The sequence below is a fragment of the Helianthus annuus genome, chromosome 2, assembly GCF_002127325.2.
Source record: "Helianthus annuus cultivar XRQ/B chromosome 2, HanXRQr2.0-SUNRISE, whole genome shotgun sequence".
Taxonomy (NCBI): domain Eukaryota; kingdom Viridiplantae; phylum Streptophyta; class Magnoliopsida; order Asterales; family Asteraceae; genus Helianthus; species Helianthus annuus.
In genome coordinates, this window is record NC_035434.2 from 158,767,099 (window position 1) to 158,911,277 (window position 144,179).

The following is a 144,179-nucleotide window of genomic DNA, read 5'->3' on the forward strand; positions in this document are numbered from 1 at the left end:
CCGATTCACCAAGCCCTCCAGGAGTCCAGGTCAGGCCCATCAGAATAACTAACATCTTATTTTCTTTTGGTTCAAATGAATATGATATGTGATTCTGTGGAGCAAACACTTAGGTAGCGTTCGTTTCATGGAATGGAATGGAATGGAATTAGGAAGTTTTTCTTTGTAAAATTGATCTTGGTTGGGGGAGGGAGGAATTTGAAATCCCATGAATTTCTTTAATCAATGAAATTTGTGACTATTTCAACATTCCTTAGAAATCCTTCACTCTAATGAAGGAATGGAATGGAATGTTGAAATAGTCACAAATTTCATTGATTAAAGAAATTCATGGGATTTCAAATTCCTCCCTCCCCCAACCAAGATCAATTTTACAAAGAAAAACTTCCTAATTCCATTCCATTCCATTCCATGAAACGAACGCTACCTTAAAGCCCAAAAAGGGTCAAACTCTTAATCCAAATGGCCTACTTTTAAAAGTCCAAACAAATTAAACTATAGCTATTATGTCTTACAATTAAAATCGTAACCTTTTTTTTTACAGACCAATTCGTCTATTCAGATAACCCATGACCTTCCAATGTAGAGGTCATAGATTGGAATCCCACTTAATGAATCTGCTTACAATTTTGTTTCGGGTGGGCCAAAGTTTTATCAAAATGGGTCTTTAGGTGGTGGGTTTCTCTGAAATGCTAGGCGCGCCTGGTCACCAGCGATTTCTAAGTACGTACGTATGGTGTGAGTGGTCTTTCGTCAATGAGTTTGCCCAGGTGATCAAAATTGTATAGTATTCGTTGAGCATTAAAGAAAAAAATTAAGGTCGCCAGTAGTTACTTCATCTAAACACAACTAATGAATCGTCATTCATGGGTTTAAGAAGAAAAACTTGTTTATAAAAAGAATATACTTGCGTACAGGAACATGAATATAAAACTAGCTTTAACAAGAGCGCTTTAAAAATTGCTTAATATACTTATACATTGTGTTTTGAGTGTGATAAATAGCCCATTTTATAATCTCTTACGCCACATTCTTTTTAACTCTTATTGATATCTATTAAGTATTATGGATGAATATATCATACGTCTGTCATAGTTCTCTACATAAAACTGGTCATGCACTCTTATATACAAATGTTATCTCTTAAGCAACTTATTAATCATTTATCAGGGCCGGACCTAGAGTATATGTAACTCAGGCTTGGGTCAAGGGCCTCCAAATAAAAGAAAATTTATATGCTAACTATTAATATTAGTGTAAATTCATTGTTTTAGATTTGTTTGATTTCTTATACAAGCAAACCACTATGTATTATAGTTGTGTTAGATTTTTGCTAGGTTACAAACACGGATATAGAAGTACCGTTTATAATAATCAAAAATGGAAAAAGGGCCCCAAAATTTCATTTCGTTTTAGGCCTTCAAAAAGGTTGGAACGACTTTGTTATTTATGCTTACTGTTTATTCCAAGGTTATTATATTATTTTTAGGCCTTTGGTATATTGTCGTGTTAAAATAAGTATAAAATATAGTAGTGACAAATGATCTAGTTTTTAAACTAGATTTCGTACATTTTAATACAATTTTTGACATGTTTAACCTGTTTAGTTTACATGTCTTTTAGTTCGACTCTTTAGGCATACATAATTGCAACGGAAGTCGGCCCGCTTATACGACACACTTATTATTTGTTAATAGTTTTTTTTATAATAATGTTGTTGAGTTTGTTTGAAGTGCATGAACAACTAGCATTTATACATATCGACTTGATTCCATGGTCAACATGTACAACTCTAGACTTTCTTTTCTTATCGCAAACAATATAAGCAAGTATAATGTGTCTACGTTGACATTGACCAATTTGAGATATACATAGTATGATGCAATTTTATGGACTTTGTTGTACAATTTTATTTTCTGGGTCCGGGCCTACTTTAAATAAAAAAATACGACCTTTCAAACATGATAGTTGAGTTATTTGAAAAAAGTGTTCATGTGACGGAGTTATGATGGTGGCGGGCTTAAGGCTAAGTGAGAGGAAAAACAAACCCTAAACCCTAAAGTCTAAGAATGAAATATTGTTATCTTTTCTTGATTGTTTTATGGTTTTTTTTATCATAAAAAGATATATAAATAAAGTCCAGAAAACTTGTTAAGTTACATCAAAACAGAAGGTAGACGGGCAACAAGCTGCGCCGCCAATCCTTTCTGAATTGCAAACCCCAACCTCCCGAACACAAACCCCTGCCCCCCTGGGGTCGCACAATTGCTGTGGATAACCCGTTGAACCCTAGTCAAGAAGTTTTATGGTTTCTTATAATTTTATTAGTATGTTTTAAAAATTCAGTTTAAATATGAAGTGCTTCAAATGTTTTGATTTTTTTATGCAATTTAATTGAGTTTGTTGAATATGATGGAATCCCTCCTTGAGGGTAAAACTTTAGTATACGATTAATCTATGGAATAAAGTATAATGTTTAAGAAAAACAGAAAAAGAAAATAAAATAAAATAAAAGACCATCATCAATATATTTATGAGGTTGACGTACTACTAACTGTCTAACACATCTCTACTCCTTTTTTCAATGCTTCATGAACCATCACATTCTCTTTAATGACTCGTATTAAAAAACATATATACATATATTTGAAAAAAACGACTTGAAATAACTAAAAATCATATCCAACAAAGTGAACCTTTAAAAAAAAACAGTAGGTTTCGATTTAGGATCTTTTGAAAAACCAAAAGTTTTGGTTTGAATTTGAAACCGAAATGAAAATAAATCAGACAATTTTAAGTTAAAAAGTTATCATTTCCCTTTTTAATATATTTAATATTTTAAACTTCACAAGTTCACTAGTCTTTGTTTTTTGAATGTTAATATAAACTATAAATTTTATACTAATTTTAAAAATTGTAAATATGTAATCGAAATAATAATATGTTGTTACGTTTGATGTAGTGGGGCGCCAATGAACCTCCACGTTACCAGCTTTTGCTTGTTAAACTATTATTTTCAAGTTAAGAGGGACGTATTTCCCATTCGTTTACCGGTAAGTGAGCGCGTGAGGGTTTGGGTGTGGGCTCAAATCACAACCCACGAATCACACATTTCCCTTTTTTTTGTAATAAATCATGAATTAATGATTGACGCTTAGTTAAATCAACTACACTACACACGTGAAAGTATAATTTAGTTAAAGACTTCATGTCTACGTGACGCTTCAATAAGCAACTTTAACACAAAGTACTACTCATAGTCAGTGGTCCAAGAATCGCTAGGCGCTGGTTAGCCGATGGGGTACAGACTACGATTAATCTGGATTAATCGAGATTAATCGGATTGTGATTTTGTATGTAATTTTCAGTTTTATATGTATATACACATATTTTTATATGTAGTTTTTAAGTAGATATGTTTTAACACTTTCTTTGACCCATGTTTTCAAATAGATAGGATTAATTTCCCAAAATAACGTGTTTTGGTCAAGAATCTGGTCGGAATTAGTAGACTGCAACCGATTTTTTTTGCCAATTATGACCGGATTTGACCACTGTTGACCGCCTCCTGATTAATTGGTCGATTATATAAAAATTATTCGCTGAACCTCTGGCTTACGATTATTCATCAACTAATCGGAGACTAGCTAAGATTTTTACAACCATATACATTGTTTTATGTTGAGATTGATTATTGCTTGAGCCTTGAAAGCCTGTTACTTGTTAGGCTTGCTTGAGCCTTGAAAGCCTGTTATTAGGCTGTAGTGACTTTGGAGACTGGAATTGCTTATTGGGCTGAAGTTATTATTCTTGACTGCATGGTAATTGTTGGGCTAAAATGCCTAAGGCTTGAAAAGCCCAAAACCACATAGAATCATACAATGTTAAATGATACTAGAAATAAATAAAAGCGGTACGGTGTTTCTGTACAAAAAATTCATAACTTGTTTTTAAAACATTTTTCAAATGTTTCGGGAATGTATTTTTTTTTAAATTTAATTTAAATGTATTTATGTACCTTGGCATGTGTGGTATACATTTTATGATACTTTACCCAAAAAAAAAAAAAAATAAAGAAAAACTAATACAACTTTGAAATGTATCGAAATATGTTATTTTTAACTGTGTTTGTTGTGTTATTGAGCTTCTTTTGTACCGTGTGTTTGGTGATAACTCGCCCCATGTGTGTTGAGACACATATTATTAATATGAACAATAGCAACTAGTTGGTTATAAATGTAAAACTTTTTAAGTTCTTCTGTCATGATAAGCATTTAAAAAAAAAATAGGAAAACTGTTGGAAAATCATTAAAATAAAAAATATTGATATAAACAAGGTTTACATAATTGTCTAATTAGTGGTATTTCCATCTATATTAGAGACTCTGTAAATTTTTCGTTTTATTGGATGGAATTTCAATAAATTAGACATATACCCCCTCGCTTTTCAACAAAAATTGTAATCCTTTAGAGGTCGGATTTTTAGCTCGTAGTGTTTTGGTAGTTTGACAGTTAAGTTTCTTTGTTTCTATATTTCTAGAATACGAGTGTGTGTCTTGTTATAAATGAACTCATTGATGAGAGTTGTAACATTTTGATCATCACTAGTGATGCCAACTTGGAATAACTGCTCAATATGTAAGTCTAACCCCTCGCATCCTCTCTCGAGAACTAGGGAAACTCAACTTGATCATCTTGATAAACAATATCAGTGCCTATCTGCCACTAGTGACTTCGCCTTCACTAATGTTTTATACAACACAGAGAGAATTATTGCTTGAGATTGATGTCTTGTTGTTGTTAGCGACTTCGATTCGAGTTTTCTTCACAACTACCATAGAAGTATATAACTATAGAGAATCGAATAATCAACACAATCATAGTGGTAAATTTTCTTGTACTATCTTCTATTGTCATGGTTCTATTAATACATACTATCATGTGCAACCAACGTATCTTTAGTGACACCCATCACACGTGCAATTCATGTGTTATTTAATTACCATGTCAATCAAATCACATATATTATTGTAGGACCAATCAAAATAATAAAATATTTACCGAAGCTTATTTGGGCTAATTTAATATTGGAATAAGAAAATAGATCAAATATTTAAACTACTTTTAATAATAGAAGAAAACACCATGTACCACGATCAACTTCACGATGGCTTGTAAGTTGTAATAGTTGCTATTTATAATATAATAAATTTGAATCTAAATCTAGCCAAACAAAAAAAAAAAAAAAACCCTTACACTTTCTTAATAGATGCTCTATAAAATTTGTTGTTTTTTTTTTTTTTGGATATGATTTTGGTCAAGACAACTTAATTGTAGGGTCCGCAAATTAGGTACGAAAGTGGTAGTTCGTAGGTCTTGTTTTGATACGTGTATTTATATTTGTGTTACTTTCTACTAATATGTGTGATCCTTGTGTACATAATAAGAAATGTTATCAGCATTTTATTGTATCTTGTGTTATATATTAGATCAATGTATATGATGGAGTAGATGTACATCTAGAGGAATTTTTAATACATAATTAATTTTAAAAAAAATAATGAAAACTACGTAAGGTATTATAATTATAGTACAATGAGAATATATGCAGAGAAAACTTATCAAATCATATCTCTTAACTATAATAAAGATAATATTAATAAACCCTACCTTATATATTATGTTTAATATACATTTTTTTAATGGCAACGCTTAAGTACATAAGACGATTAATGCACATCTTTCCCTGTCTCACTCTATGTGCTTAACTTTCTCACACCACGTACAAAATGTTTATTTATTATCATTTTTTATAACGGTGACACACAATCTCTAATTTTGTACTATTTAAAATCAATCTAAATACCTATAATAGGGTTTAACCCTTGCCACTTAGTTGAGGAAAATGTACCATGTCACTAGACCAAATGCCTCTTAGCATTCCTTCCCTCAATTATCTACTTATTTTCATGGTTAGGTTTTAATTTTCTATTATATCCTTTCTAGCTTTCTTGATTTTGCGATAGCTTCTCTTTGTAGTTAGGCTACTCGGTGTGAAGCAGGTAAATCCTTAGAGGATGCCCCTCCTTATTAGCACCACGTCAACATCCAGGAGGATGCCCCACAAGGATAGACCTATATATATTTGCTATATGTATATATGTGTGAGGAGGGGGGGGGGGGCAGCATAAACGTCCTGGGGAAGACGTTTGCGACGACCACCGACCCCTGGAAATGGTGTTGGGGACCAGCGCCGAGGCTGGACGGGCCAGGGCCGTCCCCCACACGGACTAGCCTTAAAAAATTGTATATATTGTGAAAATGTTCCTTAATTTAGAGTTGTGAACTATTTTTCTTTGACATTTTGTTGGTCAAACAGTTGACCATTCATTGATTAAAAAATCAAAATTAGATTGCTTGATAGTTGATACTTTACCAAAGGACAGAGTACTTTCAATCTTTCATTAAAGTGGAGCCAAACCAACTCCATAACATTAACTTAAGCTAAATAATAAAATAACTTAATTATGTAACTTAAGTATTTACCAACTTACCATGCATAATATAATCATCATAAACCGAGTTTATATAATTATATTATTCAACTTTTTGTCTAGTAACTTATTTGTTCAAAAACAAATCACTTTTTGATATAAAGAAAATAAAAATAAAGCATATAATTAGAAGTACCGCCATCAAAAGCAATATTACATAAGAGTGTAAGTAAACATAGCCCCTAAAATTAAAAACCAAAAAAAAAAAAACAAAAAAAAACATAATATCCCTCTAGTTCTAGACTTTTAAAACATGTTAACAATTAACCTAACAATAATAATCAACTTCTCATCTTCTTCATGGGTTTGTCAAGCACAACATCAAGCAAAACAGTGCTCTTGCATTTAGGGCATTTAGGGTAGTCCTCAGCAAGCATAACATACATCAAACATCGCGGGCATCCGGCCAACATCATCGACGTTGTTTCCGGGCTACTTGAGTAGCGGAGGTCCACCGTCTCATCTTGAACTTGTTCTAATGACACGCATGAGTTTGTAGGAGATATGGTGATCGGTGAGGACCGGTTGGGTGATTCGGTCACCGGCCAGTGGCTTCTTGGTGGTGATAGGTTCAGTTTTAGGTCAAGCTTCAGCCCATGATCATCTCCACCGGTTGTTGTTGTTGTTCTTGATCTGCTCATTGTTTTGCTATGAGTGTGTTCTTGATGTAATATCCTTGTCAAGTTCCTGTGATTCAAAGATGAAAGATGTTAGAAAGGTTGAAGATTTGATCATGACACAAGTTGATCATGATAACCCATGATCATATATTCATATAATTCATGTAACATGTGTTTACCTTAAAACTTGTGGCTTTTGTCACAAGAGAGAGAGAGAGAGAGAGAGAGATAGAGAGAGAGAGAGAGAGAGAGAGAGAGAGAGATCAAGGTTGTGATCAAGAGAGGGAGTACAAGAAGTGAGATGGTTTGTTGGTTTGGAGGATGTAAGGCCATTTATAAGAACTTGGAGAGAGAGAGAGAGAGAGAGAGAGAGAGAGAGAGAGAGGTAGTAAATATAGTAATTACAACAAATTGAAGGCCAACTCCTTCCCCATCATTCATTGTTTAGGCATTTGTCATTCATTTAATCAATCTTGGTGTGTAATTATAGCTTTCATGTGTCAAATTTCCTGTTTGTTTAACTTTTTGTGTGACTAGACATTATTTTCTCTCTTTTTCATGTTGTGCTAAGTTAGGTGATATTATTATCTTACCCTTTTAATCTTAGCTTCCTTTATATTTGTTTGTTGTTGTTTTAATACTCTTATCTAATATTAGACAATCGAGCTCATTTTATGGGTCTATTCAGTTTGGTCTATTTTTTTCCAATTTTTTATTTCTATCTCCTTTTAAATGATTATAGATGATATGGGTGTGTTGAGAAGATTTAATCTTTCATGTTTGTCCTAAAAAAATGTAATCTTAAAGTAACATGACTCGTAACAATGTGTGAACTGATACAAAAGAAATAAAAGCAGTTCTCGTGACTTATTATTACCGGTGTTGGGCTGCCGATATAAAAAACCCTTAATTGATCCTCGAGTAGGTTGACTTGTCGATTCATTTAATTAAACAAATTGGACCAACAAACCTTTTTATGATATGTTACCTTATTTTTTAGAAAACTGCCAACCCGTTTAAAACTTAACTACATTTTATTTCACGTTTTTAATCTCAACCAATTTGATTTATTTTGATAAATGTGTTAAACAAGTTAAGTTTGAGTTATACAATTTTATGTATGTCCATGTGAAAGTTAATGCATTTGATATGAATCGATATATAAACTGTATTGAGGTTCAACAATTCAACCCGTAACCCCAACCTAATATGAGTGCTACACCTTGTCTTGAATTGTTTATTGTTTAATTATTAAGTTGTTGAAATTGTTATTAGAAGGTTTAATTCTGAAGGATCGTGATGGTATTGATGGTGAATCTTCAAGAAGAAATGTCTCTAAAAATACTATTCTATATAATATTCAACAATATCTTGTTATTAATTATTAGTACAATGAAGGATTAGGCTACACGGTATGATGATGGTCCTTTCTTGGAGGATGATCCGCCACGTAAGTGACACGTGGGATGGGCATGAGGATGGGGCAAAAGAGGATGGAGGTGTGGAAATGAGAGGATGGACCTAAAATGTGTATGTATATATTGTATGTATAGGGATGTGTGAGAGGGGGAGAAGTCATTTTCGTTATCTAGTGGATCATCCTCAAGGTCCTAAACTCGACGCCAAAGACGACGACGAGGGGAAGGGGGGTGCGGCACGGTGGTTGGTTCGTCACCGGTGTTGGATGGGTGGGGGACGCTCCCCATACCGTCTAGCCTTAACGACAAAAGTCAGAAGACTCATAATTAACAAAACAAAACTATACATGTAAGTTTGATCTAGAGGTGCTTGACAAAAATAGTTATAACAAAAAAAACGACTTAAATGAACACAAATACACAAACTCAATTGCAGGGCCAGACCTGAAGTATATGTAACTAAGGCTTAGGCCTAGGGCCTCCAAAAAATAGGGTCTCCAATTAAAAGAAAATTTAAATGCTAACTATTAATATTAGTGCAAATTCATTGTTTTAGATTTGTTTGATTTCTTATACAAGCAAACCGCTATGTGTTATAACTGTGTTAGATTTTTGCTAGGTTACAAACACGAATATATGAGTACCGTTTATAATAACAAAAATGGAAAAAGGACCCCAAAATTGTATTTCGTCTTAGGCCTCAAAAAAGGTTGAAACGACCCTACCCAGTTTTTTATAAATATTTTACCACCATATTTGAAGCAGAAAATTGTAAACGATAAAATTATAAGAAACCCTAAAAAGTTACAACATAGGATATTCCATATCTGGTTTTGCATACCATAAAATTCATGCAAAACATTAATAATAATAAAAGAAAATACCAAACATTATTAAATACAACGTTCAGATAGTATCATAACCTAACTTTTGTCACAAAAATCCCTTAGCATTAAGCTATGGCTACCAAGAAACATGGATGCAAGTACAAGGTACATATATTTATGCCAAATGTACAAGCCATGAAATCTACTTTGTTTGGTCACCATGCATTAACTTGTAGCTACCAATATACATGCATATATTAACAACCAATGTACAACCTAATAAATCTGTAGCTAAATGCTTTAAATCGAAAACTAATTAAATTTCTAACGATTCCAACTACACCCTTTTTAGTTTCTTTATGATGCACATTCAATTTCATTTATATATGATCGGCATAGAGTTGTTAAATTTAATTCACTTCTTTTATTTTCACCTTTAATGCAACCTATTCTTGTTTTATATTGGTTTACTTAAAAACCAAAATTAAAAAAAAATTAATAACTTGATGTTAAGAAAATAAATTTGTAAGACCAAACCTAGTGCAATACATTTGAGATGCATTTGTGACATGGATAATAAGTTGAATAATCTTGTTACGCTACAGTTAGTCAAGGAATTAACTTAAATATGTTTTCTAATTAGAACTATTTCCTAATTATGATTTTGTTAAAAAAAAGTATTTTATGATCATAACAATTTCCTAATGATAATTTGGACATAAATTGACACTAAATGACTATAACAAGGTAGGTTAAGATGATTCATTTATATACTTTGATTGTATCTACTAAGTAGATGAAATATTAATTATGGTTGGTTTGTGATATTACATTCAAAACATTTGATTTTTTTTTATTAAGTAGCATAGTCATTTTTTCGTATTATATAATTATATATATAAAAAACACCTTATATTTACACTGACTTGTAGATTTTATTTCTATATTGTCAACATAATATGTATAACCGTCATCAATTTGACAACTAATGTCATCAATTCATCTTTATCTCCACCATCCGCCACCATGACATATAAAGAGTCTCAAGACGTAAAAACAAAGAAAATTTTAAGGTGTCATAAATGAAGATGTAGATTAGTATTTGTGTTATTCCTAAGTTTATAATACGATAACTAAGGACGCAGGGTTTAAACAGCATATGCCTTTGGAGTAGACTGAAATCCAATTGATCTACCCTTTAAAAAACTAGGGACGCACTCAAATACTAAATCATCATACTCGGTAAATTCCATCAATAACAAAGCTAAGTTAGGATCTGAGCAGGGTAAGATGTAGACTACCTCAAATAATAGATATCAAGGTTAATTGATCTCGTATTCTTTATGTAAAATATACGTGTAACCAATGTTTTAAATTAATACCGGTAATACCGGCCGTTGGTCTCGAGCCTAGTAAGATAATGGCCGGTTAAACTAGCAAACAGTAATTGTTATGTGATGGCGGTAAATCCGGTAATACCGGTTCAGACCATTGTACCGGTCTTGTTAATCAACAAATTTGATTTTTAAATTTTTATTTTTTTAATAAAATTCCGATAATTCCAAGATTTACTTTCCATATTTCAGTAAAAAAGGTGAAAAAACCTAGCGATCATTAATCGCTTGTCGCGAACAGGTTCAGGTTTCGCATCGAGGCTGTCTGTTTATTCCACTGTTGCGTTCCAAGTTCAAATCGAGTACTTTGGAGTTTTTTTTTGGGCTATTATTTGTTATCGTTATGGAATTATGTACTTTTAAATTATTTATTATGGAATTATATGGTTAACTAGTCAATGAGATATTATTGCCTAGTACAACCGGGTACTGTGGTTGAACCATTTTTGTGCCCTACCCTATACAGTTTAAAAACCGATTTTTAAAACATTGTGTGTAACACCAATCTATCACGTAGTTTCGAAAAATAACTCACAAAAATCATGTGTTCGTAAGCAGTCAAGGACAAAATTATATTTTATATAACAAGTTAAAAATGCACATGTTTGAAGGTTATGTTACCTGTGTACTAGTCAAATTTTGACATGCAAATATATGTTTTATTAGTATCTTTCAATATTATCCATACTATATGCGTATGTATATCTTTCATGACTCATCCGTATCTTTATAGCTTCATGAAATTTAAATACAAGCTATGTGGGGGTTGGAAATTAAGATTATGGTGGAAGTTGAGTGTTTGAAATTTTAATGTCATTCATATCCTTTAGTAGTATATAATTGTGTTTATGATTTGTAATAATTTATCTTAATTAGGTTGATATAATTTTAGTAATATGTTACCATTGACTTAAGCCTATTTCATGAAAGACCACCACCAACTGCATCCTAAGTCATATTTTGTATAAGTGACGGATCTAGCCTATTAATTCAGGGGTGTCCTCGTATTTGTTTATGGGTATCCTTTGTATAAAACTGCAAAAAAAAAAAAAAAACCGAAAAAAATACACTACGAATATGGGGTTGAGCCGTAGCTCGTGCTACCCCTCTTAATAAATTACCTCCGCCACTGTTTTGTATACAGATCGTATCGTTAGACTTGGTTGTTGTTAACTGCAAAAATCGAAGAGTCGGTCAAACATAATTGGTTATTTGATTCTAGTTTTCTAAAACGCTTATTATCTCAACATTTTTCTAAAAGGTTGGTTCTTAATTCAATTTAAGTTAAGTTCAAAACTGAAATCGAATGTCTTTTCTATTAGGCAAATAGCATAAAAAGGTAATCACCTTTAGGTTGATGAATTGCATTTGAGGTAACGAACCCCTACTTTGCGTAAAACCCAAGAAACAATCATGGTAACAATAGCAAGACCAAATGAAATGCAAGAATGAACAAGAATAAGAATATAGCGTGGTCACTCGATTTCTGTACTAAACACCTCTTTTCTCTTTACACACTCCTAATTCACTTCCAAATTCTCTATAATTTATGCGTTCTTGAAGATTATCCAAAGTCAAAACCGAAAGATTCGACTTCCAGATTTTTGTATTCTTTCTTTCATTTCAGTTTGTTTATTGTTTATACTATGTTTATCATGAATCCAAGACCACAAACCTTCTATTTAATCCATAAACATGAATGATTAAGGCTCATTTCTGAATTTTTCTACTATTCATGCATGTTCTTGACTATTATACCCTCTAACTTGACTTCCAACAATTTATCAAACCAAAACACCATGTTTGAGTGTTCTTGTATTACGGTTGGGACTTGTAGAAGTGTACTTACATGAACTAACTAGTTATATTCATGTATTTCACTTATTTCTTCATTTTTATGCATTGTTTGACCCGTTTGAGGCAAAATTGCCAAACCCAAACCAAGATTCCAAACTAGTCAAATGTTTGGATGTCTTGTGTTAAGGTAGGCACATGTAGTGGTTTAGGATGCAAATCCACCATCTACACACTTGCATGTACTTCTTATAGCTTTTTAGTCATCTTTGCTTATTTTCTCAAAAACCGAACCAAAATCCCACTAACCAAATAGATGGTGATTTCGTGTTCTAGTGAAACTCTTATGAAGTTTATGGAAGATTTATCCTTGTTTTCATTTCTGAAATTTCTTGAATTTTTGTTATTTATATTAATCTTTGCCATTTTTAGGCATTATTATCACCTCAAAATCCGTTTAAAACCAACTAGAATATAATAAATATTTTGGGCAAAAAATAAATATTAAAATGATAAAAACTTTCTGTTTTAAACTTTATTATTTATTTTTCCAGAAATTATTTATTTATTTATCATTTATCTATTCAATTCAATTAAGAACCATTAGAATTTCTACTTCCTGCGCGAGTTGGGCCACCATTTTTTGCACAAACATAAATGAAAATGTTATAAACATATCTGTAAAAAAGCAAAAAAACTTATCGAGTCTGTACTTACGCCTGATGTAAAATTTGTATACGGAGATTTAAAAGTTTTATACCTGATGTAAATTTTTGCAAGCAAGATTTTTTTTTTGTCGTAGGAATAAGTGAATTTTTTTAAGATTTTTGAGATTTTTTTTTTGAAAAAACCTTTTGAAAGGCGTAGTTCTCATGGTTCTCACAACTTATAATGGTTCTCATTTTACCTTTTCCCAATCTATTAATATAAAAAACTAGTTATAAATAACTTAAACTAGATATTTGACACTTTATAAAAAATATGATATTTAATATTTTTAATGCTTAGTATCCTTATATTTAGACCATGGTTGTAAAAGTCCCGCCTAGGCTCCGAGTACTCGCTACAAGGTCGGCTGTCGAGGCCCAAATATTGTTTGTCTAGGCCAATTACTCCCCAGTGATCTCCGCCTAGGCCAAGTAATCTCCACCTACTCTCAAATCCGACTAGGGAACGCCTAACGACTTTTGTAACCATGTTTTAGACATTATTTAATATAGTAGTTCTACATATAATCATATAATAAATTTATATGATTACTAAAACAACTATACATAAACACTTTTGATTAATCATTTTATTAGACTTTATTCTTCCATTTTACCCTTACATTTTCATCTACTTTTATTTTACCTTTCATTTACCTTTTACTTATTCCATACACTTATAATTTACGTTTTTACCCCTTTTAGGCTAGACTTCGTTTCACTCGTCAAATCCTTACGCTCGTTTGTGACTTAACTCGGTTTAACTTCGCAAAATTGTGAGTTCATACTTGACCCATTTTACACTTTAAACACTATTTGGGTTGCAAGATGTATCTGTAATTAAATACATAATCACACACATACAATCAACCTTATGCAAACACTCAATCTTTTAACATGCTTACTTGTTATGCTAAAGCGTCATACATGCTAGAACAATCTTATGTCATGTTATCTATCATTAACTTTAGATCCACCACTTGTAGCCTAGTGGTAGGGAGCCTTGAGTTCTCCAATGGAGACCCAACTTAAATCCCTACTTGTGTCACTTTGGTAGATTTGACAATGATGGATAGAACCTAGCCTTCTTGTAGAGGTGTCAGGTTCTGAGCCCACCCGGGTTTTTGTCCCACCGTGTGTTACGCAAGAGAGTGTTTAACTTTTGTGGTGGCACAACGGCTTCAAGTGGCAGTCAGCGGTATGGTTTCCCGGGAAACGCCAAAGCCAAACTCTGAAGCCAGCGTAGGCCCGGTTAAGACAACATAGTCTAACCGGAGTGGGGCAACGAGACTCTCCAATTTGAGGAGTGTGGTAGCCTAATAGAATAAAGTCGTCGTTCTAAAAAAATATAGCATTAACTCTAAAAAGTCCCCTTTAACATGTATAGCGTTATAGGAGTAGTACACCGCCCCGTTTGTTGGGTCATTTTAAGTATTCAATCTTTACGGTCTTATTCACTTCGGTGATAAGTTTACGCTTATGGAAACTTTGGGTTGATTTTTAGCTATTGCATGCTAGTATGATTACATGATTTTAGTATACTTTAAACATGTGGATTTGACTTTATTCATACTTATGCTATGTAGACAAACTAGTATGCTTACTGACATAGTTTGTGTTCACGGATATTTTATACATGTTGAAGGACATGTTTGATGATGCGTTTACAAGAAATATACTTAGGGTGGATTTAGAAACTCACAAAATTTTATTTATGCATTTTTATGTTTAGTTTTGTAACTTGCAAATTTGTTGTATTTTCTTTTGAGACAATGTAATGTATGAATTTGATGAAATGAAATGAAATTTGAATTTTAATTTATCGTCGCAAATTTAGTGTTATATTGTCTTTGAACAATCTGTTATGTCTCGCCTTGATGTTTCCGCCATCGGTTGGGGTGTGACAACGTCACCATCAGATTCTTCATCTGACACAACACTGTTTATATGTTGTTTACCATCCTCTTTCTTAGGACCAAGACACTCGTCTTTAACATGCCCCTTTTCATCACAATTCCAACACTTCACATTCTTTCCAGCTTTTGACAAGTTTTTCCCACGACTCCAACTACTTCAATTATTACCTTTTCCCCTGCTAACACTAAACATACCAGAAGTAGAGCCTCCACTAGAGTTCCTCTGGCGAATGTCTTCATCCAAAACACGATCCTGGATCCGATCAAACTTCAAATTTCCAATTCTGGCAGCTCAGTAATCTTTGTCACAAATCCTGACCAAGTATCAGGTAAGGAAGATAACAAAATCACAGCCTGGGTGTCATCATCGAACTTCATGCTCACAGTTGCTAGCCAAGATAAAAATCGAATTAACCTCATTCATTCTCATTGTGAACAGTTCCTTCATCAAGAACACCCAATGACCAGCAGATGGCTTCGCATACATATTTGACATAGGTGTTATCATACCACTAGCAGTTTTTTCTCTCATGATATTAAAGGCAACACTCCTAATCAAAGCCAACGTAATTTTACCTCTTGTCTTTTTGTTCTTTGAGTCCCAAATTGCTTTGGCGGATTTATCCCTTCAATCAGGTTTTTCTTCTAGTATCATATCCAAATCGCATTCACTAAGCCACACCTTACTTTGCATTCTCCACCATAGAAAATCAGTACCGTTGAACTTCTCAATTCGAAAATTCCCTCTTCAGCCATTGCAAATGAGAAAATTAAAAAAAAAACCAAAGAAACCAAGCACCCGAACCCCGAGCAACCTTCAATAAACCAAACCCTAATCCCCGAGAGTAATACCAGCGTTAAACTAGGCTTCAAGAACCAAAACCCTAATCACGAAACACCAAAGAAACTGCGAACCAACAACACCCGAAGAACCACAAAACCCGCGGCCAGAAACCCTAAACCGTACGAACCGAACCCAGATACTGGTACGAGTCGTACTCAAGTCGGTGATAATGCAACAGCAGCAAACTGGACCCTCTTATTCAACCCTCTCCCTCTCCTGCGAGGACGGTGTGAACCTGTGTGTTTAACCGAACCAGAAGCTTTGATACCATTTGTTAGGTATCGAATCGGAGTAGATTCAAGCGGAAACGGAACACACACACACACTAGCAGAAAATAAAGAACACGAGAATTTACGTGGTTCAGTCAAAGTGACCTACGTCCACAGGTTGCAACTAAGTATAACTTTTATTAGATGCTCTCACAAATATTACAATTACATCATTGGTATTTATAGAACATTAGAGTTAACTCCTTAGTCAACAAGTTAACTAAATGGGCCTAATAACTAGGACCGGCTGCCACAAAGCCTACAAACTCAACATCTCAATATCCGAACTATTTGTACATTTCACAGTTACGAGTTGTATGTTTGTAATTCTCAAATCATAGTTAATAACTTGTTCTCATATGGCAACCAACAAAAGAATCAAACCGAAAACACAATATAGGGCAAACCTATAATTCTAACTTATATATGTCAACATGTGTCTGTCTGCATTTATCAATCAATGTATAAAACTACTGAATTTTCGTGTTTATCCGTTTGCATAAAGAGTTTACATCAATGTACAAAACTACTGAATTTTCGTGTTTATCGTTAGCGTAAAGAGTAAGATTCGATTTGACATTTTTACGCTTATAGTGACCAATGTTGAAACATAATGCGATTGTTGTTAACCGTCATCAAAACCAAACCTTGATTAACTTCAAAAATTTAACATTTTTCGGGTATTTAACAATCTATCCGACACGTCTAAAATACTATTTGGATCATGTGTAGTAATAAATGGTTAAATTCATTAAAAATTCAAGAAAAGCATCAAATTGAATCTAGTTCATCTAGATTGGAATCAAGATTTAATTCAAATGAATGTTGTCAAACCAACCACATAAGGAATCGCCTTTTAAGTGCTAGACCAAACTCCCATCTCAACAATTGAATTCATGTGTATACAAAACTTAAATTACAATGGTGTTTCAGAGCAACCCTATCTATCTCTGTCTATGAATAAATATTGTTCCAGTTTCCCATGACCCTAATTATTGTCTCATCTACAATCCTTCTTAAATTATCCCACCAATAACATTTACCACAACAGATTTTGGAAACTGCTTATTTCTCATCACGTGACTCTTTATTATGTCACGTGCTCACACCTCAACTGCCACATTAGCACATTTCATTTCAATCTAAACAATAGAACCTGTTTTAACCCCTTAAACTAGAGATGAGATTGGAAATGGTACCGACCGGTACTGGCATAGAAAATACCGATACCAAATTTTTGAAAAAAGTGGGTACCGAATATCGTACCAAACCTATTGGTACAGTATCGTTTCTCGTTACCGAATGAGCATCTCTATATGGTACTGGTACCGATAACTATACCTTATCAGTACCGGTACCGAAAATACTGATACTGAATTTATGGAAAAGTGGGTCCTGAATACTGTACCACATATACCAGTACTCCATACCAAATGCTCATCCCTACCTTATAGCCGACACTTTCAAACTGTACGCGAAAAAAAAAAACCGTTATAACCCCTTACACAACACGCCCACCCACTCATTTTGCCACCTCGAGCACATATTATTTAATTAAGAATAGTAATAAAATAAAATAAAACAAAAACCATAAGTTAGGTGGGCATCTGATTTTGACCCAACAAGAACAAGAACTGGTTCATGATAACAAACAACACATTTTTCTCAAGTACACAATAATGAAAAGTTAGAAGCAGCTATTAAATGATGTCTATAACTGATGCACAGTCGTATGAAAGGCGGTGTATTATTAGTCACCATAAATTACGGTAAAATGATACAAGCTTTCATTAATTAGGCCCGGAAAACATCTGAAATTCAGACTTACCATTTACTTATATGCAAACATTGAAAATACAATTCGGGTTTTGACAGGTTGATGGTTGAAGTCAACGTCATCGGGTTACTCTCCGTGCATTACTCAATCTGCAATTTGAGTTCACAAAGTTGTATTAGTGGCTTAGCATAGTTGTTAATGGCGAATAGCGACAAATAACGATAAGGTACCTATATGCTACATAACGAATAGCGATAAATAGCGGGCGGCTATTTTATAAATAGCCATACACTAGAATTTCTTTTTTAATTTGATATGTATATTATATCAAAATACCCTGGTGTATATATGCTATTTTACATGTATATTTAACAAAAACCTAAAATCCAGCTATTTTATAACTATATTTAATTGCCATTTATATTAAAAATACCAAAAAAAATAAAATCAACTGTGACTATTATCGCTATCTATTGCTACAACCCTAATAGCGGGCCTAGACCTACACGCTACGTAGTGTGTTATAGTGATAGCTACGTTCACTATTGACAAATATGTGGCTTAGTGCTCTAGATTCTAAATTATTTGTTCAAAAATTAAAGAAAATAGTATAAAAGTAAGATTACAATTAATAAAGCCCGAGTATGCAACCGAAAAAGGAAACTTAACTAATTTGAGTGCAATGTTTATCTATAAATTAAATTACACCCTGTAACAGTAGAATGCATATACTCACTCTCCTGTTTGCTCAAGGATTCAATAAATAAAGCCTGTGTCTGATATAAAACAGACGATCTAACTGACATCATATAGTAAAGAGGGTTGTTTCTTATTTTTGTCTTAATTAATTGAAGAACAAAGGTGGTTGTGCATATTAAATTGTAATTTATACAGATTTACTACATCAATGAAGCAAAAAAAACCATCAAAGTTTCAGAATTTTGTTTACAGCTTTCAGGTGCCACCTCAGAGTGTTCTCGTTGCTTTTGACTGCTTAGAGGATCAAATTACATTATAATCATATTCTTGAAAGTTGGTTATCTTAAATATATATATATGTGTGTATATATATAGAGGCCGGTTAACGTACAATACCTCCTTATCGTGTGAATGTGTGATGCGTACGCGAGCATCTCAACCGCACATCTGATCTAATCTAGGCTCTCAATTGAACACGGTGGCACAATAGTAATTAACTTTGCATAATTACGCATGGGGTTGGGTTAACCCTAATTACACACGTTATTTGCATAATTACACACGTTATATTGGTGGTCACGTACCGTCCCAGGTTAAGAGCCTTTTGTATTTAAACCTTTCACTATATATATATATATGTGTGTGTGTGTGTGTGTGTGCGTGTGTATAGAGGAAGGTTAACGTACATTACGGCTTAACATACATCACGTACGACAGGTAATTACGCACGTTCATTTTAAAATCACGCACGTTCATTTTAAAATCACGCACGTTCATTTTAAAATCACGCACGTTATAACTCAAAAATCTAAAATCACGCATGTTGAAACACAATAATCACGCATATTGAAAACATTAATCACGCATGTTATAGAACAAATCACGCACGTTGTTGTACGTGAAGTACGTTAAGCCGTAATGTACGATATACTTTTTCTATATATATATATACACTTGGAAGGTTTTTTTGGCCTAAAAGAACTGGTTCTCTTCAGTTACGATGTTAGTTCAAAATTTAGTAATGCGCAGTACCTACACAAGGAAGTGATCTTGATTACTCCATGATTTGTTGTTGTTGTTGTTGTTGTTTCATATCATTTAATACTTCAGTCAAAGAACCCGTGGTGTCATTTACAAACTCATCTTTGCTCTTGCAGTGCTGCAACTGTTCTTGTAGACTCTGCACAAGTGTTTTAAGTTTCTGAATTTGCTTTTCCTGAGATAAGATTATCTGCAATTGAAATAAGATACAAAAGAGTCACTGTCTTACTGAAACCACTTAAATAACAGTGTACTTTACAACAATTTACATTCTATCTTTATGTGTTATATGCCATGGATCTTGATCCTAAGGTCATTTTATCTTATGATTATTAAATATAGGGTAAATTACTTTTTGAGTCCCTGTGTTTTAGTAGTTTTAACTAGTTGAGTTCAAAAGCAAAAAGTTTAACGACCTGAGTCCCTATAAGCATTTTCTTTAACCATTTGAGTCCTTTTGAGTCCAATTTTTTGGACTCAAATCGTTATAAAATGAACAAAATTGGACTCAAAACGTTATAAAATAAATGGCTAGGGACTCAGGGTGTTAAACTTTTTGATTTTGGACTCAAGTGGTTAAAACCACTAAAACACAGGGACTCAAAAAGTAATTTACTCTTAAATATATATTTATATACCCCATTAATCATTTTGTTAAAGAGAGCATATTCATATCTGCTAATAGTCACCGTGGATTTTGAACTTATGAATAGAAACATCACTATATAGAGTGCACTCGTATTCTAGAGAAATGTGCACATATGAAAATCACTATTCAGCTATTGACTAATAACCAAAACCCAAAATAAGTAATTAATATTTAAAAGAGTAAAATGCCATTTTCGTCCTCGAGGTTTGGCCAGCTTTGCGACTTTCGTCCAAAGGTTTGTTTTTCCGCACATGGATCCAAAAAGTTTAAAATCTTGCCATTTTCCTCCAACTCCTTAACTCCATTCATTTTTCTCCGTTAAATGAGGGGCATTTTCGTCTTTTTAGACATTTTTTATTAAAAATAAAAGACACTATAAAAAATAAAGATCCACCTCTGTTGACTTTCTTCCCACTCAAACCCTTTAATCATAACAAAAAAAATGTCTAAAAAGACAAAAATACCCCTGACTTAACGCTAATAATACATAAGTCGCAAAATTTCAAACCTTTTAGATCCAGATGCGGAAAAACAAACCTTTGGACAAAAGTTGCAAAAGTGGCCAAACCTCAGGGACGAAAATGGCATTTTACTCTATTTAAAAAAGATGGACAAACCCTAAAGGACTGTCGGAACTAAATAGGCCCTAATTTTTGGTCTGTGATTGATTATGGACCAGACTGATTAAAAAAGCAACCGAACATTGGACTGATCAGGTCACTCAAAGTGCATCTCTACAGTAAACATATAGCATATTAGCCTCCTATAATTCACTCCCATGAATCAAAAAACAAACTTATTCATTTGCTATATTCCATATATCCATTCAGTCGAGTCTCCGTTCTCTACTTTCACATGTAGAAATCTTGACAAGAGTGAGCAAAGTGGGACCGAACCCTAAACGACTATCGGGACTAGACGGGCCCTAATTTTTGGTCGGTGATGGATCATGGACCAGACTGATTATGAGAGTGACCGAACATTGGACTGGTCCGGACCACTCGAAGTGCATCTCTACAATAAATATAGCATAATAGCCTCGTATAGTTCACTCCCATATTTAATTCATTTGCTATATTCCGTATTTACATTCAGTCGAATCTCTGTTCTCTACTTTCACTTGTAGCAATCAGCAACCCAATCATCTGGAAGAAGCTTTCCGAGTTCAAAAACTCATATCATGAAAACGTTGGATAAGAAGCAAGTCAAGACAACTGGATATGAGGGATGAGCATTATTAAGTAAAACTCCAAGTAGGTACTTAATCTATTCTTTGCTTCTTTAAACTTGTTGAATCATGTCCATCAATCTATGAACCGTAATGACATATACAAGCTGAATGGGATTAACCTAGTACGGCAAAAATGTTCATAAAGGGAACCGTAAAGGGTCTGCACGGTGTAAATAAAAATACAAAAGGTTCTACTTTCTAGTGAATCTAATAACAATGATAGTCGTGTTTCCGTGCTTCCTCCATGATATGATCTTAGAGGACAATTATCTTTATTCTTATATGAGCTTTCTTTCATAGTTCATACCTTACATGTTACAAGACGATAAACAAGTTAGTCAATTAATTCCTTGTCTTATAAGAGCATTCACATTGGAATATTTATAAATATTTATAGAAAAATATAGTGAATGGTAAAAGAAAAACTACCTAAATCCTTCCTCATCCGATTCTCTAAAATTTAGAAAATATATAGAGATGCTACAGTGAATCTCTAAATATAGCTATTTACTATTCATTCTCTATATCAATCTTCATAAACGTTAGTGAGTATAGGAAAGAGAAAAAAATAATAAACAAGTATTATTTATTTGAATAGAGATGGATATGGAGAATCAGATGTAAGAGCATTCACAGTAGGTTCTCTAAAACTAGTTTCTATCTTAGAGTTGTTGATGGAGTACAAATGGAAGAAAAACCTTATACTTTTTCTATAATTTTGAGAAAGGAACTATAGAGAGAACCTCATGTGAATCAGTGAATGCCCTAAAGGGTTTTTAAAAGATAGTGAGTTTTAGTGAAATCATAGAGATAGAGAATTGGATGTGAAGACTCTAAAAAGTAGAGAGAAACCACATGGAAATGTACCAAAGCCACAATATGCAGGAAGGAAGAAAGGAGACACAAATCACATTCTATTTATCTTTTTCATAAAAGTATTCTCAAAAGAATATGTCTATATACGATAACTTAGCTGCTAATATTAATACAAGCACAATGAGTCAAAATTGTCTATAGATGTTTTGCTGAGCGTCCATAACAGTTTCCAATATGATAATATAATATTAGTATCAGCATTTTGTAGAAATTTCCATATCACATAACACCTACTAGCATTCTAGTGTATGCCTTCTAGAAATCAGCAATTGCCATACGTATTCCCATTCCTCAATTACCATAATACAATCCATAATCATATAAGAACAAGTCTAAATCTTGGTTTGAAAAAAATGTGAGGCGCTCCAAGACATTTACGTCTCGAAGCCGAGGCTGTCATTGGCGTATACACTTGATTGTGAGGGTGGGCACGTGCCCCCCGTAAGCCAACCAGAATTCCACTTAAAACATTCAAAATTTAGATTGTAAAGTCCTAGTGCCTCCATTGGTTTAATTCTTAAAGGGCCACACTACTAACCATTTCCGACTTGAATGTTTTGAATTCACAATTTCTAGATTTTTATTAATAGTTTTAGTGCATAAAACTTAATTACGTATTTAGTTGAGAATTCAATTTTTCTTATTTATTTATGTTTCTTAATGTTTAATCGTAATACTTATTTGATTAACTATTTAATTTATCGTTGATTCGAGCTATAGAAAACTTGTAAAAGTACTTCATAAATCACAGACTTGATTTTTTGTAAGCTTGTATAGTTTGTGCCGTGTATAAAGATTGTCTTGACAATGTTACTAATGAACATGTAATTAAGTATATCCGAAAATTTCAAAAAACACATAGAGGACAACCCTGATCATATTTAATGAGTTCGATTGTATAAATTATATTAAATCGTTTCATATTATTTTATCACAATCTTTTGTTTACTTGACCCGGTCAATTTATGATCTGACCGATTTTTTGCCCCCTGTAACAAAAATTCCTGGATCCGCCGCTGGCGAGACATGAGGGGAAAGCTTCACGCATGCGAGGCTTGCTCTATCTAAGACTAAAAGTTGCATCCATCTCATCTATTTTACATAGCAGACTTTTATCAAGTAAACTAATTGTAGTCTTTACATACCAGCCTCCTCAAGACCCTAACTTTGACCAATTTTGACTCAACCGTGCGTGAAGCGCTGCCTCAAGGCCATGCGGCGTTTTCCCCATAACCTCACGCCTCAAATGCGCTTTTTAAAACCAAGGTCTATCTACACACGATAACTTAGCCGCAAACTCTAGTAAAGGCACAATGCATTAGGAATAAATAACAGAATTACAGAAATACTTACCTTCTCTTTGACAGATTCTTTCCTGTCCAGAACATACTGTTGTTTCCTCGAAAGAACCGATGATCTCGCTTCTACATCGTTCACAATTTTCTGATTCCAATCCAGTTGAGAAGTCAACACCATCAACAAAAGCAACGTAACTAGCAGAAGCGGCCTGGACATGGCTAATTGTCTAAACCTGATAAAACAAAAAATTCAAATACCTAAATTATAATCATCCAAAACATCAAACACGTCAATTCATAACCAAACCTCATATGAAATTAGGGCTCCAAAACACCCTAGGAATCACTTAACATCAATTTCACAGCAATATATCAGTTTCTTCTACATGATGAAGCAAAACAAATACAAATTCGTATGAACATTGAACGACAGTTACAGAGCAGAATCATCCATAAAGTGTGCAGATGAGCTTATGTATGTGTAAGTGTAGATATGCATAATCAAACAATTAAGTGAAAAATTTAAATCACCTAAATTTATAAACATCCAAAACGTCAAACACATCCATTCACAATCAAACATCTACTAATTTCCAGTAGTAGAACACCAGTACAATCAATTAATTAGGGCTAAAAAAAACCCTAGGAATCACTTAACATCAAAATCACAGCATTCTATCAATATCTTCTACACGATGAAGCAAAACGAATACAGATTCATATACACAGAAGAATCATCCATAAATTGTGCATATGTGTATGTAACGATGCACAAGGTTTAAAAAGGTAGAAATGGGTATCGAGGCATTTTCCCTTAGCCTCACGAGGCGTAAGCCTCGAGGCAGGTCAAGGCGTAAGCCTCGAAACATTATTGAAAATATTAAAATATATATATATATATATCTCATAAAAATCACAAAGTAACACAAAACAAACATCATAAATAGAAAATAGTTCAACAAACAAGGTTTAACATAAAACAAACATCATAAAATAGTATTAAATAGTTCGAACAACTTAAATTAGTAATGTTATGACATCTAAATATCATAGAACTCGTTTTCCTCCGCATCATCATCCTCAAAGTTTTCATCTGGCGTATTTAGATCGTCATCTTCATCAACCAAATTAATACTCCCTCCGACCCATTAAAAGTGTCATATTTTGAATTTTCAAAGTTTTTATTTATACACTTTGACCTTAAATAATTTTGTTTGTGTTAGATAATACTTGATCAAAGTTATATGATTTTGAGTGTGTTTTACAAGTGTTTTTATCGGGTTAATTTTCATCAAGTTTTATATAACACAAAAAATATATAATTAAAGTCAAAGTTTATAAATAAAGACTTCGAAAATTCAAAATAGGACACTTTTAATAAGACGAAGGGAGTAACTCTTTTCCTTTTCCTCCTAGATGATGAACTCTCACCTTCTTCCTCATTTGACCCACCAACTCCACCAATGCCATCTTCATCCCCACTCGGGTTGGCTATCCACTCATCATCCAATTAGGTTTTTTAACCTGATAGATGTTTTTAAGTGAACTATTGGGTTGGCCCACCAATTAAGCCCAATAAACACTAAATGTATCTAACATAAAGTCCAGAAAACCTAAAATTTTTCAATTTTCACAAGGTCTAGCGAGGCTTAAGCCTCACCGCCTCGGCGCCTCAAAAAGCCTCGGATGACTGAGGCTTAGGTTTCAGTTGACCCCTATGAGGCTAAGCCTTTAAGGCGTTTTTTCATAGCCTCAGCCGAGGCGAAAGCCTCGAGGCGGGCCTCGGAAAGCCTTTTTAAACCATGACGATGCATAATCAAACAATTAATTGAAAATTTCAAATTGCCTAAATTATAAACATCAGAAACATCAAACATATCAATTCATCTACTAACTTTTAACTGTAAAACACCAGTAGATCAATTGAAATTAGGGCTCAAAATCTAAAAAACCCTAGGAATCACTTAACATCAAATTCACAACATCATCTCAATTTCTTCTATACTATAAAGCAAAACAATGACAATTCGTATAAAACTGAAAGGCAATTACACAGAAAAATCAGATATAAAATTGTGCAGATGTGATTATGTATGTAACTATACATAATCAAACAATTAAGTGAAATACTCATATCGCCTGAACTATAAACATCCAAAACGCATGATCAACTTAAATTAGGGCTAAAAAAGGTGAAAAACAAAACAAAAAACCCTAACAGTCACTAAACATCAAATTCACAACATTCTATCGATATCTTCTACACAATTAACAAAACGAAAACAATTTCGTGTAAAAATGAACGAAAATTACATAAAATAATCGTATATAAGTTGAGCAGATGTGAGTATGTGTGTAAGTATGCATAATTGAAGAATTAAGTGAATATATTAAAGAAAAAATTAAGTGAAAACGGAGCACCTTAATAGAAGTCAGACAGTGTCGCCGGAGAATAAGAAATCCGGTGAATCGCCGGCGGTAACACGGTGGAGATAATTTCTAATGGCTGTCAACCGCTGCTAGGAAACTGGTATCTTGAGAAATATTTTATTATTTTGTTTTAGTTTTATTTAAAGAGCAAACTACAAAAATGGTTACGGTTTTCTTCCCTTTCAGAGGTGTTTGGGTCCTTATTTTGAGGGTAAAAGGACTTTTGAAGGGTAGGATGACTTTTGAAAAGTTTCTTTTGAAGGGCAAAAGTCCTTTGGATTTGTCAAAAGTCAGGATTTCCTGACTTATTTTGGGCAAAAGTCCTTTTGCAAAAGTTGAAAATAAGCTAAGCCAAACACGCCCTTAATACTTTAGTTCAAAACTCAAATCTTTTAAATTTGGGTCTCTTTGGTTTCAATTTTGTTGTCATTTTCATCCAAAATCAAAATCTGGTCAGATTTTCAGTTAACATACAATTTTTTTGTCTTTTTATTCCCTTTTAATGAAGACTAAAATGGTCTTTTAACGTTTTAGACCATGTGTAGTGGGCAATATTCACCATTGGACGTTTTGCGCCATGTGGCAGCCCAGTCAGCAATAGGGCATTATTGGGCGTTTTCTAAAGTGGGTGTAGTGGGGATGACATTATTGGGCAATGGGCATTATGTTTTGTAGTAAAACAAAATAAAATAAAAACATTTAAAAATCTTATTGGCCAAGCAAATGGAAGCTCAAATGTGATTGGCCAACAATCCCCCCATTCGGCGTTTTTCAAACCACGCCAAGGGGCTTTTTTTGCAAGATAACGCCCAATCACGCCCAGGGGGCGGTGAAGGGGCGTTTTTGGGCGTGATTAGGCAATTAAAAATAAAAAAACGCCCCACTACGCTTGGTCTTATTATAGCAAACTAAAAAAATCTGACAATTTTGCCCTTCGTTAAAAGGGAAGAAAAATACAAAAAAAAAAAAAAAACTAGATGTTAACTAAAAAATCGACCAGATTTTTTTTAGATGAAAATGGCAACAAAATTGAAACATATGGACCCAGATTTAAAAGATTTGAATTTTGAACTAAAGTGACCAACCTTAATGAAGAAACACGGAATCACCGCCGGGATGACTGGACCGATTTCTCTGAGTGGGTGAGAATCACGTCTTGTTCTTCCTCTTGAACATAGATCTGCAATGGAGAAAAGAAGAAAGTGGAGCTGTAGAGATCACCGGTAGGGGAAAGAATCCCCTGTCTCCAGTAACAAAAAGTGTGGCGGCTCCATATCTTCTACCCTAATAATGAGGTGAATACCTCTTTATATAGGGAATATGGGCCTCCCCTAACCTCAATGGGCCAGGCCCAGTTAAGGGTTATCTCTACAAGCCCCAGCCCAAAGTAGTGTAAACTACATCGCGTTGGGCCTCGCGGTTGGGTTAGTAAGCAACAATAATAAATAATTAATATAAAAGCAACAAGTAACGGGAAGTCCGACCGCTCGGGTCGGGTCTAATACCGTATCCCATCAAGTCCCCTAGTCTAGTGTTGCTCCAGCGTGCAAGCGTGGTAGGAGTACTAGACTTGTTAGGAGTGCTCGAAAGTAAAGATTGAGTCTTAGGCTTACCTGTCGCCCGGGTGCGGGAAAGTTGCTGGCCATGCTTGTTACGTCTGTCTTTCGCTGTGAGTAGAGATAATGGAGCGGTGAATATTACATATGATACTGGTTGGGCAAACCTGTCGCACGCTGATTGGTTGCAGGCAGTTGCTATTTGTACTGGCGCATTGCCATGGGCTTGTCGAGGTTGCGCTACGTGGTTAGGTCTTGTGTGTGAGTCTTGGAATTGGCTGAGTTTTTGACGATTGAGTGTGGTTAGGGCCCAACGTGCGTATGACTGATGCAACATTTGGGACCATACCCCTTCAGGACCCCCTAGTCCAGTGTTGCTCCCACGCGGGGAACCAAGCGGGTGGAATTCTGGACTAGATGAGTGTCTTCCCTTCGGATGATTTTCGAGTGTGGCCCAGCTTTAGCAGTGTGCACACAGTCGTGTGGCTACTCTAAAATATTCACCTTTTGGTGACTTCGCATGGTACGCATGTCTTAGGCCATGAAGCATACGTATATATATAATTTTTGAAACTGTGTAAATTGTTGTCTACAATATTTGCACGTGTTAATCCACTTTGAGCAGGTTATCGCGAATGAGAATTGGCATAAAGTTGCGTCAGGATAATGAAGTGGAAACCCAAGCCTGCGCTAATCCTCCGTTGTGCCACAACAACAATGTGGCGTGAAGCAAGGAGATGTGGCTTGTCTTGAAGCAAGCGAAACTTTATTTTAGCCAATGTGTTTTTGTGTATACCCAAAGTGGTGCGTGCATTTGTAGCACAATTTACATTTTGTAAGCGTTTTCATATATGGCTAAGCATGTGCGCGCGAGCGACACACATGCTCGTATGTAAAGTAGCAGGGCCACATGGAGATTATCGTGCTTGCATGTGTAGCAGCAAGCTCGCTTGGAGACTGGCGTGTTCATATGTAAAAGAGCCTGCGCGTATGGCGACTTTCGTGCTCGTATGTAAAAGAGCAAGCGCGCGTGGCGACTTACGTGCTCGTATGTAAAGGAGCAAGCGCGCGTGACGACTTACATGCTCGTAAGTAAAGGAGCATGCGCGCAAAGGAGCATGCGCGCGTGGCGACGTACGTACTCGTAAGTAAAGGAGCATGCACGCGTGGCGACTTACGTACTCGTAAGAAAAGGAGCATGCGCGCGTGGTGACTTACGTACTCGTAAGTAGAGAAGCATGTGCGCGTGGCGACTTGCGTGCTCGTATGTAAAAGAGCATGCGCACGAGGCGACTTACGTGCTCGTTTGTAAAGGAGCATGCGCGCGAGGCGACTTACGTCCTCGTAAGTAAAGGAGCATGCGCGCGAGGCGACTTACGTGCTCGTAAGTAAAGGAGCATGCGCGCGTGGCGACTTGCGTGCTCGTATGTAAAAGAGCATGCGCGCGAGGCGACGTACGTGCTCGTTTGTAAAGAAGCATGCGCGCGAGGCGACTTACGTGCTTGTTTGTAAAGGAGCATGCGCGCGAGGCGACTTACGTACTGATGTGTGTAAAATGCAACATATAAAACACATCATTTAAGGCATAAAACTAACCCTTTTTAAGTACTAATGTTGGAAAAAGAGTGTTTTTGTCTTCCTTTTGTATTTTCAGGATGAAATGAGCTCAAAATCACAAAAGAAGCAAAAAGACTACTAAATCTACCATAAATACAAGAAAAGGAACAAAAGTGAACTGCCCGGACCCTCAACGGCACCTCCCAAGACAAAGAGAAGAGAACAGAGCCTGAACACGCCCCGTGTCCAGCGAACACGGGGGCGTGCCCAGGAAGCAGCAGAAAAGACAAACCAGTAGAAGCTTCCATTGCTCACCACGGGGCCGTGCCCAGCGGACACGGGGGCGTGTTGAAAGTACAGCAGGCGCATTAATTGTAATTCGCAATTACAATTAATGAAGAGAGAGAATGTCAGACGGGCACGGGGCCGTGTTCAGCGAACACGGGGCCGTGTCCAGCGTTCTGTTCAGCCTATAAATAGAGGAGCTTGGCTTCATTCTCTCTCATCCCTTGGCACACCACCTCTCTCACACTTCATCCACCACTCACCACCACCATAACACCATCATCCACCACCATCATCCATTGTCCATCATAGAGTGTGTGAGTCGTCTCGGGATCCAAGATTGATCGTAAGAGTTCTTGACAATCAAGGCCATGTTTGCCTAAGTCTCTTACATCACTTGGTGAAGACAAGTGTTTAGTATAATACTTTTTATTTTTAATCTTTTGCACTTTTTATTTGGTTTTGTATTAATGACTTTAATAACTAGTTACTTATGTTGAAGGTGATCTTTCCTTATCGTTTGTCCGTGGTGTCTTGGCATTATTTTACTGTCTATATAAAATAAAAGATTTTCACCATTCATATCTCCACGGTCTATATGGAGGTATGTTGGCTACCTGGTCGGGGGTTAAGGGAACGGTTTGGTAAGGGTCTTGCCCTTGTTCAGCGTTTAGAGGTCCTGCTTGGGACCTGGGTCAAATTTAGTAGGATCTCCTTCAATGCCCATAGGTATTGGATGGCGGGGATCCAAACTCTTTGACCCCCTCATAAGCTAACTACTATTAATACTATAACCCGGCTATTTAGGACTGTATCCCTGCTGACTCAGACTACTTAGCCGAGGGTAACGTCGCCGCCAAAAGCGGGGCCTACCATAATTTGCATTAATAACTTAATTCATTATCTTTCAATAATCCAACCCTTTAGGATTGTATCCTTGCTGACTCAAACTACTGGGTTGAGGGTAACGTCACCTCCGAAAAAGGGGCCTACTACAATAACTAAGATAATCTCTTAAACAAGTGCAAAAGTGCGAAAATAATCAAAGGTTATACTAATACATTTGTCGGATCCAAGTGATTCATCTTGTCTATCTGTTTTTATTTTATTTTATTTTTCAGCATTTAGTTAGTTTTTATTTTTCTTAGTTTAAAACATTTTTCTAACTTTTTGATTTGATTAGACGTTGAGGATAAACCGGTATTAAAAGCTCTTGTGTCCTTGGACGACCTCGGTATCTTACCAACACTATACTACGTCCACGATGGGTGCACTTGCCCATATGTGTGTTTAGTGTTAGTGAATATCGTGTTTTATAAATTTAAAACTTGGCTAAAAGTGTAAAAAGGGCTTAAAAATATATCTAAAATTATATTACACTACACGCACATCAAGTTTTTGGCGCCGCTGCCGGGGACACAAGGATTTTAAGAAAGTTAGGAATCAACGGCCTAATCATCTTTTTATTTTTCTTTAATTTTTAGGATTTTTGTTAGATTTTTCAGCTTCTGCAGAGCTCAGCACGGGGCCGTGCCCGCTGAACACGCCCCCGTGCCCAATCATTGGAACTGGCAATCCTGTTTTATATCAGACAGTAGGCTGAACACGGGGCCGTGTCCACTCAACACGCCCCCGTGCCCAAGATTCAGTTGCTGAAAACAGAACCGTTTGATCCCGGCGGTTGGTAACTTCTGATACAAACATGAGTAATAGTGATTCTTTTTACTTTCGGCACTCTTATGGTTTGTGGTGTCAAATATGTGGAGGCGAACACGAGGAATTAAAATGTTTCTTCCTCACTTATAGGCCACACTATATAGACCCACCAATTCCTTGTAGCCTTAAGAGGGGCGAAAGTAAAAATAAACACTATTTCTCCCTCGAATGCGCCCAACCGGATATTCTAGGAGATATGCTCCTTGACGAGCTATTTCAACTAGAAGAGCTACTTCTAAATTGGTCAAAAGAACTTAGGAAGGATTTCTTAGATCCATCCCAAGACGATGACCATGAGGAAATGTTGGAACCGCATTCTGACAACCTCGTTGCTCCCGAAAATACCTTTCTTCCTAGACAAGACGTGGACGATAGTCGTCCCTGTGCCGATTGTGCCGTGAAGGACTCCCCATCGACCTCGTTCGGTGCATACATAGACCTGAGCGATTCGGCATACACCTTCTTTAACGAGAGCCCGGGAAAGGGTTGGACTTGTCCACCTAGAATGAAAATAGGAATTACCCTCACCGACAACCTCTTGCGTTCTCGCCTTAGTATAGGACAATTAAGGTATCTTAGGCACTTTGGGGTTGTTCCAACAAGTCAGGAGCCACCCGATATAAGTAAGCGCCTTAGAAAAGACAAAACTCCACGAGACAGTCCTCCGACACGGGGCCGTGACCGGTCACCACGACCCCGTGTTCGCTCAGAAGATTTTCTGCTGATTCTGTCAGAATACGGACAAAATGTGTCAGGACTTTCTCTGCACACGGGGCCGTGTCCGGCGGACACGGGGCCGTGTTCAGTGTGCTGTCGTTTTCTTTAAATGCAGCCTGAATCCTGCTCATTTTTGACCACTTCACCAAGCAGAGATCCCTGGAATCTTCACATATACCATCCTAGGTAAGTACCAAAAGAAGGTTCCTAAGGACCATCTTATCTTTTCCACTTTTGTTCATTTCCTCTTCTTCCAAAAATTTTTCAAACCCTACCTCCATGGAAGCTTGGAAACCCATGATCCCAACCTTCTATGCAAGGTTTGTAGGAATTTTCGCTATGGATTCTTGTCTAAAGTTAGTTCCATAACTGTGTTTTTAAATTATCTAAGCTCATAACACGACAAAAGTATATAGAAATAATTTAAAAACCTAGAACCATTAGACAAAAATTCCTGCAGACAGTGAACACGGGGCCGTGCTCACTGAGCACGGGGCCGTGTTCGAGGTACTGTTTTGTAAAAATTTAGTTCCTCGGCTTGTTTCACAGAAAATGGCCAGCCGGAACAGCGGAGCATCTTCAAGGAATAACCGAAATGGAAGGAGATCGTCCACCGCAGAGGATTCCCTAGTAAACTACGTTTACGCTTTAAGGGAAGCCGTGGACGAATTGACAAGTGTAGAAGAAGCTTTGGTGGATCGCGTTAATCATCTGACGATAAGTTTGGAGGGCTGCCTGCAAGAAGTAAACCTTCTGCACCAAAGGATAAACCTTCTTGCTTCCCCGCCTTTGGTCCCAGTAATAACACACAGGGCGTGGAATGTGGTACCCGAGGTTATCATCCCAGCAGAATGGCACGCCTTGCACCAAGTACCTCAACCAAGAGTAGTGCAAGGAGTCCCGGTTAGCGCTCCTCCTCAAGAGCCCGAAGAAAATGAGGCTACCTTCTATCTCCCAAGGGAAATAGAAGAATGGCTTTGAGTGAAAACCAAGGAGCCATGGGCTGAAGAATGTTTCTACATCGAGAATCTATTCCCGAAATTTTCCTAAATAAGTAGAACTTTTATGATAACCTTATGTTTCCCTTAGTTTAATTAGCTATGTAATGTCTCTCTAGTAGCAATGTTATGATGGTTTTTATGATTTATGGACTCATGGTGGTAATGGATGAAAAAGGGAACGAGAAAAAATGGAACCATGCAGAAGAACAGAACAAACCGACAAAAATCTCCATAACAGAAGGCTCCACACGGGCCGTGCCCAACCAACACGGCCCCGTGCTGAGCCCCCTGCAGGAAATCACCCAGTTCAGGTAACTGGACACGGGCCGTGTTCAGCGAACACGCCCCCGTGTCCAGGCTTCTGTTTCAATTCTATAATTTTTGTTACTGGCACTTGACCACGGGGCCGTGCCCGGTCAACACGGGGCCGTGTCCAGAGCGCCAGTAACACAAATCTTTGTTTTTAAACACACTTTTACATATTCTAATCAACCAAAAACTCTATTTTTGGACACATTGAGGACAATGTGTAATTTAAGTGTGGGGGGGATGCTAAAACCTTGGAATTTTGCAAAATCCTAAAACAAGCCTTACACAAAACTCTATTGGAACCGCTAAACACCCCAAATTTTTTCAAAAACTTTTTCATTTTTTTTTTATTTACTTGTCTTAGTTTAAGTTGGGAATAACAAGTTATAAAAGGGTTATATTTTTACAAACTTACAACCGATAGCGTCGTGATAAAAAGAACTAACATAAGAAAATTATGAAACGGTATAACAAGTCTAGCTAAAATTCGATTATATATGCTTGGTCACATTAAAAACCCATTCCCACAAAAAGTGAGTTTTGAGCCTTTATTGAGCATAAAAATATACATATTTAGATTAAATGCTCATTTTTCGTTTCTTGTGTGAATAGCCGCTCGGTCTTTACAAATCTAGAACTTGCCACGACGATACATTCCCGGTCCTTACCAACTTAAACCCAAGTAAGTAAATGATGGAGGCATTAGGACTAACTATTTTTCTTTCAAAACCATTATTTTTCATTTTTTTTACCTACCCAAAATCCCCCTAGAAAACCCCTTTGAGCCTAAACCTTTCATTTCATTACCCCCAAAACAATTTTTTTTTACCCACCAAAAACCTTTTTCATTTTTTCACCTTTATTTTAGTAACATACTCGGTTTTTCATAAACATACCTTTTCGTGACGAAAAAAAAAAAAAAAAAAAAAAAAAAAAAAAAAAACAAACATAAGCTACAAAAAGCTTGTTTGGAGAAATACTTAAAAAATAAATGTCACCAAAAATAAAGGTATTTTACGAAAACCGACACTTGTTACGATTTTCGCCCTTTTTACTAACCACTAACCAACCACCCACCTTTAAACCCAAGCCTTCACCCCAAAAAGACCTCTTGATATTTACAAAGGTAAAAGTTAAAAAGGAGGAGGATTGATCGCTTGGCAAGCATATGGAAAATGTAAATCCGTGCCGCTCTCGAGCGATTCACTTAAATATACACCTTCGGCCGAGTGATTGAGTGATCTCCCGTGAGGTATGTGAACTTGTATATAAATGGAATTTTAATAAGGCATGCTATGCCAAATTAAGTAGTTTATCTTATGAAAAGTTCAAAATAAACCATGACGAATAAGATTGTAAATAAAATAAAAATAGAACCTATACAAACCTTGGATTCCCGACACTCTAGGACAAGTTAAAAAACTTCTCTTCTACCTATTCCATTTGGGAGTGTAAGCCACATTAAAAAGAGTTTTGCTTGAGGACAAGCAAAAGTTCAAGTGTGGGGGTATTTGATGTGTGTAAAATGCAACATATAAAACACATCATTTAAGGCATAAAACTAACCCTTTTTAAGTACTAATGTTGGAAAAAGAGTGTTTTTGTCTTCCTTTTGTATTTTCAGGATGAAATGAGCTCAAAATCACAAAAGAAGCAAAAAGACTACTAAATCTACCATAAATACAAGAAAAGGAACAAAAGTGAACTGCCCGGACCCTCAACGGCACCTCCCAAGACAAAGAGAAGAGAACAGAGCCTGAACACGCCCCGTGTCCAGCGAACACGGGGGCGTGCCCAGGAAGCAGCAGAAAAGACAAACCAGTAGAAGCTTCCATTGCTCACCACGGGGCCGTGCCCAGCGGACACGGGGGCGTGTTGAAAGTACAGCAGGCGCATTAATTGTAATTCGCAATTACAATTAATGAAGAGAGAGAATGTCAGACGGGCACGGGGCCGTGCTCAGCGAACACGGGGCCGTGTCCAGCGTTCTGTTCAGCCTATAAATAGAGGAGCTTGGCTTCATTCTCTCTCATCCCTTGGCACACCACCTCTCTCACACTTCATCCACCACTCACCACCACCATAACACCATCATCCACCACCATCATCCATTGTCCATCATAGAGTGTGTGAGTCGTCTCGGGATCCAAGATTGATCGTAAGAGTTCTTGACAATCAAGGCCATGTTTGCCTAAGTCTCTTACATCACTTGGTGAAGACAAGTGTTTAGTATAATACTTTTTATTTTTAATCTTTTGCACTTTTTATTTGGTTTTGTATTAATGACTTTAATAACTAGTTACTTATGTTGAAGGTGATCTTTCCTTATCGTTTGTCCGTGGTGTCTTGGCATTATTTTACTGTCTATATAAAATAAAAGATTTTCACCATTCATATCTCCACGGTCTATATGGAGGTATGTTGGCTACCTGGTCGGGGGTTAAGGGAACGGTTTGGTAAGGGTCTTGCCCTTGTTCAGCGTTTAGAGGTCCTGCTTGGGACCTGGGTCAAATTTAGTAGGATCTCCTTCAATGCCCATAGGTATTGGATGGCGGGGATCCAAACTCTTTGACCCCCTCATAAGCTAACTACTATTAATACTATAACCCGGCTATTTAGGACTGTATCCCTGCTGACTCAGACTACTTAGCCGAGGGTAACGTCGCCGCCAAAAGCGGGGCCTACCATAATTTGCATTAATAACTTAATTCATTATCTTTCAATAATCCAACCCTTTAGGATTGTATCCTTGCTGACTCAAACTACTGGGTTGAGGGTAACGTCACCTCCGAAAAAGGGGCCTACTACAATAACTAAGATAATCTCTTAAACAAGTGCAAAAGTGCGAAAATAATCAAAGGTTATACTAATACATTTGTCGGATCCAAGTGATTCATCTTGTCTATCTGTTTTTATTTTATTTTATTTTTCAGCATTTAGTTAGTTTTTATTTTTCTTAGTTTAAAACATTTTTCTAACTTTTTGATTTGATTAGACGTTGAGGATAAACCGGTATTAAAAGCTCTTGTGTCCTTGGACGACCTCGGTATCTTACCAACACTATACTACGTCCACGATGGGTGCACTTGCCCATATGTGTGTTTAGTGTTAGTGAATATCGTGTTTTATAAATTTAAAACTTGGCTAAAAGTGTAAAAAGGGCTTAAAAATATATCTAAAATTATATTACACTACACGCACATCACGTACTCGTAAGTAAAGGAGCATGCGCGCGTGGCGACTTACGTGCTCGTATTTAAAAGAGCATGCGCGCGAGGCGACTTACGTGCTCGTAAGTAAAGGAGCATGCGCCCAAGGCGACTTACGTGCTCATTTGTAAAGGAGCATGCGCGCGAGACGACTTACGTACTCGTAAGTAAAGGAGCATGCGCGCGTGGCGACTTGCGTGCTCGTATGTAAAAGAGCATGCGCGCGAGGCGACTTACGTGCTCGTTTGTAAAGGAGCATGCGCGCGAGGCGACTTACGTCCTCGTAAGTAAAGGAGCATGCGCGCGTGGCGACTTACGTGCTCGTATTTAAAGGAGCATGCGCGCGAGGCGACTTATGTGCTCGTAAGTAAAGGAGCATGCGCGCGTGGCGACTTGCGTGCTCGTATGTAAAAGAGCATGCACGCGAGGCGACTTACGTGCTTGTTTGTAAAGGAGCATGCGCACGAGGCGACTTACGTGCTCGTTTGTAAAGGAGCATGCGCGCGAGGCGACTTACGTCCTCGTAAGTAAAGGAGCATGCGCGCGTGGCGACTTACGTGCTCGTATATAAAAGAGCATGCGCGCGAGGCGACTTACGTGCTCGTAAGTAAAGAAGCATGCGCGCGTGGCGACTTACGTGCTCGTATGTAAAAGAGCATGCGCGCGTGGCGGCTTACGTACTCGTAAGTAAAGAAGCATGCGCGCGTGGCGGCTTACGTACTCGTAAGTAAAGGAGCATGCGCGCGTGGCGGCTTACGTACTCGTAAATAAAGAAGCATGCGCGCGTGGCGACTTACGTGCTCGTAAGTAAGGAGCATGCGCGCGTGGCGACTTACGTGCTCGTATGTAAAAGAGCATGCGCGTGGCGACTTACGTGCTCGTATGTAAAGGAGCAAGCGCGTGGTGACTTACGTGCTCGTATATAAAAAAGCATGCGCGTGGCGACTTACGTGCTCATATGTCATGCAGCTTTTTAGGCTTTCGTTGGTGTGCGTGAGGGTTGCTCGCCGCGTTTTCCCGATTGAATGCATGGCCTAACCTGCAAATAAGTTGACACGGTAAATTGTAGTTCATATGTCATGCAGCTTTTTAGGCTTTTGTTTCAAGAGCTTTGTTTGTTTATTTTTAACTTCATTTCATCATCATTTTTTTTACGTCACACGAAAACCGAGCTTGTTACTAAAATAAAGGGTAAAGAAAATAAAAAAGGGTTTTTGGTGGGTAAAAAGGTTTTAGGGTAAAGAAATGAAAGGTTTAGGCTCAAAGGGGTTAACTAGGGGGATTTTGGGTAGGTGGTAAAAAAAATGAAAAATAATGGTGTGGAAAGAAAAAAGGGTTAGTCCTAATGCCTCCATCATTTACTTACTTGGGTTTAAGTTGGTAAGGACCGGGAATGAATTGTCGTGGCAAGTTCTAGAGTCGTAAGAACCAAGCGGCTATTCACACAAGAAACGAAAAATGAGCATTTAGTCTAAAGATGTAAATTTGTATGCTCAATAAAGGCTCAAAACTTACTTTTTGTGGGAATGGGTTTTTCTATGTGATCAAGTATATATAATCAAATTTTAACTAAGCTTGTCATGCCGTTTCATAATTTTTGTATGTTGGTTCTTTTTATCACGACGCTCTCGGTTGTAAATTTGTAAAAATATAACCTTATTAATCTTAGGATTCCTAACTTAAACTTTAGACAAGTAAAAAAAATGAGAATTTTTGAAAAAAAATTGGGGTGTTTAGCGGTTCCAATAGAGTTTTGTGTAAGGCTTGTTATTAGGACTTGCAAAATTTCAAGGTTCTAGCATCCCCCCACACTTAAATTACACATTGTCCTCAATTTGTCCCAAAAATAAATTTTTAGGTTGATTAGATGTGTAATATGGTGTTAAAAGCAAAGATTTTATGTTACTGGCAGTCTGGGCACGGCCCCGTGTTCAGGTGCCAGTAACGAAAATTAAAGAAAAGAAACAGAAGCCTGGACACGGGGGCGTGCTTGGTGAACACGGCCCGTGTCCAGTTACCTGAACTGGGCGTTTTTCTGCAGGGGGTTCAGCACGGGGTCGTGTTGGTTGGACACGGTCCGTGTTGAACCTTCTGTATTGGAGAAATTGATGTCGGGTTGCCTTGTTCTTGTGCATGGGTCCATGTTTCTCGTTCCCCTTTTCATCTTTTACCACCATGAGTGTGCTTTACTTATTACGGACCATTCAAACTTTAAAACCATCATTTCATTGAAATCATAGAGAGATCTTACATAGTCCTAAATTTATATTAAGCTAGATAAGAAAACAAAGGAGCATTAAACCCTGGAGTTCTAGCCTACACATTATTTTAGTTAGCAAAATTCCCAAGAAGCTAGTAGTCTTGGTTAGATATGGCCTTATAGAACTCCTTCTTCCGGGTGTGGTTTTCCTCATATGTCGGCGAGCCACTCCTCCACCTCCATTGGAAGGAGAAAAGAGGGCTCATTAGCGTCAGTTTGAGGAGTTTCGATTTCCACCGGGATCTCTTGTTGATGATCCATGGGAGGTTCCGCCTGAAAGTCGTCCCACCCGGTAGGGTTGTTAACTCCGAGTGCCAGGTTCCAATCCTGTTGAGGGAGGACCGGCTCCATCCGGGGTGTCACAAGAATATTTAACCTCTGGTGCAAGAGGTTAATTTCTTGGAAGCTACTCTCAAGTCCCACCGTAAGATCGTTAATACGGTCGATTAAGACCTCCTCTACTGACGTCATTTCGTCGAGGGCCTCCCTTAATGCTATTACATAATGCACAAGTGTAGCTTCAATGGATGGCCTCCTTCCTCTTCGGTTGTCTGATGAATGCACGGAAGATGTTTCACTGTTTTCACTCGACATTCTACGAAAAACAAACTAAAGATAGTTTATTTGTTGAAACAGTAGACCGGACACGGCCCCGTGCTAAGTGAGCACGGCCCTATGTTCATCTTTCTGCAGAGTTTTGGAGCAGGGAAACTTGAAGTTTTAAGTTATTTCCTGAACTTGTGGGGGCTTTTTAAATATTAGTAACTTAAAACAATGTTTTACAACATATTTTTACTAAGATTCTCTGATCAAAACTCATCAATCCCTACCACAAAGCTTGAAAAATTCAAACTTTAATGGAGGTTCTTGGAGAAAGATGAAGAAGAAGGAAATGGTTAAAAGAGGAAAGGACAAGATGGGTTGTTGGAACCTTCTTTTAGACTTACCTAGGATAGTTGAGAGAAGATTCCTTCAAATATTTGTCCCAAGTTGGTCCAAATGTGCAGAATTCTTGGCTTCATTTATAGAAAACGAAAGCCTCCTGAACACGGCCCCGTGTTCATTGGGCACGGCCCCGTGTGCAGGTGAAATTCTGACACAGTTTGTCCGTTTTCTGACGTACTGATCAGAAGGGAATCTTTTGGTGAACACGGGGGCGTGTTGGCTGGACACGGCCCCGTGTCGAGGGACTGTTTTATGAAGTTGTCTAATTTTTTCAAGGAACTCACTAGTATCGGGTGGCTCCTGATTGGTTGGAACAACCCCAAAGTGCCTAAGATACCTTAATTGTCCTAGACTAAGGCGAGAACGCAAGAGGTTGTCGGTGAGGGTAATTCCTATTTTCATTCTAGGTGGACAAGTCCAACCCTTTCCCGGGCTCTCGTTAAAGAAGGTGTATGCCGAATCGCTCAAGTCTATGTATGCACCGAACGAAGTCGATGGAGAGTCCTTCACGGCACAATCGGCACAAGGACGACTATCGTCCTAGTCTTCGCTAGGTATGAAGGTATTTTCGGAAGCAACAAGGTTGTCGGAATGCGATCCCAACATTTCTTCATGGTCATTGTCTTGGGGCGGATCAATAAAATCCTTCCTAAGCTCTTTTGACCAATTTAGAATTAGCTCTTCTAGTTGAAATAACTCGTCAAGGAGCATTTCCCCTAGAATATCTGGCTGGGCGCATTCGAGAGAGAGATAGTGCTTATTTTTACTTTCGCCCCTCTTAAGGTTATAAGGAATCGGTGGGTCTATGTAGTGGGGCCTATAATTTAGAAAGTAACATTCTAATTCTTTATGTTCGCCTCCACATAATTGACACCACGTACCATAAGAGTGCCAAAAGTAAAAAGAATTACTATCACTCATGTTTATGTCAGAAATTACCAACCGCCGGGATCTAACGGTTCTGTTTTCAGTAAGTGAATCTTGGGCACGGGGGCGTGTTGAGTGAGCACGACCCCGTGTTCAGCTTACTGTCTGACTTAAAACAGGATTGCCAGTTCCAATGATTGAGCACGGGGGCGTGTTCAGCGGGCACGGCCCGTGCTGAGCTCTGCAGAAGCTGAAAAACTAAGAAAATCCTAAAAATTAAAAAGAAAAAATAAAAATATGATTAGGCCGTTGATTCCTAACTTTCTTAAAATCCTTGTGTCCCCGGCAACGGCGCCAAAAACTTGGTGCTGTGTAGTGTAATATATTTTAAACGTATATTTTAAGCCCTTTTTACACTTTTAGCCAAGTTTTAAATTTATAAAACACGATATTTACTAACACTAAACACACATATGGGCAAGTGCACCCATCGTGGACGTAGTATAGTGTTGGTAAGATACCGAGGTCGTCCAAGGATACAAGAGCTTTTAGTACCGGTTTATCCTCAACGTCTAATCAAATCAAAAAGTTAGAAAAGGTTTTTAAACTAAGAAAATAAAAACTAACTAAATGCTGAAAAATAAAATAAAATAAAAACAGATAGACAAGATGAATCACTTGGATCCGACTCGTGTATTAGTATAACCTTTGATTATTTTCGCACTTTTGCACTTGTTTAAGAGATTATCTTAGTTATTGTAGTAGGCCCCTCTTTTGAAGGCGACGTTACCCTCAACCCAGTAGTTTGAGTCAGCAAGGATACAATCCTAAAGGGTTGGATTATTGGAAGATAATGAATTAAGTTATAATGCAAATTATGATAGGCCCCGCTTTTGGCGGTGACGTTACCCTCGACTAAGTAGTCTGAGTCAGCAGGGATACAGTCCTAAATAACCAGGTTATAGTATTAATAGTAGTTAACTTATGAGGGGGTCAAAGAGTTTGGATCCCCGCCATCCAATACCTATGGGCATTGAAGGAGATCCTACTAAATTTGACCCAGGTCCCTTGCAGGACCGCTAAACGCTGAACAAGGGCAAGACCCTTACCAAACCGTTCCCTTAACCCCCGACCAGGTAGCTAACATACCTCCATATAGACCATGGAGATATGAATGGTGAAAATCTTTTATTTTATATAGACAGTAAAATAATGCCAAGACACCACGGACAAACGATAAGGAAAGATCACCTTCAACATAAGCAACTAGTTATTAAAGTCATTAATACAAAACCAAATAAAAAGTGCAAAAGATTAAGAATAAAAAGTATTATACTAAACACTTGTCTTCACTAAGTGATGTAAGAGACTTAGGCAAACATGGCCTTGATTGTCAAGAACTCTTACGATCAATCTTGGATCCCGAGACGACTCACACACTCTATGATGGACAATGGATGATGGTGGTGGATGATGGTGTTATGGTGGTGGTGGGTGGTGGATGAAGTGTGAGAGAGGTGGTGTGCCAAGGGATGAGTTACAATGAAACCAAGCACTCCTATTTATAGGCTGAACAGAAGGCTGGGCATGGCCCCGTGTCCGCTGGACACGCCCCCGTGCCTGTCTGACACTCTCTCTCTTCATTAATTGTAATCCGCAATTACAATTAATGCGCCTGCTGTACTTTCGCCACGCCCCCGTGTCCGCTGGACACGGCCCCGTGGTGGGCAATAGAAGCTTCTATAGGTTTGTCTTTTCTGCTGCTTCTTGGGCACGGCCCCGTGCTAGCTGAGCACGGGGCGTGTTCAGTCTTCTGTCTTCTCTATTTTGCTTGGGAGGATGCTGTTGAGGGGTCGGGCAATCCACTTATGTTCCTTTTCTTGTATTTATGTTAGATTTAGCTGTCTTTTTGCTTCTTTTGTGAATTTGAGCTCATTTAATCTTGAAAATACAAAAGGAAGACAAAAGCACTCTTTTTCCAACATTAGTACTCAAAAAGGGTTAGTTTTATGCCTTATTTGATGTAATTTATATGTTGCATTTTACACACATCATGGGCGCCAATGAAGAAATACGGAATCACCGTCGGGATGATTGGAGCGATTTCTCTGAGTGGGTGAGAATCACGTCTTCTTCTTCCTCTTGAACCTAGATCTACAATGGAGAAAAGAAGAGAGCGGAGCTGTAGAGATCACCGGTAGGGGAAAGAATCCCCTGTCTCCAGTAACAAAAAGTGTGGCGGCTCCATATCTTCTACCCTAATAATGAGGTGAACACTTCTTTATATAGGGGATATGGGCCCCCCTAACCTCAATGGGCCAGGCCCAGTTAGGGGTTATCTCTACAAGCCCCAGCCCAAAGTAGTGTAAACTACATCGCGTTAGGCCTCGCGGTTGGGTTAGTAAGCAACAATAATAAATAATTAATATAAAAGCAATAAGTAACGGGAAGTCCGACTGCTCGGGTCGTGTCTAATACCGTACCCCATCAGTCAAGGACCATTTTAGCAGTTTACTCTTTTATTTAAAGACGTGTAAATGTTGCATGTGAATATTGGGACCATGACTATTTCAATATATTTCATGATCATCTTATTACTTCAAACCCTCATTTTATACCTACTGTTGGCTGGTTCCAATCTCAATCAATCCATTTTAGAAGATCATTGTATTTTGTAACCTGTTTTATATTAATCCAATGTATGTCAAATTACCCGTTTTCTAAAAATGATATAGTCATGTAAAAATAAATAAAGGCGTAATATGCCGAACACTATTATGAAATAAGTGCCGAATTTATCATTTGGTTGGCCCACTGAAAGGAGTTGGGACTTTCTTTAACGAAAATGAAATACTGATAATAACAATGATAACTATGATGATAATGATAACTATGATAATGGTTCAGGTTCCTGTATAAATGATGAAGTTTGTGAGAAGCGTGAGAAATATTATGGAGACGATACGTGGCATCATTTAATTTTATGGATTAAGGGTAATTGGGTAATTAACTTCAAAAACCAATTTAATTATAAAATAGATTGTAACCGCTTTAAGAGTTATTTTAGAAGATAATTTTTTTACGTATCAATAACTGATCATGGTGTTTTAATATCTAGATTGTTTTTTGTTATTTTACAGGTATAAACACCATACATATTCCAAAAACACCACGACTTGAATCGTAATATAGTCATGGTGTTTTAATATCTGGAATGATTGTATTGATATTCAAGTCATCGTGTTTTAACACCATATGGAGATGACTATATTGTTATTCCAGATGTTAAAACACCATGACTTGAATCATAATACAATGTCTCTAGATTTCAGATGTTAAAACACCATAACTTGAATCACAATACAATGTTTCCAGATGTTTAAAACATCACGCCTTGAATCACAATACAATTAAAACACCATTCTATGAACATAGACGAAACACCATGGACTAAAACATCTGATTGAAACGTAATTTTTTCTCTATAGAAATGTAGCAATATGGTACTCATATTAAAAATAAAAAAAAAACACTCGTTATTATGGTGTATTTTTTTTAAAAAAAAGTTATATATAAAAAGTTATTGACTTTAAAAAAAAAGACAGGAAACTTGCACGTGTATGGAGGTCGATGACAGTTTCTTTATTAAAAAAAATCTTATTACCCCTAATATAGCCAAATTAGTCAAAAACATAAAATATAATTTACATTGTAAGCCCTTTTTCGATTTTAATCATTAATTACAAGATCTAGGTGTTTAAAACACTTGTTACACTTCTAAAAAAACTCATTTTTACAATAGCACCACCCCTATAATAATAATAATAATAATAATAATAATAATAATAATAATAATAATAATAATAATAATAATAATAATAATAATAAGCCACATATGCATAGGAATTGTAAGGTTTAATGATGAGTTGCAACTAAAAAAATTTATTAGTTTTCATTACCTTATTGGACAAAGCCTTAAAAAATTGACAGCTGGTACTGCCAATAATTAGGGCATGTTTGGCTAAGCTTATTTAAGTGAAAAGAGACTTTTTGTGAAAATGACTTATTGACTTATGACTTTTTGAAAAAGAGTTTTTAAAAAAGTGTTTGGATTAGCTTATGGGGTGGGAAAAGTCAATAAGTCAATAAGTTTTTTTTTTTAAAAAGTGTTTGGCTTAGCTTATTGATGTAAAATGACTAAAAGGGATAAACAAATAATATAAGGAGTGTTAAATCAGGGGTAATATGGTAATCTGGTGTTTGAAAAGTTATAAGCTGATCAAAAAGTCACAACATGTTAACTTCTCAAAAGCTCTTTTTTCTTCTTTTTGAAAAGGACTTTTAGGTTTGCCAAACACTAAGAGGGTGTTTGTTTTTTCTTCAAACATCTTCAAGGGAGCTGATGTCTGCAGGCGCGCAGACGTTACCCTTGAAGTCTATTTGTTTTTTTCTTTTAAACAGATCTGAAAATGGCTTTTTTCAGCTTAAAAAAAGCTATGACACCCTTTATTCAAACATCTTCACAAAAGACCCTCCTCCCTCATATACGTTCTGAACTCAAGTTTGAACCAAAACTGGACCACGCACCACAAAAAACCCTTTTTTCAAATTATGAAGCTTACCTTGTAAGAAATTTTCAAGACTACCATTGGCCACATAATCATAGATAAGAAACTTTGAATCAGGAAACCGACAATATCATCGGAGATTAACAAGATTACTATGTCTAACACTACCAATATTTCCAACTCCCGTTCAAATGCAAGATCTTGACTTTCTCGACTTCGGTCAATTCTTTTGACTGCAAACATCACACAGTCATTCATGACAATTCTGTACACGGTCCCAAACCCACCGTACCCAATCACATGTTCACCGGCAAGGGACTCGAGCTTTTCGATAGTCTCACTTGAAGTGCACTCCAGGTGTTTGATGTTTTGTCTCAATGAGTTTTTTTTAAAGCACTCCAGGTGTGTTTGGTGTTCAACTTTTTATGAATCAGTAGCATTTGGGTTTCATTAAATTTGTGTTATAGGGAAGAAGGAGGGTGTTTTGCGGGGGTGGTTGTGTTTGTCGGAAAAAGGCGCCAGAGTGCCGGCCAGAACCGGCTCCGGTGACCGGATCAAGAGAGAAGACAAAGAGGAGGTAACTGGTTTAGGATGTTCTGAACTTAAAACATTTTGGAGGTAATTGGTTTAGGATGTTTAGATTTGGAAAATAAAACAAAGTTCATGTAGTTTGTACAGACGGTATCAATTCATAAAAACAAACAGTCTTATATTTTCAGCTTGAAGAGCTTTAGACCACATCTTCAGTTGCAGATATGAAAACAGATGAAATCAGCTTGCAGACAATTTATGTCTGCAAAAACAAACAACACCTAAAACTCCTTTTTAGCTTTTTGATTAAGTCAATAAGTTGGTTGGAAACGCTTAGCCAAACATGCCCTTAGCTCACAAAAGATAGAACCATGCCCCGAACATGAAACATCAGTGCAATCAGGGCCGTTCCTAGGTTATTGGAGACCCTAAGCGAACTTCGAAGTGGAGGCTTTTTTTTGCAAAATTACTCTTTCAGCATATTTAGTAACAAAACCCTCCTCCTTTACCCGGGCTTGGGACCGTCAATTATAAACTAAAAAGTTTATAGTTGGCGAAGTTAATTTTTTTTTTGTTGAAGATTGTATGTTTTGTATAAATTAAGTATACGTTTAAATAAAATTGATTTTTCTAGCTTTAACCGAGGCAAATTGTTTGATGAAAGAATCGTAATCAAGTTCTTCTAAATAGAGAAACAACCAAGCCTAGTGCCTAAATAACAGGATCAGTTCAACAAATAAGCACTAATTCCCTATACAACAACTTGATTCAGAAAAAGAAGAATGAGGATATAAGACTAACCTGTGCCACACCCACACTACAACAAATCGAAGAACTGAATAAGCCCTAATTCCCGAATCAATCAACGTCTGTCGTCTGCTACAAATTAATCAACGCCTGCCACTGCCACAAATCGAAGCACTGAATCGAAGAACTGATTTAACCGAAGAACTGAATTGAAAAACTGATTTAAGCGAACAACATATATTTTCGTAATTGAAGAACTGTTTGTAATCAAATGGAAGAACTGATTTAACCGAATCAATCAACGTCTGATTTAATCAAAGTATCAAACGGTTTGGTTTGTTTGTAATCGAGAACAGTTTGTAATCAAATGGAAGATATAGATGTTAAAAAGCAAAAAAGAGTCGTTAGTTACTTACCGACCTTTCATCAGCGGCCAGCTCCTGTTCGATAATCGATACCCTCATTCTGCAGCGACCTTTCGTTCTTCATTCAATTCATCTGTGCGTGTGTGAGGCTTTTGTGTTTGGATAGTTTGGACTTTGGACGGGCCTTTCATGTTATGGGCTATTGCTTTAAAACAAAAAAATGGGCCTACTATAGAAAAAATCCACAACAAAATTGGAGGCCTTTCAAATTGGGTGGCCCTAGGCCTGTGCCTAGGGTCGGAAGCCCATTGGGTCGGCCCTGAGTGCAATCGTGTTCTGTTGGTGTGATGCTTATGTGACAATCTCCTACTCAAGCTCACATTACCATTTTATATGGTCTAATATGTACATTTTGTCCACAATAAAATTAGAGCCCATAATTTCATAAGATATGAAATCTTTTTTAACATTTTAGTACAACTAAACTAAAAACACTTTTTTTTTTCAATGTCACGATCTTGCCATCCTAATTTTCTTTCACCTTAGACCATGCGTAATGGTTTCGTTATTGGACCAATTACGCAGCAACCATGAGGGAACAACGCCCCCTCCTCGAGGTTGGCTATTTCTTCGCCTAGCTCGTGCTCCAGATCATGCGTTTGGTTTATCTATTTAGGTAAGTTACCATTCAATGGTAACTACCTTTAATATAAAAAAATTCATTTATTTCACAAATTATGTGTGTATATATATATATATATATATATATATAGGGGTTGGTTATCGTACAATATGCTTTAACATACGATGTGTACGAGATGAAATTTAGCACGTTATAAAACTAAAAAACCCTAATCATGCATGTTGAAACCCATAATCACGCATGTATAAAATCAGAAATCACGCATGGGGTAAAAACCCTAATCAAACATGTTATAAAACTAATCACACATGTTATATTTCAACAGTGTACGTTAGCCCAGATTGTACAATACACTTTCTCTATCTCTCTCTCTCTCTCTCTCTCTATATATATATATATATATATATATATATATATAGAGAGAGAGAGAGAGAGAAAGTATAATGTACAAAATGCCTTAACCTACATTAACGTACGCGACAAAAAACATAACGTGCATGATTATTTTTTTTTACCATCATAACGTGCGTGATTATACTTTCCATGTGTGATTATCACCCCCCATGCGTGATTATCAACAAAAAATGGATCCCATGCGTTATTTTGTGTCTTATGCGTGATTAGTGCCCTGATCCGACGGTTACTGGTGTCGCGTACGTGAAGTACGATAAGGCTTAATGTATGTTAACCGCACTATATATATATATATATATAGGGGACCGCTAAAATGAGAACCACCCCGAGTTGTAAGAACCATGAGAACTACACCGTACGGGGCAAGGTGGACCAAATTTTTTTTTCATAAACATAGATGCATGTATTATAAACACATTTGTAAAAAAAATCAAAAAAAAAAAATGTCGTGTGTGTAGTTTTGAGCACCACAAGTTTGTGTTTACGGGTACCGTAAATCTTACCGGAAAATTTACGGTACCCGTAAACACAAACTTGTGTTGCTCAAAACTACACACACGTTATTTTTTTTTTGAATTTTTTTTTTACAAATGTGTTTATAATACACGCATCTACGTTTATGAAAAAAATTTGGTCCACCTCGCCCCGGATCAAAAAGTTCTCACGGTTCTTACAACTCGAGGTGGTTCTTATTTTAGCGCAATTCTCTCTCTCTCTCTCTCTATATATATATATATATATATATATATATAGGGTTAGGTTCATTAGTGAACAACCTACATGATAATGAACACTAGTGAACTAATCCTTGCCCTTGATTATCAATACACAAGTGTAAATCAATGGCCAGGATTTGATGATGAAAATACACTAGTGTATTTTACGATTTGAAGATGTAAATCAATGCCCAGGATAGATATATATAAACATTACCAATCTAAAGCTCATTAACTTATTCACAAAACATTCTCCAAATATTATCTTCCTTATTTTCATCCAACTTCATGGCGAACCGATGGACCGAGAAAGAGGATATTGTTTTGGCAACGAGTTGGGTGCATGTTGTGGAGCTAGGGCACACTCCAAATAATGGTACTATTTGGAACGCAATCTTGATACACTTCCATCATTAAGTGGGTATAATAGCTTGGATCACATTACTAGAGGTTTAGGGCGATACGATCAAGTTGTGGGTTTTTTGAGAGTATCTTTATCAATACACTCAACCACAAAGAGGGCATGATTGAAGATCAAACGATTGAGGCGACACGTGTCGAGTGCGAAACACATCATAACACGAGCTTTCGTCATCTTGCGGCTTGGAGAATTTTGTGTGCACATTTAGGCCGTGTATTCTAGTTTTTGCGTATTGTTTTCAATTTAGTCAGTTGTAATGGTTTTATTTCTAGTATAATAGAATATTTTATTTTTAATACTGTACATATTTGTGTTAATAGAAAATTTTAACCGTGGAAACTGTGTAGATCTGAGTTTTAAGTTCAAAAAGAATATGTAGAAAATGAGTAGAAGAAGATATGAGTAGAAAATGATGATTTCGGATCTGAATCTGATGAAGAAGCTTGAATCTTCGTGTCTTCAATCCATGCAAACAATCACTCACTCTGATACCACTTGTGAACTCGAATCCTGGATCGATTCCTTTACCGATGAATGCGTATGAACACGTATAATGTGCGGAATCCAAATACGTGTGTGGATCAGACACTCAGATGTAATTATAAGTTGTTTTATAACAACCCTCCAAAATTATTTCCGACACTCCTAATATAATTAGAATGTCCCTATACACCTTAAAATACACCCCGTATATGAAAACAGGTCCCGAATATCTTTAATTTTATAAAAACAAAATAAAAACAAAAATTCATCATCACCCGCGGGCCGCGAAGACTTAGTCTTCGGGCTACGCGGGGCGCGACAGCTAGGAGATCAGGCGGAGCCTTAGCGTGCCACGTGTCGGCATCGTGGCAAGTCTACCCGGTGATTGGTCAAGGCTAGGGCCTACTACCCCTATGTCGCGGCCGCGAAGGCTTAGCCTTCGGCTTACGCGAGGCGTGACGAAGTCGATGATCAGCCCTATAAATACCTTCGTTCGGCCTTAGTCCCAACTCGCTCAAACTTTTCAATTCTCTCTCTAATTTCTGTAGTGTAGACACTATACCCGGGCATTATACCCCCTAATTAGCAAAGCTCTGCCTCGTTGTAAGTATTTTAACCCTCGGTTACGTATTAGATACGCTGCTCGATTGATCTAGTGCTCCTTAACGGCTGTCGAGGCTCTGCCCGACGTAGTCGTTGGAGTTCTGTCTCGGGGAGGGTATAACTAATGTAAATTTGGGTTATTATACTAACGCGTGTGCATTGTGTAATTAATAGATAATCACCAGGAAATCACAAAGGAAAACCCTAAAGTAGCAATTTTTTTGTAAACCTTTTTGCAAACTGTTTTTACAAAACCTCAAATGTTATACATTATATTAAACAGTGATTGAGTATTTGTATTCTACAATTATCGTCGGTATGTTGGGGTTTTGTATACAAAATTTCTTACTACACTGTGAGTAGTAACATGACCACAAGTCGAGTTGACAGTAACGTGGGTGGTAATTAAAGTAGAAAAATAAACAAATGTAATTACGCGATCGTCCTCAACGCTGTAAACGGTTTTACCTGTCTTGATTAAATTGGGATTCACTCACCAGTATTTCCCACTGACAAAATGTTTTTAAACGCGTTTCAGGTAACAAAATGTGAAAGCCAAATAGAAGCCAGCTGGATAGCACTGAAGGCTTGGAAAAGTGGCTATAAAAGTTAGCTAAATAAAAGAAGATGTTTTTATTTAAATAAAATAGGATTTATTCCTATAAAATGGTTGTAATGAAAACTTGGGAATTCCCCATGTGTTTAATATTATAAAAGTGTGGTATTTTATTCTGATAAAATATTTCCTAACTACGGTCCTGATGAAACTTCCGGTGCCAAATTGATAAATACCGACACCACCATCTCTGAGTAGGCCGCAACCGCCCGCCTCCCTAGGCAGGGGTCGGGGGTTGCGACAGAAGGTGGTATCAGAGCTACAGCCACTGATTTCAGCCACAGAAGTGTTCTGCTGACACCAAAATTTTAATTGTTATGTTAGGAAATTATCTACGGAACTACGTGCATATTTTATTGTTTTGTGTTATTTGACAATTTCTTAGTTTACAGTATGAGCGACCAAGGACCTTTAGACGCTTACCGTCAGTTGTCCAGCTCACCTAGGGACAAGCGCACCTCTTCACAGCCTACCCCTTTGGGGTATTAGGCTGACACCAAAGAAGGGATTTTCGTGTTCAAAGCACAATCTGAAGAGCCATTCCCTCCTAAGAAGAGAGGATGGTTCAGTAGAGGAGCTCATGAACGTAGAAAAAGGATGAGAAAACTTCAGCAGCAGCGAGCTCTAGCAGCTGCGAATAGATAAATGAATGCTCAAACACAGGATATGATCAATAGGAGACTAGCAAATTTCCACATATATAGCCACAGACCTGAATCTAGAACAACTCAAGCACCCCAGCCGTTACCACTATTTCCCACACAACCTATGGAATTGGAACCAAACCCAGTAGACTAAATTCCAGCACCTGCTTTTGACCCAGCTGAATTCCTAGGATACTAGCACCCCATCCCCCAGACTATGACCCATGGTTTGACAACCACAGGGATTATCAACAACGCTACCCACTAGAAGACGAACCCATGCGAAACCTAGCACCCTATCCCAACCTGGACCCTCTGGACCCATATTTTGATAATGACCAATATATCAGGGAAATCCTAGAGAACCCTTACCGACACGAAGAACCCATGCCCCAGTTTCCTGACCCAATACCAGCACCAGCCCCACCCATGAGTAATGAGAATGTGCAAGAACTCCGAACCTTTGGTGAGGAGATATTAGAAGGAAGTGAGAGAATAAGACAGATAGGTGAAAGGCTCGTCTGGAAATATGACGAGCGTAACATGGAATTTTGGATGAACCCGTATCATTAATAGTAATAATATATATATATATATATAATATGTTTGTATGAAAAATAAATAAATAAATAATATTATAATAATATAATCAACTAAAATAGATTATCCTATAACTACTGATGCATACTAGTATTGTGTTTTCTATTCCAGTTGTATTTGTAATAGATATAGATGCATATATAAAATAGAGTAAAGGTCGCAATGACGATGATTTTGGATCAATATGCTTGTGGTGTGATTGTTTGTATTGGATATTGGTTTGTGATATTAATACATGGTAAATGTTTATAATCCAGATGGACAACGAAGTGAATCAAGGAATTATGGTCCTGTAAACCAATAGAATTCTCGGGCAATGGAGGAGCCATTGCAGCTCTACACTGGATAGAAAAGACTGAGGTAGTCTTGAAAATAAGCAAGTGCGCAGAAGAGGATAAGATAATGTTTGCCTCCACTTTGTTTAAGAACTCAACATTAGAATGGTGGAAGACTATCCTCCAGTCTAGGGGAAGTGGCAGGGTTTATAATATGGAATGGAATGAGTTTAAGAGCATGGTGGAAAGGAAATTCTGCCCTCCTAGTGAAAAGGAAAGATAGCAAATAAGTTCTTAAACCTTAGAATGACTGGAGTAGATAGTAAGGGTTACACTACTACATTCTTTGAATATGCTAGAATAGTGCCAACCCTTGCATCACCAGAACCAGTATTAATCTCCCGTTACATCTGGGGATTAATCAGTGAGATTAGGCATGTAGTCAAGGCAGCTAGACCACAAACTATAGAAGAAGCTGTAGAACTAGCAAATACCTTGACTAATGAATTAGTGCGTACTCAAGAATAGAACCAGAGGAGGAACCTAGCTCAAAGGCTTACCCAAGAATTTCACTATGGAAATTCCAACTGTGGGAAAAGTGTAGGTTCTACCTCTGCACCTTACTGTAAAGCCTGCAAGAAGAAGCATTCAGGAAGATGCTCCACTTACTGCAATTTCTGCAAGATACCAGGACACAAGGAAGAAGACTGTAGGAAGAAACCTAGTAATGGAGTGTGCTTCAACTGTGGAGAAAAAGGTCATATCAAGCATAATTGTCCGAAACTAGCTCCAGCCATGAAAAATAAGACTACTAAAAATGCTAGAGCATTTGTTCTGACTGCAGAAGAAGTCAACATGATTCCGGACATGATTGTCGGTACGTTTTTAGTTAATGATGTTTTTGCTAAAGTATTATTTGACTCTGGTACGAACCAAAGTTTTATTAATACTTCATTTTGCAAACTTCTCAATCAATCATTAACTAAACTCCCACAAGAATGTCAAGTGTAGACAGCAAATGGAGGAACCATTAAGATTACCGAAATCTTGCAGGAAGTAAGAATAGAATTTTTAAATCAAAAGTTTATATCAAATCTTTATCCAATGAATCTGGCAGGATTTGACATTGTATTAGGAATGGATTGGTTAATAGCCAATGAAGCCAGTATTCTATGTGATCAAAAGTCAATCCAAGTAAATTCAGCTAAAGGTGAAAAGATCACAATTAAAGGAGATAAGTCGTCTAGATCCACAAAATTCATCTCGGTACTAAAAACAACAAGTTGTGCAAGAAAAGGATCACTAGGGTATATGATTTCCATAATCATTAACAGCAAGAGAAAAGAACTAAAAGATATCCCCGTAGTATCTCAGTTTCCAGATGTGTTTCCAAAAGAATTACCAGGACTACCGCCAGACAGAAAAGTTGAATTTAGAATCTGCTACCAGGGACAGTACCAATTGCCAAAGCGCCTTACCATTTGGCACCCGCAGAAATGCAAGAGTTAAAGAAACAACTGGACAAACTGTTGGAGAAAGGATTCATACAGTCAAGTTCATCGCCATGGGGAGCACCAATATTGTTTGTCAAAAAGAAAGACGGGTCAATGCGTATGTGCATTGATTACCATGAATTGAATAAAGTCACGATTAAAATCGGTACCCATTACCGAGAATCGATGATTTGTTTGATCAATTATATGGAGCTCGATTCTTTTCTAAAATCTATTTACGCTCAGGATATCATCAATTAAAGGTACAGGAAGAGGACATTCCTAAGACCGCTTTCAGAACAAGGTATGGCCATTATGAATATACTGTCATGCCATTTGGTTTAACCAATGCCCCAGCTGCATTTATGGACATGATGAACCGAATATGTAAGCCATATTTGGATAAATTCATAATTGTCTTTCTAGATGATATTCTCATTTACTCTAAGAGTAAAGAGGAACATGCAAAGCATCTGCATGCACTCCTAAGTTTATTAAGAAAAGAAAAGCTTTATGCCAAGTTTTCAAAATGTGAATTTTGGTTAGAAGAAGTGCAATTTCTTGGACATTTAGTCAATCATGAACGAATTCATGTGGATCCCACAAAGATTGAGGCAATTACTAAATGGAAAACCCCTGAATCACCAACCAAAGTGAAAAGTTTCTAGGATTGGCCGGTTACTATAGAAGATTTATTCGAGAATTTTCTAGAATAGCCATTCCCTTAACTAAGTTAACCTGTAAATCTGTTAAGTTTGAATGGGGACCAAAACAAGAAGAAGCTTTTAGAATTCTTAAGCAAAGATTAACCAATGCACCTATACTAGCGTTACCAGAAGGAACTGAAGACTTTGTAGTCTATTGTGACGCTTCTAAGTTAGGTCATGGATGTGTGTTGATGCAACATCAAAAGGTTATAGCCTATGCGTCTAGACAACTTAGTTTATTAAGAAAAGAAAAGCTTTATGCCAAGTTTTCAAAATGTGAATTTTGGTTAGAAGAAGTGCAATTTCTTGGACATTTAGTCAATCATGAACGAATTCATGTGGATCCCACAAAGATTGAGGCAATTACTAAATGGAAAACCCCTGAATCACCAACCGAAGTGAAAAGTTTCCTAGGATTGGCCGGTTACTATAGAAGATTTATTCGAGAATTTTCTAGAATAGCCATTCCCTTAACTAAGTTAACCTGTAAATCTGTTAAGTTTGAATGGGGACCAAAACAAGAAGAAGCTTTTAGAATTCTTAAGCAAAGATTAACCAATGCACCCATACTAGCGTTACCAGAAGGAACTGAAGACTTTGTAGTCTATTGTGACGCTTCTAAGTTAGGTCATGGATGTGTGTTGATGCACCGTCAAAAGGTTATAGCTTATGCGTCTAGACAACTTAAGAACCATGAAGAGAATTATTCAACCCATGATCCGGAATTAGGAGCTATAATTTTCGCCCTGAAAATTTGGAGACATTACCTTTACGGTAGTAAGTTTACCAGTTTCACCGATCATAAGAGTTTAAGATATGTCTTCGGGCAAAAGGAGTTAAACATGAGACAAAGACGCTGGATGGAAATTCTTAGTGATTACGATTGTAATATCCAATATCATGCAGGAAAAGCAAATGTAGTTGCTGATGCTTTAAGTCGAAAGTATCACGAAAAGCCAAAAAGAGTGCGTTCTCTTAAATTAAATATGCAGATAGATTTAAATGAACAGATTAGAGAAGCACATGAATTAGTAATCAAGGATGATACTGAGAAATTAAAAGGAATGATTAAAGAATTAGAACAAGGAACAGATGGAATTTGGAGATTCCATAAGAAAAGAATGTGGATACCTAAACTAGGAAACCTACGCCACCAAATATTAGAAGAAGCCCATAAGTCTAAGTATACGATGCATCCTAGAAGCGATAAAATGTATCAAGACTTAAGAAAGAATTTTTGGTGGATAGGAATGAAAAAGGATATAGCAGCTTATGTTGCCAAGTGTCTAACATGTTCACAAGTTAAAGCTGAACATCAGAAACCCTCAGGTTTATTGCAGCAGTTAGAAGTGCCGGTTTGGAAATGGGAATTGATAACAATGGATTTTGTTACCAAATTACCCAAAACAAGAAAATGTAATGATAAAATCTGGGTGATTGTAGACAGACTAACTAAGTCAGCTCATTTCCTACCAATGAGGGAAACTTTCAGCATGGAACAACTAGCCAAGTTGTATGTAAATGAAATAGTTTCATTACATGGAATTCCTTTATCAATTGTTTCTGATAAGGATAACCGTTTTACCTCTCATTTTTGGACAAGTTTCTAAAAAGCAATGGAAACCAAGTTAAATCTAAGCACTTGCTTATCATCCTCAAACGGACAGAAAAAGCGAAAGGACAATTCAGACAATGGAAGATATGCTTAGAGCTTGTGTAATTGATTTCAGAGGTAATTGGGACGATCACTTACCATTAATAGAATTTTCTTACAATAACAGCTATCATACAAGTATCAATGCTGCACCATTCGAAGCACTTTATGGACGAAAGTGCCGAACTCCAGTCTGTTGGGCAGAAATTGGAGAAAAGCAGCTGTCTGGACCTGAAATAGTACAAGAAACAACGGACAAGATTGTCCAAGTCAAGGAAAGACTGAAAGCAGCACGTGATCGACAAAAGAGTTATGCTGATAACAGACGAAAACCGTTGGAATTTCAAGTAGGAGACAAGGTGTTATTGAAAGTTTCTCCTTGGAAAGGAATGGTAAGATTCATCAAAAGGGGAAAGCTAAGCCCCAGGTATGTTGGACCTTTTGAGATTATTAGAAGGATAGGACTAGTGGCCTATCAGCTACAACTGCCAGAGGAAATAGCTGGAATACATGATGTATTTCATGTATGCAATCTCAAAAAGTGTTTAGCCGATGAATCACTAGTAGTGCCTCTTAAGGATATAGAGGTAAATGAAAAGCTTAAGTTTGTAGAGAAGCCTCTACAGATTGAAGACAGGAAAGTCAAGAATCTCAAACACAAGAGATTGGTTCTAGTCAAAGTGAAATGGGATTCCGAGAGAGGACCAGAATACACATGGGAGCTTGAATCAGAGATGCAAAGGAAATATCCACACTTGTTTCAGTAGACCTCGAGGAAGAGTTCTAAAACAAGGTGGGGAGGATATAACAACCCTCCAAAATTATTTCCGACACTCCTAATATAATTAGAATGTCCCTATACACCTTAAAATACACCCCGTATATGAAAACAGGTCCCAAATACCTTTAATTTTATAAAAATAAAATAAAAACAAAAATTCATCATCGCTCGCGGGCCGCGAAGACTTAGTCTTCGGGCTACGCGGGGCACGACAGCTAGGAGATCAGGCGGAGCCCTAGCGTGCCACGTGTCGGCATCGTGGCAAGTCTACCCGGTGATTGGTTAAGGCTAGGGCCTACTACCCCTATGCTGCGGGCCGCGAAGGCTTAGCCTTCGGCTTACGCGAGGCGCGACGAAGTCGATGATCAGCCCTATAAATACCTTCGATCGGCCTCAGTCCCAACTCGCTCAAACTTTTCAATTCTCTCTCTAATTTCTGTAGTGTAGACACTATACCCGGGCATTATACCCTCCCTAATTAGCAAAGCTCTGCCTCATTGTAAGTATTTTAACCCCCGGTTACGTATTAGATACGCTGCCCGATTGATCTAGTGCTCCGTAATGGCTGTCGAGGCTCTGCCCGACATAGTCGTTGGAGTTCTGTCTTGGGGAGGGTATAACTAATATACATTTGGGTTATTATACTAACACGTGTGCATTGTGTAATTAATAGATAATCACCAGGAAATCACAAAGGAAAACCCTAAAGTAGTAATGTGAGTAATCTCCTTTTTTGTAAACCTTTTTGCAAACTGTTTTTACAAAACCTCAAATGTTATACATTATATTAAACAGTGATTGAGTATTTGTATTCTACAATTATTGTCGGTATGTTGGGGTTTTGTATACAAAATTTGTTACTACAATGTGAGTAGTAACATGACCACAAGTCGGGTTGACAGTACCGTGGGTGGTAATTAAAGTAGAAAAATAAACAAATGTAATTGCGCGATCACCCTCAATGCTATAAACGGTTTTACCTGTCTTGATTAAATTGGGATTCACTCACCAGTATTTCCCACTGACAAAATGTTTTTAAGCGCGTTTCAAGTAACAAAATGTGAAAGCCAAATAGAAGCCAGCTGGACAACACTGAAGGCTTGGAAAAGTGGCTATAAAAGTTAGTTAAATAAAAGAAGATGTTTTTATTTAAATAAAATAGGATTTATTCCTATTAAATGGTTGTAAAAAAAACTTGGGAATTCCCCATGTGTTTAATATTATAAAAGTGTGGTATTTTACTCTGATAAAATATTTCCTAACTACGGTCCTGATGAAATTTCCTCTGCCAAATTGATAAATACCGATACCACCATATCTTAGTAGGCCGCGGCCGCCCGCCTCCCGAGGCAGGGGTCGGGGGTTGCGACATGTTTTCTATTGATACTTTAACAGTACAAAACCGTGCAAACAAACGGGCAGAGCTTCACCTCAAAGTCTGCTTAAAAGTTACAAATGACCAACACCTCCACACATATATATACTACTGCTACCTTCGTATCAAGCCATGAAAGCTCCCTTTGTACGAAGCTAGCCACTTCGTACGAAGCTACTCAGGCTTTCCTTCGTACGAAGCTACCTAATCTCATATACACTTTATGCTATCTTCTGTTCAGCACCAGTCTTGTATCATCTGTTTAAGCTACGAAACGTGATTGACGAAAGTGATAGGCATTATGTACTCACATATAGTAAGCCACAAACCAAATAAGTCTGCAAATTCCTACAGATGCTCCCTATTGTTAAGTATTTACATTCTTTTCAACATGAAATACCAAGTATAATATGCTTTGGATAGGAAATGATAAAGGCAATCAGAAGGAGGGACTAAACTGGGAAATACCACCGACATTTCATAATAAGATAGATATAATGAGTAGTCACTTTTACTTTGACAAAAACCAAGTTCAATTAGAACACTTAACCGTTTTTCATTCCACATTCTAGTTGCTTGTTTTAGACCATACAAAGACTTAGGGGCTGTTTGGCAACATCTGAATGGTTAAGTGCTGAACCAGTAAGAGGTCTGAACCATTAAGTGCTGAACCAGTAAGAGGTCTGAACTATTAAGAGCTTGTATAATGCCTAACCGTTCAGAGGCAAATGTCTGACCAATTCAGATTAAAGGTCTTAACCATTCAGACTCTGTATAAATCTTAACCATTCAGAGGCAAATGTCTGAACCATTCAGACATCTGCTCGTGAAACAAACAGTCTGGACGATTAAGTGCTGAACCAGTAAGAGGTCTGAACCATTAAGAGTCTCATTAAGAGGTAAACAAACAACCCCTTATTTAGTTTGCAAACTTTTGTATCATTATTAGACAAATAACCTTCTAGAAGACTCATATAAACTTCTCATGCAAATTGCCATATAGAAATGCATAATTGATGTCCATTTGATATAAGGGCCAATTTATATACTATTATTTTGTAACATTTGTATGCATTTGTAGTTGAAAATTGAGCTTAAGTTGTTGTACCTTATTTATATACTATTATTTTTCAACATTTGTACGCAATTTATGGTTGTAAATTGAGCTTAAGTTGTTGTACCTTAATCAAATAATGGTTTCACTATCTTACCAAATTCAATATGTTTGTATGCATGTGTGGTTGTACATTGTGCTTAAGTGGTTGTACCATAATCAAATAATGGTTTCATTATCTTACCAAATTCAATCGGTTTGATCCATTTAAAGTTGTGTTGTTTTATTTGTAAATTATTATTATTTATAATAATCTAATTAATTTAGCCAAAATCTTGTATAAATATAATTTGCAACATATTGATGCAATGGTTGTTGTAATGTATGCATTATGGTTTGTATAGTGGTAATGATACATATTATATATAGATTACGATGAACCTGTCAAACGGAAAAAAAATAGACGCAGGTTTATCGTAACGCGCAAGTCCTAGATCAACTTGGTTATTTTATTCTATGTTTAACGTTTCAGTTTAATTTAATTTCTTCGCATTAACACGCTGTAACTTCAGTGTCGGTGGTTGCTGGCAGTAGTGTGGCATTAGTGTTTGCCCCCACCGCAACGCGGGGGTGCGTAATACTAGTTTATATTAAAAATAACCTAAAGTAAAAAAAACAAAAATAATATAAACTAAAAAACAAATTTATTAAAAGTAAAAACATTACACAAAACTAACTAAACTATTACATAAGCCTAATTAAACTATTACATAAAACCTAATTAAAATATTACACAAATCTGATTAAAACTGTGACAACCCTCACCAAATCAGGTATCCGTACGAATTAATTAATATTTAATTACTGCTTAATTACTGTGCGTGCTTACAGTTGTGAATAAACTGCTACATGATTACTGATACGTACACATACATGCATCATACTTTATTAGTTGTCACTCCATTATTTACAACAAAACTTTAGTGACAAACTTGATGTACAAAAGCACAGTAGCACAATGAACGGATAACCCATTGAACATGCTGATATAGCCAGCATCAGACAAAAACTGTCTCTAAGGCCAGTATGAGCCGGGAATAGTTTACTACACTAGTAGGAAGTGTAGGGAGGTGAGGATTGTAGAACTGCATCACTAGGTGATAGTTATAGTGACCGGATGTGCCTAAAACATGTTTTAAACACAAAATTCTGCACTTTAATATAAAATTAAGCATTTAAGCTAACTAGTAAGGTGCAAAAACATGGAAAAATAATACTAGACACTTTCCAAGGTGTCGGGAATTCTTTGTGTCACTAAAAATAATAATAACGACACCTTAAATGCTTATTAAGCACTTTAACGGGTCAGTATCCAACCGAACAACTGGACTTTACCCGGAACACAAAAATATTAATAAAAACATTGTTACACTTTTTCTTGGCTAGTTATGGTCCCTGAGCACTATAACGCCTTACATAATACCCGGTACGCGCTAAACACTAGACATAACATTAAACTCCCACTAATTAACTTATTTACCCCCAAATAATACACTTAACCTCCCTCCCTTGGCTGATTTTCGGTACATATAGTCCCACACCCAAGATAAATTCAAAATCTCTAATATCTCTTACATATTCAACTTGGGATTTTGTGAGACACATGAGTTGACATTATGGACACTTTAGACACTACCTTTTTACACTTAACACCCTAAACTAACCACCTTTCACCAAATAACTTTCACTTAACACCCCCACCATACGATTCTTTAGTCACCACCGCAAGATTGAATGGATCTTCCACTTCCCCATGCAATCTAGTCTTGGGATTACATATGATATTATATGTACTTAGGTGAGCACATGACCCAATGGATAAAGAAATTTGTATTACAAATAGCCACCACCAATTGCATTAATCAACACAAAACATTTCTTTATCCCTCCCCATTAAAAGCTTCGGCCGAACTCCCCTTGTCACCACCATCTTTTTTTTTTGATTTTGATACAAGTGTTCCAAGTAATCTACAAGGTGCACAAATGTGTTTTAGAAAGTGTGGAGCACACGGATTGCCAAGGACCTCTCTCGTTTGTCTTTAACCACTCATTTTTTCGCCTAGTTTCTTCCCTAGCTTCAAAGCTAGTAGTAAGCCTCTTTGATAATCTTTTATTTTATATTTTTAGTGGTTAATAGTTATGTTGTGATGTATCCACATGAACACTAAAAGGATCATAAACAAAGTCTTACACATAAAGCTAAAATAAAGATGAAATAAGATGAACTCTTGTTAAAATAAAGTTGTTTGATGTTGTCGTTATTTATTTGGTGATTACTAGTCATAGGATGTTTAACATTATGGTTAAACTTGTTAAAATAAGATTAAAAACTTATGTTAACAAGTTAGAAGGTGATAAATGTTTTACATAAAAGAATCACCTCCATGTTTCACATAAACTTGGTAACAAAATGAGTTCTTGAAAAATAAATAAACTATGTGAGTAGATGGTCTTATGGACCCGACATTTACAAATGATTTTTCTAGACAAACCAAGTTAAAAGACGGGGTTTTGAAAAGTCATGATTTTTACACTATTTTTAGAAGAAATAATTATATGTAAACTTGTAAGACATGAAAAAGTTGTAAATAGATATTTTTGTAAAATAAGTTCACAAGTTGTGAACCTCTAAAAAAACCCGAGAACGAGAGTTTTACAAAAATAAGCACACTTTGGAGGGTGACTAAACCCACAAAACACACCACTAAATTACTACGCGTTTTTATGAAACGCCAAGTTTATGTTGTCATGAAAAATGCATTGTTTTTGGCACTTGACTAGTGTAACATTGTTTAGTAAATTGTTGGTTGATTTGAATGATTTTTGAAAAGAAAATGATACGCTTGTAAGCGTGGACACCTCCAGTTACAGAGGAAGCTCTGGCGAAATTTTTCCAGAAAATAACACTTAGAATATTTTGGTGACAAGTGTTTATAAAGATATTTTTGACTTGTTTTCCAAACAAACTTCGCCATGATTTTTATTACGAAACTTCCAAGTGTCGGAGGTGGGATTTTCACAAAATAAAACTTGCTAAAATATATATTTAGTATATATTTTTCTTCATAACAACACTTGTGAGATTTTTATGATTATTTTGTGAACTACGTAAATATTATTTTTAGGGTAAAAATAATATTACTGAATATCAACGACTCCAAAATAATACGAACGCCTTCACAATAATTATTTAAGTTACACCGGTATTATTATTACCACACGAACTGTAACTGTAACTTACGTATTTTTAGAAAATACTCATAAGTGTGTATTTTGACAAGGAAATTATTTTGGGAAAATTATATGTAATAAAATATAATATTTTTGGGAAAAATATTTATATTTTGGAGAAAGAATTAGAATATATAATAAGTGAGACTTAATAATATATTTCGAAGTTATACGAACGCACATATATTAAAACCCCCATCTTTGGGAAGGAATATATTTACCAAATAATTACGAAATGTAATTACGAAATAGTTGTCTAACTATTTCCTAAAGACATTAAACCTTAAACTAAGGCACGGTCGTCCGTCTAATAGAAGTTAGTACGTGTAGGTCGTTGCACAGCAGATCGTCTGGGAGATACTTTGTAGAGACGCACTTCGGTGAGTTCATGTCCCCTTTTTTTTTCTTAACTGTTTTCAGTTTTTAAACTGCGGGGGTGGAATACATGTTACTATGATTACGAGTACTTTTACACATGGTATGATTAGCGTAAGGAGGGTTACTACTTAGATCATGTGAGTGGGTAGGCGGGAACTGAAGGCCATTAATCCTCAGTGTAGGACCGAGGGACAGTAGCGGTAGATCTATCTGGGTGTAGCGAGCCCAGCCCCAGGCCCAGCAGAACGGACCTCGGGGTGACTTTGTGCCCAACGCAAAATCCGCCAGGTTTGAGTCTTCCTACTGCACATCACATATATCAATGGCCTTGCAAACCATTGGTGATCTCTTTTTCCTTATTTGCTACATACCAGGGTTTCATACATACAAAGGTCTTTACTTACTCACTACACATGAACTCGCTCAACAATTTTTGTTGATTTTTCCAACTTACATGTATTTCAGGGAACTAAGGATTCTGGCACGGTATGCTACGCTGCGTTAGAGTATGGGATCATCCACGTTTAGGGATTGCGACTTTTACCCGAACGAGTCGCAAGTCTTAAACGGCGTTTATTTTAAGTTTGTGGTTGTGTCTTTCAAACAATGTTTTTATTTGGTAGTGTTGTATTTCCTTTACATTTGTCAACGCATTAAGACAATGTTGTGTTACTTTTCATTTTAAAACTTAAATCAATGGATGATTCTGCATGGTTTTACTTTCATATAGCTTTGTTATGATTAAGCTATGGTATTAAGAAGTCACACCAAATAAACCCACGCTTCCGCAAAGCCAGGGTGTGACAAAATCATTACTTAAACATAATTAAACGGATTCTAATTAAACACACATAATACATCCACTCCCAATCACCTAGGAAGGACGCATGAGATGATATGTCACGTCCGTTCAACCTCTCATGTCAATAACAATGTCTGAAGTCATTGGAAAATAATTATTAATAATTATTTTATCATTTATTTATTTTATTTAATATAGTATTCTCTTTTTAGTGTATTAAAAATAATAAATAAATAAAATATCAAAAGAAATTTATGAAAAATATTTTATTAATATAAAAGAAATACAATTTTTATTCGTATATCCCATCGTCATATATTCGTTTGATTCATATATTTACTTGATTGTTATTTTTGTTGGTATACATGTTACATTGTTGCGTTGTTGATAAACTGCGATCTTTGTGCCAACCATTGAAAAGCATGTTTTTTTTTTTGAAAATAATATAAAAATCATGTATAGGAAATCATGTATGAGGGTTGGAAGATGAATACAAATAGGACGGGCCTTAGAAAAATATTCAAAAAAATCTTATGTTTTATGTTTCGAACATCGTATGGATTATATGGAAATTACTTGTCATGTAACAAATTTTAAATTGGATATGCTTTAAATATTAAAACTTATATTAGTTGTCATGAGCTATGGACATTCATCGTGCCCTGACCAGATCCGTTGTGGGTTGTGGTGTGACAGATATCCACATCAAGAATTTGTCTACTCAGTCGTCAATTATTTTTCAAATTTGTGACAAATCCAGTCATTGGGCAAAGAATTGCTACCATCGCTTCTCGCTGAATCATAGTATCAGAATGATCGATCAATTGGTGAACCACGGATATATAGACGTTGTTGTACTTGCAGTAGAGACGATGGCAAAAGAAGCGGTCAACGATGGAATCCTTGTGTTCATCAGAATCTGAACGCACTTAGCTAGTTATTATTAACTGCCAAACAAATAATACATCTAAGAGTCACCAATTTCACAACAGGTGAGAAGGTTTCATCTAAGTCAATACTTTCTTTTTTTATCGTACCATTTGGCTACTAACCTAACTTGTCTATCTATCTCTCCTGAGGATTTGTATTTTATTTTGTATATCAATTTACACTAAATATGTTTTCTACCTTCGGGTAACTCAACCAATTCCCAAGTGTAATTTTTGTTTAGAGCCTTCATCTCCTCATTCATGGCAGTTACCCAATTAATGTCATTAGCAGCTTAATTAAAAAAGCTTGGGTTCAACTCTTTTGTTTAATTTAGATAGAAAACACATGTTTTTAAAGGAAAGATTAGAGTAGTTTACGACCTTTTCAATACTATATTTAACTTTACCTCCCACTATAAAATCTTGATTTTTTTTGTAAGGATGAGTTCTAGAGGATCGTCTAGAAGCAATGGTAGCTCTCGTTTCTTCGGGAGCGCTTGTCTCATTATTACCACCGTTATCACTCTCTTCTTTAGTAGATCCATCACTTTGATTGTGAGATTGTTAGAGATTTAGTCTTGCCTTCACAATTCATGTTGCTACTAGTTTGTGGAACAATGTTAGTGGTCTCATTAAGCACCATCTCCTCAGTATCGGGGTTTACACCTTCAGAAATTTGGTATCTTGTGAATCATAAATGTCAAAAAGAGTTTAAAGTGTTAACAAAATTTTCATGATTTAAATCATATTGAGAAATATTATTATTATCTTTTAATGGAAAGATCGATTCATCAAATTTTACATCTCTAGAAAAAAAATATTATTTTTCGATCTAAACTCCACAATTATAACCCCTTTTTTTATTAGAATATACCAAGAAAACACATTTTTCAACATGATAACAAAATTTATTTGGTTCGTTTAAAATGGTGGTAAAATACAAGAAACCAAAGTTTCTTAAGTGTTGTAGAAAAGGTTTAAAATTGAACATTAATTCGTAAGGGGATTTTGCATTAAGAACGAATGATGAAATTCTATTGATAAGACAGACAATACTTAGCACACATTTAGACCAGAACCTAAGAAGAAGGCCAGATTTAAATAACAAGGTTCTAGTCACATTTAAAAGATGTTTGTTTGTTGAGGTGTATGCACACAAGAAGTTTGATGCAAGATGCAATTTTCATTTAGAAATTTTTGTATTTTATTGTTAACAAAATCAGTTCCATTGTCACTTCTGAAACTTTAACTATTTTACCAAGTTGATTTTTTAATCAAGTTGAAAAAGCTTTCAGTATTAAAGAAGACCTCATCTTTATGTTTCAAAAGATACACCCAAGTAAATCTAGAATAGTCATCAACAACGATAAAAAAAATAACAAGAACCTTCTCTACTAGCAACTTTATATGGTTCCCACACATCAAGATGAACAAAATAACCTATGTTTGAGGACACATGATCACTTATAGGAAAATGTTCTCTGTGTTGTTTAGCTCTATGGCAAATTTCGCAAGGTAACATATCATTTGGAATTTTCAAATTTCATTTAAGACTTTTATTACCTGATGCGCATGATGTCCTAATCTAGAATGCCACACATTAACAAGATCACACTATTAAAACACGCCTTGACATGTTTAGAAGCATCACCACAAAAATAAAAATCATCGATTTGTTTACCAGTAACCAGGGTTCTCTTTGTACACAAATCTTGAATATAATAATTATGTTCATTAAAAGGATCTTGAAGTTTATTATCCCTGGCTAGTTTGTACATAAACATTAGGTTGACATAGTATTCTAAGACAACAAAGACATCGGACAAAATAACATGATCACTTAATTTTAAAACCCAATCTTAGTTACAGTGGCATCAGTTCCATTTGGGTGTTTTATTTAATGTTGCAATCAGACACATCAATTTGACTAAAAAGCCCCTTATCAGACATTACCATATGTTGGTTTGCACCAAAATCTGTTAACCAACCAGAAGTAGATAAGAAAGATACACCAGTTGAAAAACCATAGACATGTTAACTAAAAGGATTATATGAGAAAAAGTCAATAGAATTATCTTCCCAATTTTCATTTTGAGAACTGACACCTAATTGTCATTCAAGAGCTTTAAGAGTCTTAAGATATGATTAGAAGTTAGAGAAGGAATAGTAGAATAATATGTAGAAGTAGAAGAGAAAGGGTTATTTTTAACCATTGAATTATTTGAAATACTAGTTTTAAAGCTTTTGATTTGAAGTTTGCCCATTTCTTTGTTTAAACTAGGATGGATATCCTATAAAATATAACATATATCCATCGAATGACCCAGTTTATTGCAATGTGTGCATTTCAAATTCGGGTTAGGACCTTTATTAAATCATATTCGATTTTTCGAAAAGTGATTTGATTTAATCATGATGATCAACAATAAATGTAACTAACACAAATTAATTGGAGGTATGATACTTCTTCAAACAAATTTGGTACTCCAATCCAACCCAGCCAAGTGTGCCTAAACAAAACAAAAGTGTGACAAAAAAAATATAAGAGGACTTACAGATAACTTCTGCAATCCATAGAGAAGGAAAACGACTTACAATGATAGAGGATAATGACTTAAACAGAGTAACTAACACGTGTACTTTCACTTAGAGTTAATACTCAAAAAAATAAAACGGGTAACCATCACTAGTGCTCTAGTGGTGGCCACGGGTATTTAAGTTCCACCTATGGTGGATCCGGGTAAGTTTTCCCCTCAAGGTCTCAAGTTCGAGTCTGGGTGACGGAGGTTTCTCATTGAGGGGTTTAAATTAGGGATCTATTGTGCGAGGGGACTCTCTAGCGCAGATCTAGTTAAAACAATGTATGCTAGACCTCCCGACATTCGCGAATAATTCACATCTTTCAAAAAAATGGCCAAACAAAAAAAATTAAAGACTAATAGACACCAATCCTCTAAGACTAGGACTAACATCGAACCAAGCCCCCAATTGAATGTAAATGACACAGTAACGATTGAAGACTAAAAAGTAAAACTGAACTTAATTCGATCTTTAAATCGATTGAAAAGCAGAGCCCAAAAATCTGTTGAACTTTCTTTTAAAAAAACACCAAATTCCAAGAGCAGGGTCCAAAATTTGAAGCTGGCAGATCAACGTATGAGAGCCCGATGCTCTAATACCATATCAAGAAATGCTATTGCTTATTATGGAATCAAGAATCACTAGATAAATTGTTCAATCTATGACAAGTAGAAAACATCGATTGTGAACAAAAACAACTAAACAAGAAAACTATTGAACAAGATAAACAAGACGCGACAATATGGAGCGAAACTTCAATAACGGCTAGACTAGAGGAGAAGATTGGGAATATGAACGGGAGACAGCTAGAAAGAGAACCCTTGCCAAATATATGAAAGCAATTCCACAACTCCATCCTCTAATTTTAATTTACCAACAATACCTACACAAAACTTTCCAAGTTAATAAAAGAGACCCAAAAACATGTTTACTATTTGAATTGAATATTTTAAACAATTTGCTTTCTAGTTAATTTTTCTACACATGTGTTCTTTGAATTTACTCAATGTTTAAAGTTCTTAGAGTAGTTGGTTGGCTATAGGGGTTCAATCAAGGCCATAGCCCCACGGGAAGGGGGGTGTTCCCTGGCATGATATGGCGCTATGGCCTTGATGGAACACCTATAGCGCTCCACTACGCAAGGTCTTATAACTTTATAAGTTAGATTACTATGCTACCATCAAACTTTGTACTTTGTTATTCAAGCATGCTCGTACCGGTAACCTCTAGTTTGACCTCATACATCGTTGAGGCCTCAATAACATATTTAGTGGCGTATCTAGCCCAAAAATTTATAGACATCCCAATTTATTTCTTTGGGGGATCAGATGTATCCTTTGTATAAAATTGGAAAAAAAATATTTTACACTACGAAAACGATTTAGATACAGGGTTGAGGGGTAGCAGTGCTACCCCTCCTAATACACTAGCTCCGCCCTGGAGGGATAGTTTGTGTGAATGCTCACATACCCATCTCATCTGATTACATGTGTGTATATGTGTGTATATGTGTTTGTATACACATACATACATGCTTTGAGTGCTTCACACAAACCTTATCGTCTTTTGTTGAGAAACGCAATATTTTCGATGGCCCGTTGATTGTTAGTGAAGTGGTTTCGTGGGCAAAAAAGCAAGGTAAGGAGATTATGATCTTCAGGCTAGACTTTGATAAAGCATACGACTCGATTGTGACAACCCTCACAATTACAGGTACTGTATAATTAATTAATTCTAATTATGTGCTTAATGACTGTGCTTGATAACAACTGACACTTTAAATTGCTTACTGATTTATGTTACAAACATACATGTGCATCACTTTACATACAGTCGCTCCATTTATTTCATACAGACTCTTAGTGACAAACCTGATGCACAAAGCACCGTTAGCACAGTGAGCGGATAACTCAGACACGTGCTGACAACGCCAGCACATAGACAGACACTATATTGAGGCCAGTATGAGCCAGGGACAAAGTACTACACTAGTATGGGTGTAAGGAAGTGAGGACCATGAGACTGTTCACTAGACGATAGTTTGAATGCCGGGAAGTGCCTAAAACTCATTTTTAGTGCAGAATTCTGCATTTTTAGCAATGATTCAGCTTTTAACATACTCGTATTATACAGAGAATTGACTAAATGGTCCTGAACGCCTTCCTAAGTGTTGGAATTAATTTCGTTACACAAAGATGCATAAAAGACACTATATGGTACAATTTAACACTTTAACGGAACAATACGTAACCGAACAACCGGACATTACCCGGGACACCAAAATTTTGTCAGAAACATTATTTTATTATTCTTAAATAATTATGGTCATAAAAATCCCCACACACTATAGAAACATGACATACACTCGCTATTCTAGAAATTACTCTTTGTTGAAGGTTTCCAAGGTGATATGTTGCTTAACAATCTAACCAAAATATGCAAGAGATCCTTATAAGTGTGGAGTTCCAAGATTTCTCATCATTACTTCAAAAACCACACTCCAACCTCACTCTCTCTCTCATTTTCGGCTCCCCTATAGCAGCCACCATCACCACCATTTTGACATCACCATCTTCCTCTTATTCAAGTTCCATTCAAAGCTTTGAAGGATCCATGAAATTTGCATCTTGAAGAGCATTCAAAGGAGCTTGTTCTAGTCTTTTCATCATCTTTTCTCAACTTTTTCCTCACTAGATTCATCCCTAGCTTTAAGCTAGTAGTAAGTCCTTGCTAAACCCTTGATCATCTTGTTTTGTAGTTAAAAGTTGTAGCATGATGCCATTCACAAGAACATCGAAGGGATTAAACTATAAATCAGCATGTTGATTGGTATTTTCAGCCAACTTAAACAGGCTGTAACTGGGTCTTTATAAATCGAAAAACGGATTTTCTAAAGCCTAAATTATTTTTTTTTGAACAAACGATCAAATGGCGCTGGAATCGTAATTTTTCGAGGTCGTTTACTATTTTTAAAGGATTGTTTTTGGACAGCAGCTCAAGCTGTGTTTTTACTGCAGAAAAAGCGTGTTGTATTCGGAGTTATAACTTGAAACCTGAGTAGAATCAACTCATGGAATTTTTACCGTATATGGTCACCGTTGTCACGGTGATCCTCCAAGTGGAATTTCGTCAATCGGACGTACAATTAATTTTTAGTGAATTATTCCGTAGACTGCAGTCAGAAAATGAACAATCTGATTGCAGCCCGGTAAATGAATTTCTATAAAATATTGGTAATGAACCGGACCCCGATATTTTTACACAATATAATTTGGAACGATTTTGACATTCTGTAAAAATTTGGGAATTTTTGGAGAAGGTTAACTATTTTATTAAAATGCTCGAAAACAGTCCAGTTTTGATTAATAAAGCTGAAATGACATAAGTGGTATATTGCATGTATGATTGTCGGGTTGGCTATGTGAGAACATTCTACGGGATATATGTAAAAGAAAATGACATGCTATTAAGCATGGATGCCTCCATTTACAAAGGAGACTATGGCGAAATTTTTACGAAAATCCTAACACTTAGTAAACATTTTTCTAAACAAGTGGTTACTAGCATGTTTTAGACTATGTTTTTCAAACATAAAACTCGCCATAATTTTTATAACGAAATACAGAGTATCGGAGGTTGGTTTTATACAGGAATATGGTTAAATATGTATTCTCTAAAATGGGACTTAAAAAAATAATCCTAATACGAACAGATACATGTAAAATATCCCATCCTTGGGAAGGAAATACGAATACACAAGTATAAGAAGTGTTATTACTAAAATATTGAAGACCCTTTAAAACGTAACTCAAAGGCACTAATCAACACTAAGACAAGGCACGACCCGTTCGTCTAATAGACGTTAGACCATTGTAGGTAGTCGTGTTTTGTTGGTGCATGCATTTGTCGTCTTCGTCTTATATCGAGTCTCGGTTTACTACACTTGAAGCTGAAAGTTTGAAGCTGAAAGTTTGAAGCAGCTGAAAGTTTGAAGCTGAAAGTTTGAAGCAGCTGAAAGTTTGAAATAGGGGTTTAGTTTGAAATGTCCTGTCCGTTTGAAGAGTTTCAAACGGAAGGGTCCTTGCCTATAAATAGTTTTTAAACTTTCACCATTTGTAACTTTCCGGCTAGAGCAACGAAGTGCTGCCGAAGTGTTGTCAGGTTGTAAAACATCTTTATGTCAATCATACAACAGTTTATAGTGTGAATCTAGCTGAATTGAACTCTACACGTCTGTTTCTGCCGTTCGTTTAGAGATAAACTCTTCTGATCGACTCGTTCGGGTCTGAAATCAATCCTACAAGTGGTATCAGAGCTCAGGAAGAAGAGTTCTATACAATTCAGCTGCGATTTCTGTTTCTACACCTTTCTTTTTCAAAAATTACAAGTTTTCACGGTTAAAATCGGCTGAAACTTTCACAATATGTGCGTAATTGTGTTTTGACAAACCCTTGAGAATTTCAGTTCAAAACTCGAAGTATAACTGATAAAAATTGACTGAAAACTGGTGTCCGTTTGAACGAAGCCTAGCTATTCCGTTTGAAAATGCCTATCCAGTTTGAAACCATCGTTTGAAGCAACCTTCTGTTTGAACTATCGTTTGAAAGGGTCCATTCCGTTTGAAAGACCGTTTGAAAACTTCCTAACCGTTTGAAACAGGATTCTGTCGTTTGAAAATGTGCATTTCGTTTGAACTATCGTTTGAAGCCATCATATCGTTTGGAAATGTGCATGTCGTTTGAAATATCGTTTGAAAATGCATGTGATCGTTTGAGTGTGTGACAGTTTGAGGGTGTGATTGTTTTGAAGTTGTGTCCGTTTGAGAAAACATTCCGTTTGAGGATTACATCGAATTGTGTATAACATTTTAAGGAGTGATCAATATTGTCGGATATTGGTGTGCATGTGAATAGATTTGTAGGCTGGTTACATTCATTGGTAAAAGGAAACATTGTGTCTTGTGTCAAAAAGTAAAGGCCCAATAAGAATTTTAAAGAAATCGGTCCAATCATTTGTTGGTTCAATGGAATGTAAGGCCCAATCAACGTTTTAATTTGTTCAGTCAAATTGAGTTTTATAGTGGCAGCCCACTTAGATAACCGGTCCAATCAAAGAGTCTTGAAAGTTATTTTTGTCGGCCATTTATAATAAAAAAGGTAGTGATGATTTGAGTTGTGTTGTGTGGAGAAGTGATAAAAAGCCCATGTGATTCTTGCGGTCCAATTACATCAGTTGAACTTTAATTGTTGAAATATTATAGTGCGGCCCAATCTTTATACAACAACAATTGAAATTTGTCAGTCATAAATTTGATTTGATATATTGCATATGATTCCAAGTTAAAGTGTGTCAGGCGCAATCAAAGCCTACGGTCAAATCACATTGTTTTTGTTATCGGATTCATGGTTTAAACGGCCAAATCATTTTACAAGATCTCTCGGTTTGAATAAAGTTTGTCGTCGGTTTGAAAAAGGCTACATGTGAAGTCATATAATGGCCCAATAAGAATTAAGTTTCAATTGATGGTACTGTTGTCAGACTTTTGCATGTGATATTTCATTGATATTGGGTCAAGGTCGTGTCTTCGTGAACCAGGTCATTGGAAAAGGTCACAAAATTAATTCAAAGTTTGCTTGGGTCAGGTCATTCGAATTTGATCCGGGGCATAGCTGTCCGCACAGTGTGTCAACTTTCAATCCGCACAGAATTTTCACCAGTTCGAGTACCAGTCTTATTCTAGTATTTGACAATTCTTTAAACTGATTGTATTGTTGGTTTGTTGTCAGTTTTTTCACAAGGAGAACCAGTTCGTTTGACAAAGTTTGTTTGTGAATTTTGAAAAACGAAACATGGAGAACAAGTTTTATAACGCTTTTGCTAGCCCGGTCTCAATTACTCAGAGTACATTGCTTGATAATGAAACCGGGACGTCACAGAAACCGCCAAAACTCATGGATATTGATGATTATAATGTGTGGTCTGAACGTTTTGGAAACTGGGTTGAGGCCTATCATCTAGATGCGTGGGAACACACTGAAGAGCCATATGAAAGACCCACAAGAAACAACAAAGAGTTACCAATTCGGGAAATGAGTACTGAGGATAAAAAGAAATATCGAGATGAGAAACTCATGGTGAGTCTGCTTCAGCAAGCGATAAAAGAAGATATTCTGATTTTGCTTCAACATGACGGAACTGCGTATTCAATTTGGACTGAATTGGAAGCAAAGTTTGTTGGGAGTGATGGTATGCTCAAAAATAAAATGTCTCTCATGAAGAAAGAGTTTGATCTGTTTCGTGGTTTAAAGTCTGAAAACACCAAGCAGATAATTGATAGATATTGTAATTTGGTGAGAAACATGTCAAAACTTGGAATTAAAAAGGATACTGATGAATTGGTTGAAAAACTTGCAGATGCGCTACCACATGAAACATGGGGAACGTTTCTGATGATGCTGAGATCCAACAGAAAATATTACAAGAATATGACACTGGGAGATTTTATCAAACACCTGGAAGCTCAAGAGATGGAGCAGAGGAAGATTGCCAGGATGAAAAATTATGATGGAGAACAGGATATCAGTTTGTACCATGGTTGTAAAATAAGGTTTCCAAGGCCGAGTACTCTCCGAGTAGTCGCTACAAGGTAGGTTGCCGAGGCGACTTTCTTTGACTCCAACTAATTACTCGGAATCGGTCAAACGCGGGCAACCTCTTCCAAAATTGTGTCTAGTAGGTCAACTTGGGCCGAGTTTGACTTAAAAAATAATAAAACATAATTTCTATGCCTATCATATTAAAGAATGAATATCATTTTCACTTATTTTGTTATAGATATTAGTAAATTTATGTTATTTGACATATATTTAATTTTCAAAAACTAATTTCTTTATAATTTAACATGTCCGAGTACTCCCCGAGTACTCTCCGCCTAGGCCGAGTACTCTCAACTCCCCGGTCGACCGACTAGGGAGCGCCTACCAACTTTTGCAACCATGGTTTGTACTACAAGGGTGGTGCTACTGGATCAACAAACCATTCTCCGAAGATAGAAACTGCTTTTAGTGTTAAAGATTCTTCTGAAAAGAAATCTTCCCAGGGATCCAGCAGCTCAAGATTTTCATCATTCGATCCAAACATTTCTGTAACAAAGAACGGAAGAAAACTTCAGTGCAATATTGTTCTTAGTATTGAAAATGATCAAGATTACACTGAAGAGATTGCTAAAAATCAAATGTCTTTGTTAGGAATGGTTCTTGAGTCTTACAGTAGTTTTGTGGCTGGAAAGATCGGTAATCCAATACTCACGAAAGAGGATTACGATCAAATTAATGCCGAGGAAATGGAATTAATGGACATAAAATGGTGCATGGCTAGTGTGATGAGACGTGCTGAGAAGTTTAAACAAATTACAGGCCGAGACGATTTTCGTGATGCAAATGTTTCAACTTTAGGATTTGATAAATCTAAAGTTACGTATTTTCGTTGCAGGGAAAAGGGGCATTTCAAGAGGGAGTGCAAAAATCGTGAAGCTACCGGAGCCCAAAATCCTTTCGGAAACAACGATTATCACAAAAAGGCGATTTATCATCAAGTCACACCACCAGCACAGCATCAGGCACAAACTGCTCATGGGAGAGATGTGATTGATAATTCAAAAAGAGCATGTCTAAGCAAATATGAAAACTTTTCATGGGATAAATATATTCCAACAAACAGCAAAGTGTGTTTGGCAGAACAAGAAGATGAAAAGTTGGCTGAAGGTTTTTGTTGGGATGATTTTTGTCCAGATAAAGATCTCATGGCCAAAGAGATGTCCAAAAATACTTTAAATGCTTTCTTTGCTAATGCCTATGATTTGAAATGTGCAGAAAGAAGCAGGAAAGTCATGGAAGCTGCTGAAGCAAGACGAAGAAAACTCGAAGAAGAGGAAGAAGAGGAAGAGAGATTAAAAGCTGAAGCTGAAGCTGAGAGAAAAAGAAGAGCTGAATTTTTCCAACCAGACAGAAAAGTCAAAGAAGTTCCTGAATTTGAAGTAAAAGTTGATGCTGAACCAGTTGAAGTTCCAGAAAAATGCATGAACTGTGATTCTTTAATCAAGCAGAACAATGAGTTGCTGCATAACATAAACAGATTAAAAGAATCATATGATACAATGAACAGAGAAATCAACAAGTATACTGATTCAAGTGATGAACAAGCTGTGGCAATGAATACACTGAAGATAGTGTACCTGAGACAGCTTGATGATGCTAATTTTCATATTAAGAAGTGTGCAGATCTGGAGTTGGAGTTAGCAACACAAAAGATAGAAACTGAGAAAGTGAAAAAGTTATTAGAAAGTTACTCATGTTCTTCTTTTGTTGTTGACAGGATTTATCCAGTTGTGGAAAATTTGAAGACGTTTGGAGAAGTGAAGACGTCCGAAGAAAAGAAATTTGTGACAAAAGACGAAGAAAAGGTGAAGACTTCTGGTAAGAAATCAAGTGTGGTCTACAATAGATGTCCGCCCCCGGTCGAAAATGGATATTCACCTCGAAATCCAAATTCTGAGAGAGTCGAAAAAGCAATAAACTTAAAATGGGAGTCTGGGCCATCGGATAACTTGCAAGAAAATATTGATGTTACATACACGTCATCCGACACTGATCATGAGTCAAAGTTGATAAAAAGTGTGGTCGATCAGGTGTTAGATAAAGACGACAGTGAGGAGTCAAACATGGAGTTCAAACTCGAGTCAAAATCTGAGTTCGACACGTCAAAGTCAACAGTCAAAAAGGATAAACGGGTTTATGACAAACAATTTTTGCTATCAAAATCTAATTTGCATGATGAATCATTCAAAGTGGCATATACTTTGAAAGATTCTGACAAATTATATTCTGATGATGCTTTTCCAATAAGAAGTGTCAAATTTGAAATGATTCAAAAGGTTTTCAAAATCACAAAAATTATTATTTCTGAAATAAAAGATTTAAATCTTTCCGGAAAACTTAAACAATACACTTCAAGAGTTCAACAAAGAATTAACAAGAAAATGGGTTACAATTGTGGTTATAATTTCCAAAAGAAATCAAACCATAATCGTAATTTCAAAAAGAAAGGTCTTGGTTTTGTTCCACCGAAAAACTATAAAAATGAAAAAGTTTATAAACCAAAAACTGTGTTTGTTTCAGGGAAAACAACAGAAGCTGAGAAAGAACAATCATTCAGAAAGCAGACAAATCAGGAATTCCTTTCCAAGAAGCAAGAAGCGTTGAAGAAGAATGTTGTTCAGGAGAAGATAGAAACCAGAACCTGTTTTCAGTGCAAGATTGCTGGTCATGTTACTAAGAATTGCCCGAAAACATTCAAACCAAAACAGGAAGTCTCTGGTAAATTGAAAGAGAAAGTTGTCGATAACACTGAACTTTCAACCCGAAAATTTACAGGCTTTGGAAATTCAATCTTTGAAAAGGGAGAATGTTCAAAGAGTGCTTTGAAAAGAAAAGAAAATGTAATAAATCAAAAATGGTCGTGAAAGGTTCAGGTAACAAGTCTGGTGATGAATCTGATTCCACAAAATCAGAGGAGCCACGTGTTGAGAAAAAAGTTGAAAGATCAGTTCCAACTATGAACGATGAAAATTTTCCACCGTTGTGTGCTGAAAATTTTATGAAGAAAGTTGGAAAAGTTGAAATTTCAAATCAATTTTATTCTGACAATAAGAAATTTGATGTTGAAAAGACTTTCAACGGAAATGTAAAACGTATCTTTGGACAAATGGTCAATGGTAGGGCAAAAAGTGTCAAAGACTTTTATGCTTCTAAACGACGTGTTCACAAATCTGTTGAAAGAAAAGATGATGAGATTGTTACACCCAAGGAAGGTCAGGTTTGGGTGGATATATTTTTCAAAGAATAAAAACCTGACTTGCCGGAGCTCCCAAGTTGGTAATTGCGGAGCATGAATCGGTATCATTCTTTATCATGTTTGAAAAATGTGTTTTTGAAAAGCAGGACTTGCCGAAACTCCCAAGTTTGTAAGCATGGAGCAGGAATCGGCACCTTGAGAATTCAACTAACAGATGGTAATTGGTTGAAAAACAGGTTTGAGTTGTATGTTTGTGACTGTTATAAGCAGTTCAGAATTTGAACTAGGTTGATCTTACAAGTGGTTAAATCAAGGTCGTTAAATTGAAATTGAGTTAACTATCATTTAAAAGATTGGTAAAACAATGTGATGATTTGATCCCTAAATTTTACAAGTGGTAAAATCAACAAAACTTATTTTCCGGAAAAACCATTCTGATTAAAACAAACTTAAGTGTTTTGAAATCATTATGGGAAAATAGTTTGTTGTGAGGGGGAGTTCTGATTGTTTAAGCCAAACGGATGGAGAATTGAAGCGATTCGATATCAGTTGTCATGTTTTGTATAGTTTGTTTTCAATTTTCATTAGATGTATTTGAATTTTAGGGGGAGTAAGAATTTTTAAGAAAATCCAAAAACATCAGAAAATTTGAAAAAGACAAAAACATGATAAAACTGAAAAATGAGTTTTTGTTGCATAAAAGAGGAAATGATAGTACATCAGTGGACTATCACGACACGCTAAAAAAATGTATAGTCAAAAATGTGATAAACAATCTTACTGTGGATGTGTCAGTAGGTTTTCGCACATTTAGTAAACTGTAACGAGATATAAACCTAAAATCAAACTTGCTTATTCTGTGGGTTAACAAAACTGCTTGGATATATAGGTAACCCCTGAAATCTTGTTTGAAAGGTCCCGTATTCTGAGATACTAGGTCTTTATACTCAGGGATATCTGGGGTATTATCCCGGGACTTCTGCTGTATGGAAATACTGACCTAGTCCCCGGATAATGCTTTCTGCAAAAAGCTTTGAAATATAAGCTCGCCCTCAGTGTTGGTGCATTTAATGTCTGCTGACTACGTCTTATCAAGTCTTATGTCTAGATAGGTTAATCAAGTGCATAAACATGATTAAATTAGGGTTTGTATAGGTCTTAGGATGCCTGGCCGTTTGAAATAGTGCTGGCCGTTTGAAACTGTCTATCCGTTTGAACCCTGGCCGTTTGAAGTCACCTGGTCGTTTGAATGATCGATCGTTTGAACATGATTCAAACGGAAGGGGGCTGGGTCTATATATAGCAGTTCATTTCAAACGGTCAGTAGAGGTGATGTGTGTATTTGTGAGTCAAGGTGTTGTCGGATTTGTATCAGAATCATTGTAAAGACTCGCAATCAGTAATAGAAAGAGAAATTGGAAGGAACAAGCTGTTTTGACTTAGTTTACTTTGATTCCGCCTTTGTAAACTGAGATGAACTACCTTTGCTGAGTTTACGTGTTTTGGTATTTAGGGGGAGATAGACAGTTGTACATAGTTTTACTTTCAAAAAATACAAAAACAGTAAAAAATGAAAAAAAAAAATACAAAAACATGATAGAATTGAAAAAGAGCTTGTGTTTATAGGGAAAATGATAGTACATCAGCTAGACAATTACAGTATGCTAAAGATTTGGAAAGACAAAATGAGTTAAACAGTCTCACAAACGATGTGTCGATAGGTTTTCGTACATTTAGTAAATTTATTCGGGATATAAACATAAAATTTCAAACTTGTGAAATTCGTGGGGAACACTACTTGGATATATAGGTAACCCCTGAAATCTCGTTTGAAAGGTCCCATATTTTGAGATACTAGGTCTTTATACTCAGTGATATCTGGGGTATTATTCCCGGACTTCTGCTGTATGGAAGTACTGACCTAGTCCCCGAATAATACTTTCTGCAAAATGCTTGAAACATAGCATCGCCCTCAGCAAGCTGATGAAACAATAAAATTGATAGTCGCTGCTGTTGTAATTAAAAGATCCTCTAAAGGGGACACACCAAAAGTCGAGCCGTCATCTCTCTGCTGAACGGAAGTTCTGACCTGAGCTCTCACGGTTTCGCACATAACCCCTTATAGATATCATCTGTGGTATACTCACCTGTAAGACTGAATATCTGGGATTCTAGATACGGGAGTATATTCAAGAGGTGGGACACATGAATTGAGCTAAGTTCCTAATTCACATAAATCGTATCCTGAATAGATTGAAGTTTGTGTGAGAATTTAAGATGGATCAGTATATTGACAATCGAGGTGAATTGTTTAAGTCTGAGTATGTAATGTAGCTTAACGGTACTGGTAATTTGTCTGAAAAGCTGATATGATTCCCTGACACGCTCGCCAAAAATAAATTTGTAAATAGTTTACTTTCTGCAATTTAAGTTTTTCTGTTATTTCATTTCTTAGTTTAAAACACATTAAAATCCAAAAAGATTTTATGTCTGCTTTATTTTAGACAAACCAGAGTGGAAAGTTGATTGTCGGATTCTAGAAAGATGAAGCAGATGCAGGAGATTCTGAGCTGAAGAATGAGGAGAGCTTATTTTGTTGGAAGTTTGTTAGTTTTCTGAGTCACAAACAAGTTCATTAACTTGATACTTGTTATTTTCAGAAAAAGTTGAAACTAATTTTACTAAATCAGTTTGATTCATCAAAAGATCAACCAGGGTCATTAAATTGAACTTGGTATGTTAATCAAGTGATCAGGGTCATTAATTTGAACTTGAATACTTGAGTGGATTTCTAAAGCTGATTGTGTTTGTGGTTTATTGTTGAAAAGATAGAAGTGTAATGTTATGGTTTGAGTTACAGGTTTTGGACTTCATCATTCCCACGGAAGCTAATTGTCAAAGCTTGAACCAGAACAAGACCTCAGATCCCAGCATACTGAGAGGGGGAGTCTGTGAAAGGAGGAGTCTGGATCAACATCCAAAGGGAAGACTGATGATGGAGCTAGGAAAAGATTTTGAACCTGTGAAGATTGAGTTGGTACAATGAGGAGACAAAGTTGTGAAGAGACAAAGACTAAAGACTTGACGCCGGAGACTTCGTCAACATCCAAGGGGGAGTCTGTTGGTGCACTTAATGTCTGCTGACTACGTCTTATCAAGTCTTATGTCTAGATAGGTTAATCAAGTGCATAAACATGATTAAATTAGGGTTTGTATAGGTTTTAGGATGCCTGGCCGTTTGAATTAGTGCTGGCCGTTTGAAACAGTCTATCCGTTTGAACCCTGGCCGTTTGAAGTCACCTGGTCATTTGAAGTCACCTGGTCGTTTGAATGATCGATCGTTTGAACATGATTCAAACGGAAGGGGGCTGGGTCTATATATAGCAGTTCATTTCAAACGGTCAGTAGAGGTGATGTGTGTATTTGTGAGTCAAGGTGCTGTCGGATTTGTATTAGAATCATTGTAAAGACTCGAAATCAGTAATAGAAAGAGAAATTGGAAGGAACAAGCTGTTTTGACTTAGTTTACTTTGATTCCGCCTTTGTAAACTGAGATGAACTACCTTTGCTGACGTTTAAGGTCACCGAAACGGTCCAACAAAGTTAATGAACTTGTTTGTGACTCAGAAAACAAACAAACTTCCAACAAAATAAGCTCTCCTCATTCTTCAGCTCAGAATCTCCTGCATCTGCTTCATCTTTCTAGAATCCGACAATCAACTTTCCACTTTGGTTTGTCTAAAATAAAGCAGACATAAAATCTTTTTGGATTTTAATGTGTTTTAAACTAAGAAATGAAATAACAGAAAAACTTAAATTGCAGAAAGTAAACTATTTACAAATTTATTTTTGGCGAGCGTGTCAGGGAATCATATCAGCTTTTCAGACAAATTACCAGTACCGTTAAGCTACATTACATACTCAGACTTAAACAATTCACCTCGATTGTCAATATACTGATCCATCTTAAATTCTCACACAAACTTCAATCTATTCAGGATACGATTTATGTGAATTAGGAACTTAGCTCAATTCATGTGTCCCACCTCTTGAATATACTCCCGTATCTAGAATCCCAGATATTCAGTCTTACAGGTGAGTATACCACATATGATATCTGTAAGGGGTTAGGTGAGAAACCGTGAGAGCTCAGGTCAGAACTTCCGTTCAGCAGAGAGATGACGGCTCGACTTTTGGTGTGTCCCCTTTAGAGGATCTTTTAATTACAACAGCAGCGACTATCAATTTTATTGTTTCATCAGCTTGCTGAGGGCGATGCTATGTTTCAAGCATTTTGCAGAAAGTATTATTCGGGGACTAGGTCAGTACTTCCATACAGCAGAAGTCCCGGAATAATACCCCAGATATCACTGAGTATAAAGACCAAGTATCTCAGAATATGGGACCTTTCAAACGAGATTTCAGGGGTTACCTATATATCCAAGTAGTGTTCCCCACGAATTTCACAAGTTTGAAATTTTAGGTTTATATCCCGAATAAATTTACTAAATGTACGAAAACCTATCGACACATCGTTTGTGAGACTGTTTAACTCATTTTGTCTTTCCAAATCTTTAGCATACTGTAATTTTCTAGCTGATGTACTATCATTTTCCCTATAAACACAAGCTATTTTTCAATTTTATCATGTTTTTGTATTTTTTTTTCATTTTTTACTGTTTTTGTATTTTCTAAAAGTAAAACTATGTACAACTATCTATCTCCCCCTAAATACCAAAACACGTAAAAAAGCGACAAACCATTGCAGATTGTTTCTCGTCGTCATCCGCAACAGTACTCTCATCAACGCTCACAACCCCATCCGACACTGAAAGCAATTTCATACCATTAAGTTTTAACAAATATTGAAACCGATTTTTATCAAAAGCTTTGGTATGCAAATCAGCTTTTTGTTCGTCAGTGTGGATTTTCTCAATTCGTATCAACTTTTTCTCGAAGCAATCGCGAATAAAGTGATGACGAATTTCTATATGTTTAGTTTTAGCGTGATGTACTGGATTTTTAGTAATGTTAATTGCGGCCTCATTATCAACAAAAAGAGGTGTGTTAAGAAACTGCAAACCGTAGTCGCGCATCTGTTGTTGTATCCACAGGATCTGAGAGCAGCAACTGCTAGCAGAAATGTACTCCACTTCACATGTAGATAGCGCCACAGATGTTTGTTTCTTACACTGCCAGGTAACCAATCTAGGACCAAAGAACTGGCATCCTGCAGTTGTTGATTTCGCGTTGACTTTGCAGCATCCGAAATCCGAACTGGAATACCCTTCGAGCGTAAAATCGCCTTTCCTAGGATACCATAATCCCAATGACGGAGTACCTTTCAGGTAACGTAATATCCTCTTGACAATAATCATGTGCGATGCTCTCGGGTTAGACTGAAATCTTGCTGCGAGGCACGTTGGGTACATAATATCAGGACGTGAAGCAGTCAGATATATCAAAGAACCTATCATGGAACGGTAAAACGTTTCATCAGCCCTGTCTCCGGTGAGATCTGGGTGAATCCCATGATTAGTCGCAAGTGGGGTAGCAGCTGGAGTAGAACTTGACATTCCAAATTTCTCTAGAATATCATGCACATACTTCGTTTGATGAATGAAAATTCCCTCAGGTAGTTGTTCAACTTGTAAACCCAGAAAGAATTTCATCTCCCCCATTGATGACATTTCGAATTTCTGCTTCATCACCTGTTCGAAATCTTTGCACAATTTCTCATTCGTTGACCCAAAAATTATATCGTCCACATAAATTTGTACTATCAGAAGATGACCATCAACGACTTTAGTGAAGAGAGTGGCATCCACTTTTCCACGTATGAACTGGTTAGCGAGTAGGTGTTGAGACAAAGTCTCGTACCAGGCTCTCGGCGCCTGATGTAGACCATACAACGCTTTGTCCAGCAGAAAAACTTTGTTCTTGTGGATTGGGTCAGTAAAGCCCGGCGGCTGACCAACATAAACCTCCTCTTTGACCTTCCCATAAAGAAACGCTGACTTAACATCCAACTGATATACTTTGAAATTCTTCCAAGATGCAAATGCTAGGAAAATTCTGATTGCCTCTAGTCGTGCGACAGGAGCATAGACTTCGGTAAAATCAATTCCCTCCTGTTGACTAAAGCCCTGAACAACGAGTCGAGCTTTGTTCCTTACAACCACTCCTCTGTCGTCCCTCTTACATTTGAAAACCCATTTTGTATTGATTTTCCTTTGACCATCTGGCAAATCCACTAACTTCCACACTCCTAACTTTTCAAACTGACTTAACTCTTCTTGCATTGCTTTGACCCAAGAGTCTTCAGTAAGCGCCTCTTTGTAAGTTCTCGGTTCGACCTGCGAGATAAAACAACTTAATGAAAATTCAGTTTGTAAAGGTGCTACTGTAGAATAAAAACATGTAAGGCCCTGGTCAATTTGGCCTCTCGTGCGAACGCCCGATTGCAATTCTCCTATGATCAACTCATCTGGATGATAAGACAGAGTTCGCGGCATCACTTCGCTTGGAACATCTACATTTCCCTCCAGATTAGTAACATTTTGCTCTGCATCTTGTTCACCAACTTGGTTTGTTTGACTTGACAACTGGATCTGCTCCCCCTCAAGATCTGAATCACCATGATCAAATACTGGCATGTTATCAACTTCTTGATCATCATTCACCTCCGACTGATTACCAGGAGCAACTTCATCATCATGTTCACTAGCATTACTAGGACCTGCTTCATCGTTGTTTGAAGTGTCCCGAGGTCTCTCAGAATACTCCGCTGGGAACCTGAGCTGCGACTCATACTCTCGCAAAATATCCAGCTCATCAAAGAAATCTTCTTCTTCCTCTGATTCTTCTCTCATGTCTAACGAATCCCAAAGTTTGTCATAATGATAACGCCATGAATCACCAGGATTCTGTGGCGGCATAGGGTAACCTTGACATTCAACATTTGCAGCTTCAATAATCCGCTTTTCACTTGGGACGAATACACGTCGTGTAGGACTTGAATAACCAACAAAGATACCCTCAATGCTCTTCGAACCAAACTTTCCATTAGGCTCTATCACCGTACAGGGAGATCCAAACGGTTCTAGATACTTCAAATTCGGCTTGCGGTTATTGATTAGCTCAAAACACGTCTTGTTGAACTTCTTCACAGTAAGAACTCTGTTGAGAGTATAGCATGCAGCAGAAACAGCTTCAGCCAAGAAATTAATTGGTAACTTAGAGTCTGCAAGCATCGTTCTGGCTGTCTCGATTAGCGTCCGGTTTTTGCGTTCTGCAACTCCATTCTGCTGCAGAGTGTACGGAGCACTAAACTCATGCAGTATACCTCGTTCGTCACAAAATTCTTCCATCTTACTATTTTTGAACTCAGTACCATTATCACTGCGAATTCTACAGATTGGCCTCTGGTACAGATTCTCAATTCTTTTAAACAACGCCATCAAGCTGTCAAACGTTTCGTCTTTTGATTTCAAAAATGAAACCCACGAAAATCTGGAATAATCATCAGTCACGACCAAACAGTAGTAATCTCCTATTATACTCTTAACATTCACTGGACCGAACAAATCCATGTGAAGTCTTTCTAAAGGTCTTGAAACTGAGTTGACTTGCTTTGTAGGGTGTGACTTTTTCTTCTGTTTGCCTTTGACACAACTTATGCACTCCCCTTCCAGATGAAAACCTTTGACATGCACTCCTGTCACCAAATCGTTATGCACCAAGTGATTCATTTTCTTTAAGTGAATATGCCCCATCTTTCGGTGCCATAACCTTGATTCTTTCTCCGTTGCTCTGGACACAAAACAATGAGCCTGACCCGTGGTTGTAGTAGCAACGCTCATGTCCAACACGTACAGATCATTGACTCTTGGTGCCCGCATGATGATCCATTCCTCAGGTACCACAAATCCCGGTTTCAAGATCAAACATTCTTTGTCGGTGAAATGAGTAGTATACATCCTGTCACAGATCTGGGAGATACTCAGCAGGTTGTTCTCCAGCTCAGCGATGTAATTAACTCTCTCAAACGTTACGATGCCATTCGATAACGTTCCTTCACCTATGATTCTTCCTCCTTGATTACCCGCAAAACCCACGTAACCACCGTTAATGTCTCTTACATCATACAGTAATGCAGTCTTCCCTGTCATATGTCTCGATGCTCCACTCTCCATGATCCACCTGGATACAAGTTTTGGAAGATCCTGCACATAACAAATCATCACTTAAACAACTTCAAGAAAGGTGCCGATTCATGCTTCGCAATCCAAGAAGCTCCGGCAATTCAAACTGTTTAGTCAAACATCGAGTCCACCCAGGCCTCATCAGCCTTAGGTGCAACCTTGACTCTCGCAATTTGAATTTTGAAATTTTCAGCCTTGAGAGGTGGAAAATTTGCATCATAATCAACCGTAATTGATTCTTCAGCCTTTTTCACCTCAGAAGTTGAAACTTTCTTCTCAACTTTTGATTCAATTTTTGGTTTCCACGTCTATTGAGTTACTGCAACCCTTTTGTAAAATTTACCATTTTGAGTTATCAACTTCTTTACGGGTTCATTTTTCACTTTTAAGTTGTCAATTTTAACATTCTTCTTTTCAACAACCCTTTTCTCAACAATCATCGGTGCTTTACCCTTCACATCAACCTTCTTCTGTTGAACTTTCACAACTTCAGTCTTAGGCTTCACATAAGTACACTTTCGTGCAATGTGACCAACCTGATCACACCTAAAACAAGTACGAGTATCAGCTACCCGACTCGTGCCTTCAGACTGAGCCTGTGAAGCTCTCTTTTCAAAGAACTCTTTATTAGATTTCGAAAAAATTTGTTTCTCTTCATCAGCTAGTGAACTCGAACTGTTCACAAACTTTTTCTTCTCGACAAACCTCTTGTTTGGAACATTTCTTTTCTGATATGGTTTACCCCCCTGATAACCACCCGACCAGTTGTTTCTGTTGTTATTGTACAAACGTGGTGGATTAACAGATTTCTTGTTGTAAACCCTATCTTTCTTTCGACTCAGATTATTCACTGCTGGAACTCGACTTCAACCAGTTTAAAAACATTTGTCAACTTGTTCATATTTATATTCTTGATCGGAAACTCTGAATCCGAAAACAACTTATCCGATCCTGACATCTTGTACATGACAAGACCAGGCTCATCTTTTAAGTTGTTCTTGGACTTTTGTTTCGGAATGTATTTATCCAAGAAACACCCATCCTCCTCAGAAGTGTCACAATCCGGTTTAAGCACTTTGTCAACCACACTTTTTACTACATCATTTTGGACACTTTCGTCATTGGAAGACGTGAACGTGACATCAATGTTCTCAGGAAGTTTAACTTCAGTTTCTTCCTCAAGTTCAACCAAACTAGATTGCTTTTTCGTGTAGTTATCCAAAACTGGCGGTGGAACTTTGTGAAAACCTACACCCGTTCCATCAGAAAACACATCCTCGCCAGCTTTGTTTTTACCTATGGGTTTGGGAACAATATGCTGCAAAACAAAGCTTGCTGAGCTATAGCTGTTTAACTTCAACTGAATTCGTTCGTTTTCAATTTCAGCTTCTTGAACTTTGTGTTTCAGTTTAGCAATTTCATCCAGTTGTTAGTTAATTGATTCTTCTTTTATTCTTACCACAACTCTTAGATGTTCATTTTCTTTATATGTTTTGCCATTTCGATCATCACTATCTTTCACAATACTTTAAGTTTCTCGAACTTTTCAGAAATTTGACGGTTTTCAAGAATTAACTTTTCATTTTCACGTTTAACTTTCTCATGTTCAATTTTATCAGTTTCAATTTGAGCAGTTAATTCTTTAATCCGTTCAGTTGAATCTTTTACGGTTTTGTCACGACCGAGAATCTGATCCTCAACATTTTTAACTTTCGTTGACAGATTCTTAATTTTCTCACTGTTTAGATACGTGACAGTGCTACAAAAATTGCATTCTTTGTTGCAATTTTTGCAGTCAGCATTTCCGTCTATCTTTTTACCTGACGCATTTGTTGACGCATTTGGACTGACCTGGCCCTTTGACTCAGTCACAGAATTAGAGTCTACCTCAAGTGCTTTCGCGGCCAGCACTTTGTCAGCCATCTTTCCCAGGTTCTCTGCTGTCAACTCCTGCGTAGTATCGATAATACCAGTATCAACCTGCCTTACTTTCTCAAACTCTTCTTTTTCTTTCTTCTCTTTCTCCTCTTTCTCCTTTCTCTCTTTTTCTTTCTCTTCTTCAATCATCTTCTCTGTTGGCGTTCCCCACCACTTGTGCTGCCAGTACTCATCATCTTCTTTTATCTCCTTGATGATGGCTTCCATATCGAGTGTGCTGTCATCAATCGCAATGTTTCCATACCGATCAAGATAGCATTCTCTGTCTGGATCCCATCTATTTGCTCTTCTTGCTTCTAGATAAATGTGAGAGATCCTCAAGATTCTGTTTTCAGCAATCATTTTTCGATAACAGTACTTCTGCTCGTCAGTACGATCATCTTTCCATGGAATCGGTTCATCATCATTTGCCATGAATGCGTAACCAACCGCATCTTCTTCCAGTAACACTTCCTTACTCCAATCGTACCCCTCATCATCGTAAATCACAGCAAGAGCCCTTGATTTGTCTCTGTTATCTTCAGTCTGCTTCAGTCTAGGCGGCTCGGATTTATTCTGATGATAGATTGCCTTTTTGTAGTAATCATCTCGAAACGGATTCTCTAACTCATCAACATATGCATTTCTGCATTCCCGCTTGAAGTGACCCTTCTGCTTACACTTAAAACATGTCACCTTTGACTTGTCGAACCCCAACTTTGTAGATGGACCACCGATCGTCTTTCTCCCAGTAATCTCCATGAAGCGTTGTGCACGTCGAACTGCACTTGCCATCGCCCAACGAATGTCGATCAGCTCCATTTCTTCGGGGTCTATCTGATCGTAATCTTCTTTCGTCAGATTTGTATTCCCGATCTTACCAGCCACCAACCCTTCATATGATTCCAACACAGATGCCAAGAAAACCATCTGTTGCTTAGCCGACTCCTCATCAAAATTCTGTGCGTTCTTCAAATCTATCGCGATGTTGCAAGAAAACTTCACATCAGAACGATTTGCAGAAGACGTAGATCCACTGTGATAACCACTGTGGCTTCCACTGCTTGGACTGCTTTGACTTTCTTTGCTTGCTGAAGAAACATTCTCAGCAGAAAATGCAGTTTTTGGAGAAGTAGCTTTCGGCATCAAGCTTTTTGGATAGTACAAATCCAGGTTTTGCTGATAAGATGAGTGATTGACTTTGTATGTTTTCTTCAGTTCTAGCTCATGACTTTCAAGTCTCTCAATCACCAAATCTGGAGTCAAATCTTTAGGAGCAATAGTGTTCTTCAGCATCAGTGCGTAATATCTCCAATCCACTTCATCTGGTAATGAATCGAACAGTTTGTCAACAAGTTCTTCATCAGAATACGTGATCTTATGTCGTGCAAGCTCCAGCTCCAGATGACCGAACCTTTCAATCATTTTGCAAACCGATTCATTTTTAAGACAACCAAACATGTCGAACTCTTTTCTAAGAAGTTTCGTTTTATTTTTTACAATCTCTTTACTTCCTAGACATTTCTTCTTGAGTTTTTCCCATAGATCTTTTGCATTAGAGTAGTCTATCAACGAAATGATGTCTTCCCGCACTGACTGAAACAGTAATGCCACACACTTTTGCTCGGCTACAAATCCTTCAATTTCTTCAGCTGATCTCAATGCTTCACCATTCTTCTTTCCATTTGCATATCCATTTTTCATACTTTTCCAGCTTGCAAATGCGAATGCCATCAGCCAGTCTTCGAATTTTGTAGACCACCTACTATAGTCTTCTATAGCCATCAGCTTCGGAGGTTTGTTGAATGTACCAAATGCAGTCTCAGACTCCCAAGCTTCTTTCTTTTTCTCTCAGACTCCCAAGCTTCCTAGTATGAGGGGAACCTCGGTGTCTTCTTCCATATCTAGTATGACAAAGTCGGCTGGATAGACGAATCTGCTTACTTTTACCAAAACATTTTCGATGACACCCTGTGGAAATTTGACGGAGCGATCAGCGAGTTGTATGCTCATTTTTGTGGGACTCGTGGTTCCCAAGCCGAGTCTTTTAAACATAGATGAGGGCATGAGGTTAATGCTAGCCCCAAGGTCGGCTAGAGCATTACGAACGGGGGATTCCCCTATTGAACAGGGAATCGTGAAGCTTCCGGGATCGATTTTCTTTTGGGGAAGTTTATTGAGTACGAGTGCAGAGCATTCTTCGCCTAAATTGACTAATTGCAAATTTTCAATTTTCTTTTTATGCGTAAGGAAGTCCCTCATGAATTTAGAGTATTTGGGCATTTGGGTTAGGACCTCGATAAAAGGAATATTGACATGCAATTGTTTTAACAGACTTTCGAACTTTGCGAATTGCTCATTGGTCTTTTGACGAATTAACCTACCGGGGTATGGAACTCGAGGAGCCTTGGTAGGCTCTGGTGATGGAGGGGAGTTCTTCTCCTGCAGAGGTGTGGGTACTGTTTCTTCTGTTGGCGGTGGCGCTTCTGCAGGTCCCACGGTGCGCTTTCGTAGCGTGATGAGGTGAACTTGCGCTTTTGGGTTTGTTTCGGTATTGCTAGGTAATGCGCCTTGCGGTCTCTCGGCAAAATTTTGAGCTATTTGATTTAATTGTTTTTCTATGTTTTGAATGCTAGCTTGTTGATTTCTAAAATTTGATTCTAATTGTAGAAATCTTTCCGAGTTTTTCTTTTCAGTGTCGGAGATGAGGCGAGATATAGTATCTTCGAGCCTTTCTCGTCCACTTTGTTGTTGAGTGAAATTTTGTGAGTCATTTCTTGGTTGTTGAAAGTTTGTTCGTTGGGTTTGTTGGTTACTACTATTGCCGGGTTCCCTCCAACCAAGGTTTGGGTGGTTTCGCCATCCTTGGTTGTAAGTTCCCGTTGGGGGACCTGACGGCCTAGGTCTATTATCAATGTAGTTTACCATTTCTTGTTGATCGTCCGTTTCTTTCATACAACTCCAATTTTCATGTGACCCACCACACCCTTCACAAGCCATAACCGAGACTGATTTTGTCATTTCCAATTTTTATATTTTTGAAGAAAGGGCCTCGATTTGGGCTTGTAAAGAAGTGCTTTCATCGACCTTATGGGCGCCCGGGGCAATAGATTTATTCCCCCGGGGGGTGTGCCATTGAAAATTGGTTTGAGCAATTTCCTCAATTTGATTATATATTTCGTGTGGGCGTCGATTACCTAGAAGTCCCCCGGAGCTAGAATCAAGTGTCTGCCTTGTGTGTGGCAACAATCCATTATAGAAAGTGGATACTTGTTGCCATATTGCAAGGCCGTGATGTGGACACTTGCGTAATAGCTCCTTGAACCTTTCCCAAGTTTCATATAAGGATTCCCCGTCCTCTTGTGAATATGTATTAATTTCAGTCATTAATTTAGCAGTTTTAGCGGGAGGGAAATACTTAAATAGAAATTTTTGGGCTAGTTCATCCCAGGTGTTTACCGATCCAGCTGGGAGGGCGTTGAGCCAAGCTTTCGCTCGGTCTTTTAGTGAGAAAGGAAACATACGGAGGCGGATGGCGTCATTTGATGCTCTGTTGATCCGAAAGGTATCACATATTTCTAAGAAATTGGTGATATGTAGATGGGGATCCTCGTCCGCAAGCCCGTGGAAGGTTGTGGAGGTTTGGAGCATTTGTATCAAATGCGGCCGAAGTTCGAAGTTATTAGCTTCGACATTCGGAGCATTGATAGCGGCGCCTAGGTTACCTACGGTAGGTCGTAGATAATCCATGAGGGTACGTTGGTCCGCCATTGGAGGTGGATCACCCGAAACCTTCTCTTGATTTTTAGCTTTTAATCTTTTTCTGAGAAAGCGTTCGGGTTCTTCTAGAGGTTCCTTTATGTCCTTATTAGAACTGGAGCTCATACACTATGTAAGATTGGCGTCGGGTTCCAAGTCCTGCAATAAAAACAAAAAAGAATGCTGGTCAGAAGGTTCACCACGGCCCCGTGTTCAACGAATAGGGCCCGTGGTCGGAGTTACAGTTACTGTTTTCCAGATCCCAGTTACTGGAAGTTGGACACGGCCCCGTGCTGCACCGACACGGCCCCGTGGTCAGCCTTCTGTAACCTGGAAAACTAAAAACTGCCAGTAACGATGTTGGGCACGGGTCCGTCCAGGCACGGCCCGTGCTAAGCTCTGCAGAAGCTGAAAAACTAAGAAAAATCCTAAAAATTAAAAAGAAAAATAAAAATATGATTAGGCCGTTGATTCCTAACTTTCTTAAAATCCTTGTGTCCCCGGCAGCGGCGCCAAAAACTTGATGTGTGTCGGTGTATCTATAATTTAGATGTATAATTAAGCCCTTTTTACACCTTTAGCCAAGTTTTAAATTTATAAAACACGATATTCACTAACACTAAACACACATATGGGCAAGTGCACCCATCGTGGACGTAGTATAGTGTTGGTAAGATACCGAGGTCGTCCAAGGACACAAGAGCTTTTAATACCGGTTTATCCTCAACGTCTAATCAAATCAAAAAGTGAGAAAAATGATTTTAAACTAAGAAAATAAAAACTAACTAAATGCTGAAAAATAAAATAAAATAAAAACAGATAGACAAGATGAATCACTTGGATCCGACTCGTGTATTAGTATAACCTTTGATTATTTTCGCACTTTTGCACTTGTTTAAGAGATTATCTTAGTTATTGTAGTAGGCCCCTCTTTTGAAGGCGACGTTACCCTCAACCCAGTAGTTTGAGTCAGCAAGGATACAATCCTAAAGGGTCGGATTATTGGAAGATAATGAATTAAGTTATTAATGCAACTTATGGTAGGCCCCGCTTTTGGCGGTGACGTTACCCTCGGCTAAGTAGTCTGAGTCAGCAGGGATACAGTCCTAAATAGCCGGGTTATAGTATTAATAGTAGTTAACTTATGAGGGGGTCAAAGATTTTGGATCCCCGCCATCCAATACCTATGGGCATTTGTAACACCTCGAATTTGTGTGTCCAATGATGTGTTAACACGTGTCATTTGTTTACACGTGGCATCTATAATAAATAAAGGACTAATTTTGACAAACCTTGAAAGTATATAAATTCGAGGGTTATAAATGTCAACAGGGGTAAATATACTGTATAGTATCCCTAAATAATGCTTAAACCTTCAAACGAATAAATTATAGATCGTACAAAAACAAAACGCGGAAGAAAGTGAGAGATTACGAACTACAGGGGTTAACTGTGTCAACATGTTTAATAATACCTCTGAGTGACCCTTTAACGTTCCAAAGACCTTGTAACGGTATTATACCCTCACTAAAATAATATATATGAATTTCGCGAAGTTTCGATATGAAACGAGAAAGTTACGATCGAATTCGTAGAAGAAGGGTTAAAAGCGTCAACAGTGAAAGTTAAGGCTTTCCAATATAATAAATAAACCGGGGACTTAATAATTCACATAAATAACGCGAGGCCCTTAATCGTAAATAACCGAGGGCTAATTCGCAAAGTTACCTCTTCGGTTCCGAAAGGTCAGGTTATTAATTACAAAGATTCGGTAATCATTGCGAAAGATTTGGCAAGATTCTGATCATGATTACAAAGGATTTAAAAATCCTGAAAACATAACCTAACGCGACCCGCGTAAGGTTTCAAGGTAAGTTGAGGCGGGCCGCGAGCCTCCTCTTAAACGCGCCTGGTTAGTAAACTTCAGGCGACCCGCGTACAAAGTGCCTGGTTCCCCCATGCGGGCCGCGTCAGGCGCCCAGATGCAGAAACATGCTTAACTTGGCTGTTCAGCCTTCCAAGAGCCATGATCTGCATTTAAACACCTCCAAATGACCCCTAAACGACCCCTAACACTAAGGACAAGTGTTGATCAGTTGTGGTGTGTGCTAGACTTTGTTGTCAATCAATTGTGGTGCTTGAAACCACTATATAAAGCCTAAGTTGCAACCATAAGTTCACACCCCATCATCTGCATCATTTGGACATTTCTGGAGCTCCAACTTCCTCTCAAGTGGTCACACTTGGTGCATAGGACCTCAGTAAGTGTTCCAGTCCTTTCCCATTTGAGCTTTAACTTAGTTTTAGCTTAAAAGTCGATCCGTCGTAACTAACGGTCGACTTAGCGATAACTCACAAATGATTCAGTGAATTGTCGAATCAAGAATGGTTATTTGTTGGTAATTATGTGGGTAATAAACCTCTAAAAGGGTTCCCACTGATCACCACTCTAACTATGTCAAATGTCGAGTCAAACGTGCACCCAAAAAGTCAACAGAATGTCGTTTTGGCGAATCTTGCATAATCTGTAATGTATATACTATGGAACCTGTTTTGACAATCATAAAACATGATAATAAGTATATAAACTTGTTTGCGCTCGTTTGAATCGATCATTTACTATATTGAACCGGTTCGGAGCCGAAAGTCGCAAAAGTTTGACTTTTGCTTTGACTTCAGTTCTGACCCGTTTTAGTGAGGTATAAATATACCTTAGGACTCTCTTAGGACCAGGTCACATGTTGGTATACGCCTCTGTGGTCGGTTCATGAGTTATCCAAGTCTTTTACGTATTTCCGTCATTCGCCAAAAAGTTGACCGTAACGGCCTTTTAAAATTAAAACGAGTATTTCGGACACGTGAACGGACCAAAACCTTGCTTGTTAAATTATAAGCATGTCCTTAAAGTTTCACGTCAATCCGAGGCCTAGAATGAGAGTTATGCTAAAAGGCGCACTTTTAAGAAAGTTTTGTAATTAACGGCGCAATTAGCATAACGCCCATCTAACCCAAGTTTTCGTCACTAAAACATTTACCCACTGTGGTAAAATAATATTTTGGGAATTTTAAAGGTTTTTAATAATTTTTACCTTGCTCATAACCTGCGGTTATGGCTACGGTTCGGTAAATACCGAATATGCCCTTTTTGGCCAAAACGGGAGTTCTACAAGGTCTTTTGACCCGATTCCAGTTGCCACTGATTTTAAATAATAAATAAAGTATTTTAAACTTCATAAACTGTTCGGGAAACTCAGATTTCCTGTAGAACCCGAAAAGCTCTTTAAAAGTCTTTAAAATGACCGAAAAGCCCCTACGGGGCATAATATTAACTTAAACTCGTTACAGGCATTACGGAAGGTATCCTACTGATACCAAAATACTTTTAAGGCATATTGACTTAGGAAATAAGCGTACGACTCTCATGGTTAACCGTTTCGCCTATTGCGCGCACGGTTCGGCCTATGAAACTAGTTTTCATACATTAGCCGATACGGGTCAAATTATATTATTTGAACCCCAAAATCCAGAGTATGAACTATAAACCCATATAAAACAAGTCACTGAACTTGTTGGGTCCAAATCATACTCCATTCTCGGTTTTCGCCTTTTCGTGCGAATTAACCATATCTATGTATCGGAATCAACCGGTTTAAGCTACGGCTAATATAAGGACCGTTAGGATTCTAAGAGGTTAATTAAAACCTTCGTTCCAGATTAGGAGCCCCAGTAAAAGCTATCGGTGACTTGATCTAAATTAAGGAATATACTTGCAAAGGTAAATACTTTTGACTTATTTCCCCTATATGGGCTTGGGTTACGGTATATTAATACCGCTTGATTGAGCATTATATAATTCCATCGCTTAGGTGGTTAATTGATTAAATATGATCGGCTCATTTAAACAGTTTTGTTGCTTATAAGCCTTTGGGGGGTTTAATGACCGTTGTCCCGGATATCCTTGGCATCATTTTACGAAATGGCCACGACCATCGACATCCCGGTGTAGGCGTACACCCGGTATAAAGTGTCGACATTAAAATTAAAAGACGTAGCCGTTGGTTTTTGTACTACGGTTTTACGCAAACGTGGTGTGTCTATAAATCTTTAACCCGGCACGACCCGGGCTACTGAACGCATAAAAGAACATGTAAAACGTTCACAAGATCATTATGAATTTTCCCAAGTTATAAAAGAGTTTGTGCCTTGTGCATTCAAATCAATTTTAATAAACATTTTTAAATGTGTCAGTTGAATGTATTTACCAGTGTAAACTGACGTATTTTCCCCAAAAAGATTAAGTGCAGGTACCTAAACGTAATTGGCTGGTATTAGCTCCCTAGCGTCGGGATAAGTCTCGCAAGCTTGATTGAAGTATCTGATGGAACAATACTTTATATCTATTTACGATCCACTGTGGATATATCCAACCCCTGTAATACATTTTGATATTACGATCAGAGGTTGAAATTTATATATTTATCTTATGCTTCCGCTGTGCATTATATAATTGTGTGGTTTGACTATATTGTTGCCAACATCGTCACGGTAGTCCCCCACCGGGCCCACCGGTGAGACACGTGGAAATCGGGGTGTGACAGGTTGGTATCAGAGCCAACATTGAGTGAATTAAACACTATCCTTATGTGTTTAATCTCAATGACACAATTGCACATGCTTGAGTCTAGACTTAACATAGGAATATTCTAAATTCTGATCCGGAAATTTTGCTTCCAAATTTTTATACGTCGCCAAGCGAAGGAGCTGTAATAGGAAGTCTCCACATCCGGAGTCTCGAACTGCTGAGCTTCGTACCGCGGCCAGGATGAAACGTGCAACCAAGGAGAAAGCATTCAGGAAGTGAATGAAGACGAAACTCCTCTTGCTGAAGATCGTTTCCTTATTAGTCCTTATAAGGACATAATTATCTTTCAGTCCTTACGAGGACAACATTGTTCCTTTCAAGTCCCGCTTAGGGCAACTTTATACTTTCACTTTTATATAATGGAATGATTAAGTTAGACTTTCATTCTGAATAAGAAATATTAAATAAATCAAAACCATTCCTTTTTATTGATCTGCCTAAATAAAGAATCTTAAGGGGGTGAAACCTAGCTTGGGGTCTTTTAAGATCAGTCAAGATGGTACGACCTAGCTGAAAAGATTCTGATTCCCTGTTAACCTCTGTACGCATGTTAACATTCATGGCAGATGTGATTCGTTAAAATCACGCACGTCATTCTTATACAATAATCCTTTAAAGGATTTCAAAACCCAACTAAATGATATATAAATTGTGGGTTAAATCACCAATGAAGGTGATCAATATTATAAAGACATCCATTAGTGATGCAATGCCTACGGGCCAGTATTATAAAGACATCCATTAGTGATGCAATGCCTACGGGCCAGTATTATTAAAACATCCATTAGTGATGCAGTGCCTACGGGCCAGAATTATTAAGACATCCATTAGTGATGCAATGCCTACGGGCCAGTATTATTAAAACATCCATTAGTGATGCAGTGCCTACGGGCCAGAATTATTAAAACATCCATTAGTGATGCAGTGCCTACGGGCCAGAATTATTAAAACATCCATTAGTGATGCAGTGCCTACGGGCCAGAATTATTAAAACATCCATTAGTGATGTAGTGCCTACGGGCCAAACTTATTAAACATCCATTAGTGATGTAGTGCCTACGGGCCAAACTTATTAAAACATCCAATAGTGGTGTAGTGCCTACGGGCCAAACTTATTAAACATCCAATAGTGATGTAATGCCTACGGGTCATACTAATTGTCATATAAGACAAAAGGCAGTGGTAGTCTATGACTCCCTGTCAGAAAAAGGTAATGAACTAAGTTCAAACCTTAAGGCTTTGATTCTCTGAAATCCTAGCTTATAAATTATAAATGTCCTAGTGACTAGGCCTATTGTGCCAGAATACCTTCATGCTGTGATTCTCTGAAATCATAGCTTATAAATTAAACTTGTCCACGTGACTAAGCCTTTTGTGCTATTACTAAATGCCTCGATCCCAGACGGTCATGGCTTATAAATTAAACTGTCTACGCGACTAGGCCAATTGTGCTATTATTAACTTATAAACTAGGATTCGTGATAAGATCCTAAATAAAATAAATATTCTTCCTTCCCTGCCAGTAGGCATTATTTTTTCCAAAAAAAAATCTCAAGGGTAAACCTAGCCTATATGACGAGGCCAAGATGGTAGGACCTATTCAGGAGATTCAATTCCTTGTTAACATCCGTAAAATGTTAACACTCCTGGAGAACGTGGTTCGATAAAATCACGTAAGTCATCCCTAGATTGGGTTATTCCAAGACTTCCTTATTAAAATAATCATCCCTTAAGGAGGAAGTGCCACGGGCTACAATACACTGTCCGATTGCGACATCGACAATTGTGATCTTTTGAGATTCCCCATCACTAAGGGGATGAGCTATGCTCAAAGCCCTCTAGACGATAATCCTGTCGTCATGTCATTATTATGACCACTGAACGACAATGGATTTAAATTAAAGTACTAATCCTGTCGTCATGTCATTATTATGACCACTGAACGACAGTTGATCAAATTAAGTGCTAATCCTGTCGTCATGTCATTATTATGACCACTGAACGTCAGTTGATTAAATTAAGTGCTAATCCTGTCGTCATGTCATTATTATGACCACTGAACGTCAGTTGATTAAATTAAGTGCTAATCCTGCCGTCATGTCATTATTATGACCACTGAATGACAGTTGATTAAATTAATGGCACTGATCATGTCGTCATGTCATTACTGTGACCGCTGAACGTATCATCAGTGCAATGACTATATGTCTTAACATCTTACGAGATGATAATTGATAGGCCCCCAGGCCAGAAATTTTAATAAAGACAGTCGTAACTTACAACTCCCTGTCAAGAAAAGGCAAGAACACGTTCAGGCCTAAATACCTTAATTCTACAAAATCAAGGTTGATAATATAAAGTTGTCCCTGTGACTTGGTCTCTTGTGCCATAATTATATTTTATTAAATTAGGATTTATGATAAAAATCCTGAAAAAAAAAATAAAATAAAATAAACATCCCTCTTTTCCCTGCCAGTATGCAGTTTAAAAAGAATCTTGAAGGTGAGACCTAGCCTACACGGCCAAGATGGTGAAACCTACTCAAGGGATTCAGATCCTTGTTAACACCTAAGCACGTGTTAACACTATTGACAAATGTGATTCGGGAAAATCACAAAAGTCATCCTTATATTGGATTCTTCCAATTCCCTTATCTAGGCTAATGATTTAGAAATCATGGCTTATATGGGATGATCATATCGTTAGTGATGAAATGCCTGCGAGCTAAACTTGTTGTCCGATAAGACAATGACAGTGATGGTTTTTGACCGCCTGTCTAAGATATTGGACTATGTCCAAACATAATAGTCTATATGATCAATGCGATCATGACTAATATCATCTAATACGATGATAATATTATTTAACATCCTTAGAAATGTTTTGCCTACGGGCTATAATATATTATCCATTTAGGACATAGACATTGTTATCTTTATGATTCCTTGTCTAAGGTGGGAGCTATGCTCAAGCCAGAAATAGTCAATATAATTAACGCAATCATGACTTAAATCATCTAATAGGATAAACCTATTATAAACGGCCATTAGTGATGTTTTGCCTAAAGGGCCATATTATATTATCCAATTGAGACAAGGCAATCGTAATCTTTTGTGATTCTTTGCCCAAGGGAGTGAGCTATACTCAAATCCTATACTCTATACTATCATTGCAATCCTGACTAATAGCATCAATATGATGATCATAAACTCATGATATTGACATCCCTAGTGATGAAATCCCTACGGGCTATACTTTACTCTATTTCGATAAGACAAAATAGGGGTGATCCTTATGATCCCCTATTCAAAATGGTAGAATGATACCTAAACCTAATAGTCCACGCGATCTAAATGATCATGATTAATATCGGTAGATACAGTAATATAAATAGACATCCACGAGTGATGTTAATTGGTATTGCCTTCCTGTCAAGAAAATCGCCTGTCTAGACGATGACGGTGGTAGTCTATGACTCCCTGTCCAAAAGGTGAAGAACTGTGTTCAAGCCTTAAGACTCTTGATCTAATGAAGTTGCAACCTACGAATTGATGTCCTTGTGACAAACCCACAATTTATACTACAAGTCACCTACGACTAGCCTCCACGCTTTAATAAGTCGTTCGTGACAAGTTAACATATTAAATGTTAACATCACTGGTGACAGGTGTTAGTGCCATATCCTATAGACATCCTAGAGACAAGGCCATTTGTGCCACACCTAAATGTCATTACGACAAGGCCTTCGTGCCATATGATTACTTATATTCTTCAAGACTGGGCTTATTGCCATATCCTTCTACGTCCCTCGCGACAGTTTTCTATGCCATTTATGTATATACATATATATAACCAAGACCATGTAAGGATAGCCTTTGAGCTATTTATAAACGTCCTTGTGACAAAGACAGTTGTGGCATTATGGTCCCCTGTCAAACAGATATTGGACTAGCTCCAAACCTTAAAGGCCATTGATAATCCTTTTGTGACCTAAGCTAAATGTAATAGATATACATCCCGATAGCATTCACTAAGAATGTTTAGAACAAAATGACCCATACGGCTTATGAATGCCGTGGCTAATCTAAGTCAGGTCATCAGAATGATGACTAAATAATTGTTAAATCTTAGTGATTAGTACCAAGTTTCGAGTATGGAAGACTCGGATGAGGTAGACAACAGTCGCAATACTATTAATGCGACGAAAGTTAATAAAAACTACAAACATAAACCTCAATATTAATGGAGTTACTCTCCTGGATATGGTTGACGCAGCAGTTGAAAGGACCATGGAAAGTTCATGAAACAATCCAAGGGCCGAATGCTCCCCGCTCTGAATTTCATTCAAAACCATGTCCAATTGCTCATGAAAAGAGTTTGGTTCACACTTCGTATATGAAGGACGAACCAAAGGAGGAAGATAACTCCCATAAATCTAAGAAAGAGAGCGAATACAGACTTAATAAAAAGCAACGAAGGTTCGGTAAGAGCCTGTATGTAAGAATTGCTAGCAAAGACATTAGGGGCAGTGTCGAATAAAACCAAAACCCAGGCAGTGTGACATCTGCTAAGGAACAGGTCATCATTTCCTCGGAATGTAGGGACCTGGAGAATACATTCTGTCATGACTGTGATGACTAAGACCGTATTAGAGATAGATGCCATAAAGCTGCCAAGCAGGTGCAGCTAAGCCTGGAAAGGGCTAAAATAAGAAATGCCTGAACTCACCTAATGAACGCCAAAGGGCAGTCTACGATGTCATCAAGTATGTTCATCATCTTTTACCATTAATAAATTCTGCTAAGTGTCCTGATTTAATACAGGCAATCATAAATCTTCATAAACCATAAGCTTAGCAAACTTTTATATTATCCGCAAAGTATAATTTACCAAGGGAACATTAGTAACCGATTTTTTTCGTATCGGCAAAAAAATCCTTTCGAAAAATCTAAAAGTACTCTTCCTTCGCATAGAGTACAACAACATATGTTATTTTAATTATTTTCTTCTTTCATTGTTTTTCTATCACCTGCGAATGCCAAACTATGTTGATAAAAGTACCGTATGAGGATTGGCGTATCCTAATGTGCCCCATAGATTATTTCCATGCCTGATCAGTATGGAGGTTTAATACATGGAACCCATGAGATATCCCAATGGTCATATAGTACTAAAATCGACTAGTAGTATTCAAAGAAGATATCCAGAATAGAATTGCCCAAGTAAATGTTCCCGAATTAGAAATTCGTGGACTTATATGTGTCACTTGTTTGGCACAAACAATAATGAATGAACTGGAGCCTGAGATATGAAAAATCTCGGTAGTCTCCCTGCATCTAGATTATCTTCTCTTAAGTTTTCCCTGCTTACCTCCTGGAAGGCAGGTAGAATTAATTTTAACATCCCGCTGTGGGCTGGAGTATTACGAAAACTCCATACTGCTTATAGAACAATCGAAACCTTGATTAAGTAGGGTTTAAGATGTAGGCTCATATAGCCTCACTCAATATTCTGAAAGTTTTATATTATTAAATAAGAAAGACGGTTCACATTGCTTATATAGTAATTACCGCAACCCCAATTAAGCAACAACTAAGAATGGCCATAAGATGCCCAGGATCTAAAGGCAAATTGTCGGTGGATAGGCTTGAAAAAGTCTGTAGCCGCCCACGTAGCAAAGTGCTTGACTTGTGCTCAAGTCAAAGCCGAGCACCAAAAGCCATCTGGCTTGCTACAACAGCCTGAACTTCCCGAGTGGAAGTGGGAATGCGTAACTATGGACTTCATAACCAAGTTACCCAAAACCAGGAAAGGAAACGATACAATATGGGTCATAATCGATAGGCTGACTAAATCAGCTCACTTTCTACCCATCAAGGAGACGTATAGCTCCGATATGTTAGCCCAACTATATGTTGATAAGATTGTAGCCTTACATGGCATACCTGTGTCTATTATCTCCGACAGGGATACTAGATACACATCTCACTTCTGGAAAAGTTTCCAGCAATCTTTGGGCACGCGTTTAAATTTTAGTACGGCTTACCATCCACAGACGAACGGTCAAAGTGAGCGTACTATCCAAACGCTAGAAGACATGCTTCGTGCATGTGCGATCGATTTAGGGGATAACTGAGATAAGAACCTACCCCTAATCGAATTCTCCTACAATAATAGCTACCACACCAGCATAAAGGCTGCGCCTTTTGAGGCATTATATGGTAGGAAATGTAGATCGCCTGTTTGTTGGGCGGAAGTAGGAGAGGTCCAATTATCGGGACCAGAGATTGTTTTCCAGACAACGGACAAGATTGTCCAGATCCGGGAACGTCTCAAGGCTGCCCGCGATAGGCAGAAGAGCTACGCTGATCCAAAGCGTAAAGATTTTCACTTCGAAGTGGGTGAAAAGGGTATTACTTAAGGTGTCACCCTGGAAGGGGGTGATGCGTTTCGGCAAGAAAGGCAAACTGAGTCCGAGATACATAGGGCCTTTTGAGGTCATTGAACGAGTCGGATCAGTTGCCTATAAACTGAACTTGCCTGAAGAGCTCAATGGAATTCACAATGTGTTCCACATCTGCAATCTCAAAAAGTGCTTCGCCGACGAATCGTTGGTGATTCCACACACAGATGTGCATATAGATGAGAGCTTAAAGTTCATAGAAAAACCTTTGTCGATTGAAGATCGACAGGTGAAGAAGCTTCGCAGAAAGCACGTACCGATTGTAAAAGTCAAATGGGATGCTCGTAGAGGTCCTGAATATACGTGGGAAGTCGAAGCTACAATGAAAGAAAAATACCCCTATTTATTTGAGTAAATCTCGGGTCGAGATTTATTTTAAGGGGGTGAGGATGTAACACCTCGAATTTTTGTGTCCAATGATGTGTTAACACGTGTCATTTGTTTACACGTGGCATCTATAATAAATAAAGGACTAATTTTGACAAACCTTGAAAGTATATAAATTCGAGGGTTATAAATGTCAACAGGGGTAAATATACTGTATAGTATCCCTAAATAATGCTTAAACCTTCAAACGAATAAATTATAGATCGTACAAAAACAAAACGCGGAAGAAAGTGAGAGATTACAAACTACAGGGGTTAACTGTGTCAACATGTTTAATAATACCTCTGAGTGACCCTTTAACGTTCCAAAGACCTTGTAACGGTATTATACCCTCACTAAAATAATATATATGAATTTCGCGAAGTTTCGATATGAAACGAGAAAGTTACGATCGAATTCGTAGAAGAAGGGTTAAAAGCGTCAACAGTGAAAGTTAAGGCTTTCCAATATAATAAATAAACCGGGGACTTAATAATTCACATAAATAACGCGAGGCCCTTAATCGTAAATAACCGAGGGCCAATTCGCAAAGTTACCTCTTCGGTTCCGAAAGGTCAGGTTATTAATTACAAAGATTCGGTAATCATTGCGAAAGATTTGGCAAGATTCTGATCATGATTACAAAGGATTTAAAAATCCTGAAAACATAACCTAACGCGACCCGCGTAAGGTTTCAAGGTAAGTTGAGGCGGGCCGCGAGCCTTCTCTTAAACGCGCCTGGTTAGTAAACTTCAGGCGACCCGCGTACAAAGTGCCTGGTTCCCCCATGCGGGCCGCGTCAGGCGCCCAGATGCAGAAACATGCTTAACTTGGCTGTTCAGCCTTCCAAGAGCCATGATCTGCATTTAAACACCTCCAAATGACCCCTAAACGACCCCTAACACTAAGGACAAGTGTTGATCAGTTGTGGTGTGTGCTAGACTTTGTTGTCAATCAATTGTGGTGCTTGAAACCACTATATAAAGCCTAAGTTGCAACCATAAGTTCACACCCCATCATCTGCATCATTTGGACATTTCTGGAGCTCCAACTTCCTCTCAAGTGGTCACACTTGGTGCATAGGACCTCAGTAAGTGTTCCACTCCTTTCCCATTTGAGCTTTAACTTAGTTTTAGCTTAAAAGTCGATCCGTCGTAACTAACGGTCGACTTAGCGATAACTCACAAATGATTCAGTGAATTGTCGAATCAAGAATGGTTATTTGTTGGTAATTATGTGGGTAATAAACCTCTAAAAGGGTTCCCACTGATCACCACTCTAACTATGTCAAATGTCGAGTCAAACGTGCACCCAAAAAGTCAACAGAATGTCGTTTTGGCGAATCTTGCATAATCTGTAATGTATATACTATGGAACCTGTTTTGACAATCATAAAACATGATAATAAGTATATAAACTTGTTTGCGCTCGTTTGAATCGATCATTTACTATATTGAACCGGTTCGGAGCCGAAAGTCGCAAAAGTTTGACTTTTGCTTTGACTTCAGTTCTGACCCGTTTTAGTGAGGTATAAATATACCTTAGGACTCTCTTAGGACCAGGTCACATGTTGGTATACGCCTCTGTGGTCGGTTCATGAGTTATCCAAGTCTTTTACGTATTTCCGTCATTCGCCAAAAAGTTGACCGTAACGGCCTTTTAAAATTAAAACGAGTATTTCGGACACGTGAACGGACCAAAACCTTGCTTGTTAAATTATAAGCATGTCCTTAAAGTTTCACGTCAATCCGAGGCCTAGAATGAGAGTTATGCTAAAAGGCGCACTTTTAAGAAAGTTTTGTAATTAACGGCGCAATTAGCATAACGCCCATCTAACCCAAGTTTTCGTCACCAAAACATTTACCCACTGTGGTAAAATAATATTTTGGGAATTTTAAAGGTTTTTAATAATTTTTACCTTGCTCATAACCTGCGGTTATGGCTACGGTTCGGTAAATACCGAATATGCCCTTTTTGGCCAAAACGGGAGTTCTACAAGGTCTTTTGACCCGATTCCAGTTACCACTGATTTTAAATAATAAATAAAGTATTTTAAACTTCATAAACTGTTCGGGAAACTCAGATTTCCTGTAGAACCCGAAAAGCTCTTTAAAAGTCTTTAAAATGACCGAAAAGCCCCTACGGGGCATAATATTAACTTAAACTCGTTACAGGCATTACGGAAGGTATCCTACTGATACCAAAATACTTTTAAGGCATATTGACTTAGGAAATAAGCGTACGACTCTCATGGTTAACCGTTTCGCCTATTGCGCGCACGGTTCGGCCTATGAAACTAGTTTTCATACATTAGCCGATACGGGTCAAATTATATTATTTGAACCCCAAAATCCAGAGTATGAACTATAAACCCATATAAAACAAGTCACTGAACTTGTTGGGTCCAAATCATACTCCATTCTCGGTTTTCGCCTTTTCGTGCGAATTAACCATATCTATGTATCGGAATCAACCGGTTTAAGCTACGGCTAATATAAGGACCGTTAGGATTCTAAGAGGTTAATTAAAACCTTCGTTCCAGATTAGGAGCCCCAGTAAAAGCTATCGGTGACTTGATCTAAATTAAGGAATATACTTGCAAAGGTAAATACTTTTGACTTATTTCCCCTATATGGGCTTGGGTTACGGTATATTAATACCGCTTGATTGAGCATTATATAATTCCATCGCTTAGGTGGTTAATTGATTAAATATGATCGGCTCATTTAAACAGTTTTGTTGCTTATAAGCCTTTGGGGGGTTTAATGACCGTTGTCCCGGATATCCTTGGCATCATTTTACGAAATGGCCACGACCATCGACATCCCGGTGTAGGCGTACACCCGGTATAAAGTGTCGACATTAAAATTAAAAGACGTAGCCGTTGGTTTTTGTACTACGGTTTTACGCAAACGTGGTGTGTCTATAAATCTTTAACCCGGCACGACCCGGGCTACTGAACGCATAAAAGAACATGTAAAACGTTCACAAGATCATTATGAATTTTCCCAAGTTATAAAAGAGTTTGTGCCTTGTGCATTCAAATCAATTTTAATAAACATTTTTAAATGTGTCAGTTGAATGTATTTACCAGTGTAAACTGACGTATTTTCCCCAAAAAGATTAAGTGCAGGTACCTAAACGTAATTGGCTGGTATTAGCTCCCTAGCGTCGGGATAAGTCTCGCAAGCTTGATTGAAGTATCTGATGGAACAATACTTTATATCTATTTACGATCCACTGTGGATATATCCAACCCCTGTAATACATTTTGATATTACGATCAGAGGTTGAAATTTATATATTTATCTTATGCTTCCGCTGTGCATTATATAATTGTGTGGTTTGACTATATTGTTGCCAACATCGTCACGGTAGTCCCCCACCGGGCCCACCGGTGAGACACGTGGAAATCGGGGTGTGACAGGTTGGTATCAGAGCCAACATTGAGTGAATTAAACACTATCCTTATGTGTTTAATCTCAATGACACAATTGCACATGATGTGATTTAAAAAGGGTTAGTTTTATGCCCTAATTGATGTGATTTATATGTTGCATTTTACACACATCAAATACCCCCACACTTGAACTTTTGCTTGTCCTCAAGCAAAACTCTTTAAAATGTGGCTTACACTCCCAAATGTAATAGGTAGAAGAGAAAGTTTTTGGCTTGTCATAGAGTGTCGGGAATCCAAGATCTTTTTAGGTTTTATTTTTATTTATTCACAATCTTATTCGTTATGATTTATTGAGAACGTCTCATAGGATAAATTACTTATTTGGGCATAACATGCCTTTTTTAAAATTCCATTTATATACAAGTTCACATACCTCACGGAATAAATCACTCAACACTCGGCCGTAGGTGTATTTTTTTAGTGAATCACTCGAGAGCGGCATGGAACTCACGCCTTCCATAGGCTTGCCAAGCAATCAATCCTCCTCCTTTTTAACTTTATACCTTTGTAAATATCAAGAGGACTTTTTGGGTGAAGGGTTAGGCTTGGGTTAAAGGTGGGTGGTTGGGTTAGTGGTTAGTAAAAAGGGCGAAAAGCGTAAAAAGCGTCGGTTTTTGAAAAAAAAATTTTAGTGACTTTTTATTTTGAAGTATTTCTCCAAACAAGCTTTTGTTTGTATAGCTTTGTTTGTTTTTAACTTCATCATCATTTTTTTTAGTCACATAAAAGAATGAGCTTGCGAAAAACCGAGCTTTGTTACTAAAATAAGGGGTGAAAAATAAAAAGGTTTTTGGTGGGTAAAAAGGGTTTTAGGGTAATGAAATGAAAGGTTTAGGCTCAAAGGGGTTAACTAGGGGATTTTGGGTAGGTGGTAAAAAAATTGAAAAATAATGGTGTAGAAAGAAAAAAATTGGTTAGTCCTAATGCCTCCATCATTTACTTACTTGGGTTTAAGTTGGTAAGGACCGGGAATGTATCGTCGTGGCAAGTTCTAGAGTTGTAAGAACCAAGCGGCTATTCACACAAGAAACGAAAAATGAGCATTTAGTCTAAAGATGTAAATTTGTATGCTCAATAAAGGCTCAAAACTCACTTTTGTGGGAATGGGTTTTTAATGTGATCAAGTATATATAATCGAATTTTAACTAGACTTGTTATGCCGTTTTATAATTTTCTTATGTTGGTTCTTTGTTATCACGACGCTCTCGGTCGTAAATTTCATAAAAATATAATCTCATTAAACTTGTAATTCCTAACTTAAACTTTAGACAAGTAAAAATGAAAATGATTTTTGAAAAAATTTGGGGTGTTTAGCGGTTCCAATAGAGTTTTGTGTAAGGCTTGTTGTTAGGACTTGCAAAATTTCAAAGTGTTAACTTCCCCCCCACACTTAAATTACACATTGTCCTCAATGTGTCCCAAAAATAAATTTTTAGGTTGAGTGGATGTGTGGTGTAGTGTTAAAAAGCAAAGATTTATGTTACTGGCAGTCTGGACACGACCCCGTGGTGACCGGGCACGGCCCCGTGGTCAGGTGCCAGTAACAGAAATTAAAGAAATGAGACAGAAGCCTGGACACGGGGGCGTGTCTGTTGAACACGGCCCGTGTCCAGTTACCTGAACTGGGCGTTTTTCTGCAGGTGGCTCAGCATGGGGCCGTGTTGGTTGGGCACTGCCCGTGTTGAGCCTTCTGTGATGGAGATTTGTGTCGGGTTGCTCTGTTCTTTGTGCATGGGGCCATTTTTCTCGTTCCCTTTTTCATCCATTTCCACCATGAGTGTGTTTTATTCCTGCAAATTAAAACTAAAAGATTAAACTAGACTAAGGATAGTTCCGCGGAATGCCTCCGTGGTGCGCCACGTTTATAAGGGTCCTTGGCTAGACCCAATGCGAGGTTATATGTTTTCTGAGTGGGATGCTTGGCGTCCCATGTTACACCGTCGGAGAGCAGCATCCAAGCTCGAATCAATAACCTTCATGTAGTTGACCGGGTCGTCGTCCTCTATTCTTTTCCCGACTCCGAATTTTACTTCATCATCCCCATACCTCAAAGTGAGTGTTCCGGTCATTCATATCTACCACCGCTTGGGCGGTGGCAAGAAAGGGTCTTCCTAGTATGAGGGGAACCTCGGTGTCTTCTTCCATATCTAGTATGACAAAGTCGGCTGGATAGACGAATCTGCTTACCTTTACCAAAACATTTTCGATGACACCCTGTGGAAATTTGACGGAGCGATCAGCGAGTTGTATGCTCATTTTTGTGGGACTCGTGGTTCCCAAGCCGAGTCTTTTAAACATAGATGAGGGCATGAGGTTAATGCTAGCCCCAAGGTCGGCTAGAGCATTACGAACGGGGGATTCCCCTATTGAACAGGGAATCGTGAAGCTTCCGGGATCGATTTTCTTTTGGGGAAGTTTATTGAGTACGAGTGCAGAGCATTCTTCGCCTAAATTGACTAATTGCAAATTTTCAATTTTCGTTTTATGCGTAAGGAAGTCCCTCATGAATTTAGAGTATTTGGGTATTTGGGTTAGGACCTCGATAAAAGGAATATTGACATGCAATTGTTTTAACAGACTTTCGAACTTTGCGAATTGCTCATTGGTCTTTTGACGAATTAACCTACCGGGGTATGGAACTCGAGGAGCCTTGGTAGGCTCTGGTGACGGAGGGGAGTTCTTCTCCTGCAGAGGTGTGGGTACTGTTTCTTCTGTTGGCGGTGGCGCTTCTGCAGGTCCCACGGTGCGGTTTCGTAGCGTGATGAGGTGAACTTGCGCTTTTGGGTTTGTTTCGGTATTGCTAGGTAATGCGCCTTGCGGTCTCTCGGCAAAATTTTGAGCTATTTGATTTAATTGTTTTTCTATGTTTTGAATGCTAGCTTGTTGATTTCTAAAATTTGATTCTAATTGTAGAAATCTTTCCGAGTTTTTCTTTTCAGTGTCGGAGATGAGGCGAGATATAGTATCTTCGAGCCTTTCTCGTCCACTTTGTTGTTGAGTGAAATTTTGTGACTCATTTCTTGGTTGTTGAAAGTTTGTTCGTTGGGTTTGTTGGTTACTACTATTGCCGGGTTCCCTCCAACCAAGGTTTGGGTGGTTTCGCCATCCTTGGTTGTAAGTTCCCGTTGGGGGACCTGACGGCCTAGGTCTATTATCAATGTAGTTTACCATTTCTTGTTGATCGTCCGTTTCTTTCATACAACTCCAATTTTCATGTGACCCACCACACCCTTCACAAGCCATAACCGAGACTGATTTTGTCATTTCCAATTTTTTTTATTTTTGAAGAAAGGGCCTCGATTTGGGCTTGTAAAGAAGTGCTTTCATCGACCTTATGGGCGCCCGGGGCAATAGATTTATTCCCCCGAGGGGTGTGCCATTGAAAATTGATTTGAGCAATTTCCTCAATTTGATTATATATTTCGTGTGGGCGTCGATTACCTAGAAGTCCCCCGGAGCTAGAATCAAGTGTCTGCCTTGTGTGTGGCAACAATCCATTATAGAAAGTGGATACTTGTTGCCATATTGCAAGGCCGTGATGTGGACACTTGCGTAATAGCTCCTTGAACCTTTCCCAAGTTTCATATAAGGATTCCCCGTCCTCTTGTGAATATGTATTAATTTCAGTCATTAATTTAGCAGTTTTAGCAGGAGGGAAATACTTATATAGAAATTTTTGGGCTAGTTCATCCCAGGTGTTTACCGATCCAGCTGGGAGGGCGTTGAGCCAAGCTTTCGCTCGGTGTTTTAGTGAGAAAGGAAACATACGGAGGCGGATGGCGTCATTTGATGCTCCGTTGATCCGAAAGGTATCACATATTTCTAAGAAATTGGTGATATGTAGATGGGCATCCTCGTCCGCAAGCCCGTGGAAGGTTGCGGAGTTTTGGAGCATTTGTATCAAATGCGGCCGAAGTTCGAAGTTATTAGCTTCGACATTCGGAGCATTGATAGCGGCGCCTAGGTTACCTACGGTAGGTCGTAGATAATCCATGAGGGTACGTTGGTCCGCCATTGGAGGTGGATCACCCGAAACCTTCTCTTGATTTTTAGCTTTTAATCTTTTTCTGAGAAAGCGTTCGGGTTCTTCTAGAGGTTCCTTTATGTCCTTATTAGAACTGGAGCTCATACACTATGTAAGATTGGCGTCGGGTTCCAAGTCCTGCAATAAAAACAAAAAAGAATGCTGGTCAGAAGGTTCACCACGGCCCCGTGTTCAACGAACACGGCCCGTGGTCGGAGTTACAGTTACTGTTTTCCAGATCCCAGTTACTGGAAGTTGGACACGGCCCCGTGGTCAGCCTTCTGTAACCTGGAAAACTAAAAACTGCCAGTAACGATGCTGGGCACGGCCCGTGTCCGTCCAGGCACGGCCCGTGCTGAGCTCTGCAGAAGCTGAAAAACTAAGAAAAATCCTAAAAATTAAAAAGAAAAATAAAAATATGATTAGGCCGTTGATTCCTAACTTTCTTAAAATCCTTGTGTCCCCGGCAGCGGCGCCAAAAACTTGATGTGTGTCGGTGTATCTATAATTTAGATGTATAATTAAGCCCTTTTTACACCTTTAGCCAAGTTTTAAATTTATAAAACACGATATTCACTAACACTAAACACACATATGGGCAAGTGCACCCATCGTGGACGTAGTATAGTGTTGGTAAGATACCGAGGTCGTCCAAGGACACAAGAGCTTTTAATACCGGTTTATCCTCAACGTCTAATCAAATCAAAAAGTGAGAAAAATGTTTTTAAACTAAGAAAATAAAAACTAACTAAATGCTGAAAAATAAAATAAAATAAAAACAGATAGACAAGATAAATCACTTGGATCCGACTCGTGTATTAGTATAACCTTTGATTATTTTCGCACTTTTGCACTTGTTTAAGAGATTATCTTAGTTATTGTAGTAGGCCCCTCTTTTGAAGGCGACGTTACCCTCAACCCAGTAGTTTGAGTTAGCAAGGATACAATCCTAAAGGGTCGGATTATTGGAAGATAATGAATTAAGTTATTAATGCAAATTATGGTAGGCCCCGCTTTTGGCGGTGACGTTACCCTCGGCTAAGTAGTCTGAGTCAGCAGGGATACAGTCCTAAATAGCCGGGTTATAGTATTAATAGTAGTTAACTTATGAGGGGGTCAAAGAGTTTGGATCCCCGCCATCCAATACCTATGGGCATTGAAGGAGATCCTACTAAATTTGACCCAGGTCCCAAGCAGGACCTCTAAACGCTGAACAAGGGCAAGACCCTTACCAAACCGTTCCCTTAACCCCCGACCAGGTAGCCAACATACCTCCATATAGACCGTGGAGATATGAATGGTGAAAATCTTTTATTTTATATAGACAGTAAAATAATGCCAAGACACCACGGACAAACGATAAGGAAAGATCACCTTCAACATAAGCAACTAGTTATTAAAGTCATTAATACAAAACCAAATAAAAAGTATTATACTAAACACTTGTCTTCACCAAGTGATGTAAGAGACTTAGGCAAACATGGCCTTGATTGTCAAGAACTCTTACGATCAATCTTGGATCCCGAGACGACTCACACACTCTACGATGGACAGTGGATGATGGTGGTGGATGATGGTGTTATGGTGGTGGTGGGTGGTGGATGAAGTGTGAGAGAGGTGGTGTGCCAAGGGATGAGATGGAATGAAACCAAGCACCCCTATTTATAGGCTGAACAGAAGGCTGGGCACGGCCCCGTGTCCGCTGGACACGCCCCCGTGCCCGTCTGACACTCTCTCTCCTCATTAATTGTAATTCGCAATTACAATTAATGCGCCTGCTGTACTTTCACCACGCCCCCGTGCTCACTGGACACGGCCCCGTGGTGGGTAATGGAAGCTTCTACAAGTTTGTCTTTTATGCTGCTTCTTGGGCACGGCCCCGTGCTGGCTGAGCACGGGGCGTGTTCAGGCTTCTGTTTTCTCTTCTTTGCTTTGGAGGATGCCATTGAGGGTTCGGGCAGTCTACTTTTATTCCTTTTCTTGTATTTATGCTAGAATTAGTTGTCTTTTTGCTTCTCTTGTGAATTTGAGCTCATTTCATCCTGAAAATACAAAAGGAAGACAAAAACACTCTTTTTCCAACATTAGTACTTAAAAAGGGTTAGTTTTATGCCCTAATTGATGTGATTTATATGTTGAATTTTACACACATCAAATACCCGCACACTTGAACTTTTGCTTGTCCTCAAGCAAAACTCTTTAAAATGTGGCTTACACTCCCAAATGGAATAGGTAGAAGAGAAAGTTTTTGGCTTGTCATAGAGTGTCGGGAATACAAGATCTTTTTAGGTTTTATTTTTATTTATTCACAATCCTATTCGTTATGATTTATTGAGAACGTCTCATAGGATAAATTACTTATTTGGGCATAACATGCCTTTTTTAAAATTCCATTTATATACAAGTTCACATACCTCACGGAATAAATCACTCAACACTCGGCCGTAGGTGTATTTTTTTAGTGAATCACTCGAGAGCGGCATGGAACTCACGCCTTCCATAGGCTTGCCAAGCAATCAATCCTCCTCCTTTTTAACTTTATACCTCTGTAAATATCAAGAGTACTTTTTGGGTGAAGGGTTAGGCTTGGGTTAAAGGTGGGTGGTTGGGTTAGTGGTTAGTAAAAAGGGCGAAAAGCGTAAAAAGCGTCGGTTTTCGAAAAAAAAATTTTAGTGACTTTTTATTTTGAAGTATTTCTCCAAACAAGCTTTTGTTTGTATAGCTTTGTTTGTTTTTAACTTCATGATCATTTTTTTTTAGTCACATAAAAGAACGAGCTTGCGAAAAACCGAGCTTTGTTACTAAAATAAGGGGTGAAAAATAAAAAGGTTTTTGGTGGGTAAAAAGGGTTTTAGGGTAATGAAATGAAAGGTTTAGGCTCAAAGGGGTTAACTAGGGGATTTTGGGTAGGTGGTAAAAAAATTGAAAAATAATGGTGTAGAAAGAAAAAAATTGGTTAGTCCTAATGCCTCCATCATTTACTTACTTGGGTTTAAGTTGGTAAGGACCAGGAATGTATTGTCGTGGCAAGTTCTAGAGTTGTAAGAACCAAGCGGCTATTCACACAAGAAACGAAAAATGAGCATTTAGTCTAAAGATGTAAATTTGTATGCTCAATAAAGGCTCAAAACTCACTTTTGTGGGAATGGGTTTTTAATGTGATCAAGTATATATAATCGAATTTTAACTAGACTTGTTATGCCGTTTTATAATTTTCTTATGTTGGTTCTTTGTTATCACGACGCTCTCGGTCGTAAATTTCATAAAAATATAATCTCATTAAACTTGTAATTCCTAACTTAAACTTTAGACAAGTAAAAATGAAAAGGATTTTTGAAAAAATTTGGGGTGTTTAGCGGTTCCAATAGAGTTTTGTGTAAGGCTTGTTGTTAGGACTTGCAAAATTTCAAAGTGTTAACTTCCCCCCCACACTTAAATTACACATTGTCCTCAATGTGTCCCAAAAATAAATTTTTAGATTGACTGGATGTGTGGTGTAGTGTTAAAAAGCAAAGATTTATGTTACTGGCAGTCTGGACACGGCCCCGTGGTGACCGGGCACGGCCCCGTGGTCAGGTTCCAGTAACAGAAATTAAAGAAATGAGACAGAAGTCTGGACACGGGGGCGTGTCTGTTGAACACGACCCGTGTCCTGTTACCTGAACTGGGCGTTTTTCTGCAGGTGGCTCAGCACGGGGCCGTGTTGGTTGGGCACGGCCCGTGTTGAGCCTTCTGTGATGGAGATTTGTGTCGGGTTGCTCTGTTCTTTGTACATGGGGCCATTTTTCTCGTTCCCTTTTCATCCATTTCCACCATGAGTGTGTTTTATTCCTGCAAATTAAAACTAAAAGATTAAACTACACTAAGGATAGTTCCGTGGAATGCCTCCGTGGTGCGCCACGTTTATAAGGGTCCTTGGCTAGACCCAATGCGAGGTTATATGTTTTCTGAGTGGGATGCTTGGCGTCCCATGTTACACCGTCGGAGAGCAGCATCCAAGCTCGAATCAATAACCTTCATGTAGTTGACCGGGTCGTCGTCCTCTATTCTTTTCCCGACTCCGAATTTTACTTCATCATCCCCATACCTCAAAGTGAGTGTTCCGTCATTCATATCTACCACCGCTTGGGCGGTGGCAAGAAAGGGTCTTCCTAGTATGAGGGGAACCTCGGTGTTTTCTTCCATATCTAGTATGACAAAGTCGGCTGGATAGACGAATCTGCTTACCTTTACCAAAACATTTTCGATGACACCCTGTGGAAATTTGACGGAGCGATCAGCGAGTTGTATGCTCATTTTTGTGGGACTCGTGGTTCCCAAGCCGAGTCTTTTAAACATAGATGAGGGCATGAGGTTAATGCTAGCCCCAAGGTCGGCTAGAGCATTACGAACGGGGGATTCCCCTATTGAACAGGGAATCGTGAAGCTTCCGGGATCGATTTTCTTTTGGGGAAGTTTATTGAGTACGAGTGCAGAGCATTCTTCGCCTAAATTGACTAATTGCAAATTTTCAATTTTCTTTTTATGCGTAAGGAAGTCCCTCATGAATTTAGAGTATTTGGGCATTTGGGTTAGGACCTCGATAAAAGGAATATTGACATGCAATTGTTTTAACAGACTTTCGAACTTTGCGAATTGCTCATTGGTCTTTTGACGAATTAACCTACCGGGGTATGGAACTCGAGGAGCCTTGCTAGGCTCTGGTGACGGAGGGGAGTTCTTCTCCTGCAGAGGTGTGGGTACTGTTTCTTCTGTTGGCGGTGGCGCTTCTGCAGGTCCCACGGTGCGGTTTCGTAGCGTGATGAGGTGAACTTGCGCTTTTGGGTTTGTTTCGGTATTGCTAGGTAATGCGCCTTGCGGTCTCTCGGCAAAATTTTGAGCTATTTGATTTAATTGTTTTTCTATGTTTTGAATGCTAGCTTGTTGATTTCTAAAATTTGATTCTAATTGTAGAAATCTTTCCGAGTTTTTCTTTTCAGTGTCGGAGATGAGGCGAGATATAGTATCTTCGAGCCTTTCTCGTCCACTTTGTTGTTGAGTGAAATTTTGTGACTCATTTCTTGGTTGTTGAAAGTTTGTTCGTTGGGTTTGTTGGTTACTACTATTGCCGGGTTCCCTCCAACCAAGGTTTGGGTGGTTTCGCCATCCTTGGTTGTAAGTTCCCGTTGGGGGACCTGACGGCCTAGGTCTATTATCAATGTAGTTTACCATTTCTTGTTGATCGTCCGTTTCTTTCATACAACTCCAATTTTCATGTGACCCACCACACCCTTCACAGGCCATAACCGAGACTGATTTTGTCATTTCCAATTTTTTTATTTTTGAAGAAAGGGCCTCGATTTGGGCTTGTAAAGAAGTGCTTTCATCGACCTTATGGGCGCCCGGGGCAATAGATTTATTCCCCCGGGGGGTGTGCCATTGAAAATTGGTTTGAGCAATTTCCTCAATTTGATTATATATTTCGTGTGGGCATCGATTACCTAGAAGTCCCCCGGAGCTAGAATCAAGTGTCTGCCTTGTGTGTGGCAACAATCCATTATAGAAAGTGGATACTTGTTGCCATATTGCAAGGCCGTGATGTGGACACTTGCGTAATAGCTCCTTGAACCTTTCCCAAGTTTCATATAAGGATTCCCCGTCCTCTTGTGAATATGTATTAATTTCAGTCATTAATTTAGCAGGTTTAGCGGGAGGGAAATACTTATATAGAAATTTTTGGGCTAGTTCATCCCAGGTGTTTACCGATCCAGCTGGGAGGGCGTTGAGCCAAGCTTTCACTCAGTCTTTTAGTGAGAAAGGAAACATACGGAGGCGGATGGTGTCATTTGATGGTCCGTTGATCCGAAAGGTATCACATATTTCTAAGAAATTGGTGATATGTAGATGGGGATCCTCGTCCGCAAGCCCGTGGAAGGTTGCGGAGTTTTGGAGCATTTGTATCAAATGCGGCCGAAGTTCGAAGTTATTAGCTTCGACATTCGGAGCATTGATAGCGGCGCCTAGGTTACCTACGGTAGGTCGTAGATAATCCATGAGGGTACGTTGGTCCGCCATTGGAGGTGGATCACCCGAAACCTTCTCTTGATTTTTAGCTTTTAATCTTTTTCTGAGAAAGCCTTCGGGTTCTTCTAGAGGTTCCTTTATGTCCTTATTAGAACTGGAGCTCATACACTATGTAAGATTGGCGTCGGGTTCCAAGTCCTGCAATAAAAACAAAAAAGAATGCTGGTCAGAAGGTTCACCACGGCCCCGTGTTCAACGAACACGGCCCGTGGTCGGAGTTACAGTTACTGTTTTCCAGATCCCAGTTACTGGAAGTTGGACACGGCCCCGTGCTGCACCGACACGGCCCCGTGGTCAGCCTTCTGTAACCTGGAAAACTAAAAACTGCCAGTAACGATGCTGGGCACGGCCCGTGTCCGTCCAGGCACGGCCCGTGCTGAGCTCTGCAGAAGCTGAAAAACTAAGAAAAATCCTAAAAATTAAAAAGAAAAATAAAAATATGATTAGGCCGTTGATTCCTAACTTTCTTAAAATCCTTGTGTCCCCGGCAGCGGCGCCAAAAACTTGATGTGTGTCGGTGTGACAACCCGACTTCTTGAGGTTAGTATTATCCTATTCCCCGACTCCTTTGTTGTATTTACATATCCTAGATCATTGTGCTAGTGGGATTATGTTGCAAACTTGTTAGTGAGTAACGCATTGAAATACTTGATTTATGCTAACACATCTTTCAACCAAGGATCCCTCGACCGAAAGATCTAACCTTCGAAGGGTCACAAGACCGTAAGATCTAACCTTCGACCCGAGACCTATCCTTCGACCCAGGATAAGATCCTTCGACAATCTTTCGGACTAAGAAGGATCCTTCGAGACAAGACCCAATCCTTCGACGAAAGGCCTTAACTTTCGGCCCAACTCGGCACCGGCCCAAACCCCCATCAATGTTATAAGACGTTACGTAAATGCCTAGCACAAAACATTCAATCATATTCCAAACCCTAGAAACCTCTCTTGTGCTACGGCAGTAGTCAAGGACCCCCCTTCGAGATAACAGCTTGTTCGATTAAAGCTTTGGTTAGTAATTCTTTATCCATGCTAACTATGATTCTGTGTGAGCATACAATCATGATAAACAAACTGTTGAATTATATATGGTTGCATGATAGCCGATGCTTAAGATCCTAGGTTATGTGTTGATACGTACGAGTTCTGTTACGGCTTTGATAGTAGTAATGATATTGTTGTATAATGAAAATTAGGGTCACGAGTTCCGATTCAACACATGTGCCGCCGAATACTGTGATGTAAATCGATATTGTTCTAATAACTATTACATGTCATAATTGGTCCAATAACCTAATGAGATGCCTTGCAACTGTCGGCCGTGATTGGTAATTAATTAGGTGCCTTTGGTGTATTACATGCTATGTGCAATGATTGGAAAATTAACGATCACATAATTGTATGAGCATGAATTGTTTGAATATCATTGTTGAATCATATGAACCGGATGATAACAGTTAGATCGCATGATTAGGGTTACCGTAACCGAAAGATGCTGTAACTGTTTGTTAATTGTATCGAAAGATAACTGATATGCCGAAAGATAGCTGATGTGTCAAAACATAATCATTGAATCGAAAGATAACTGATATGCCGAAAGATAGCTGATGTGTCGAAACATAACTGTAAACCGAAAGATAGTATGTCGAAAGATAGTTGATGTGTCGAATGAAAAGTGTGAACCGAAAGATATTGAGGTGTTAACATTGTATTTGTGTACACTAGTTGATGATTAAATGTGAAATGATATGTGTTGTGCTGATATGCAAACTGACTGTTATGTGTAACTATCATAGGGCTTGGTTAATCACTGTTGTTAAACGAGTAAATAATTCCACCGAGCAAACCAAGGTGAGTTCACTACATTCGAGCATGCGTCCTAGTGGTTGGGGACAGTCAGTGGGTATCCCATGGGGGGGATGAGTCTTTGGGTAAAAACGAGTATATTGGTTAATATTCTCACCTATCATCTTTTGTAAGTCCCTCATCGGGTATTAGTTAGTAGCGCTACTTAGGTTTGGCACCCTCACCCCGTGCCTGTAGAGGACGGAGGTGAACTAATGACCCAGTCTGGCCCAGTACTAGATAGGAGTACGTGGGAAGGGCAGTCGTGTATTTCAGGAGCCGTCATTGTTCGGAATTGAGATATTAACAATATTACTTGCATTGATTATTGAACTGTTTTACATACAACGGGTAACAAACGTTTTCTAAAACTGTGAACTCGCCAGCTTTGTCTGATACGTGTGTTACATGCTCGCAGGTCCTTAGGTACTGGGAACACAGGAACTTGCTGGCTGGAGGGCGAGAGTGGTCATGGTTACATTAATGAACTTAGTTATCAGACATTTATTTATTGTGGTTGTTTGGATAGTATTTACAGTATGATACATTAATGCTTCCGCTGAACCTATGGTTTTTGAACAACTTATGTTTGGGATTTCAGTATTATTAAATGATGGAACTTTATTTCAAACTTGTGATTCAATGTAATTGGTGGCTCATTGCTAGTCGTCACACGCCTAACAGGGACACTCCCTAGGTGGTAATTTGGGGGTGTGACAGTTTGGTATCAGAGCCACTGGTTATAGTGAATTGGTTTTAAAAAAATGTTTTATAAAACCAGACTATAACTGAACTGATACGACATACTGATACGACATGAACCATGACACTCAGCTCCAGGCAGCAAGGTTCGTCTCTTGTTTACTATTGCATAGCATAGTTAGTACATACTCATGATTAGTATCACACTCGAACGCATACATGATATTACAATACGAATTACTATGCTATCTGTCTATACTACGTGTTTTTAAGAGTAGAACTCTTCTTGGGTTTACATGCTCTATGTTGTGATATCGACGGTCGTACTGTATGAATTTGGGGAAACCCTTTTAACATGAGTAGGGGGGAACTGAGATAAGCATGCAAATCAGGTTATTATTATGGGTGCACACATAATAACAACGTGAGGTGCATGTGAGTCCCAGTAAATCTCGACTAGTGTGAAAAAGGAATCCCGCGTTGTTAGTCAATGTTGTATTAGAACCTCGAAAACTGTGAATACTATAGCAATACTTGACATCCGCTTGAAATGGTCTATTAATTTGTTACTTCTTCCCATACTTATAGAATCATGAACGGACGTGGTGGAGGTCGTCGTGGTGGACGCGGTGGACGTGGTGGAGGCCGCGGTGGTGGACATGGCGAAATCCATATGACTCAAGCGGAGCTAGACGAATTACTCAACGCCCAGGTGGCTGCAGCCTTGGCAGCTTATCAGGCTGGTATGACATGTACCAGACATTCCTTCCTTTGAAACGTGAACTTGAGTCTTACTTGTTGGTATATTTTCTTTCGTTAATAGGTCAGCCGGCGCCACAAAACCAGCCTCACCCACCGGTCTGCACCTTTAAAACTTTCATGGATTGCAAGCCACAGACCTTCAGTGGCACTGAAGGGGCGGTAGGACTCATACGCTGGTTTGAAAAGGCGGAGTCAGTGTTTGCGATATGTAACTGCCCGGCTGGGGATAGAGTAAAGTTTGCAGCAGGCACACTTGAGGATGGTGCCTTGACCTGGTGGAATGCTCAGGTCCAACTGCTAGGTATTGAGGCGGCGAACGCCACTACGTGGGATGATTTCAAAGAACTGATGAGAGAGGAATACTGTCCTCGAGACGAAATACAGAAGTTAGAGAATGAGTACTATGATCTGAAAATGGTGGGGTCTGAGATTGAAGCGTATGTGAAGCGGTCGTATGAGTTAGCTGATTTGTGTCCGACTTTATCCCGACCCATGTCCCGAAGAATCGAGTTGTTTATTAAGGGGTTACCTCCACGGGTGAAGGGTTTAGTTACAGCGGCGAACCTCAATAACCTAACTCAGATTGTTAGATTGGCACATAAGATCGTTGACCAGGAGGTGGAGAGCGACTCATTGCCACCTCGTATTTCTAGCACTACCACAGCTGCCACTACTTCCACTGCATCTGCTGCTGATAGCAAACGTAAGTGGAACGATACGGACAAGGGGTCCAACTCTGCACAGCCTCAGAAGAAGACGGATACTGGCAGCACCCGCGGTTTCAGTCAGACAGCATCAGTGAATCAGAACTCGAGTAACAAATCAGGGCAGGGATCATATGCGGGGAAGCTACCCTTGTGCAGCAAGTGTAACTATCATCATAAGGGACAGTGTGCTCGGGTTTGTCATCGATGTAATCGACCAGGGCATATGGCCAGGGATTGTAGGACCACACTTCCAGCTCAGCAGCAGCCAGCGCAGCAGACGGGTAGGCAACAACCTCAGCAAACTCAGGGTACTCAGAGAGGGTGTTATCAGTGTGGGGCCGAGGGGCACTTCAAGCGAGACTGCCCTCAGCTGAGGCAGAACACAGGGGGTGGTAACGGGAACAATAATGCGGGGAATAACGGGGGTAATGTTGCGCGTGGGCGCGGGTTTGTGCTGGGAGCTGGGGAAGCGCGGAACGACGGCAACGTGGTTACTGGTACGTTTTCAGTGAACGGTGTTATTGCTTCTATTTTATTTGATTCTGGTGCCGACTGGAGTTACGTGTCTTTAGAGTTTAGTTCCCAGTTAGGGTTAAGTCCTACACTTCTCGTAATGAAACACATAGTAGAAATCGCAAATGGTAAAACAATCGAAGCTACACATGTTCTATTTGGGTGTAAAATCGATCTTCTGGGTCAAGTCTTTGACATTGACTTAACTCCTATTACTCTTGGAAGCTTCGACGTGATCGTTGGTATGGACTGGTTGTCCAAGAATCAAGCGGAGATTCTCTGTAAGGAGAAGATCATACGTGTTCCCCTTCCTAGTGGGGAATTTCTATCAGTTCAGGGTCATCGCAGCGGGACCCCAGTTAGTATTGTCTCGGCAATGAAGGCTCAGAAGTATTTGCGTAAGGGCTATCCTGCTATACTGGCTCTTGTCACTGATTCACCGCCTAATGAAAGGAAGATTGAGGATCTTCCAGTTGTTCGTGACTATCCTGACGTATTTCCTGCGGAACTCCCTTGTTTACCTCCACATCGTCAGGTGGAATTCCAGATTGACCTCGCCCCAGCGGCAGCCCCAGTTGCTCGTGCTCCTTATCGTCTTGCGCCAGGGGAACTGCAGGAATTATCAAACCAACTCCAAGAGCTGTTGGATAGGGGTTTCATCCGACCTAGCTCTTCCCCCTGGGGAGCCCCAGTCTTATTTGTGAAGAAGAAGGATGGGTCCTTACGAATGTGTATAGATTATCGCGAGCTCAACAAGATGACAATCAAAAACCGTTACCCTTTGCCTCGTATTGACAACCTGTTTGACCAGTTACAAGGGTCGAGCTTTTACTCTAAGATCGACTTAAGGTCTGGTTATCATCAAGTGCGAGTCAGAGAGGAAGACGTCCCCAAAACCGCGTTTCGGACGCGATACGGTCACTATGAGTTCTTGGTTATGCCATTCGGGTTAACCAACGCACCAGCGGTCTTCATGGACCTCATGAACCACGTGTGCAAGCCCTACCTTGATGACTTCGTGATCGTTTTTATTGACGACATTCTAATTTACTCCAAGAACAAGGAGGATCATGAACGGCATCTACGCCTTATCCTAGAACTCCTGAGGAGGGAGCAGTTGTACGCAAAATTTTCTAAATGCGATTTTTGGATACGGGAGGTACATTTTCTGGGGCATATAGTCAATGAGGTGGGCATACATGTGGATCCTGCCAAGGTTGACGCCATTAGAAATTGGGCGGCACCAAAGAACCCTTCGGAGGTGCGGCAATTTCTCGGTCTAGCAGGGTATTGTCGTCGTTTCATTCAGAACTTCTCAAAGATTGCACAGCCACTCACCTCGTTAACACAGAAGAAAGTAGTTTACTCTTGGGGGACGAAGCAGGAGGATGCTTTCCAGCTTTTGAAACAAAGGTTATGCAGCGCACCAATCTTATCTCTACCGGATGGCACTGAGGATTTTGTAGTTTATTGTGATGCTTCGATTCAGGGTCTCGGTTGCGTGTTGATGCAACGCGAGAAGGTGATAGCTTACGCTTCTCGACAGTTGAAGGTTCACGAGAAGAACTATACGACACATGACTTGGAGTTAGGAGCAGTGGTGTTTGCGCTGAAGATTTGGAGGCACTATTTATACGGTACGAAGTGCGTTATCTATACCGACCACAAGAGCCTTCAGCATATCTTTGACCAAAAAGAATTGAATATGCGTCAGCGTCGTTAGGTGGAGTTGTTCAATGATTACGAGTGTGCCATCAAATACCACCCAGGTAAAGCTAACGTTGTGGCGGACGCACTCAGCCGCAAAGAAACGAAGCCTAAACGCGTTCACGCATTACAGCTCACTATCCATTCCAGCCTTCCTGATAAGATTCGTACGGCCCAGACTGAGGCATTGAAGGAAGAGAACATTAAAGCTGAGGGTTTACGCGGTATGGAAAAACAGCTTGAACAGAGATCTGATGGCATCTACTACATCATGGGAAGAGTATGGGTTCCTCTGTTTGGTGATCTTAGAGAACTTGTGATGGATGAAGCACACAAGTCACGATATTCTATTCACCCGGGATCGGACAAGATGTATCACGATCTTAAGGTTATGTATTGGTGGCCGAATATGAAAGCCCTCATCGCCACGTACGTGAGCAAATGCTTAACTTGTGCAAGAGTTAAAGCGGAACATCAGAAGCCTTCGGGTCTACTGCAGCAGCCAGAAATACCCAAATGGAAGTGGGAACAGATCGCTATGGATTTCGTTACTGGATTACCGAGGACTCAGGCTGGAAACGATACTATATGGGTGATTGTTGATCGACTCACGAAATCGGCACATTTTCTAGCAATCAAGGAAACAGATAAGTTTTCGCAGCTGGCAGCAGTGTATCTTAAGGAGGTAGTTGCTCGGCACGGAGTGCCAACTTCTATCATCTCAGATCGAGATCCGCGTTTTACTTCTGAATTATGGCAGTCTATGCACAAATTGTTCGGTTCGAAACTTGATATGAGCACCGCTTACCACCCACAGACGGATGGTCAGAGTGAGCGCACTATTCAGACACTTGAAGACATGCTGCGGGCATGTGTGATCGATTTTGGGAAGGGATGGGAAAGACACTTGCCGTTAATAGAGTTCCCCTACAACAACAGCTACCACACAAGTATTCAGGCAGCTCCGTTCGAAGCATTGTATGGGCGGAAATGTCGTTCCCCTCTCTGTTGGGCAGAAGTAGGTGACAGTCAACTCACAGGTCCTGAACTCATTCTGGAAACTTCACAAAATATAGCTCGGATAAGGGATCGTATGGCAGCAGCGCGTGATCGCCAGAAAAGTTATGCTAACAAGCGTAGAAAGCCTTTGGAGTTCGAAGTTAATGATCGGGTTATGTTGAAAGTTTCACCGTGGAAGGGCGTTGTACGCTTCGGGAAGCGTGGCAAGCTTAATCCACGTTACATTGGGCCATTCAAAATTATTGAGCGGATCGGTAAAGTCGCTTACAGACTCGAGTTACCTGCGGAATTAGGCAATGTTCACGATGTGTTTCACGTTTCTCAACTAAAGAAGTGTCTGGTTGATGAGACACTAGTTGTGCCATTTCAAGAGCTCAAGTTGGATGACAAGCTGCAGTTTGTTGAAGAGCCTATTGAAATCATGGATCGGGAGGTCAAGGTGCGTAAACACAGTCGAACTCCGATTGTTAGGGTCCGATGGAATTCAAGACGTGGACCAGAGTTCACGTGGGAACGCGAGGATCAGATGAAACTAAAGTACCCTCACCTCTTTCCCAAAGACAAGGCAGAGTCAAGCAAAACTAGTGAATCTCGGGACGAGATTCCCCTTCAAGTTGGGGATGATGTAACACCTGAGGAAATTCCGCAACGATCTTGAATTGTCGCTTCACTCTCTTGTACCTATTTGCTAAATTTCGGGACGAAATTTCTTTCAAGTTGGGGATGATGTGACAACCCGACTTCTTGAGGTTAGTATTATCCTATTCCCCGACTCCTTTGTTGTATTTACATATCCTAGATCATTGTGCTAGTGGGATTATGTTGCAAACTTGTTAGTGAGTAACGCATTGAAATACTTGATTTATGCTAACACATCTTTCAACCAAGGATCCCTCGACCGAAAGATCTAACCTTCGAAGGGTCACAAGACCGTAAGATCTAACCTTCGACCCGAGACCTATCCTTCGACCCAGGATAAGATCCTTCGACAATCTTTCGGACTAAGAAGGATCCTTCGAGACAAGACCCAATCCTTCGACGAAAGGCCTTAACTTTCGGCCCAACTCGGCACCGGCCCAAACCCCCATCAATGTTATAAGACGTTACGTAAATGCCTAGCACAAAACATTCAATCATATTCCAAACCCTAGAAACCTCTCTTGTGCGACGGCAGTAGTCAAGGACCCCCCTTCGAGATAACAGCTTGTTCGATTAAAGCTTTGGTTAGTAATTCTTTATCCATGCTAACTATGATTCTGTGTGAGCATACAATCATGATAAACAAACTGTTGAATTATATATGGTTGCATGATAGCCGATGCTTAAGATCCTAGGTTATGTGTTGATACGTACGAGTTCTGTTACGGCTTTGATAGTAGTAATGATATTGTTGTATAATGAAAATTAGGGTCACGAGTTCCGATTCAACACATGTGCCGCCGAATACTGTGATGTAAATCGATATTGTTCTAATAACTATTACATGTCATAATTGGTCCAATAACCTAATGAGATGCCTTGCAACTGTCGGCCGTGATTGGTAATTAATTAGGTGCCTTTGGTGTATTACATGCTATGTGCAATGATTGGAAAATTAACGATCACATAATTGTATGAGCATGAATTGTTTGAATATCATTGTTGAATCATATGAACCGGATGATAACAGTTAGATCGCATGATTAGGGTTACCGTAACCGAAAGATGCTGTAACTGTTTGTTAATTGTATCGAAAGATAACTGATATGCCGAAAGATAGCTGATGTGAAACATAATCATTGAATCGAAAGATAACTGATATGCCGAAAGATAGCTGATGTGTCGAAACATAACTGTAAACCGAAAGATAGTATGTCGAAAGATAGTTGATGTGTCGAATGAAAAGTGTGAACCGAAAGATATTGAGGTGTTAACATTGTATTTGTGTACACTAGTTGATGATTAAATGTGAAATGATACGTGTTGTGCTGATATGCAAACTGACTGTTATGTGTAACTATCATAGGGCTTGGTTAATCACTGTTGTTAAACGAGTAAATAATTCCACCGAGCAAACCAAGGTGAGTTCACTACATTCGAGCATGCGTCCCAGTGGTTGGGGACAGTCAGTGGGTATCCCATGGGGGGGATGAGTCTTTGGGTAAAAACGAGTATATTGGTTAATATTCTCACCTATCATCTTTTGTAAGTCCCTCATCGGGTATTAGTTAGTAGCGCTACTTAGGTTTGGCACCCTCACCCCGTGCCTGTAGAGGACGGAGGTGAACTAATGACCCAGTCTGGCCCAGTACTAGATAGGAGTACGTGGGAAGGGCAGTCGTGTATTTCAGGAGCCGTCATTGTTCGGAATTGAGATATTAACAATATTACTTGCATTGATTATTGAACTGTTTTACATACAACGGGTAACAAACGTTTTCTAAAACTGTGAACTCGCCAGCTTTGTCTGATACGTGTGTTACATGCTCGCAGGTCCTTAGGTACTGGGAACACAGGAACTTGCTGGCTGGAGGGCGAGAGTGGTCATGGTTACATTAATGAACTTAGTTATCAGACATTTATTTATTGTGGTTGTTTGGATAGTATTTACAGTATGATACATTAACGCTTCCGCTGAACCTATGGTTTTTGAACAACTTATGTTTGGGATTTCAGTATTATTAAATGATGGAACTTTATTTCAAACTTGTGATTCAATGTAATTGGTGGCTCATTGCTAGTCGTCAGAAGCCTAACAGGGACACTCCCTAGGTGGTAATTTAGATGTATAATTAAGCCCTTTTTACACCTTTAGCCAAGTTTTAAATTTATAAAACACGATATTCACTAACACTAAACACACATATGGGCAAGTGCACCCATCGTGGACGTAGTATAGTGTTGGTAAGATACCGAGGTCGTCCAAGGAGACAAGAGCTTTTAATACTGGTTTATCCTCAACGTCTAATCAAATCAAAAAGTGAGAAAAAATGTTTTTAAACTAAGAAAATAAAAACTAACTAAATGCTGAAAAATAAAATAAAATAAAAACAGATAGACAAGATGAATCACTTGGATCCGACTCGTGTATTAGTATAACCTTTGATTATTTTCGCACTTTTGCACTTGTTTAAGAGATTATCTTAGTTATTGTAGTAGGCCCCTCTTTTGAAGGCGACGTTACCCTCAACCCAGTAGTTTGAGTCAGCAAGGATACAATCCTAAAGGGTCGGATTATTGGAAGATAATGAATTAAGTTATTAATGCAAATTATGGTAGGCCCCGCTTTTGGCGGTGACGTTACCCTCGGCTAAGTAGTCTGAGTCAGCAGGGATACAGTCCTAAATAGCCAGGTTATAGTATTAATAGTAGTTAACTTATGAGGGGGTCAAAGAGTTTGGATCCCCGCCATCCAATACCTATGGGCATTGAAGGAGATCCTACTAAATTTGACCCAGGTCCCAAGCAGGACCTCTAAACGCTGAACAAGGGCAAGACCCTTACCAAACCGTTCCCTTAACCCCCGACCAGGTAGCCAACATACCTCCATATAGACCGTGGAGATATGAATGGTGAAAATCTTTTATTTTATATAGACAGTAAAATAATGCCAAGACACCACGGACAAACGATAAGGAAAGATCACCTTCAACATAAGCAACTAGTTATTAAAGTCATTAATACAAAACCAAATAAAAAGTGCAAAAGATTAAAAATAAAAAGTATTATACTAAACACTTGTCTTCACCAAGTGATGTAAGAGACTTAGGCAAACATGGCCTTGATTGTCAAGAACTCTTACGATCAATCTTGGATCCCGAGACGACTCACACACTCTACGATGGACAATGGATGATGGTGGTGGATGATGGTGTTATGGTGGTGGTGGGTGGTGGATGAAGTGTGAGAGAGGTGGTGTGCCAAGGGATGAGATGGAATGAAACCAAGCACCCCTATTTATAGGCTGAACAGAAGGCTAGGCACGGCCCCGTGTCCGCTGGACACGCCCCCGTGCCCGTCTGACACTCTCTCTCCTCATTAATTGTAATTCGCAATTACAATTAATGCGCCTGCTGTACTTTCACCACGCCCCCGTGCTCACTGGACACGGCCCCGTGGTGGGCAATGGAAGCTTCTACAAGTTTGTCTTTTATGCTGCTTCTTGGGCACGGCCCCGTGCTGGCTGAGCACGGGGCGTGTTCAGGCTTCTGTTTTCTCTTCTTTGCTTTGGAGGATGCCGTTGAGGGTTCGGGCAGTCTACTTTTATTCCTTTTCTTGTATTTATGCTAGAATTAGTTGTCTTTTTGCTTCTCTTGTGAATTTGAGCTCATTTCATCCTGAAAATACAAAAGGAAGACAAAAACACTCTTTTTCCAACATTAGTACTTAAAAAGGGTTAGTTTTATGCCTTAATTGATGTGATTTATATGTTGCATTTTACACACATCATGCTATATATAGACCCAGCCCCCTTCCGTTTGAATCATGTTCAAACGATCGATCATTCAAACGACCAGGTGACTTCAAACGGCCAGGGTTCAAACGGATAGACTGTTTCAAATGGCCAGCACTATTTCAAACGGCCAGGCATCCTAAAACCTATACAAACCCTAATTTAATCATGTTTGTGCACTTGATTAACCTATCTAGACATAAGACTTGATAAGACGTAGTCAGCAGACATTAAGTGCACCAACAAACTTGATACTTGTTATTTTCAGAAAAAGTTGAAAATAATTTTACTAAATCAGTTTGATTCGTCAAAAGATCAACCAGGGTCATTAAATTGAACTTGGTAGGTTAATCAAGTGATCAGGGTCATTAATTTGAACTTGAATACTTGAGTGGATTTCTAAAGCTGATTGTGTTTGTGGTTTATTGTTGAAAAGATAGAAGTGTAATGTTATGGTTTGAGTTACAGGTTTTGGACTTCATCATTCCCACGGAAGCTAATTGTCAAAGCTTGAACCAGAACAAGACCTTAGATCCCAGCATACTGAGAGGGGGAGTCTGTGAAAGGAGGAGTCTGGATCAACATCCAAAGGGAAGACTGAAGATGGAGCTAGGAAAAGATTTTGAACCTGTGAAGATTGAGTTGGTACAATGAGGAGACAAAGTTGTGAAGAGACAAAGACTAAAGACTTGACGGCGGAGACTTCGTCAACATCCAAGGGGGAGTCTGTTGGTGCACTTAATGTCTGCTGACTACGTCTTATCAAGTCTTATGTCTAGATAGGTTAATCAAGTGCATAAACATGATTAAATTAGGGTTTGTATAGGTTTTAGGATGCCTGGCCGTTTGAAATAGTGCTGGCCGTTTGAAACAGTCTATCCGTTTGAACCCTGGCCGTTTGAAGTCACCTCGTCGTTTGAATGATCGATCGTTTGAACATGATTCAAACGGAAGAGGGCTGGGTCTATATATAGCAGTTCATTTCAAACGGTCAGTAGAGGTGATGTGTGTATTTGTGAGTCAAGGTGCTGTCGGATTTGTATCAGAATCATTGTAAAGACTAGCAATCAGTAATAGAAAGAGAAATTGGAAGGAACAAGCTGTTTTGACTTAGTTTACTTTGATTCCGCCTTTGTAAACTGAGATGAACTACCTTTGCTGACGTTTAAGGTCACCGAAACGGTCCAACACTTAGCAAGCTGATGAAACAATAAAATTGATAGTCGCTGCTGTTGTAATCAAAAGATCCTCTAAAGGGGACCCACCAAAAGTCGAAGCCGTCATCTCTCTGCGTATACGGAAGTATCGACCTGAGCTCTCACGGCCCTCGCACATAACCCCTTACAGATATCAGCTGTGGTATACTCACCTGTAAGACTGAATAGTGGGATCTGGATACGGCAGTATATTCAAGTAGTGGGACACACGGATAAGTTTAAGTATCTAAGACACTAATTGCGTATCTCCAAACAATTGAAATTTGTGTGAAAATTTAAGTGGACCAATATACTGACAATCTAGGTAAATTGTTTAGAACTTAAAATGTAATCAAGCTTAACGGTGTTGGTGATATGTCTCAAAATCTGATATGATCCTCTTGCACGAACTCACAAAAATATCGTCTGTAAATATTTCGTTTCTGCATTTACTTCTATTCAAAAATTCAAAAAGATTTTTGGTGTGTTTTAGCATAAATTTTGTAAAATCCTAAAAGATTTTCGATAACTGATATTGAAGAGCTAAATTTCAAAATTTCGAGTGCTAAACATGATGAACAACAAGTTTGGGAGAAATAATCTTTGAAATGAAGAATATCATTTTTACAAAGAAAATCATCAGAGTTTAAAAATGGTGTTGTTGAAAGAAATCTACCAGTAATTTCTAAATTTGTCAGGATAAAATTTTGGAAATTTACTTTTAGGTAGAGTTTATGCAGGTTGGCCAGATTTCGATCCAGAGCAGGATGCGAGCTAGGTCACGATCATGAGTTTAAGAATTCCAGACTACGATCCCGGTTTAGCGAAAGGGGGAGTCTGAAGACATCGAGAGGGAGCCTGAAGATAGTAGAGCCAGATTCAGATTCTGAAGATTTCGAGAAAGAGTAATGTAGGTCCCTTTTTGTCGGAGGATGACGAACCTCAAACCTTGTTATACTAACCCACTAGCGAGTGCGGAATCCAAGCTAGCAAGCAAACCGGGATGAGACAAGTATAAGAACAAACACACACGGGTTCACCGATTAACACAACTTGTATTAATGCAAATGAAGGTTTCGGTTACAAGCACAATGTTTACAGATCTAACATGTAAACTCTCAAAGTGTGTGTGTGAGTTCCGGACAGAATGCTCTGAGCCTATCTCTCGGTATCTTTCTGTCTGTGTGTGTCTAACAAGTCTTGTGAACTCAACACAATGCATGGGTATTTATACCCATACACAGTAGGTCTGGTCCGAAGGATCCGATAGATGGTCCGAAGGATCATCTATCGATGACATAATGTTCGAATGATCAGCAATGACCTCGAAGGATGATCCTTCGAGGTCTAACAATCGAAGCATATCTTTCGAGTACCTCGAAGGATCAACAGTATCCTTCGAGGAGCTATCCTTCGAGACAGACAACTACTTTCTAACTGTTTGACCAAGTCAAACCGGAGGATGGTTGACTTGGTCAACTTACAGACTTAGAACATCGTTTATATACAGACCGAATACAGACAAAGTACAGACACAAGTGCACCAACAAACTCCCCCTTGGCTGTAGCTTTGTCTTTATCTTCTATAGTTGTAGACTCGTCTCGAACTTCGACGGTCTTTGGTCTTCGAGTTCTCAAAACTCTGATGTCCTTTCAAGTCTTCATTGTCGGAGGATCTTCAAAGTCTTCACGTCTTGAAAGCAGAGAGTGTATCAACAAACTACCCGTATCATGTAGGAAGTGTGTTGACAAACTCCCCCTTAACATAAGCTCCCTCTTGAGTTATGCTCGTGAAAAGACTTTATCTTTATGAAGTGAGATCCTTGTGGTGTTGATGATGGCTAGCGGCAACTCGATCATCTTCATCTTTTGAGCGCCTTCTCGTCGTGTCTTCATTCCAAGGCTTGTCATCGACCATGTTCTCCTAGCCTTTAGAATCTGCACATGCAAGAAATCTAAACGCGCAATGAGAACAACTGCTTGGAATATAGTATAAACAAATGACACACGAATGACCATGTCACAATCAAACACCGTCCGACAGTTTGAAAGTTTAATAAATTTGTCAATTTTAGTTTTTAACTTTCAAACATGCAAATTTTTGACCGTTTATGAAGATTTAGTCAATTCGGTTTTCGTTCAGGTTTCAGGTAACGAAGACTTGAGCTCCAACATCGTACGATCGAAAATAAAGAAGAAAGAAAATCTTTTTGGCTTTTATAAACTTTATATTAAAACACACCTAAAATCTTTTTGGTATTTTTGAAATTAAAAGACAACAATTTAAAATCCTTTGAGTGTTATCAAACGACATCACCGCTAATGTCGTGCTGATATGCACCAAACGACGAAACTGTTTAAAAGAAACAATAAAAGTTAAGCAGTAAATAAATATTTACAGACATTCTTTTTGTGAGTTTCGAGGGTAAGAGAATCATATCAGTGTACGGTCATGCCAAAACATTCTTGTTGTTCAGTTAGTTAACATTAAGATAAGCATCCTATAACAATTATCGGTATTGTTGTCCACTTAAGCTCAACTTATCAGATGTAATCATGGCGAGGGGATACGTTAAGGTATGATTTATACTTACCGACCGGTGTTCATCCACATCACGACACATTCCCGTATCAAGGTATGCACGAGAGTTCATCTTACCGGTGAGTATACCGATTATCATCTGTTTGACCGTATAAATTGTGAGATACTCACTTATTTTGATTTGAAAACAAGCCCTATGTGATATAATCACTTATTGATGAGGAACTTGATTTTCATATGCATGAGGGCACAGGTGCAAGTCCGTGAACAGGTCAGTACTTCCGTACGGCAGAGAGACGAACTTGACACCCGGATAAATGTGATATATTATCACTTATTTGTTATGGACATGTGATTGTTTATCACTTATTGAGGTCGAATGCAGTATGTATTATGTACACGTATGTATGGTATCATGGAAGATCTAGACTTGCGTCCCCGTTATTTTTCGGTAAAAGATACAACCATGATACCCAGATGATAAGCAGCATAAAGACCGAATATCTCAGAACCTCGGCAATCTATCAAACGAAATTTCGGTACTAAGACCATATGCCAATGAATGGTTCCCACCTGGTCTTCAGTCGATTAAGATTTATATCACCCTGCACACTTTAAAATGATTGTGAGCCTACCGATACATCTTATATAGAGCTGCTTATCGTTTTTCATTTAAGGTTTAAAGAGGTTTGGATAGACCACTGATGTACTATCATTTTCTCTTTTGCTCGCCAGGAAACTCATTTTTGTTTTTCTATTGTTTTTGTGTTTTTGAAATTTTTTCGATGTTTTTGGATTTTCTGATTTTTGGATTTACTCCCCCTAAAATCAATAAACTAAGATAAATTTAAAACACACAAAGGTATTTACAAAAAATGATTTTCCGATGTTGGTTTTACTCTTGCTTGACCTTAATGCCGTTAACCAAAATTAAGTTTTATCAGAAAAGATTTAACAAATTTTGGAAAGGTGAGTTGGCATGTCGGTAAGCAGTGCGGACCATGACAACATTGATGAGTTTCATATTGAAACAATCACGTGTGAGATGATATCCGAGATCAACGTGTCAGGTCAAAGAGTGCTGTTCGAGATAATAATAATTCACAAAGTAGCTTAAATATCGACAAGTATAGGAGAGATTAAGAATTTAAAGGCGTATCCTGCAACTGTTCCGTGCATTGCAAGGAATCTAAGCACTCTCCCAACTGGATATCCACCCGGTGTGGACTTCAAAGTCGAATTTGCAACTACTGAAAAGTCTCTTGACAGCAACAAAATCATAAACCTCCGGGTCCGGCTGGTCTTCCACATTGTACCAGCGAAGGTCTTTGACTTTCTCTTTCAGAAATGGTGTGCGGATGTTCAATCCATGCAAAGGCATCGGCACACATTTCACTTCATTCGTTCCTGAGGACCCGATCAAAAACCAGAATGACCAAATTTTTGGCACGTTCTTCATTTGGTCGAATTTTGCAACTTCATACAGCCACATTTTCTTTTTCTTTCCTCTCTCTCCATCAAAGGCAACAATTTCTTCTGTCGCCTATCTTGTGCAAGGACATTCCACTATCAACAATCCTAAGACTATCAATAGTTCCTCCTGGAACTTCCTGCACACTCACTCAGAGATTAGTTGGAGAGTGGGACCCAAGCCTTCACAGACTTGGGTCGTCCGTCATCATCGAGAATTGTAACATCCATTTCCCGATGATTCGGAATTGATGCAGCTCCCCCTGAAACAGTTACCGGTTTTGGTATCCAAATCTGTTTCTGTTTTTCATGTTTAACATCCGATTTAACAGATTTTATTTGAATGACCTCCGGTTTTAAAACCTTTTCAACTTCTTTTCTTTGTTCCTTTTTCTGTTTCTTTTCTCGTTGTTTAACAAGACGAGGGTCCTGTTTTGGTGAAACAGATCTTTTATGGTAATTGTTACCATGGGGGGCATCAATTTTTGACTTTCTCTTGGTGAGATATGGACAATTCTTAATGATGTGTCCATACTCACAGCATTCAAAGCATGATCTCCGCTCAACAAACCTCGGAGTATCATAACTGCAATAGCCGGATGATGAACTTCGTGATCTTGAGGTACTTGGTCCTACATCACAACCGTTTGTGTGTTGTGTATAGTTGTTTTGACTGTTTCTTTTCAAAATTTTACTTTGTTTAACAAAATCCTTATTGGATTTGTTTTTGGAAGTATCAATTTTATCAGTCCCTCTAGATTTCACGAGGTTTATCTTCCGAACCTTTTTCTTGTTTTCGCCCTGTTTGCCTTTTCTATTCTCTTGGGCGGCATGATTTTGTTCACGGGGATCATCAACCTTTGCTTTCAACTTATGAAGATATGGACAATTTCGAATGATATGTCCAATTGTTCCACACTCAAAACAATATCTTCGTTCAACAATCCCCGAAGCATCATGTGATCGTCTAGCCGACGATGATGAACTTTGTGATCCCGAGGTACTAGGTTTTGAACAGTTTGGATCATTTCTTTTCAACACAGTTGCTTGTTTAACAAAATCTAAGTTAGATTTGTTCTCAAAAGTTTCGATTTTGTCCGTTCCCTTAGATTTCACAAAGTTCACATTCTTGTTTTTCTTTTGGGTCTGTTTCCTCTGACCCTGAGTCGGTGCTTTTCCTTTAGGTTTGGCATGATTTGGCTGCCTTTTCTCTGTTGGTAATTTCTTATTCCCAAATTGTTTTCGAATTTCGGCCTTTGGAATAGGAGGACACTGTGTAACTGTAACACGTGGTCCTGTCTTTCCCAAAAACTTACTTGTCGAATCTTCAAAGACTTTACTTATTAAAGATTGATTAACATTTTTAATAGGAAAATCTTTGTCAGAGTAGATTTTATCATCACCAATGAGAGTATACAGCAAGTTCACACCCTCTGACTCTTTTGCAGACGAGGACTCGATTGCAATCGTCTTAGCGGGTTTTGCAGGAGGATCACATAGAATGTAATTCTCGAGAGGTATGTCCCCATCTTTGACTTCCGCATCAGACTTTGCTGGGATGGTATCATCAGATTCATCATCAGAAGAATCAGCATCCTCAATGATGACTGGAGGATCCTGATTCAGTTCAGCAGAAGACACACATGCATCCGCTGAAGTATCTGAGTCTGGTGATACATCTTTCTTGTATCCGAGTCCTGCTGCAAACTCCTTTACATCTAGAGGAACAGATGGTTCAAAGAACACTCTATCCTCCTCGTCAGGCATCGCATCATAATTGTGTCTCACAGGTGGTGGACATTTCTTATATCCTATGCATGTGACATCCCGTTTTTCTTTCTGAACGTCAATGATGTGATCCAACACATAGCTAGAACTCAAATAGCTATCTAGCTTGAGTTGGATTGCCTCACTTTCCGTTTTTACACAGACCATCTCTTTTTGCATTGTCTCAAGACGTGAGATATACAAATTAATGTCCGTTTGTTTTCTGGAAACCATTTTAGTCAATTCAGTTTTATCTTTCTTTAATGTCTCAATCATTGACTTAAATTCTTTTTCATGGTTTTCATAAAACATATTGGCTTCTGTGCATTTTGAAAGATCCACGGTCAACTTCTGGTTGTGGATAAAAGTCACATCATATTTCTCTTGCAAAGCTTCGTGTTTGCTTTGCAATTCACACCACTTGGCATTCAATGAAACATGTTTGTCTTGCAAGTCAAACAAACTAGCTTGTAAAGCATCATGTTTGCCTTGCAACTCAGACATGTTTGCCTTTAATCTAGCACAATTATCACAATCTACAGCAGTTGGTTCATCAACACATACCTGACTGGAATTACTCTCAGGTGTTGGCCTTTCTGCATCAGAATCAACAATCTCCCTTGATGATTCACATTCAGATCCATCCTCACTTGAACTTGAAGTTGTATCACCCTCAACTGAAGTTGAAACATCTTCATCTGAACTTCTAACATGTTCAGAACTGTTATTATTCCCCGAGGATCCACCCTTGCTGACATCTTTGACAATTTCAGCATACAACGCCGTTTTTGTCTGACTACTGTTCTTGGGATTAAGAAATGACGATTCTACAGTAGAATAATGGTGTTGTACGGCAACTGGGGGTAATGGATTTCCATACATGTCTGTGGTGGGAGCTGGCTTTACAGGAACTTGTTTTGGATTGCCAAAACAATCTGTGATTGTGACGTACTCCGTTTTTAATGGAGCGTGTGGAACGGGTCTTGCAAACGAAGTACTGGAAGTTCCAAAATACATATCAGAATTGCATGGCACACTGGATCTTGCAGAAAACATATTGCTCTCTGCAATTGACGGATTACCCCATGCTGGATTCATTTTTGATCAGAAAAATGAATACTATATCAATGTCTCGAAGGATAATAGCCACCCGAAAGATCACACACAGCCGAAGAATCCTGATTCGAAAGATCCACTAGTTCGAACGATCTATAAAACAGAAACCTGTTAACAATAAGCAGACCAGACTCGAAAGATATTCGAAAGATAACAATTGTTCGAATGATCAACAGTGTTCGAAAGATCACTGTTGACTTTCGAGCAATGGCTTCGAAAGATTCAAAATCTCGAAAGATTCACACTTGAAAGATCCTTATCTTTCGAGATAAATCCTTATCTTTCGTATACCTGTCTTTCGAAAAGATTCCTTTGGTCGAAAGATGTGTTTCAGACTTCGAAGGATGGGTCGAAGGATGATGATCTTTCGAGCCTTCCTTGATCGAAAGATGGTCTTTCGATGTCGAAAGATATCTTTCGAGACCCTCTGACACAACTGACGTTGATGTGATAGGTTGGTGAAAAGGTGATGGGTTTGTAAGTCAACTTTCGGCAAAGAGTATGGCAGGCTGACAACTTTCCCACCAACTTTGAAAAGATTGCCCAAAAAGGATAACCTTATCCTAGAACCAGTCACCGGAAGTTTAACCGGAATATTCGCCGGAAAAACACCAAATCACTTAAACAAGTTTTCAAGTTACCCAACCCACTTATGAACACTCCCGGTAAGTTTAAAACACGTTTTCCAGTTTAAAAGTGTAGAAAAACCAACAAAAACGGGTGTTAAACCAAGTGTTCAAACACACACCAAGAACTTGAATAACCCGGTTTTAAACAAGGTAAAGAGCCAAGCTCTGATACCACTTGTAGGTCCCTTTTTGTCGGAGGATGACGAACCTCAAACCTTGTTATACTAACCCACTAGCGAGTGCGGAATCCAAGCTAGCAAGCAAACCGGGATGAGACAAGTATAAGAACAAACACACACGGGTTCACCGATTAACACAACTTGTATTAATGCAAATGAAGGTTTCGGTTACAAGCACAATGTTTACAAATCTAACATGTAAACTCTCAAAGTGTGTGTGTGAGTTCCGGACAGAATGCTCTGAGCCTATCTCTCGGTATCTTTCTGTCTGTGTGTGTCTAACAAGTCTTATGAACTCAACACAATGCATGGGTATTTATACCCATACACAGTAGGTCTGGTCCGAAGGATCCGATAGATGGTCCGAAGGATCATCTATCGATGACATAATGTTCGAATGATCAGCAATGACCTCGAAGGATGATCCTTCGAGGTCTAACAATCGAAGCATATCTTTCGAGTACCTCGAAGGATCAACAGTATCCTTCGAGGAGCTATCCTTCGAGACAGACAACTACTTTCTAACTGTTTGACCAAGTCAATCCGGAGGATGGTTGACTTGGTCAACTTACAGACTTAGAACATCGTTTATATACAGACCGAATACAGACAAAGTACAGACACAAGTGCACCAACAAGTAAGAGATTGATTTGAGGATACTTACAACGTCATATGCTTCAAAGAGTTCGAAAGGACTGATAAAGACTGAAGATGCGAAGACTCGACACTTAAGACTCGTCAACATCTGAGGGGGAGTCTGTTGGTGCATGCATCTGTCGTCTTCGTCTTATATCGAGTCTCGGTTTACTACACTTGGAGCTGAAAGTTTGAAGCTGAAAGTTTGAAGCTGAAAGTTTGAAGCTGAAACTTTGAAGCAGCTGAAAGTTTGAAGCAGCTGAAAGTTTGAAATAGGGGTTTAGTTTGAAATGTCCTGTCCGTTTGAAGAGTTTCAAACGGAAGGGTCCTTGCCTATAAATAGTTTTCAAACTTTCACCATTTGTAACTTTCCGGCTAGAGCAACGAAGTGCTGTCGAAGTGTTGTCAGGTTGTAAAACGTCTTTATATCAATCATACAACAGTTTATGGTGTGAATCTAGCTTAATTGAACTCTACACGTCTGTTTCCGCCGTTCGTTTAGAAATAAACTCTTCTGATCGACTCGTTCGGGTCTGAAATCGATCCTACATGTTTGCTGAGGAGATTTGGGTTACAAGTACCAAAGACGCAATACGGTGAGTTCATGTCCCCCTTTTCTTTTAACTGTTTTTAGTTTTATACTTCAGGGGTGAAATACATGTTACACTTTTACAGACGCTTTTATAAATGGTATGGTTAGCTTAAGGAGGGTTTAGACGCTTAGAGCAAGTGAGTGGTGGGCATGACACTTAAGGCCATTAATCCTCGTTGTAGGACCGATGGATATTAGTGATAGATCTATTCGGGTGTAGCGAGCCCCACTCCTGAGTCCGCTGAGTGGACCATGAGGTGACTAAGTGCCCGACGCACAAATCCGCTAGGTTTGAGTCTTCCTGCATCACGTCACACATATCATTGGCTTTGCAACCCAATGATGATCTCTTTTTCCTTATTGCTACATACCAGGGATTTTCATACATACAAACACATTACAAAGGTTTTATACATACTCACTTACACATGAACTCGCTCAACTTTATGTTGATTTTTTTCAAACTACATGTATTTCAGGGAATTAGTAAATGGATCTGGCGGGCGTTGGAGTTTTTAAGCTGCGTTGTGAATAAAGATGTCATCCAAGTCATTAGGGCTTAGGAGGCGTATCTTAATCCTAGACGAGATACGTGGTCCTAAACTCGGGGTTGTTTTAAAATCTTTTGTTGAGCCTTTTTGAACTCCTTAAAACATATTATGGTTTGTAACTTGAATTCGGTCTCGTCATTTCAGACAACTGTGTTGTACTACTTTTAAACTTAAATTAATGGATGTACATCTACTGGTTTTATCATATAGTGTTGTTATGATCATATGCAATGGTATTAAGAAGTCACACCAATAATTACGCTTCCGCAAAAGTCAGGGTGTGACAGCTTGGTATCAGAGCTTCGATCGTAGCGAACTAGGATTTATTCTCGAGTCTAGACTACGATCAATAGGGCTCTCACGAAAACGCTTTTACAAACATGTTTTCATTGCATACACAAAACGCCCAGATCCAGGGAACAAACATTTTTACAAACAAAAGGCACAAATACACATTCCAAAATATATGTTTATAATTCAGTCTCAGAGACTGAGGGATTCAATCTTAGAGATTGAGGGAGGTTCAGCCTTAGAGGCTGGGGAGGTTCAGTCTTAGAGACTTAGGGGTTCAATCTTAGAGATTGAGGGAGGTTCAGCCTTAGAGGTTGGGGAGGTTCAGTTTTAGAGACTGAGGGGTTCAATCTTAGAGATTGAGGGAGGTTCAGCCTTAGAGGCTGGGGAGGTTCAGTCTTAGAGACTGAGGGGTTCAATCTTAGAGATTGGGGAGGTTCAGTCTTGGAGGCTGGGGAAAAATTTAGTCTTAGAAACTGGGAGGTTTGGTCTTAGAGACCAGGGATTTAGTCTTAGAGACTGGGAGGTTTGGTCTTAGAGACCAGGGATTTAGTCCTAGAGACCAGGGAGTTGGTCTTAGAGACCAGGGAGTTAGTCTAAGAGACTAGGGAGTTCGGTCTAAGAGACTGGGTGGGATAATCTGGGGAAGACTAGGATGATTACTTGCTTACATTGTTATCACATACATGCTTAATTGCTGATTATTGATAAACGTACATATGTGGAAACTGTTTGCATGCGCTAACTGATAGTGATTACTATGGAAATACATACTATGACTACCATGTACCGATACACATGTCGCTTGATTAGAAAGCGGGTTGTCAGACATTGATGACCCTATGGCCGCCGCCACAGATGATGAGACTGCACTTGCACCAGAGGTATTTACGTCAGACACCGAGAGTGACCCTGACACGCTGACCAAAGACTAGGACGACTCTCAACCGGCCGCGCTGCCAGACTTTGGCGATGAACTACCCCTACTGATGGCTTCTCCGACAGGAATTCCCCTGTCACTCTTGTTTCTGTCCATGACCACTTCATCACTGGACATTCTGATAGTGAACACACCATGGCTCCAATCCTTGACAATACGCATCATGTGGACCTTTCCTTCCAAAGGGTGGCTACTCGACGAATAGTCGATGACGTTGACATGACTATTGATGGTCCTCCTGACGACACCCATGGTGATGGAAAGTTAGACGAGAACATTTTTATAAATTTCACATCTGAGACCCCTGTTATCAGGCTATCCTCTGCGCCTAGAATACACTCGATTTCAGACTCCTTTGAGTCTGTGACATTTACAGCCTTATAGATGGCCGAATTACAACCTTCTACTACTGACACAGACGACGGCGCCGTTATGACTGCTGCACTATCACTTGCTCGAGGCACCACACCGTTACACGACCCAGGGACTGCCCCTGAGCTAGCCTCTGCACCTTTGTGGGACAACTTGATGTTGCACCTGCTGGTCTTGCACCCTTGCTTGATTTTGACCCTGCTTCTTTTGGTATACCGGACATTGCCTTCCTTATACCCGACCCAGTACCTGCACCTAATGATCTTCCTAACAGTTGAGACGTTTGTTCTTGCATCCGTAACCGCTGATGTTGCTCTTTCTCTCCTATTTGAGACCAACGTCCATTACACTGGCATGCCTATCGCTTTCTCTTAGGACTTACCCGCACCCCGGAAAGGTACTCCAGGACGGCACTCGCGTAACGATCCCTATTGTTGCTGCAGCATTTGCTACGACCTCACAGGCCGCACCGCTTGCTACTTTCACCTCTACATCGCCGGACGAGCCATTTCGATGGTTCCTATCATACACCATGCTGAAATTTGACCCTTACATAATGGAGGACTATTACACGGGATAAGTTGCTCCTGTAACATCAGCTACAGTTTGAGGATATGAGTCGCAGAATGTTGGAGCTTGAGCCGACACCACGTCCTCCACCCTGTCTATTGCCAGCATACTTTGGTCCTCCACAGTTATCAAGGTTCCTTTGCGCTCCCAACCGTTGCTATTACATTTTCCCAGGTTTCTGATGCTCGTTTCATTACTATCGAGCGACAGAGCAAATAATTACTTCGACGTACACACAAGCCTGAGGAGGAAGTCCACGTAAGTTAATAGTTTACTTTTCTTTCCCCCTCCACCTCAGTCACCAGTATAATTGGCTTCTGGATTTTGCGGATTGCATTACATTTGGGTAAAGACACGAATGATAAGCCGGGATTGTGGAGACTTTTAAAGACCACTTCAGGCTACATGATTTTGATACACTGATATACTTGTTGGGCAAGGGTAGGGTGACCCTGTTTCCCCTGATGTGATACATTTTGAAAAACGATACAATTGTGGTCGAAGAATAATGAGAGCCCAACCATCATAAAACATGCGACAATACTTTGTGGCCAATGACCAGCGAAAGCTCAGACGCTATGTCTTTGTTAAGCACGTTATTGATCTATATGTGTGTACTATAATTATAACGCTACGTGCTTACTTGCTATGCTCTCAATAAACATAATGACCAAATTGCTTGGTTATGCTATGATTATGTTATTGCTTGATTGGTTGGTATGATAACCTATTATGTGTATGTACGTAGGACCACTAAACAACTAAACGCGTCCCCTGAACTAATCTTCTTCTGAGAAGATGTCGGCACAAGGGAACGTCGATGCCAACAACCTCCCGCCAACAACAGCGGCAGGACTACAAGTGCGCATCTCACGGGCCATTGCATAGCTCGAGGCCCTTCGCTCTAAACACAGCGAAGGCTGCACCTACAAGCAGTTCTTAGACCACAAACCTCGAGAATTTGACAGCACTGGGCGTGCCTTAGCCTTCGTACGCTGGGTTGTGAAAACGGATTCTGTCTTAAGATTGAGCAAATGTGCCCCAGGGCACCAGGTCACGTACATAGCTGGGCTATTTGTAGATGGAGCTCTGTCATGGTGGAACCTTCATGTTCAGACAATGGGCGAGACCGCCGCGTATGCTTTGACGTGGGACGAACTGAAAGGACTGATGCGTAAGAGATATTGCTCAAGGGCAGAAGTGCAGAAGTTGGAGACTGAACTGTGGAACTTGAAAATGGAAGGACCAAAGATAGCTGAGTATGTGCAGAGATTTAACGATTTATCACAAGTTGTTACGCATCTGGTGGGACCAGAGTTTAAGAGAGTCGAACGTTTCATAGGGGGATTGGCACCTCAGATTCTAAGCCTAGTAACAACATCTAAACCTTCAACGATCACCGAGGCTATCGACAAAAGCGTGGCGCTCACTGAAGAAGCGGTTAGACTAGGAAAATTTTCCACTACGGACGAGAAAAAGGAGACTCCTATAGAGTCATCTGGGGATAATAAGAGAAGGATCGCAAATTTCAAGAAGATTACTCAGGCAAGTAACAAGAAAAAGGCCAAAAAGGGAAAGGACTACATGGGTATGCTACCTATGTGTGACAATTGTCTACGCTATCATGTCGGGCGATGTAAATATGGGAAATGTGATAACTGTGGCAAGAGAGGGCATCCTAAGGAAACTTGTAGGCAAGATACTGAAAGTAGGAATGGATGCCAAGATGGAAGCAAGAATCACGGAGGGAACAACGACAGTGACGATTATCCAGGTAGGACAAGTGACAGACAGAAACGTGCTCAAGGTTGTCTTAACTGTGGGAGCAAGAAGCATTTCAGAAAATACCGCCCTAAGAAGAATCAGGCACGAGGATGAAAGCTCAGTAGCAGAGCTAGGGGAGCACACCAGGAATCCAAGCATGGATATCGGTACGTTCCATATCACTCAACGTTATGCATCTGTGTTGCCAAATACTGTTGCAAATTTTCGGTTTCGCATCTCTAGAGTTCGAGAGTGTACTGATATAGTAGCACGTAAGTTAGATAACTTGCACTCGATGGGACTAGCTAGGTGAAGCTAGTGGAAGTCAACGCAGTGACTAGAAACGGCAAGATAGAACCCGAAGAGCATGAATTTACGCTTGATCTACTGCCAGTTGAGTTGGAAAGCTTCGACAAGTAATTGAGATGGATCAACTGCCGAGTGTTTGAGCAGAGATTGATAACCGCATCACAATGGCAAACGAAGAAACGACCGTGGCTCATGAAGCAGGATATGCCCCTACAAATTACTAATTGCGGGGAGGCACAAAAGCTATTGCGTAAAGGATGTGTTTTTTTCTTGGCTCATGTCGGGGACAAGGGAGCCGAGGAACCAAAACTCGAAGATATTCCTGTGATAAGGAAATATCCTGAAGTCTTCCCTGAAGACTTGCCAGAATTATCCCCTCAACGACAAGACGAATCTTCGCATCGATTTGATTCCAGGCGTCGCGCCTGTAGTCGATGCACTTTAGTGACTTACACCTTCGGAGATGCAAGAATTGGCAGTGCAACCTCAGAAGTTGATAGAGAAGGAAGATAACAGACCAAAAAAAAAATTCCGTGTTGGGTAACCCAAATTCTGCTCGCCAAGAAGGAGGACGTAATTTTCAAATAGGCATCAACTATCAAGAGCCGAACGAGCTAACCCACAAGAGTCAGTAACTCTTGCTGAGAATTAACGAATTTCTTATTTAACTAACGGTGAGGGTCCGACTACTATTGCACGACTGATCGACGATCGAGAGTCATTAGCTGTGAATTCAGGAAGAAAGCATACCGGGGAATTATGGGACAATAACTTGTTTTTAAACGTACACAAAGATGGTGCTTCCTACACAATGCACAAAACCGAGTTACACAGAATACGAAACCTTAAGGATCTAGAAAACATATGCTTAGGACCCTTGGGAACCCAGGTCCAAAACTTGTAAAGGTTGTTACTTAGACACCATATCTGTTAACTCAATCGAACACCATTAACCTGACATACATGCCATTTCAGTTAGCAAAATAGAAAGTACTTGAAATTCTTTCGATAAAATCTTCACTTTTGCTTCTGGCCGAGTAGAGGTTTGCATCTCTACTCCCCTTAAAGTAGTCGTATCGCTTTGATTTTCTTCGCTAAGAGCGAACACACATTTGCTTCGATACTTGGTCATTACCCCATAACTCATTGTCTCATCACTTGAAAACTCACATGTTATGTGTGCACTATCTGCTACGCATACGGTCTCATTTCGAACGCTTCATTGAAATTCGAATATTATGTTGCTAAATCTAACTACTGGTTTGTGATTCGAATGGCCTACATTATTGTAACGGTTGACTCTTTTGTGATTCATGGTTTATTTTGTTACCATGCTGAGATTTCCCTTATTGATACATACGTTTATTGTCGGATTA

The 144,179-nt window shown here is 38.5% G+C and overlaps 2 protein-coding genes, 2 long non-coding RNA genes and 3 other non-coding genes across 9 annotated transcripts; 4 read left to right on the forward strand and 3 right to left on the reverse strand.

Moving 5' to 3' along the window:
- Positions 1–6,835: 6,835 nt before the first annotated feature.
- Positions 6,836–7,195, reverse strand: LOC118486361. Its single transcript, XM_035982747.1, has one exon. It carries the CDS (start codon positions 7,193–7,195, stop codon positions 6,836–6,838), a length of 360 nt encoding a protein of 119 aa, XP_035838640.1.
- Positions 7,196–7,202: 7 nt separating this feature from the next.
- On the reverse strand, positions 7,203–7,500 carry LOC110907209. The gene is made up of 2 exons (XR_002573931.2): positions 7,354–7,500; positions 7,203–7,241 (listed from the first exon to the last, which is right to left on the reverse strand). It is a non-coding gene; the product is annotated as an uncharacterized LOC110907209 (long non-coding RNA).
- A 10,486-nt stretch (positions 7,501–17,986) lies between these two features.
- On the reverse strand, positions 17,987–27,449 carry LOC110925933. 3 transcript variants are annotated; one of them, XM_035985101.1, is made up of 5 exons: positions 27,431–27,449; positions 26,337–26,449; positions 23,971–24,148; positions 19,853–20,051; positions 17,987–18,270 (listed from the first exon to the last, which is right to left on the reverse strand). In XM_035985101.1, the coding sequence occupies exons 3-4, from the start codon at positions 24,130–24,132 to the stop codon at positions 19,875–19,877; spliced, it is 339 nt and encodes a 112-aa protein (XP_035840994.1). In that variant the 5' UTR covers positions 24,133–24,148; positions 26,337–26,449; positions 27,431–27,449; the 3' UTR covers positions 17,987–18,270; positions 19,853–19,874. The 3 variants fall into 3 exon arrangements, with proteins under 3 accessions (XP_035840994.1, XP_022025427.1, XP_022025420.1); XM_022169735.2 differs by lacking the exon at positions 27,431–27,449 and having other exon boundaries at positions 19,857–20,051; positions 26,337–26,532; XM_022169728.2 differs by lacking the exon at positions 27,431–27,449 and having other exon boundaries at positions 26,337–26,527.
- Positions 21,568–63,849, forward strand: LOC110925949. The gene is made up of 2 exons (XR_002584880.2): positions 21,568–21,763; positions 63,592–63,849. It is a non-coding gene; the product is annotated as an uncharacterized LOC110925949 (long non-coding RNA).
- A 26,847-nt stretch (positions 63,850–90,696) lies between these two features.
- Positions 90,697–90,803, forward strand: LOC118489924. Its single transcript, XR_004887936.1, has one exon. It is a non-coding gene; the product is annotated as a small nucleolar RNA R71 (small nucleolar RNA).
- An 18,827-nt stretch (positions 90,804–109,630) lies between these two features.
- LOC118489925 lies at positions 109,631–109,737 on the forward strand. The gene has a single exon (XR_004887937.1). It is a non-coding gene; the product is annotated as a small nucleolar RNA R71 (small nucleolar RNA).
- Positions 109,738–115,693: 5,956 nt separating this feature from the next.
- On the forward strand, positions 115,694–115,800 carry LOC118489926. Its single transcript, XR_004887938.1, has one exon. It is a non-coding gene; the product is annotated as a small nucleolar RNA R71 (small nucleolar RNA).
- Positions 115,801–144,179: the final 28,379 nt, after the last annotated feature.

Bases quoted from the DNA above. Each gene is read 5' to 3' on its own strand.
- LOC110925933 (XM_035985101.1), bottom strand. From the start codon at position 24,132: ATGTCCAGGCCGCTTCTGCTAGTTACGTTGCTTTTGTTGATGGTGTTG. The intron at 20,052-23,970 runs GTAAGTATTTCT...TTTCAATTGCAG, and splicing joins AAGAATCTGTCAAAGAGAAG to ATAATCTTATCTCAGGAAAA.
- LOC118486361 (XM_035982747.1), bottom strand. From the start codon at position 7,195: ATGAGCAGATCAAGAACAACAACAACAACCGGTGGAGATGATCATGGG.